The 131,476-nt window shown below is 47.0% G+C and overlaps 1 protein-coding gene and 2 non-coding genes across 3 annotated transcripts; 1 reads left to right on the top strand and 2 right to left on the bottom strand.

The window, feature by feature from the left end:
• Positions 1-1,855: 1,855 nt before the first annotated feature.
• Positions 1,856-71,937, bottom strand: HEPH (hephaestin). The gene is made up of 20 exons (XM_036740425.1): positions 71,838-71,937; positions 70,288-70,386; positions 61,861-62,068; positions 59,735-59,979; positions 57,704-57,916; positions 56,610-56,792; positions 51,621-51,875; positions 49,888-50,056; positions 46,945-47,084; positions 46,428-46,559; positions 43,614-43,825; positions 42,582-42,732; positions 30,895-31,107; positions 22,572-22,785; positions 13,364-13,503; positions 10,277-10,408; positions 7,943-8,049; positions 7,040-7,265; positions 2,015-2,154; positions 1,856-1,876 (listed from the first exon to the last, which is right to left on the bottom strand). The coding sequence occupies exons 3-20, from the start codon at positions 62,031-62,033 to the stop codon at positions 1,856-1,858; spliced, it is 3,066 nt and encodes a 1,021-aa protein (XP_036596320.1). The 5' UTR covers positions 62,034-62,068; positions 70,288-70,386; positions 71,838-71,937.
• A 33,101-nt stretch (positions 71,938-105,038) lies between these two features.
• Positions 105,039-105,162, bottom strand: LOC118833113. The gene has a single exon (XR_005009287.1). It is a non-coding gene; the product is annotated as a U6atac minor spliceosomal RNA (small nuclear RNA).
• An 885-nt stretch (positions 105,163-106,047) lies between these two features.
• Positions 106,048-106,171, top strand: LOC118833109. Its single transcript, XR_005009283.1, has one exon. It is a non-coding gene; the product is annotated as a U6atac minor spliceosomal RNA (small nuclear RNA).
• Positions 106,172-131,476: the final 25,305 nt, after the last annotated feature.

Genomic DNA, 131,476 nt, shown 5'->3' on the forward strand with positions numbered 1-131,476 from the left:
TGTTGTCAAAGATCTCTTGGGCCATCAGGCTGGTGAAGCCTACAGGCCTTTTCTCAGAATTATGATTTTAAGCAGAAAAAGTGAAAACCAGAGGATTACAAAGTAAAGAAATTCTATTGAAATAGACTTATTAATACATCAAATAAAAAACTTCAAAGAGTCATGGTCAAGAACTCCTGGACTACATGACCTCTGAGAGCCTTTCTCATCAGCCATCAAGGCTCTTCTGTGTGACCTTGGACAAATCATTGCCCTGGGCCTTCAGGGGGCTGGACTAGCCACCCTTCAGGGCCCCTTCTAGCTTGGGATCTTGGAACAGACCCACAGAAATACACAAGCAGAACAAACATACACAGAGGAGCATGCACAGACACATAGAAACCCATAGAGAAATGCACACAGACACAAACGCAGAGACACAAAAAACACATACATAGATACATTCACACACATACATACAGACCCACAGAAGCACACAAGCAGAACAAACATACACAGAGATGCATACATAGACACACAGAAACCCATAGAGAAATACACACAGACACAAACGCACAGACACAAAAATCACAAACATAGATACATTCACATACATACACACAGACCCACAGAAGCACACAGACACATATAGAACTCACAGACACACACATAGACAAACATAAACCCAGAAACACATGCAGAGAAACAGACACACAAATGCACACAGAAACACAAAGACATACATATTCATAAGGAAACACACAGAAATATACACAGATTCAGATATACATATGCACAGAGACATATTCATACAGACACACACACACACACATAGATAAACAGATGCATATATAGAAAAAACAATGACAAAAAAACACACACATAAAGACACACACACACATACCTAGACACAAAAAAACACACATAGATGCACAGAAACAAAAACATAAACACATAGAGAATACAGAAAATGGATACACTTATTCATAGACACACATATTCACAGGCAACATAGACACACAAAGAAACACATACAACACGTATTCACAAAGACACACATAGATATGCACAGAACCACACAAAGAGACAGAGACAGACATATACATAGAAACATACATAGACACACATATTGACACAGAGACACACAAAGAAACCTAGACATACACACAGACATAAACATAGATACGCAGAAACGTAGCAATTCACACAGAAACACATATTTACACATAGACACACAGATATATGAACACACAGGGACACAGAGAAACACGCATAGAAATACACAGGCACACACACACACAAACATATATACACACATACGCTCACATGCTCATACACAGATATGCAGATACCCCCACACAGACATACATACACACATATACTCTTGCACACACACACACACACACACACACACACACACACACACAGGTTTTTCCTGACACCCTAAATACGACTCTCTGTCCTTCCTTGTTTTGCCCTCCAGGGCCAAGCAGAATGAGGCTAATCCCCCTTCCACCATCATGTGCCTCCCCTCTCCCCCAAAGCCCTTCTTTGGGTTCCATCTTCACACAGCATGGCCTCCAACCTTCTCATAAGCCTGGCTGCTCTCCTCAGGCAGCTCTCCAGTTTGTCAATGGACCCGTTTAGATGTGGGTGCAGTACAGTGATGTCCAGCAGGACTATGCTCTCCATCCTTCTGGCTACCAGGCCTCCCTGAATGTAGCCTAAGTGACTTTTTTTTTGGTTGCTACATCACACTATTCACTTGCTGAGTTGGTGGTCCACTAAGACCCCTCAGATCGACCTCTAACACAAAATGCTCTCTAGCCTGTGCTTATAAAATTCTTCTTTTGAATCCAAGTGCAGGACTTCACATTTATCCCATATGTGTTTCAATCTGAAACCCACAAGCGCAAGAAGGGCTGGGCCCCAGGGCCCAGTAAGCATTCTTCTCCTTTGGCCATGGGACAGTTGACAACCATGTTCCCTCATCTTCCTTTTGCCCTCCCAGTCACCAACTTCCTGCCCCACTTACCCGGTAGAGAAAGCTCTCTGCATGGAAGTGGACGGTGTGCAAGTCAATGTCCTGGCCCATGGCCAGCATGTACCAGCCCACTCGCTCTCCCTGGTACATGGTCAGCCCCCTGAGGTTGGCATACAGCTTCCCATTGATGGCTGCAAAGAAGGAGGAAAGGCTCTGCTCTTCACCCTTTTCTCTCCATTCTGTTGCCTCCCTTGCAGCCCATCCTCTCACATCTGGACCATTCCAGACTCCCTGTGCCCTCGGCTCCATCCCCCACAGGTGGCTGGTGGCGTCTGCCTTAGATAAACACCATCACAATATCCTGGCCCTCTTGGACGAAGATTTTTTATAATGGTTCATGTGTCTCCAGCGTCCTAGAGCTTACAAAGGGTTCTATGTCAAGCCCTGTCACCCTCATATCTATACTTGGTGCCTCCACTTCCTTTCCCCTCCATCCTCAGTCCTTCATGATCTGGCTTCGGTCACCATCATGCAGTAGGCTGGGCTCTCTCCAAAGGTACCACATCTAGCTGCCACCTTTCCAGGCTCAGTGTTCCCACCCTCTCTCCACCTTTGGTGCCTCCTGGAAACTCGCCCCTCTCTGGGCTTTCATGGCCCTGCTCTCTCCTGCTTCTCCTCCTGCCTCTCTGACTGCTCTTCCTCAGTCTCCTTTGTGAGCTTTTGCCCCCCCCCCCGTGTCACGCCCTGTAACTGTGGGTATCCCCCAAGGCTTAATCCTGGGGCCGTCTCATCTTCTTTGTCTCTCGGTGATCTTCATATCTCTCACATATTCTACCCTCTTGGCCTCTAAAACCATATAGATCCAGCCCTAATCTTGTTTCTGAGTGCTGGTTTCCCATCACCTCATGGTGACATCAGTCATCCTCGAGAATGAAGGACAAACATCGACCAACTTGGCCATTTCCAACTGGATGGCCCATGGGCAGAACTCATTCTTTCTTCCTAAACTTCGTAAGTTTTGTTCTTTGACCTTAGAGTCAGCCTTGGCTCCTGCTCCTCCCCGCCCACAAACACAGCTTGTCACCTACTTTGCCTCCCCAACATCTTTGGCATGGGTTCCCTTCCTCCACTCCCAGAAGCACTAATCAAGGTTCTACCCTCCCTGTCCCTGGCCTCAACTATGGGCTCCTTGCATCAGGCCTCTCTCCCATCCAATCCATCCACCACGTGGCTGTCAAAGTGATAATCCCAAAGCATAGAGGGGGTCATTCCACTCACCTGTTGAGAAGTCTCAAGGGTTCCCTATTGCCTCCAAGACTGCACACAGACTCTCCTCTCTTGGACATTTTAAGCCCTTCACAACCTGGCTCTAACCACATTGGAGTACCACAGCGGCAGGGAGTCAAAGGATATGGGTTCTAATTCTGGCTCCACTACCTACCACCTGTGAGAGCCCTTCTGAGCTTCAAGGTCTCTTTTATAAAAAGAGGGGGTTGGGCTAGATGCCCTTCAAGTTTCCTTGCAACTCCAGTGCAATGAGCCCATGAGCCTCCCTCTGTTACATATGCCTCCCCTTTATGTATTCCATAGGCCAGCCAAAGCAGCCTCACGTTTCCTCACGTGAGATGTTTCATCTCCTGACTCCAGGTGCTTGCCCATGCTGAACCCCATGTCTGGAGTGTACTCCCCTCCTCAACACCACCTTTTAAGGTCTCTAGCATCTTCCATAGTTCTGCTCCAATAGCCCCTTCTATGTGAAGCCTTCTCTGATCTCCCAGCCGCCCATGTCCCTGCCCTGAAGTTAGTTTGTATTTCCTTCATATATGCCGTGTGTATGGTACATGTATGTATCGTGTTCCTGACAGAACCTAAGCTCCTCGAGGGCAGGCACTGTTTCGTTGTTATTTTGCACTCCAATGCCAAGTACAGGGTACACAGTCAGCACCTGATAAGTGATTGCTGAGTAACAAACGTCTTCATTCTCTCAGCCCCACCATGGGAAATACAGTTATCCCTTCCACATCACGACTTTCCCCACTGGGGCTTCAACATATCATGGGTTGGCATAAGAAATTCAACGGGAATCCTTGGGGAGTATTGCAGAAGCTACAGATGACAGGCTAAGGTCAGCGGACGACCCAGAGCCTATGAGCCCACACTTAACCCAAATTGCACACGAAGGTACTGGAAACACCCCATAAAAGACAAAGAAAAAAGTAAGACTTTTTTCTCCAATACAAAGGGAGGGCTGAAACCTTTTAGGTGGATCTCCCAGCTCGAGAGGGCACCATGCCCCTAAGTGCCAGGACATGCAAAGGATACCTGTAGTTCAGTGGTGAGATTCAAATAAATTAACAACCGGTTCTCCATGGAACCGAGGGGAGGTGCTGCCGCTGACGTGGAGGGCACAGGCCCAACTGATTCGCAGAACTCAACCTAAAATTAGGTACTGGTTCTGCTGAACCTGTGTAAACTGGGTGAATCCCACCACTGCATAGTTCCATTTTAGCAATTGGGGAAATGACGGTCCAAGAGGGGAAGCCATTGAAGGTCACAGCTAGTCAGTGGCAGAGCCAGAGGGTACTCAAAGCCTGGTCTTCTCATTCCAAGCCCAGTGTTCTGCCCCCTATCCTACACCACTTCTTTTCAACATCCCCCCACTACCTACTGGGCTACTGGGGCTACCTTCCCAGCAGGGAGCATTCCAGCCACCATGGCCATGCTTAGAAACTCAGTCCTTCTTCTCCCTTCTCTCCTGCGCCCCACCCCCACCCCCACCCCCAGCCAATTAGCAGCCAATTAAATACCACTTCTCAGGTACATTTATTGGGGAGATTCTTTTCCTTCCAACCATGTGTGAGTTGGACTAGACAAGCAACTCTGCCATTCTGGGGAGTCACCACTGATGGCATCTCTTACATCTGTCCCCTGCTTACCACCCACAGTTCATGTACTTACCACCTCTTGTCTCCTAATTGGTTTTAACTGCTTCCAACCTTGCTCTTCCCTATTTCATCCTCCATGCTGCCACCAAACCGGTGGGCCTATTTTTAGTTAACACGCTCCCAAAGCAAGCGCTGAACTGATCCCCTTGATCCACTTCCGACCATGGCTTTATCCCTGCTCAAACACTTTGTTGGCGATCAAACAGAAACTCTCAAACGTGGAACTGAACTCTCCACAGCTGGGTTCAGGCCTGCCTCAGAGTCCTGTCTTACATCACTCCCCTTCAGATGAGCTCGGATATTGCCAAACTAAACTACCAGACGTTCCCTGAACTCCATGGGCATGCCATCCTCCACCTTGGGGGCATGCCATCCCCCACCTCAACGCACTTCTGCACACCATGCCTCATTCCAGGAGTGCCCTTCCTCCCTTGCTCTGCCTCAAAATCCTGTTGCTCCTACAAGGCTTAGCTGTCAGTCACCCCCTATAGGGGTGGCACTTTCCCAGCCCCCACAGGCCATGGATACTCTCCCTCCTCAGTCCTCCCTGCCTCACACTCACCTGCATGGTATACACATACCCTTGTCACCCATTGAAGGTGAGCTGGCTGAGGGCAGGCTTGTCTCTTTTGTACATTTGGCTCCCCAGTGTCACAATGGTGAATTGAATCAAACTGAATTCAAAGCCCTTCAACAGGCTACCTTCCAGCCTGATCTCCAATGATTCCTCGACATACTTCAATCAGGGGGTCACCCTACACACAGCAGGCTGGAATACCCCTCCCCTTCTCCGTATGTATTCAAGCCCTGCCCCTCTATGGAACCTAGTGAAGACCCCTACATAGAACAAGCACTCAATATATGGTTGGGCAATGGAATGAATTAATGAGTAAACAAATGAATGAGTGAACGAATGAATGCCCTAACCAACTCTTTACCTCTTGAGGCAGCAGAGCATTGGATTTAAAGCCAAAGAACATGGGTTCAAACCCTAACTGTCATTCCTTGCCATGTGACCTCGAGTAAGTCCCTCAATGCCACATCTGCAAAATGGGAATCATAGATTGAGAGCTGGAAAGGCCCTTCAGAAGACATCCAGTCCAACCCCTTCATTTTACGTAGGAGGAAACTGAGACCTGGAGAAAGGGATTTGAACCCAGGCCCTCTGAATCCAAATCCAATGTTTTGTCCTACCCACCACATTATTAGGTCTTAAGGACCTCTTTTCATCACATCAGTGCTACCTTCTCAATACTTACCAATCAAACTGACACTAGCATCACTTCAGGAAGGGCCATGGATGAAGGGATGACCCTGTGACCTCCCCCACTCCCCAGACCAAGACTCCCTTCCATGATCACCCTTCTCTTTGGGTGAAGAGAATGACAGTGTCTATGTCCTTGCTTTGGTATGGGAATCGCCAGGCCTTAGCACAGTGCTTGGTTCACAGTGTTCATTCATTCATTCATTCATCCATTCATCGCCCCCTCCCCCCATCCCTTGTGGTCTTATCTCATCTCCTTTTCTCTCCAATCAGACTCTAAGCTCTGAGGGCAGGCTTATTCTTCTCTATATACCGCATAGCTTCCAGCCTCAGCCATACAGCATGATATAGTGAGACACAGCCCAGTGGAAAGAGAATGGGGCTGGAAATCATGAGACCTGGGTTCTAATCGGAGCTTTAGAGCTTATGAAGCTGTTTGGGTAAGTCACCTGACCTCCATGGCCCTCCATTTCCCTTCTGAAATGAGAGGGATTTGGACTAGCTGGTCTCCAAGGACCTGTCCAGGCCTCCATCTGGGAGCCAATGTGGGACCCTGGGGAACTTCCTTTGCTTCTCCAGGTCTGAGTTTCCCCCTCTGTCCAATGAGTGGATTAGACTAGCTGGCCCCAAGGACCCATGTAGCTTGAACATTCTATGATTGAGACCTTTTCCACCTGTGTGTTCCTGAGGTTCTCTGGTTAGTGTGCATGACTGGGCATGAGGCAGCTGGACCTGAGCTAGGCCTTCAGGATGCAAGCTCAGAAAGGAAGCTAGGCCTCACCACACCAGATGAACATCCAGGGTATGTAGAAGGGTCCTCTCCCTGCCAGGCCCCACCCTCCACTGCAAACACTGCGGCCTACAAACCATGCATCTTGTTGCTTTCTAGGAAGGTCTCATCTTGCAGGTTTCTGTGGCCTGAATCTTGGGGACCATGGGCTGCCACGTTCTCCTCTAGGTACCAAGACTGGTTCTCATCAAAGATTAGGAATAGTAGGGCAAAATCCCGGTCCACATCCCTTCGGGTCCCCGTGGCCTTGAGTGTCCCCTTCCGGCAGATGACCAGGGGCCCTACCAGGCCACTGTACATATCCTGGAAGAAAAAACAAGAGGGCTAGGGGTACCTCTCACCCCTCAGGTCTGGAGGGGAATAGGAGAACTTGGGACAAGTCAGGGCATTCATGGCATCAGGCTAACTGCTGCTACTCACTCTATGACCTTGGGCAAGCACCTTTCTCTCTAGGCCTTAGTTTCCTCTGCTGTAAAATGAGAGGGTTGGACTCCACGGTCTCTAGGAGTCCTACCAGCTTTAGAGCTAAGATCCTATCAGTGACTTTGGCCAAGTCACTTCTCCTTGGACCTCAGTTTCCATTTCTGTAAAATGAAGGGGTTGGACTAGATGGCCCCTGAGGTCCCTGCCAGCTCTAGGCCTAGGATTCTCTGTACCACATCATGTGAAGGGGCCCTTCTAGTGCTCGGTCCTCTGCTTCCCTGGCCTGGTCTGCCAGGCTCTACTCCAAGAGGGGCACAGACTCTCACCCTCATTGAAGACTGAGCCCATGGACCTTCTCAAGTCAGAGGCAAACAGGGAAGAGAAGCCAGGTCTCCAGACGCCCAGGCTCCAGCTCTTCAATGCAGCAGAAAACACCGGAGTTCAGAATATCCAGACTCCCCAGGCAGCAAAAGGCATGCCAGAAGCCCATGATGAGGACTCATGCACCCCTGCCCTTCCCCCGCCCTATCCTCACAAAGAGCCCAGCCAAAATTTACCTTGACAGGATCCACGTCAGAGTAATAGATCCAAGGGATGCAAGCTGAGTCGTTAGGCCCGGGGCCAGATCGTTCAGGGACGCTCCATTGGTACGTGATCACCTCACCTGGAGAGAGTCAGGGAGAACTCTCCAGCGAAGCTTGGCCAGCAGGTCCTTCCAAACCCAGGCCACCCCAGGCCAAGGCCGGGACTCTGACAACTGCTTTCCAACAAGCCAGGATCATGGCCATCATGTCCTTCCTTCTTCTGGTAGGCCCTTCTGGCCACTCCCTGTCTCTCCAAATTGTACCTGTCCTTCAAGGCCCACTGCCAACAGGAAGGCCCCTCTCCCACCCACCCCCCAGCCTCCTAACAGGGCTTATAAATCATGCAAATATCCACTACACCATCAATATATATGGAATTAAAGACTTAAAGAGAGGTCTTCCTGACTGTGAGGTCAATTCACTATCTACTCTGCTATACTAGGGGCATGTGTGTGTTTGTGTATGTGTGCACGTGCACACACACATGTGCTTCCTTTTCCAATAGAATGTAGAGGGCCCAGACTGTCATTCAGTTTTGTCTTTCTGTTTTCAGAACAGTATCTCACACACAAATCAACATGCCAAGGATCTATGATTTCCTAGATGTTGGAACTCCCAGGGTAGGAACTCCCTCCATAGGATACAGAATGCACCTCAAGCCTTAGGATCTTCCCAAAGCTCAGAAGGAAACTTTGGTAGCATGCTCAGAGGTCACAAAAGCAGAAAGCGTTTTAGGCAGGATTCAAACCCAGATCTTCCTTTCTTTCCAAGCTTGCAATGATCCTGGTGCCATGGTCTTATAATACATATAATACATAATATGTATTTAGTAAACTTCTGTTGAATTGAGGTATCCAAAATGGCCGTCAGTTACTCAATCCAGAAGCACTGATGAGCTAAGCAGATGGATCCAAGGGAAAGGAAAGACAGCCCTGTCCTCAAGGCACTTACATTCTAATGGTAGAGACAATGGGTACATATGTGTGTATTGTGTGTGCATTATGAGGTGGGTATATATGCATGAGAGAAAGAGAAAGACAGAGAGACAGAGAGAGACAGAGACAAAGAGAAGGAGAGGGAGAGACAGAGAGAGACAGAGACAGAAACAGAGAGAGAGAAAGACAGAGAGACAGAGAGAGAGAGAGAGAGAAGATGGAAGGTGATCTACAAGGGGGAGGCACTAATGGCTGGGGACACCAGGGAGGACTTCCAGCAGAAGGTGGCATTTGAGCTGAGTCTTGAAAGAGCTTAGGGATTCCAAGAGATGGGGGCAAGAAGGGAGTATATTACAACATGCACAAAGACCCAGAGATGGAGGCTGGTGCACCAGAAGGCAGGCCAGAGTGGTTGAATCATGCACAGAGTAGGCAAGGTGTAAGGCTGGAAATCTCAGAAGGGCCCAGGATGGGAGGGGCTTCCTATTGGACCCTCGAGGTGATGGGGGCCCTTGAAGTTGGCTGAGCAGGGACTATGGTATTTCATGTAGGAACATCTCATGGCATGTTAGGATCTCAGAGTTGGTTGGGCTTCCCAGCGGCCTCAGGTCCAATGCAGACCTTAGCAGAAAGCCCTTTTCCAAAGTTTCCAATAGGACTGTTTTTTTCACTTGAAAACTTCCTGAGACAGGCAATCTAGAACTTCCCAAGGTGGCCCACTGTACCTGGAGAGAGTTCCAATTACCAGGGAATTTTTACTGAAGCCCTCAGCCTCTAAATCAGTTGCTGTTTACCTTCCTCCTCTCTGAATCCAAGCAGGGAAAATCAAATCCCTTTTCCCCACTGGAGATCCCACAAGGGACTATGTCCGCCCAGTCTCGGACTATAAGTACCTTAGTAATATCTTCTATCTGAAAGAGCTTGGAATGTTTATCCTAGCAACCAGTAATTGGATCACAGATATTCAAAGCTGGAAGGGATGTTTAAGGACATCAAATCCAACCCCCTCATTTTACAAATGAGGAAATCAAGGCCCAGAGAGGTTATGTAACTTGGTGGATTTGAGCACAAATCCCTTGACTCTACCCACTAGGCTTCCTCTCCAGGCTAAGATGGCTGCCTAAGGGTTGAGATTAGCCTATGGCTAAGTAAACAAATGTTACTCTGAATTAAGCTATGTGACCCATCATGGACATGAACCCACATTCTGGCCTCATTTGTATGAGGATCCAACTGACCTGAGGAAAAAAATCCAAGGCCCAGTCTGGACCAGTTATCCCAGTCTCTGAGAACATGGAAAGGGGCCTAAGAAAGACAGGGGCCCAAAATAAGGGTGCTGCCAGTACAGAGCCCCCAGAATAACCCCACTCACCAGGCTCAGCTGGCTGCACTGAGCCCGCCCCCTGCTCCAGTACCCCATGGGCATGAACAGAGTAGGGGCGGCTGGCATTGTTCTTGAATACCACAGTCAGGATATCGCCGATCTCTCCCCGGATCAGTGGTCCTGGTGAGAGGGAGAAGAGCACAGGGCTGCGTTTATGGATCAAAAAGAAAAACTGAGAATCAAGGAACAGCCTGAAATGGGCTCAGGCTTCTCCAGCTGCCAGGCCTCGTAGGAAGGGTGCAGAGACGGAGCATTCTTTTCTCTGATTCTAAATCCAGGGATAGAAAGGGTCTAAGGCCGGGGTCAACAAACTATGGCCTGGCCTGTGGGCCAGATCATTCTAGCCAAAGAGCTGCAAATGTTTTTTTATATTTTTGAAAACAATAAAACTTTATTTAAAAGTGTAAAAACAAAACCTAAAAAACCTAGGCCATACGGAAGCAGACAAGGGAAGGATTTAGGCTAGAGTCTTGCCCTTACATTTAGCAGGAGGGGAGCCCACCTGCTCAGGTGTGGGGCAAGGAGAGCAAAATCCTTCGGATTCCAGTCACATCACCCAATACTTATTGTATGCTCCCTAAAATGTCTATGGAGATAAGGCCTGTCTCCAAAGGGAGAGGAAATATGGATAGAAAAGGTCACATCTTAAAAAAATTAGAGAAAATAACCTTTTATAAGTGAGAGTTCTCAAGTAAACAAGGGAGAAATGAGACAAGCAGCACCATCAACAAGCATTTATCGAGTATTTGCCAGGCCCTGAGCTAAGTGTAGGAGAGCCAAGGAAAGGCAAAAGAGTTGGTGGCTCAGTGGAGAGAGAACGCACTGGGCCTGGAGTCAGGAAAACCCAAGTTCAGATCCAGCCTTGGACACTCCTAGACAAGTCAGTTCACCTCTGCTTGCCTCAGTTTCCACATCTGTAAAATGCAGATAACAATAGTTGTTGTGAGGATCAAACGAGATCATATTTATTAAAAAAAATGCTTAGTACAGTGCCTGGAACATAGTAGGTGCTTAATAAATGCTAGCTGTCATTATAATTCTTCACTAGATATTTACTAAATGTTCATTAAAATTAGTAGACAACTAGGTGACTCACTAAACAGAACTCAGGGTTTGGTGTTAGGAAGGTCTGAGATCAAATCCAGCCTCGGATACTCCCTAGTCGTATAGCAGCCATCTTGCTAGGTTGTCATGAGGATGAAATGAGATATTTGTAAAAAAGAGCTTAATACAGTGCCTGGTGCATAGTAGGTGCTTAATAAATGCTAGTTGTCATTATAATTCTGTAGTAGATGTCTACTAAGTGTTCACTGAATTGATTAGGCAGCTAGGTTGCTCAGTGGCTAGAGACCTGGGCCTAAAGTCAAAAAGTCCTGAGTTCAAAACTCAACTCAAGATACTCTCTGGCTGTGTGACCGTGGACAAGTCACTTAAACAGTTTGCCTCATTTCCTTCAAGTATAAAATGAGGATAATAATAGTAGCTAATTCCTAACGTGATGGTGGGGATTGAATGTAAAACGTGCTTAGCACAGTGCCTGGCACATAGTAGGTTTGTCAAAAGGGCTTAGCACAGTGCCTGGCCCATAGTAGGTTTGTCAAAAGTGTTTAGCACAGTGTCTGGCACATAATAAATGTTAGCTGTTCTTATTAGAAGGAAGGTAAACTCAATAATTAATGGGGTCCAGATGGGCTCCCTCCACACAAAGAGGCCGAAGCAGCCAGTCGGGAGTGGTCACCAGAGCAAATGGTTTTTGTAACTCTTTTTCTTTGTTACAAGCTAGAGTTCATTTTGGGGAGCGGGGAGTGAGGAGAGGCATTTCCAGAAATGACTAGTGTAATATCAGAAGGCTTCGACGAAAAGTGTTTTTAAAAAAATAGTAAGCAGTAGCCTATGTGCCAAATTAGAAGGCGGGCTGGGCAGCCGATGTATGGTCCAGCTCTGTGGCCTGGTCAGAGGGAGGGCGGAAGGGAGGAAGGAAGGAAGATTTATGAAGCACCTACTATGTGCCCGGCACCATGCTAAATATCTGACCCTCACAACAACTCTGAGAGGTAGGTACTGTTATGGTTCTCATTTTACAAATGAGGAAACTGAGGTACACAGAAGTTAAGTGACTTGCCCAGGGTCATCCAGCTAATAAGTGTCTAAGGCTGGATTTGAACTCACATGTCCCTGACTCCAGGTCTGGCGCTCTATTTAATGAGCCACCTAGATGAGTAGGTGTCCAGCTGCCTCTGAAGAAATCTCAGACACCCTTTCCTCTTAACTAGGTGCAAATGTTGGCACCACAGACCCCATTTGGCCTTAGATGAAGCCAGCTGTGCCTTAATCTGGTTAGGTCCTTTTTTCTTCCCCCCCTGTAATGTTAATGGGATACGAAGATCTTCCCCATCCATTAATAGCCTATGTGACCTGCTTTGAGCTCTGGCCCAGCTCACAGCTGTGATACATCCCGAGTCACATAGAGTCCGTTGGGGGAGGAGCTTGCTTATAGGAAGGCTTTCACACCTTTTGCTAATTTCTAATTAGGCACTGAGTAACAGGATTGTGATGCCTTCTGGATCTGAGAAATGTATATATACTCTGAGCTGGTACTTTGCTTTAGGGGCTCACTTATGAGAAGGACTTTGTGATTCCCTGGTCAAGACTCTGAGTTGCCACATGTTCAGACCCCGACTGCTCAGATGTAAAGGCTCTCTTGATCCAGTGCTGTATGTAAAGTGTGTAGCAATATTGCTTTGGTTCAGGCAATTACAGCCCTGTCTGTTGGTCTTTGTGCTAATTTCTCTGCTTCTATTTTCTCCATATTTTCTCTGCTCGTACTTTCTCCGATGTTCTGCATGCTGACCTGTCCCCTGAACTAGCAAATGTAATTAAAGAAGATTGTTGACCCCTTTAAAATTGCTTTCCTTTAAAAGAAGATTAAAGAACCTGTGCTAGCAGGCCATCCTGGGCCTGCCAAGGTGCTTGCTGTTACACCCCCCACCCCCGCCCCGGGCACAGGCTCCCAGCCTCAGATCAGGCTGCCAGAAAGGAATGGGTAAAGACAGGAGATGAAGTTGGTATGCTTACCCAGAATTCCCAAGTGCTCTTCTAGGCCAGTCCTTGGTTGGGGAGTCCTGAAGGTGCCATCACTATACTCCCTGTACACAGCTTTCTTATACCGAGAACCCAGGAGCCCATCTTCATTGCTCAGAAAGACATGGCCATAGCTGGGAAATCCAGAGAGTAGTCATCAGCTCCTGGCCCCCTGAGCACAGTGCAGCCCTTTGGGGGACAAAGTTTGTGGGGGGAGGGGCACAAGCTCATTTTTAGATGTAAGGAAGAACTCAGTCCCATACCACAGATGGAAAAACTGAGGCACAGAGAAGTGACCCTCCCCCTCCTACAGGTATACTCTGAGGGAAACAGAGAACAGGTTGCAGCTGCTGCCTGACCTGATCCCATCAGGGTCTCCTGCCACCTGCCCCTCTCAACTGCTCCCCATGCCCTGGGGAGGCAAGCCAATACAGTGGGAAGAACCTTGGCCTGGATGCCAGGAGAGTTGGCCCTGCCACATATTCAGCGTGTGACTTTGGGCAAGTTATCTCTCCCCTCTGAGTCTCAGTGTCCTCACCTGGAAAATGGGAATAACACCATATCCATCTAAAGGAAGAAAGTCAGACCAAAAGCTCTGAAACCTGTAAATCTAAGTAGTGAGAGTGGCAGACTAGGAGGCAGGAACTGGGCCTAATCCTGGTTCTGTCTGCTGCCTCCTCATCAGGTGTGTCCCCTTGGGCAAGTCCAAGCCCCCAGCAAAAACAAAAACCAGTGTGAGGTGCAGCTCTCCAGGAGAGCAGAGGATCTAGCTTCCAGCACACCCTGAGGGCAGGGGGTATATTGCAGTGACCTACAGGGAATGCTCCTGTCAGTGTCTGGTGATTGCTACAGATACCCAAGGCCCAAGAAGAGAAGGCCCAAAGCCTCAGGAAACAACTGTCCACTTCCCACTGGAGCCCAGAGAATTGAAATGTCCTTAGAAAGGACAAAGATGGCTTCGCCGTCCAAACAAAATGACAAAGAGGAATGCCAACTGGAGTCAAGAGGCCAGAGGATGGAAGTCACGAGGAGGAAGAGGCTGAAGAAGGAGCACAGGCTATGTGGGGCTAAATTAATAAGTAGGAGGATCTTCCCAAAGAGGAGGAAGTCGGCCCCTGCTGGTCCTCCAAGGAGTGTGGATGGGCAAGTGGGGAGAAGCTATGGGGTGAGAGATGCATGGCAAGAGGCAGAAGAAGGATGCCAATCAGTGGGCAGTGGCTCCCTGCCAAGGAAGACAACAAGCCATCTATTTGTTGACCTGCCTGTCACACCGGAGAGATCTGCTGTCTCCTAGAGACGTGCATCCTGGACATGGTGCCGAGCCTCCCAAGATTCATCAAGCCTCATTCACATGTTGCCCATATCTGGCTACTCAGGCGGGTGAAACCACTGGAAAGACTCGAGTTTTGCTAAAGTCCTTGGCAAGACACTCGAGACTCAAGACCTTGGGGCACAGGTGATGTTCTCTTCATTAGGATTGATGGATTGAAATTAAGACCATTCGGAGGAGAAAATATGACTTGGGAAGTGAATGGCTGGTTAGGATGTCATCTATGAGCAGGATTTGTATTTCTGGTTGAGGAAATGATGGGCTTTTGGTCGATAGATTGCCCCTAACTATTATACAAACACACATGGATATACACACATACATATATGTGTCTATGTATGTGTCTATATGTATATATGTGTGCGTATGTGTCTATGTGTGTGTATGTGTATGTGTGTATGTCTATACGTGTGTGCGTATGCATATGTATGTGTATATTTGTCTGGAGTCACGTGAACCTATTCACAAAGGCTTCAAACTGAAAGCAAACTCCCTACACACATCTGCCAGGCTTATTGCCATACAGTGTAGCAGCTACATGCCAACTTAGGCAAAATGGTGGTCAAGGCCCAGTAATTGGCAGAAGATAACACCTAAGAAAGGATGGAACAAGAAAGCCCAAAGGCATGAGCTCACATGGCTGTACAGACTCCCAAAGCGTGGCTGCTTCACAGAGGAACGAGAGACCCTCCCCCAGGGCGGTATATGTTGACGTGTTCTGTAGGTTTGGGAAGGCTCCAGAGGCAAGCAAGGATAAAAAGGCTCCCTGTGGCCTACAATTCAAAAGGAGAATTTAGCCCAGGAGGCGTGGGAGGCTTGCGGGAATGAGGTTCTGAAGACCTGAACAGGAACCATTCCCATGAGACCTAAAAGGTGAGCTGGGGGAAGTCTCAGGAAACTCGGCCCCCAGCCTAGATCTCTTAACAGCCATGTCTCAGAAAAAGAAGTGAAGGCAGATAACTGAGGCTGAATGAAAAAGTATGGCCTGGGCCTGCCAAAGGCTAAGCGCAGCTCGGCATGAATAGAGGAGCACAGCAAACAGGGCCGTTTCAAGAGTGCAGGAAGGAGTGGGGTCAAAGGGACGAGAGAGGGCCAGCACAACTACCTGGCCCTCAGAGGACATGCAGTCCAACTCCCTCATTTTACAGAGAAGGAAACTGAGGCCAGGGGAGGGGAAGGGATTGGCCTGTGGTCAAAGGACAGGGACAAGGGAAGGGAAGTGACTTGGCCAGGGTCACACAGCTAATAAGTATCTATTGCAGGATTTGAACCCAAGTCTTTCTGACTCCAAGTCCAGAGTTCAATGCCACAATGTTTCCTGTAGTTTTTTCTCCTGCCAAGGAAAATACTCTTCAGCCTAAGAAGGCCAGAACAAAAATGGTCAACAGGGAGGTGAAGCCTTCACTAAGTCAGTAGATCATATTGGTTGGTTCTTTGAAAGGTGGCAGAGGGTACTGAAGGGGCACAGACCAATGGCCGATTTTTCTAAAAGGAAAGATGCAGAAGTCCCCAGAGGGAGGCAGTGAACTCAGCTTTGCTTTCTGACAGAATGCTAAGATGTATTATTAAAGAGCCGTTATCTGGGCAGTTACAGAGGGAAATGTTAACACCAAGGGCGACATGACACGGTTTCACCAAGAACAAGTCACGCTAGATGCCTCATTTCCTTTCTGAGAGAGTTGCTAGCCCAGGAGATCAGGGAAATCCTGTAGACACTGCGTGCCTAGACTTCACCAAAGCATCTGATGGAGTTGTTCGTGCTGCCCTTGGGGCCAAGACGGATGTATGCCAAACGATGTAGCAGAGTTAGGCAGATTGGGTACACAACAAGGAATGCTCCATAGGGGCTGGGGACTCGCCACTGGGAGAGCTAGGACAGGGCCCTTCCCCAGCCCTGGGCTGCCATTCCCTCCTCTGAAAAAGGAAGGAGTTGGACTGCATGACCTCTGAAGGCCCTTTCTGCCCTAGCTCTAAGAGCCCATGATCGGACCCAATGAGGAGTCATTAATAGGTTCATGTCAACCTGAAGGGCAGGTGTCTCCAGCCTGTCTTTGAAGGGGAGAAGCGGGGAGACACACACACACACACACACACACACACACACACACACACACACACACAAACACAGAAATGAAGAAAATGGAAAAAAAGATATCAATTGAGTTTTTTTAAATCAAAAGATAAGATCGAATACTATCCTTTTTTCAATTCGATTCAAAAAGTCACGTAATAGGCGCTATGCTATACAAAGACAAAAACAAGAGTCCCTGCCCTAAAGGATTTTCCATTCTTGAGACAGATCTCATAACCCCCTAAGGTAGGTGCCATTATTATCCTCATTTTACAGAAAGGGACATTGAGGCTGAAAGCTGTGGTCCCTTCCTAGTTGTGTGATCCTGGCCAAGTCATTAAACAGCAGAACGTGAGATTGAATGAGACAGTATAGGTATAGGGCTTTGCAAACCTTAAAGCACTAGAGAAATGCTACTTGCTGTTCTACTGAGGGAAAAGGACTTGTACCCAAATAAGCATGACAAATATGACAAGTATGACAGTAAGGATGAGTGGAGAGAAAGATCAAGAGATGATCCAGTCTAGTGATATTCAAAGAGAGAGAGAACATTAATAGCTATAAGTATCAAGGAAGGTGTCACTCAGGTGGGGGCACCTGAATTTGATGAAAGAGACTGATTCTGAAAGGTGGAGATGGAAGTGTGTTCCTGGCATGTGACACAGCCTTTGCAAATGCATGAAGGAGACAAGGGAAGTATTATTCTCATTTTAGAGTAACTGCAGCTCTCTGAGACTCATTTTACAGGTGAGGAAACCGAGGTTCAGAGATATGCAGTCACTTGCCCAAGGCCACACAGTGAGTCAGTGGCCAAACCATGACATGAATTTCCAACTGCAACTCAATAAACACATTTTAGCACCTACTCTGTGCCAGGTATAGAGAAAGCACAAAATTTAACAGCCCTTTACTGCCCTCGAGGTGCTAACATTCTGTTGGAGAGGGCAGTATGAACACAGAAAAGTAAATGCAGGATCATTGAAGGAAGGAAAGGGTACTAACTCTTCCCAGAGGATGATGCACCTACACCAAGTCTTGAAGGAAGGATTTCAAGAGTCACAAAGAGAGAGAATATTTCAGGCACACAGAAATAGGAAGGCTGTGAAATGTACGGGGCTTGACTAGAATGGACAGTTCATGAAAGCCAGGTACATAAAACAAGGTGAAAAGGTCAGCTGAAGGCAGGGTGTGGAGCATATGAAATGTCAGACCAAGGAGTTTTAAAATTCCCCTAGAGGCACTAGGGAGCTACAGAGGAGTTTTGAGGAGGGGAGTGACCTGATCAGACTTAGACCTTGAGAGCATTACTTTGGCAGCTGAGTAGAAGATGGAGGGGCCAGGGGGGAGACTGGCAGGCAGAGCAGTTAGGAGGCTACTGGGATAGTCCAAGGCAGGCTGATGCCCCCCTGCTCTAAGGCAGTGGCTTAACTGGTGATGAGGTGGAGAAAAGGGGACAGATGCTGGAAATGTTGAGAAGGGAGGGTTGATAGGGCTTGGGAGCTGACTGGATCTGAGGAGGGAGAGAAAGAGAAGAGCCAAGGGCCAGTCAGGCTCAAAGTTGGAGTACCCTCAACAAAAATGGGCAAGTCTGGAGAAGGGGCAAAGTACATCTAGAGCTGGAAGGAACCTCACGGAAGCCAGAGTTCAGTCCCCTGCCCTCCCATGTTAGGAATGGGGACACTGAGGCTGGAGAGACTGTCCAAGATCACACAAAGAGTAAATATTAGAGGTGAGATTTGAATTCAGGTCCTGGCTGCAAACCAAGCATGCCCGAGAGCCAGACTCTACACTTGGCTGCAGAGATTTGGGAGGCAGAATAGACACGCTAGCTAGCTGAATCCATGAATGCCAAGCAGGTCGCCGAAGGTAAAGCAGGCCCAGATTAGAGCCTTGGGGATACCCTGCCGCCCCCACCCGCACCACAGAAGCACAAAGGAAAGGATGATTCACTCCGGGAGCCACCAGACAGGTGGGAGAACCAGCAGCCAACAATGGTACACAAATCAATGCATGTGGGCGGTTGACAGTGCTGAGAGCTACAGAGAGCACGGAAGACAGAGATGCAAGGTCATTGGGTTTCCAACGTAGGAAATCACTGGTGAGCATCAGAGGCTGGGGCACAAGCCAAACCTCCAAGGCGGGAAGGCGGGCCGTTGGCAGGGAAGTGGTGGCAACAGGAATGCATGATCTTTTCTACAAGTTTGGCAGTGAAAGGGAAGAGGGAGATGGAGGCGGAGAAACAGAGGTAGGTTTGTAAACAGTGGGGAAGAGACCAGGATAGAGGGAGACACTCAAGATGAGTGGGAGGAAGAGGCGATGGTTGGCAGAACAGCTGTGTATAGGAGCCAATTGACAACAGGTAATTATTAAGCACCTACTATGTGCCAGGCATTGAGGAGGATTCTAGGCATGGGGGAACGGTCTGTGGAAAGGCGGTGAGACTGGAGATGGCAAATAGGCCAGTCTGATTGGACCATAGAATGTGTGGAGGGGAGTCACATGTAACAAGTCCAGACAAGTGGGACAGATTGTGAAAGGCTTTAAATAGAGGTTAGGTTTGATCTTGGGGCAGCAAGGTGGCACTATAGTAGATAGCGCCAGGCCTGGGGTCAGGAAGACCTGAGTTTAAATTTGGCTACAGACATTTACTAGCTATGTGACCCTGGGCAAGTCACTTAACCTCTGTTTGCCTTGGAGGCAGCTAGGTGGCTCAGAGGATGGAACGCTAGGCCTGAAGTCAGGAGGACCTGAGTTCAAATCCAGCCTCAGATACTTACTAGCTATGTGACCCTGGACAAGTCACTGAACCCTGTTTGCCTCAGTTTCCTCATCTGTAAAATGAGCTGGAGAAGAAAATGGCAAACCACTCCAGTATCTCTGCCAAGAAAACCCCAAATGGGGTCATGGACAGTTAGACACAACTGAAAAAAGACTGAACAACAAAATATTTGATCTCAGAGATAATAGGGAGCTAGCAGAGAGCACTGAGAAGGAAAGTGACATGGCCAGCCTGAGCTTTCTGAATGTCACTGAGGCAGCTGTGTGCACAATGGATTGGAGAGTGGAGAGACTGGAGGCAAGGAGGCCACTGCAATGAAGCCAGAGGTAATGGCTGCATAGACGAGACACATTGTGGAGGAAAGGAACAAGATTTGGCAGCTGAGTGGATATGGGGCAAGTAAGAGAGAGGATCACGGAATTTGGGTTGGAAGGGCCCCAAACCCCAAAAGGCATTCCTACCCTCCCCCAGGACAAGGCCATCCTGCCCATGCTTGAAGGCCTCCAATGAGGGGGAAGCCACTCCATCCCAGGAGTCAAGACAGGCTGCTTTGCCCAATCTCCCAATCTCCCAATCTCCCCTCTGCTCCAAGATGATGGGGGCAGCAAGGGTCTAGATCAGAGGTGCCAAAGCTGAACCTGAATCATATTCAAACGTCATTGGGAAATGTTCACCAAAAGAAAAATACAATACAACATAGAGAATATTAATTTGTGGTTTTCTAAGTCAATATGAAGCCCCCAGGGATCCTTTTCTCTTTGAGTTTGCTATCACTGATGGTCTGAACAGCCACCAAGTGAATCCTGCTGTCAAGTCAGCTGGGGAAGAGGAGGAGCACTATGCAGCAGAGAAGGCCCAGTGGAAATGGAGGTCAGGCTCAAGTCAGGGGAGAGGAAGAACACTGTGCAGCTGGGAAGGCCCAGTGGAGACAGGGGCCAGGCTTGGGGAAAAGGAGCAATAGGAGGAAATCCTGGTGTGGAAAACCCCTCTACCAATGTACAGCAGCAACTGATCCTACCACCTCGTGGTTCTGGAGAGTTGTCGGGGTTCGTGCACCAAGAGGCAAAGTGACTTGGCCCAGGCTCCAAAGCTAGGTAGGTCTTCCTGAACTCCATCCACGTGGCCACCTGCCTCCAAGTTAAGCTTAGCTTGGACTCACTCTCCAACCAGACTGGCCTACTCTCTATCCTTCATCCTTAGGTCTGACCCTTGAAGCAGGGAGGACTAGTGCATGGAGGTCTGGACTTAAAGTCAGGAACACCTGGTTCAAATACAGTCTCAGATACTTACTACCTGTGGGACCCTGGACAGGTGTAATATTAATTAAAGTGAGACTTGTTTTCCCGTTTTCTATTTTAGAATACTAAAGTCTTACTAGGTGAAAAGCCCCATGCCCACACCCTTTTGCTGATTAGGTGTGAAGCTTTTGGGCCCTAAGAAGGGTATATAAACTCAGAGGTTAGCATTTTGTTTGGGGCTCTCACTCACTGGAAGAGTGTTGGCATGGAGACTCTGGGTAGCTGATGGAGCCGCCCGGCTTTGAAGAAAAATCAGATGTTGGTGCTTCTCTTTATGGTAACTATGTATGTGATGTCTTGATCAGACAAAGCCTGTCTGTTGAATTGTGTTATTTGCTCTGTTGATATTTTCTGTTTGTAATTTCTATTTGTACTTGCTCTGAAGTTCAGGGTGTTGGCTTCTCCCCCTGAACTAAGTAAATGATATATGTATGTTTGATTAAAGTGAGATTGTTTATCCCTTAAAGTTGCTTTCCTTAGAAAAGCAGATCAAAGAATCTGTGCTGGCAGCCCTCCTGTGTGCTGGTGTTGTTGGCCTTACACAGCCACAGTAGTGGCAAGCCACATTGTTGTTACAACAGGTCACTTCTGCTCTCTGGGCCTCAGTTTCTTCAACTGTAAAATGAGAAGGTTAGACAAGAGGACCTCTCAGATCCCTTCCAGCTCAAGGTCTAGGATGCTATGGGTGACCTTGGGAAAGTCCTTTCTCCCCCCTTGGCCTCAGTTTACCCATAGGTAAAATGAGGGATTTGGACCAACCGGACTCTGAGGTCCCATCCCCAGCTCTAGAACTTGGATCCTCTGTGTGACCCTGGGCAAGTCCCTTCCTCTCTCTGAGCCCCAGATTCTTCCTCTAGAACAAGGCTTCTTAAAGTTTTTCAACTTGCAACCCCTTGGTTGGCACCAGAATTGGTTGATGGCCTGATGGCATGTGCAGTGCAAAGTGCACACACTTTGTGTTCAGAACCAAGGCTGTAGTGAAACTGTGCAGGCACAACACAGGCAAGCATCACCAGAAACACCTCAGATTCATCATGCGTTTGATTGGTCGTTGCGTGTTCAGAAACCTTTTACTGCTACCAAAGTAATGGGCATGACTCCATATGGGGTCACGACCCCAACCCACAGTTTAAGAAGCGCTACTCTAGAAGACCTTTTCCCTATTTCTTAATGTCCTCTCAGTTGCTCTAAGGCCCAACCCAGTGCCCCCTCCTCCATGAAGCCCCCAGCTAGAAGTGACTTCTCCCTCCTCACCTTTCCCATGGTCCTCTGCTTGGCCCTCTCCCTGGCACTTATCTAAGTCTCCCCTAGATCACAGCTTAGTGGCTTCCCCTCACATCTCCGACCCGTTAAATAATAGCAAACACTTATATAGTGCCTACTGCGTGCCAGGCACTGAGATAAGGGCTTTTTTTACAAATATTATCTCATTGGATGTTCATAACAACCCTGGGAGGTAGGTGCTGTTGTGATCCCCAGTTTACAGAGGAGGAAACTAAGGCAGACAGAGAAAAAGTGACTTGCTCAGGGTCTGAGGCTGGATTTGAACTCAGTTCTTCGTGACTCTAGGCCCAGCATTCTGGGCACCATGGTGCCCCCTAGCTGCCCCTCCTTGAGGGAGGGCCAGGAGATCTTTACAACCCAGAGTCTAGCACTGTGCCCTGGTCCCTGGATTCTTCCTAAATGTTTGCCTTGACTTCCTCCCTTCCAGCAGGCCTCCTCACCTCTCCTTCTCTGATTGATTATGCCAGTTCGTCTCCCAACTTCGGTCAGGGCAATAATCCCATTCCACCTCCTCAGCCATGATGTAATAGGTGCGAGCTGCTTGGTAACGCGGCCGGGCTCCAGACCTGCTTCTTTGGCACCTGGAGACATTGTAGGATGCCTTCATTCCCGCCTGGAGGTGGCTGCCTTCTTGGCAGTAGATCTCAAAGGTCCCTGGGTGGAGGAAAGACACAGGGGAAAGACCTGCCTCAGAAGGCCATGCAAGAGGAGGTTCTGGGCAGGGATCCCTGGGAAATACAATGAGAAGGACCCTGACACTTACAGAGTGCTTCCTTGGCAATCCTCCCACGAGACAGGGAGAAGATATGTTAACTGGTCCCATTTTACAGATGGGGGAACTAAGGCCCAGAAAAGCTATTCCATATTAAGTGGGGAAGAAACAAAAGTAGAAAAAAAAGAAGAAAAGGAAAGGAAAAGAAAAAAGAAAAGAAAGGAAAGGAAAGGAAAGGAAAGGAAAGGAAAGGAAAGAAAAAGAAAAGGTACACCAGCATCATGAACAGAGGCATCGAGGTGTGAAATTGCATCTAGGGGCAGAGTGATTTGCTCAGTTATAAAATGGTCAGACCAGCACTCCAAACCCAGTGGTGCTCTCCACTATACAACACTGCCTTTGTCAGGTAGCCATCCCCTAACAAGAGGGAGAGAGACAGAGACAGAGACAGAGAGACAGAAACAGAGACAGAGAGGCAGAAAGGAGAGACGGACAGACAGACAGACACAGAGACAGAGACAAAGAGAGACAGAGAAAGAGAGAGACAGAGAGAGAGACACAGAGACAGAGAGAGAGAGACAGAGAGAAAGAGAGAGACAGAGAGAGAGACTGAGAGAGAGACAGAGAGACAGAGAGAGAGACTGAGAGAGAAAGAGAGAGACAGAGAGACAGAGAGAGAGACTGAGAGAGAGACAGAGAGACAGAGAGAGAGACAGAGAGAGAGAGAGAGAGAGAGAGAGAGAGAGAGAGAGAGAGAGAGAGAGAGAGGATGGAGTGGGGGAGGGAGAGGGAGAAGGGGTCTGAGCATGATGTTATGAGCAAAACAGGGTGGAGTTGGGGAAAGGGTCCCCATGGAACAGGGTCCACCAAAGGTCTGGGGGTTGGGGTGGGGGAGTGGAGGAGTGCTCCACGAAGCTCTCGGTGGAGGGCTCGGCTCCGAGCCTTGGTCTCTGGCCAGCAGTGGCCCAGTGGGAGCCCAGCAGGAAGCTCCAGAAGGACCCCTCCAGCTCTGGCCTCGAGAACTCATCTTCCTCATTTGCCTGTGTGCCGGGAGCTCTCCAACCGACCAAGTCAAGCCAGACAGCTGCACATTCCATTGTGACAGCTCGGAATTGGCCCTCCATGGAGCTCTAAGGATGGAATGAGGACTAAAATCTGACTCGGTCAAATGTTCCACGTCAGAGGTTCAAGATCAGAGGACACGGGCCGGACAGACACTCATTCTCTTTCATTCCTTGGCTCCTCAGCTTGAGTCTGTGATGGCTCCCCACTACCTGTGCAGTGATGTCATATGGGGGACTAGGGGACCTGGCCTCCAATTCCACCTCTGCTGCTTTCTATCTGTGTGACCCTGGCCAAGTCACTTCTCTGGGGACCTGGGTCTCTTCCTCTGTAAGAATGAAGCAGTCAGAGAAGATCTCTCTCATGTCTCTGCTCACTGGTCCACATGCCAGTTCTGACAAGTCAGGTGGGAACACTGACCACTAACCCAGCCCATTCCTGCCCCCCAAACCTGCCTGCTTTCTGTCGGCAGCCTTGGGGCCACCCTCACACTCACGTGGGGGCCTGGCCTTGTTTCTATCTTACATTCATCCTCCTTTCTCTAGACTCATTGTTCAAGGCCTCTCCTGGGCCAGGGTGGCAGCAGCCTCCTCACGGGTCTCCCTGCCTCAAGTCTCTCCTCATTGCACAAGCTGCTGACATGCTTTTCCTAAAGCATATGGCTGATGTCCCCCTTACTCAAGGACCTCCAATGGCTCCCTATTACCTCTGAGATGAAATCTAAACTCCTCTGTTTGGCAGCTGACACCAGCCCCAAGCTAGCTTTGCAACCTCTTCCAACCCTCTTTCCACACTCTCCTGGCTGGCTGGCTTTTACACACACACACACACACACACACACACACACACGTACATATACACATGCACCTATATCCACACACATGCACATGCGCATGCAATATACATACATTCACATACACATATACACAATGTACACAAACACACATATGCACATATCCACATACACATGTACACATGCAATATACACCTACACATGCACACATGCACAATACAAATACACAAATTCACGTACACACAGACAGACAGACAGACACACGTACATATACACATGCACATACACATATATCCACACACACGCACATGCATGCAATATACCCCTACACATGCACACATGCACAATACAAATACACAAATTCACGTACACACACATACACATATACACAACAGACACACACACACACAACCCAGTCCCCGCCCCTGCTGTTTCCCATGCCTGGGATGTCCTCTTTACCTCGGCCTCTTCCCACCAACTTACCTGTATTGGCGGGGAGAATATCTTTACTTATTTACATGTTAAACCTCTGATAGAAGAGCAGTTTCTTGACAACAGGAATAATTTGACGTTTGGCTTTGTGTCTCCCCAGTACCCAGCACTGTGCCTGGCACATCACAAAATGGTGCTCCATTGATTCTCTGTTCTAAGGGCCCTCCCAGCCCTGACAGTGTGCATTCTGAGGCCCCTGTGTCTCAGCTCTGACGTTCTGTGTTTTGTGGTCCCTGCTGTGACATTTTGTGTTTTGGGGTCTCTGCTAGCTGTGACATTCTGTGTTTTGCGGTCCCTGCTGTGACATTCTGTGTTTTGGGGTCTCTGCTACTTGTGAAATTCTGTGTTTTGCAGTCCCTGCTATGACATTCTGTGTTTTGGGGTCTCTGCTAGCTGTGACATTCTGTGTTTTGAGGTCCCTGCTATCTCTGACATTCTGTGTTTTGGGGTCCCTGCTGTGACATTCTGTGTTTTGGGGTCTCTGCTACTTGTGAAATTCTGTGTTTTGCAGTCCCTGCTATGACATTCTGTGTTTTGGGGTCTCTGCTAGCTGTGACATTCTGTGTTTTGAGGTCCCTGCTATCTCTGACATTCTGTGTTTTGGGGTCTCTGCTAGCTGTGACATTCTGTGTTTTGGGGTCTCTGCTAACTGTGAAATTCTGTGTTTTGGGGTCCCTGCTGTGACATTCTGTGTTTTAGGGTCCCTGCTAGCTCTGACATTCCGTGTTTTGGGGTCCCTGCTGTGACATTCTGTGTTTTGGGTCCCTGCTATGGCATTCTGTGTTTTGGGGTAACTGATAACTCTGACATTCTGTGCTTTGGGGTCTCTCCTAACTGTGACATTCTGTGTTTTGGGGTCCCTGCTAGTTTTGACATTCCATGTTTTGGGGTCCCTGCTGTGACATTCTGTGTTTTGGGTCCCTGCTATGGCGTTCTGTGTTTTGGGGTAACTGATAACTCTGACATTCTGTGCTTTGGGGTCTCTGCTAACTGTGAAATTCTGTGTTTTGGGGTCCCTGCTGGCTCTGACATTCTGTGTTTTGGGGTCCCTGCTGTGACATTCTGTGTTTTGGGTCCCTGCTATGGCGTTCTGTGTTTTGGGGTAACTGATAACTCTGACATTCTGTGCTTTGGGGTCTCTGCTACTTGTGAAATTCTGTGTTTTGCAGTCCTTGCTATGACATTCTGTGTTTTGGGGTCTCTGCTAGCTGTGACATTCTGTGTTTTGAGGTCCCTGCTATCTCTGACATTCTGTGTTTTGGGGTCCCTGCTGTGACATTCTGTGTTTTGGGGTCTCTGCTACTTGTGAAATTCTGTGTTTTGCAGTCCCTGCTATGACATTCTGTGTTTTGGGGTCTCTGCTAGCTGTGACATTCTGTGTTTTGGGGTAACTGATAACTCTGACATTCTGTGCTTTGGGGTCTCTCCTAACTGTGACATTCTGTGTTTTGGGGTCCCTGCTGTGACATTCTGTGTTTTGGGTCCCTGCTATGGCGTTCTGTGTTTTGGGGTAACTGATAACTCTGACATTCTGTGCTTTGGGGTCTCTGCTAACTGTGAAATTCTGTGTTTTGGGGTCCCTGCTGTGACATTCTGTGTTTTGGGGTCCCTGCTAGCTCTGACATTATGTGTTTTGGGGTCTCTGCTAGCTGTGATATTGTGGGTTTTGGGATCCCTGCTGTGACATTCTGTGTTTTGGGGTCTCTGCTAACTGTGACATTCTGTGTATTGGGGTCTCTGCTAGCTCTGACATTCTGGGTTTTGGCGTCCCTGATAGCTCTGACATGTGTTTTGGGCTGTCGGCTAGCTGTGACATTGTGGTTTTTGGGATCCCTGCTGTGACATTCTATGTTTTGGGGACCATGCTAATTCTGACAATATGTGTTTTGGGGTCTCTGCTAGCTGTGACATGTGGGTTTTGGGATCCCTGCTGTGACATTCTGTATTTTGAGGTCCTTGCTATGACATTCTGTATTTTGGGGTCTCTGCTAGCTGTGACATTCTGGGCTTTGGGGTCTCTGTTAGCTGTAACATTCTGGGTATTGGATTTTCTGCTAGCTGTTACATTCTGGGTTTTGGGGTCCCTGCTAGCTCTGACATTGTATGTTTTGCAGTCCCTGCTGTGACATTCTGTGTTTTGGGGTCTCTCCTAGCTCTGAAATTCTTTGTTTTTGGGTCCTGATGAGACATTCTGTGTTTTGGGGTCCCTGCTGTGATATTCTGTGTTTTTGGGTTCCTGCTAGCTGTGACATTCTGGATTTTGGGATCTCTGCTAGCTGTGACATTCTGTGTTTTGGGGTCCCTGCTGTGACATTCTGTGTTTTAGGGTCTCTGCTAGCTGTGACATTCTGGGTTTTGGGGTCCCTGGTAGAATGGGGTCCCATTTTCTGGGTCCCCTTTCTACTCCAGTGTTCTCTGTTTCCCCCCCATTCTCTATATCCTCCTGGATAGGAGGATATAGGATATCAGGGATTGGGGCCAGGGATTGGAGGGAGTGGGGAGGAGAATGAATATTGGGAAATATCTGTCATGGAAAAATACAAGAGGAATTCTTTTTTTTTTTTTAATGTAATCCTTTCGATTTTTTTTTTCCATGACAGATTAAAGCAGAGGGAAGGAGAGGCATGTTCTTCTGTCTGATGAGCTAGCGCCCCCCTTCTCCCCCCCCTCCCATCACCCCTTGGAATAGCCAATAGGATCAGAAAATAGAAGGCCAATAATAAAGGCTAGGGAAGAATGATGGCAGCCCAATCTGAAGTGTGACATTTAAGCAGAGATGTTTCCAACCCAGTGTGGGCGGAGCCCCTTGGCCCAGCTGATTGGATGAGATTTTCTTTTTGAGCACCAATGGGAGCCATGGTGGGGCAGGAGAGGCTCAGGGCAGCCCCCGCCCCGGTAGCCCAGGACCCCCAGATAACAGGGCTCTAGGCCCCACTTCCTGGTTCTCTAAGCAGCAATGTAGACACCTGCTGGCTGCATGTGGAAAACCATGACTGACTGCACAGGCCCAGAGCCTGCTCCCTAGGGTGGGGGCCAGGGCCACTTGCTGCCTGGGCTGAGCCACTGCCTCTCATCCACACTCACTCTCCAGCTCTGTAAAGTGGACAAGATGGCCTGAAGGACCCAGCCGGCTCTGGGCCTAGGCTCCTGGCTTTCAAACATGTCCCTCCTCTACCCAGAGAGCTGCCTAGAGTAACAAAAAATGAAAGAAGAAAACAGGCACCCTGACAAAACTAACCAACATCGACCGAGTCCGACCACACATGTGATGTTCCACGCCAATGGCCTCCCACCTGGGCAAAGCAGGAGGGAGGAAGGAAGGGGGCTTTGGTCTGTCTCAGACGTGATTTCAGGTGATTTGGTTTTATATCATCTTCATTCCCTAATACAAATCCCCTGCCCCCACTGAGATAGCCTTCCTGGCAACAGCCTCAGATGGTGCATGTAATGGCCCCCATCTCTCATTCTCTCCCCCTCCCCCAATCTCACTGTCTCTTTATACAGAGATGCTCTCTGAACCAATATGGAAATCCTCTCTCTAGTATTCCTAATGGAAGGTCAGGGTTCATGGGGTAAAGCCCTTTACCTCAACTCTTTCAGTCTTAACCATGTTTTATTTCCCCACAACATACTCTATGCTCAAACCAAAATGGATTCTTTACTCCCAAACCTCCGTGCCTTTGTTGGTGATGTCTCTGGGCCTAGAATAACCACCCCCCCAGCTGCTCTCTCTACCTGCCAAATGCAGCCTTGAACCACCTCTGCCTAATGCCCCCAGCAGTCTGGTACCAAGTCACCTGCCCCCTCAGGTTTCTCGAGGCCCATGCTCTGCCTAGCTCTAATGGGCTGATGAGGAAGCAGGATTGCCTGGGTCTGGATGTTCCCAAGGCCTAGGGCCCACAAGAGCTGGGGCTCGGCAGAGGTAGGCCCCATGGTCCCCTTTTGTCTGGCACAGCACCTGGGTCCCCACACCAAGCTGGGAAGGCCTGGCTGTGTTAGATTAGGATGTGTGGGTGGCTCTCAGGCCTCCTGGCCGGCCTTCTCCCTTTTTCTCTCCTCACTCTCAGGACGGTGATCTCATCTGCTCTCATGGATTCAATTAACGTCTCTCTGCTGTTGTATGCTGACGTTTCTCAGATCTACGGATTCGGCCCCAACCTCTCTGCTGACCTGCAGGTTCCCATCTCCAGCTGCCTATTACACATCCCCGCCTGGATGTCCCATGGACATTGGAAATTCCACATGGCCACAACATCTCATTAGCTTTTCCCCCAAAGCTGCCATCTACTCCCTCCCTCTGGCCTCCATACCCAAGCTCTTGTCAAGGCCTGTCAACCTGACCTTTACAACGTCTCCCACATGTTCTGAGGTGCGGGCCCTCACACCTGGACTATAGCTGTAGCAACGCCTGCTGATGCGTCTGCCTGCCTCGGTCTCCCCACTCCGCTGCATCCTCTACTCAGCTGTCAGTGGTCTTTCTGAAGAACAGGTCTGACCATAGCCCCTAGTCAACAGACTCCAGTCTGGGATCAAATAGAAATCAAATGTAATATATATTTGATTTTATTTTTAATATATTTATATGTAACTTATTTATTACATATTACTGTCATATATTATTTAAGAATATATAACATATATTCTGTATATATTATATATAATATATAATCATAATCAAATATATATTTGATTTGATTAATATATAGTAAATATAAAAAATTAGATATAAAATTTGGTCTGGTGTTCAAAACCCCTCATATACACATTTCCAGTTTTCTTATACCTTCTGTCACTCCTCCACCCCCCCTCACCTCCACCATCCACAGACTCTCCAATCCATGGACACAGACCCTCTGGCTGTGCCTCACACAAGACCTTCCATCTCCAGACTCCATGCATTTTCCCTGGCTGTGCTCCCTGCCTGGAACGCCATCCCTCCTCATCTCCACCTCCTCTCTTCCCTGGTAAAATCCCACCTTCTACAGTAAGAGGGAGGTAGGGAGGGGGGAGAAGGCAGTGCCAAGCATTTTACAAGGATGATCTCATTTGATCCTCACAACTCTGGGAGGTTAGGTGCTATTATGACCCCGATTTTACAGTTAAGGAAACTGAGGGAGACAGAGGTTAAGTGACTTGCCCAGGGTCACCTAGCTACTGAGTGTCCGAGGTTGGACTGAAATTCAAGACTTCCTGCTGACCTCAGGCCCGGCCCTCCATTTAGCCCTGAATCCATCCCAATCTCCCCTGATTCTAGCGTCTTCCCTCTGTTGATTGTGGCCGAGTCCTCCTAGACCCAGTTTGGACACAGTTGTGTGCATGTTCTCTGCCCCATTAGACTAGGAGCTCCCTGAGGGCAGGGACTGCTTTTTACCATTTTTGCCATTCTCAGTGCTTAGCACAGTGCCTGGCACATAGTAGGGGCTTAATAAATATTGACTGGGAGGACAGACCCCGTAAGCCACGCCAGACACTGGACGGGCCGGGAGGAGGGAGAGAAGGGGAAAAGCCTTGCAGGCTGCCAGTATAGCTAAGGCCAAGAAAGGTTCAGAGATCTGGGGCAGTGAGGAGGCGATGGGACTGGGGGGGCACCTCTCACCATTCCGGGGACCTCATAGTAAACCAGAGGCCTTGCAATGGGACCAGGGGGTGGGAGGGGCCCACCTCTCACCATGTTGGGGACCTCATAGTAAGCCAGAGGCCTTACCTGGAGTGTCTGGATACATGAGCGCTGTGGCAAAGGTGTGTGGGAAGAGGGAAGCTCCAGCCTTCCTCATGCCCAGCATCTGAATGGGATGGCCCTCGAACATGGCTCCATGCATGTCAGTCTCAGTGCCCAGGCTGAGCAAATGCCAGGCCACTGTGTCCCCCTGGCACACAGTTAACCCGGGCAGGTTTGAGAAGACAAAACCATTAATGGCTGAAAAAGAAGAAAAAAGCCCCAAAGACTGAAGGTTAACAGTGGTGGCGGGTCCAATCACACCAGGCCCTGCTGGCCCAGCCAAGCCACCGCCTGTGAAGGAGGCTATGGCTGCTACCCACCACTGGCCACACAGGGTTTGCAGTGAATGAACAATTAGTAGATTTCTTCTGCAGACTTATAATGCCAATTGCCATTCATTAAGCACCTACTACGTGCTAGGCACTGCGCTGTCCACTTGTTACAAGTATCGCATTTGATTTTCATTGGACTTCGATGAAATACATTATATCCATTTCACACCTGAGAACACTGAGGCAGAGAATAGTTGAATGACTTCTCTGAGTCACTTAGCTAGAAAGTGTCTCGGCCAGTTTTGAACTCAAGCCTTCTTTCTGCCAGGTTAGTTTCATATGTTCTCACCTTGCTTGGGGCCTAACACAGTAAATAGTCTTTTCAGAGTATCCTCCTATAGGATTAAAATGACAGTTGGCATTTATTATGCCCCTACTATGTGCCACGCACTGTGCTCTACCCCATTTAATAATATCATTACATTTCATGTTTACAACACTCTCAGGAGTTATAGGAAAAACTACTGTACCCATTTTACCCCTGAGAACACTGAGGCAAAGAGTAATTCAGTGACTTCTCTACGGTCACTAAGTCACAAAGTATCTCAGGCCCTTTGGGAACTCGAGCCTCCTTTACACTAGCCTTAGTTCTCTGTGCCCTTGCCTTGCTTGCCCTCTAGTTCATCAAATGTCCTTTTCAGAAAATTCTCCTACATAATTATACTGATCACTAGCAAGTAGTGCAGCCCTACTATGTGCCACACACTGTGCTCTACTGCATTTAGCAATATCAGTGTATTTCATGCTCATACCATTCTTAGGAGTTGCATGAAATGCTATTTATACCCATTTTACACCTGAGAACACTGAGGCAAGGAATAGTTGAGTAACTTCTCTAAGGTCTCGAAGTTAAAAAGTGAATCAGGCCCACTGAGAACTCAAGCTAGGTCCCTAACACAGTAAATGTCCTTTTCAGAGAATTCTCCTATACAATTGTATAGAAAACTAGTATTTCTTACACCCCTACTATGTGCCATGCACTGTCCTATGGCCCATTTAGTAACATCATTTTATTCCATGCCCATAAAATTTTTAGGAGTTACACGAAACACCATTATACCCACTTTATCCCTGAGAATACTGAGGCAAGGAATAGTTGAGTGACTTCTCTAAGGTCTCGAAGTTAAAAAGTGAATCAGGCCCACTGAGAACTCCAGCTAGGTCCCTAACACAGTAAATGTCCTTTTCAGAGAATTCTTCTATAGAATTACACTGACAACCAATATTTAGTGCTGTCCTACTATGTCCTACTGTTCTCTACCCTCATTTCAGTGACTTCTCCAAGATCTCTAAGTTAAAAAGTGAATCAGGCCCATTGGGAACTCTAGCTAGCTCCCTAACACAATAAATACCTTTTCAGAGACTTCTACAGAATTTTACTGACAACTAGCATTTAGTGCACCCCTACTATGTGCCACGCACTGTGCTAGGACTTACCTAATAATATCAGTATATTTCACATTCATGATATTCTCAGATTACATGAAATAGAATTATACCCATTTCACCCCTGAGAATACTGAGGCAAAGGATAGCTGAGTGACTTCTCGAAGTTAAAAAGTGAATCAGGCCCATTGGGAACTTAAGCCTTTTTTAGCCCAGGCTTTGTCCTGGGTGCCCTCACCTTACTGCCTCTCCTGATATTCTCCTACATAAAACAAACGGGTACCGACAGTTATTAAGAACCTTCTGTGTTCTGGGTGTCATTTTATAAAAACTATCTCCCATGATCCTTAGTTGCAATATTAGGATGCCCATTTCACCTCTGAGAACACTGAGGCAAAGAGTAGGGGAATGACTTCGCCGGGGTCATGAAGCTGTCACGTGTCTGAGTCTAATTTTGACCTCCCTGCTTCCCAACTTCATTCTTGTCCCTCCACTCACTCAGCCACCTCAGTGCCTAATAAAATAAACAGCCCTTATGGAGAATTCTCCTACAGAACTAGAATTCGGTAAGCACCTACTATGTGCTGGGCACATAATGCTCTCCCCTTTTTAGAAATGTAATCCCCTTTGATCCTCAACACAACATAAAGATTTCCATGCAATCCTCTTATACCCATTTTACACCTAAGAACACCAAGGCCATGGACGGGTAAAATGATTTATCCAGGCTCACAGAGCTAGAAAATGTCTGAGGCTAATCTTGAACTCAGGACTTCTTTGCTCCTTTCTCAGGCCCATATCTGCTCAGCTTGCTGACTGGCTGATCTGTTAAATGGGCCTCTGAAAGACCTCCTCAATTACAATGATAACCAGAATTTAATGAGCCCCTACTATGTGCAAGGCACTTTTCACCAACATCTCTCATCTGATCATTACAACCCCCTCAGCACTTTGGATGCAAATGATCCCATTTTCACCTTGGGAACACTGAGGCAGAGTAGTTCACTGACTGATCCAGAGTCAGTAAGCTAGAAAATGCCCGAGGCCAGGTTGGAACTCCAGACTTACATGCTCATTACTCTGTGAAATGGTCTAGCCTGCCTTCATTGTTCAAAAGAAACTCAGGGGAGGTTTGCTCTAATACACTTATTGCACAGCCAAGGAAACTGAGTCACAGAGATGAGATGTGACATGAGATGAGGAGGATCAGAGATTTCTGATGGAAAAAGGTCCGGGGTGGGGGGGCTATATGTACTCTCCTTTCGTCTTGCAAATTGGGACAATATGGTCTAGAAATCATCACATCCAAGATTTCCCAGTTCCAAGGAAGCTCCAAGGCCAATCCCCTCTGTCTCCAAAGGGGAAAGTGAACCAGAGAGGCGAGGGGACCTGACATCGTGGAACCATACATTTCAGAGTGGGAGAGGGCCTCACTGCCCTGGAGAAGTGGGGAACGTGAATGACAGTGAGGAGGGGACCTGACACCGTGGAACCAAACATTCCATAGTGGGAGAGGGAGGCACTGGCCTGGAGAAGTGAGGAAAGTGAACCACAGAAGCGAGGGGACTTGAGAACTTCGAATCAAACATTTCAGAGTGGGAGAAGGCCTCACTGGCCTGGAGATGTGAGGAAACTAAACCAGAGGCGAAGGGACCTGACATCGTGGGAGCACATATTTAAGAGTGGGAGAGGGCCTCACTGCCCTGGAGAAGTGGGGAAAGTGAACCGGAGAGGGGAGGCGACTTGAGATTTCGGGACCACACATTTCAGAGTGGGAGAGGGCCTCACTGGCCTAGAGAATTGGGGAAAGTGAACCAAAGAGGCGAGGGGATGAGAGATCCTGGGACCACACATACCACAGTGCCTCACTGTACGGCGGAAGTCGGGAAATTAAACCAGAGAGGCAAGGGGACCTGAGATGCTGGGAACACACATTTCACAGTGGGAGAGGGCCTCACTGCCCTGGAGAAGTGGGGAAAGTGAACCGGAGAGGGGAGGCGACTTGAGATTTCGGGACCACACATTTCAGAGTGAGAGAGGGCCTCACCCGCCTAGAGAATTGGGGAAAGTGAACCAAAGAGGCGAGGGGATGAGAGATCCTGGGACCACACATTCCACAGTGCCTCACTGTACAGCGGAAGTCGGGAAATTAAACCAGAGAGGCAAGGGGACCTGAGATGCTGGGAACACACATTTCAGAGTGGGAGAGAGCCTCACTGTCCTGTGGAAGTTGGGAAATAAAACCAGAGAGGCGAGGGGACCCGACATAGTGGCACCAAACATTTCAGAGTGGGAGAGGGCCTCGCTGGCCTGGAGAAGTGGGGAAAGTGAACCAGAGGAGCGACAGGACCTGACATCGTGGACCCACACATTTCAGAGTGGGAGAGGGCCTCACTGGCCTGGAGAACTGGGGAAATTAAACCAGAGAGGCGTGGGGAATTGAGGTCCTGGGACCAAACATTTCAGAGTGGGAGAAGGCCTCACTGGCCTGGAGATGTGGGGAAAGTGACCCAAAGAAGTGTGGGGAATTGAGGTACTCAGACCAAACATTTCAAAGTGGGAGAGGGCCTCACTGGCCTGTGGAAGTCGGGAAAGTGAACTACAGAGGCAAGGGAACCTGAGATCCTGGGACCACACATTGCAGAGTGGGAGAGGGCCTCACTAGCCTGTAGACATGGGGAAACAGAACCAGAGAGGTGAAGGGACTTGAGATCTTGGGACCACACATTTCAGAGTGGGAGGGGGCCTCACTGGCCTGGAGAAATGGGGAAAGTGATTCAGAGGGGCGAAGGGACTTGAGCTCCAGGGACCAAACATTTCAGAGTGCCTCACTGTACTGTGGAAGTAGGGAAATTAAATCAGAGAGGCAAGGGGACCTGACATCGTGGGAGCACACATTTCAAACTGGGAGAGGGCCTCACTAGGCTGGAGAAGTGGGGAAAGTGATACCGAAAGGTGATGGGACCTGAGATCGTGGACCACACATTTCAGAGTGGGAGAGAGCCTCACTGGCCTGAAGAAGTGGGGAAATTAAACCAGAGAGGCGAGGGGACCTGACATCGTGGGACTATAACATTTCACAGTGGGAGAGGGACTCCCTGGCCTGGAAAAGTAGGGAAATTAAACCAGAGACGTGAGGGGACTTGACATCGTGGGACCAAACATTTCAGAGTGGGAGAGGGACGCACTGCTCTGGAGAAGTGGGGAAATTGAACGAGAAAGATGAGGGGACCTGACGTTGTTGGACCACACATTTCAGAGTGGGAGAGGGCCTCACTGGCCTGCAGAAGTGGGTAAAGCAAACCAGAAATGTAAGGAGACTTGAGATCCTGGGACCACACATTTCAGAGTGGGAGAGGGCCTCACTGTCCTGGAGAAGTGTGGAAAGTGAACCAGAGTGGGGAGGCGACTTGAGATTTTGGGACCACACATTTCAGAGTGGGAGAGGGCCTCACTGGCCTAGAGAATTGGGGAAAGTGAACCAAAGAGGCGAGGGGATGAGAGATCCTGGGACCACACATTGCAGAGTGCCTCACTGTACAGTGTAGGTCAGGAAATTAAACCAGAGAGGCGAGGGGACCTGAGATCCTGGGACCACACATTTCAGAGTGGGAGAGGGCCTCACTGTCCTGTGGAATTTGGGAAATAAAACCAGAGAGGCGAGGGAAACTGACATCATGGGACCAAACATTTCAGACTGGGAGAGGGCCTCACTGGCCTGCAGAAGTGGGGAAAGTGAACCAGAGGGGCGAGGGGACTTGATGTCCTGGGACCACACATTTCAGAGTGGGAGAGGGCCTCACTGGCCTGTGGAAATTGGGAAATGAAACCAGAGAGGCAAGGGGACCGGACATAGTGGGACCAAACATTTCAGAGTGGGACAGGGCCTCACTGACTTGGAGAAGTAAAGAAAGTGAACCAGGGGGGCGACGGGACCTGACATCGTGGGACCAAACACTTCAGAGTGGGAGAGGGCCTCACTGACCTAGAGAAGTGGGGAAAGTGAACAAGAGAAGCGAGGGGACTTGAGAACTTGGGACCAAACATCTCACAGTGGGAGAGGGACTCACTGGCCTGGAGAAGTAGGGAAATTAAACCAGACACGCGAGGGGACCTGACATCGTGGGACCAAACATTTCTGAGTGGGAGAGGGCCTCACTAGCCTGGAGAAGTGGGGAAGGTGATCCAGAGAGGCGAGGGGACCTGACATCGTGGGAGCACACATTTCACAGTGGGAGAGGGCCTCACTGGCCTGGAGAAGTGGGTAAAGCAAACCAGAGCTGTAAGGAGGCTTGAGATCCTGGGACCACACATTTCAGAGTGTGAGAGGGCCTTACTGGCCTGGAGAAGTGGGGAAAGTGAATCACAGAGGCGATGGGACCTGAGATCGTGCACCACACATTTCAGAGTGGGAGAGGGCCTCACTGGCCTGGAGAAGTGGGGAAAGTGAACCAGAGAGGGGAGGCGACTTGAGATTTTGGGACCACACATTTCAGAGTGGGAGAGGGCCTCACTGGCCTAAAGACGTGGGGAAAGTGAACCAGAGAGCTGAGGGGCTTCAGATCGTGAGAACCCACATTTCAGAGTGGGAGAGGGATTCACTGGCCTGGAGAAATGGGAAAAGTGAACCAGAGAGGCGAGGGAACTTGAGACCCTGTGAGCACACAGTTCACAGTGCGAGGGGCCCTCACTGGCATGTGTAAGTGGGGAAACTGAACCAGAGAGGCGATGGGACCTGACATTGTAGAACTACACATTTCAGAGTGAGAGAGGGCCTCACTGGCCTGGAGAAGTGGGGAATGTGAACCAGAGGGGCGAGGGGACTTGAGGTCCTGGGACCTGATATTTCAGTGTGGGAGAGGTCCTCACTGTCCTGTGGAAGTTCGGAAATAAAACCAGAGAGGCGAGAGGACCTGACATCGTGGGACCAAACATTTCAGAGTGGGACAGGGCCTCACTGGCCTGGAGAAGTGGGGAAAGTAAACCAGAGGGGTGAGGGGACTTGAGGTCCTGGGACCACATATTTCAGAGTGGGAGAAGGTCCTCACTGTCCTGTGGAAGTTGGAAAATAAAACCAGAGAGGCGAGAGGACCTGACATCGTGGGATCAAATATTTCAGTGTGAGAGGGCCTCACTGTCCTGGAGAAGTGGGGAAAGTGAACCAGAGGGATGAGGGGACTTGAGGTCGTGGGACCACATATCTCAGTGTGAGAGAGGTCCTCACTGTCCTGTGGAAGTTGGTAAGTAAAACCAGAGAGGCAAAGAGACCTGACTTCGTGGGACCACATATTTCACAGTGTGAGAAGGCCTCACTGGCCTGGAGAAGTGGGGAAAGTGAACCAGAGAGGCGAGGGGAACTGACATCGTGGGACCACACATTTCAGAGTGGGAGAGGGCCTCACTGGCCTAGAGAATTGAGGAAAGTGAACCAAAGAGGCGAGGGGATGAGAGATCCTGGGACCACACATTCCACAGTGCCTCACTGTACAGCGAAAGTCGGGAAATAAAACCAGAGAGGCGAGGGGACCTGTCATTGTGGAACCACACATTTCAGACCGGGAGAGGGCCTCACTGGCCTGTGGAAGTTGGGAAATAAAATGAGAGAGGCGAGGGGACCTGACATCGTGGGACCAAATATTTCAGAGTGGGAGAGGGACTCACTGGCCTAGAGAAGTGGGGAAAGTGAACCAGAAAACGAGGGGACTTGATATCTTGGGACCACACATTTCAGAGTGGGAGGGGGCCTTACTGGCCTGTGTAAGTGGGGAAATTGAACCAGAGAGGCGATAGGACCTGACATCATGGAACCACGTATTTCAGAGTGAGAGAGGGCCGCACTGGCATGTAGAAGTGGGGAAAGTGAACCAGAGAGGTGAGGGGTTTCAGATCATGAGAACACATATTTCAGAGTGGGAGACGGACTCACTGGCCTGGAGAACTGGAGAAAGTGAACCAGAGGGGCGAGGGGACTTGAGGTCCTGGGACTACACATTTCAGAGTGGGAGAGGGCCTCGCTGGCCTGTTGAAGTTGGGAAATGAAACCAGAGAGGCAAGGGGACCTGACATCGTGGGAGCACACATTTCAGAGTGTGAGAGGGCCTCACTGGCCTGGAGAAGTGGGGAAAGTGATCCAGAGAGGTGATGGGACCTGACATCATGGAAACACACATTTCAGAGTGGGAGAGGGCATCACTGGCCTGGAGAAGGGGGGAAAGTGAACCAGAGAGGTAAGGGACTTCAGATCGTGAGAACACACATTTCAGAGAGGGAGAGGGCCTCACTGGCCTGGAGAAATGGGGAAAGTGAACCAGAGAGTCAAGGGAAATTGAGATCCTGCGAGCACACATTTCAGAGTGAGAGAGGGCCACACTGGCATGTGCAAGTGGGGAAATTGAACCAGAGAGTCGAGGTGACCTGACATTGTTGGACCACACATGTCAGAGTGGGAGAGGGCCTCACTGGCCTGGAGAAGTGGGGAACGTGAACGAGAGTGGCGAGGGGACCTGACATCGTGGGACCACACATTTCACAGTGTGAGAGGGCCTCACTGGCCTGGAGAAATGTGGAAAGTGAACCAGAGGGCCGAGGGGACTTGAGGTTCTGGGACCACACATTTCAGAGTGGGAGAGGGCCTCACTGGCCTGGAGAAGAGGGGAAAGTGAACCAGAGAGGCAAGGGGACTTGAGATCCTGGGACCACACATTTCAGAGTTGGAGAGGGCCTCACTGGCCTAGAGAATTGGGGAAAGTGAACCAAGGAGGCGAGGGAACGTGAGATCCTGGGACCACACATTCACTGGCCTGGAGAAGTGGCAAAGTGAACCAGAGAGGCGAGGGGACCTGAGATCTTGGGACCACACATTTTACAGTGGGAGAGGGTGTCACTGGCCTGGAGAATTAGAGAAAGTAAACCACAGAGTCGAGGTGACCTGACATCGTTGGACCACACATTTCAGAGTGGGAGAGGGCCTCACTAGCCTGGAGAAGAGGGGAAAGTGAACCAGAGAGGCAAGGGGACATGAGATCCTGAGACTACACATTTCAGAGTGCCTCACTGTACTGTGGAGGTCCGGAAATTAAACCAGAGAGGCGAGGGGAACTGACATCATCGGACCAAACATTTCAGGGTGGGAGAGGCCCTCACTGGCCTGGAGAAGTGGGGAAAGTGAACCAGAGAGGCGAGGGAACTTCAGACCCTGCGAGCACACATTTCAGAGTGGGAGGGGGCCTCACTGGCCTGTAGACATGGGGAACGTCAACCAGAGAGGCGAGGGGACTTGAGATTTTGGGAACACACATTTCAGAGTGGGAGAGGGTCTCCGTGGCCTGTAGATGTGGGAAAGTGAACCAGAGAGGCAAGGGGACTTGAGATCATTGGAACACACATTTCAGAGTGGGAGAGGGCCTCACTGGCCTGCTGACATGGGGAAAGTGAACCAGAGAGGCAAGGTGACTTGAGATCCTGGAAACACACATTTCAGAGTGGAGAGGTCCTCCCTGGCCTGGAGTAGTGGGAAAATTGAACCAGAGATGGAGTGCACCTGATATCGTGGGTCCACACATTTCAGAGTGGGAGAGGACCTCACTGGTCTGGAGAAGTGGGGCCTGAGTGAAAGGTCCTCTGAGTTCCCGCCTACCTTGATATCTAAGTGTCTATGTTTAACCCTAGGTAAGTAGCTTTGCCAACTTGGCCAGAGTCTCCTTCTCTGTAAAAAGATGAGGTTTGACTACATGGCCTCTGGGTACCCTTGCAGCTTTAAAAGCCTATGCCACTTTACCTCCTTGGTCTCAGTTTCCCCATTTGTAAAAAAAGGAATTTGGATCAGGCCAGGGGTCCCGAACCTCTTTTTGTCCCCGAGCCCTTCCGCATCCTAGTGAAGCCAATGGGCCCCTGCTCGGAATCAGCTTTGTGAATGCACACAATAAAACATAGAAGACCACAGAAGAAACCACCAGCATCAAACAACAGTTAGCCCCAAAGTTCTACATAAGACGGAATCAGGGACCCCAGTTCAGGCTCTCAGTCACCCAGTCTGGAGGCGTTACCTTTTTCCACAAGGATCCAGAGAGCGAAGGTGGCATCTCATACCTGGCACAGCAAAGCCACTCCATAAAAGACTAAACAAAAAAGGCCTAGAAATGGTTTTTCCAGAAATTTCTTACAAAAGAATGGGGTTTTCCCACTACCAACACTGCCCCCTGCTGGCTGGAGAAGGCGCCAAGGCCAGATAACGCAGCTACACGTTTTGAAAGCCTTGTGGCCAAAGTGCTTAAAACCAAACCACTGCCAGCCCAATCCGAGGGGGGAAGTAACAGACACCAGAACTGCCCCCGTCTACACCTTTGGAGGCTTCACTATGCAAGGCCTCCCATGACACCAGCTTGGACATCGTGAAACGTAACATGGAACCTCTATGGCCGCTGCCAATATGGCGGGTCTTCATGGCCTCCGACACCACTGGGGTAACCTCATAAGAGGCTAGGTAATTCAGTAAGTAAAGCTCAGGGCCCGGCGTCAGGAAGACCTGAGTTTAAATCTGGCCACGGACACTTACTAGCTGTGTGACCCCGGGCAAAGTTACTCAACTCCTTTTGCCTCAGTTTCCTCAACTGGAAAATGAGGTATTCTGATAACAGCAGTATCCAATAAGATAACAATTGTAAAGCAGTTAGCGTAGTGCTTGGCACATAGTAGGTGCTTAATAAATCTTCTCTCTCCCCATAAAATCACGGGGCTGGAAGGGGTTTTAAGACATCACAAAAGCACAGGTCTAGAACTCTATGGCACCTCAGAGGCCATCTACTCCATTGGTTCTCAAAGGCTGGCCCAAGTGCTCCCAGAGAACTTTTCAGGGGGTCTGCAAAGTCAGAACTAGTCTCATAGTTCTAAGACATTTTGCTTTGTAAGAAAGCAAATGTCACAAGCTATAACCCACATAAACAAAAGCTCTTTGGAGGGCTGTTCGGTCAGTTTTAAGGGTGGAAAAGGGTCTGGAAACTGAGGCCCAGGGAGAGGAAGGGACTCACCCCAGGTCACAGAATGGTTAACTGGCAGAGTCAGGATTTGAACCCAGGCCTTCCAAATCCAATATTCTCTCTGCTGCACCACACAGCCTCCAATCCCTCATTTATTCTGCTTCACTGACAAATGTCCTCCTGTCTAATCCTGGAAGTTTCACTCCTTTAACCAAAAATCTTGCACAGTTCTTCGTTGCCTTCCTGTGGCATTCTAGGCTTCCCATAATCAGCTGCCAGGAGACCTTTGCAGCTGTGTCTCCCATCAGCCGCCTCGAGGACATCTCTCAGAAAACTGGGCTACACTTGGAACCCCCATCAGGCACCAAGCTTTTCATCTCACAGTATTTCTCATACAAAGGAGAGAGCTGTCTTAGAACCCAGAATGTCAGAGCTGTGGCAGGGAGGGATGGAACAGAGAAGCGAGTCTCACGATGCACATGTTTGCCATCTTTCTAGTGAATTCATCATTCAGTCCTCTGAGGTGTGGTTCCCTGTGTGTAGGGGGGCAGGGTTGGTCACCCTACCACAACTACAGATACCCAAAGCGCTGAAATGTTGGTATCGTATTCCCCCAAGTCTCCAATGACCATCACACAAGTAAGGACCACATGTCACCCAAACTAGGAGCCTCTGAACTTGGGATAGATGCTGTCTCTGCACATGATATCGGCTTCATCAATGCCTGTTGATGGTCTGGGCAATGTCCAAGTGGAGGGGAGCCTTGGAGATCATTTGGCTCAAACCCTTCACTTTAGAGACTTCCTAGGCCTGGGAACACAGCAGCAACTCAGGAAAGGGCTGGTGTGGCCCACTCTGCCTCCTCCAGTTCATCTGTCCCCCAGCCTTACCAAACACTAGGCCAGTCGGGATAAGCCCTGGAGCCCTGATGGCTGGAGGGAAGCAGGAAGTGGGGAGGCAGGGGGAAATGGATCCTTACCATGCATCTTGTTGGAGTCTAGGAAGTTCTCATCATCCTCTAAGAGGTGTCTTTGGTCCAACATGGCGGCATCCTTGTTGGTGCTGCTGTACCAACTCTCATTCTCATCGAAGACAGTGAAGAGAAGAAAGAATTCCTTGTCCACACCTTTCTGCAGATCCCAAGGAGAGAATAGAGGATCATGGGTCATAGACCTAGAGCTGGAAGGAACTTTAGTGCCAGGCTTGGTGTCCGGAAGCCCTAGTTCAAATCCTGCCTTAGAGACTTACTAGCTATGTGACTCTGGGCAAGTAGCTTAACATCAGTATCTCGGTTTCCTCATGAATAAAATGGTGATTACAAGAGCACATCCCTCACAGGGTTATATGAGGATTGCATGAACTCTGCAAGCCTTAGATCTCTAGATAAATGCTAGTTCTTACTGCCATTGTTACTGAGTCCAATCCTCTCGTCTTTGATGAAATTGAGAAACTGAGACTTGGGGAAATGGCGTGTCTTGCCCACAGTCACCCAGCCAGCAAGAGGCTAAGGCAGGATTCAAACTCTGCCAAATCTGGCACTGTATCCTGTGTGGCAGCCAACTCCCTCTCTGAATAATGACTCCACATGCCAAGGGCCAGGGCCAGAGTTCTGCGGCTGCCTGGCCCACTTCCCCAAGCCCAGGGCCCAGAAACAGAGCCCAGCTGGGAGAGGCTTCTCAGTCAGAGCCTAGGAAGGTAAGGTTAGTTAGGCTGTGTCCAGGGGACAGTGAGGGAGAGGGTCAAGGACTAAGAGGAAACGGGGGGACAAGAGGGACCGGAAAGGAGAGAAGCTTGGGTAATTCTTGAGAAGAAAGGAGAACCCCTGAATGCAATAAAGATTATTTGTGAGCTGACAGCTTTTGGAAGAGGACCACTGTACCATCCCATCTTGACCCTCTAAAGCCCAACCCATGAACCCATGACCCCCTGACCCCACCACACACACCCCCCATAAGCCTCTTGGGCCTGCCCACTCCGACCCAGGCACCACCCCCCCCCCGCCTCGCTCCACCTGCTTGCCGTTGGCCCCCAGGGAGCCTGCTTTGCAGACCAGGAGGGGCCCTACTAGGCCGGAATTGGTGTCCTTGATGGGATTGACAGCTGAGAAATACATCCAAGTGAGACAAGTTGGGTCCTTGGCAGTGGGGCCAGCATGGGGAGGGACCATCCAACGGTATGTGACCTTCTCGAAGGACTTGGCTACCAAACCATGTTGACGTGACCCTGGATGGGATCAGAGAATCAGAGATTTACGGCTGGAAGGGATCCCAAAGGTTATCTAACCCAGGAGTTCTTAATCTTTTAGGGGGTTATGAACTCCCATGTCATAGGCTGGTGAAGTCTCTGGCCCCCTTTTCGGAATCATATTTTCAAATTCATAAAATAAAAACATAGGATTATGAAGGAAGACAATTATATTAAAATACAGTTACCAGAATGTTTTTAAAAAGCTCACAAGACACCCCCCACCCCCCATTAAGAAGCTTGGATCTACCGAGACAATTTTGCAGGACTTAAAATGAAAGGCGCTGTCCATTTCCAGAGAAATAACTGGTAGAGCCTGAAGGCAGATCAAAGATACTTTTTCTCTACTTTTTTAATTCTCCTTGGGATTTTTTGTCTGTTTTCTTTCACAGAATGACTTGCGTGGAAATGTGCTTTGCATGACTACACATGTAAAACCTATATCAAATTGCTTGCCTTCTCAACGGGAGGCAGGGAGAAGAGGAAAGGAGAGAATTTGGAACTCAGAATTTGAAAAGAAAAAGAATGCCAAAATTGTTTTTACATGTAATTGTGAAAAATGTTTAAAAAGAACCCTGGATCTAGTATAAAATTTTCATTTTACAGATGAGGAAACTGAGGCCCAAGGAGAAGAAGTGACTTGGCCAAGGTCATGCAGGAAGTTAGTGATGGAGGCAGGATCCAGCCTCTAAAGCCAGAACTCTACTCACTGGTACCACACTGCCTCTCAAAATACAGGATGATGGAGCCAAATAATTCTGCACAACCAGGGCCTAAATCAACCACTTTGAAGGGCCGGAACAAGAAGCCTTAGCCCATAGAAATGGAAAGCCCCCAAGTGAGGCAGTGTTAGGCCTAAGCAAGACATCTAGTGTGTTCCAACTTGGCCATTGACTAGCTGGGTGACTCAAGGAAAGTCATTTTCCTTTTCAATTTGGGGCCTTGGTTTTCTCATCCGTAAAATGGAAATTATACTATTTATACTGCTGGAGATGGAATGGAGGGTGGGGGGGGGAGTTAGGTGGCACAGCAGATAGAGCTCCAGGACTGCAGCCAAGAAGACTCATCTTCCCAAGTTCAAATCCAGCCTCAGACACTAGCTGAGTGACCCTGGGCAAATCACTTCACCCCCATCTGCCTCAGTTTTCTCATCTGAGCTGGAGAAGGAAATGGCAAACCCCTCCAGTATCTCTGCCAAGAAAACCCTAAACAGGGTCACAAAGAATCAGATACAACTGTACAACAACAGCAGATGGAATGGGAGCCGTCCCCATCTTTCAGAGGGCAATATTGGCCCTGCCCCACTTCCTAATAATGAGCTGAGACGATGGTTGTCAAGACCCTTCCCAAAGAATAACGTTCTCAATATGTTTGAGGCTTCATTCTTCTGAATCTCCGAGCTAAAAGGACCCTCAGAGGCCATCTAGTCCAGCCTGTTACCTGACCAAGAATTCCCTCTGAAGAATTCCAGGAAGAGGGTTCCCAGCCTGTCAACTCTGGGACAGCTCAAATTGTTAGCAAGTTTTCCATACATTGCAGCTAAACCTTCTCGCAGAAACATCCCCCTGTTGCCCCTAGTTCTGCTCTCTGGGGCCTAGAAGAATAAAGGTAATCCTGCCTCCACACAACAGGCCTTCAAAAATTTGCAGACAGCTTTCACATCCCCCCCGGATCTTCTCTTCCCTAGAATGGGCATCCTCAACTCCTTCCACCAATTCCCAATGGCCATAATATAGTCCCTTCTCCAACCTGGCGGTCCTTCTCTGGACACTCCTGCAACGAAGAGCCCAGAAAGGAACAGATGACTCCCTTGGGGACCAGGGGAGAGGACAGCAGGCCTCATTCAGAGTATTGTGGAGAATTCTGGAATCCATATATTAAAAAGGACTCTGAGAAGCTCATGTGCATCGGTTGAATGTGCTGGGCATGTTTAGTCTGGAGAAAAGAAGGTTCAGACTCGGGACTGGCTGACCTCCAAGGGCCCCCTCAGGCCTAGCTCGAGGATTCTGTGATCAGAGGACAAGATACGTAGAGGCCAAAGACGTCAGGAAGCTCTCCCTAGCAAGCACAGTTGGCCCCAAATGGGTCACCTCGCAGGTGGTGAGCTCCCCATCCTTGGAAGTCTTTGAGCAGAAGCCCAAAGACTGCTTGTTGACAATGTGACAGTTGGTATTCCTTTTGTGGAGGGCCCCTCAAGGCCTTTCCAACACTTCAATGCTAACCAAGAGAGCATATGGAGAACCTGGATGTGACCACATCACACCCTTGACACAGGCTGACCTAGGAATCTATTTAGGGCATTCTGATCTTGAGCAGTTGGTTCTTTTTATTTAACCCAGGCATAGGCCTTTCCACTTCTCCCTATGGAATTTCATCTTCTTTGAGTCTTAGTATGACCCCAGTGTAGTCAGCTCTGCTGAGGGGATCATGGGAACTATCTGGTACATCAAGGAGCAAACACCTGCCTCCAAGGCAGCCAACCAACCACTTACGGCTCTCGCCATTGGGTGAAGCAGCCTGCCCAAGGAAAGCCCAGCGCCCATGACGCTGGCCCCCAAAAGTCCCCAGGCCAGGGACTAACCATCATTGTACACTGTGCCCTCGTAGTCCTGGTCATAGAAGACGCCGTGAGGTTGGATGCTGAACGGTTTTGAGGCTCTATTGTAGAACACAATCTCAATGGTGTCCCCCACCTCGGCCCTGATCACCGGCCCTAGGCAGGGGGAAAAAGGGCTGAAATAAGAAGGGTTTTAGAAAGAAAGCAGAGGGGGCAGGCAGGAACAGGAAGGAAAGGATGGAGACAGACCAAAGAGGCCCCTGTTTGGAGCATATCAGGTGCTTAGTAAGAGCTTGTTGACTGATTCAAAGCAGGCAAGAGCTCAGGCTTTGTCTTTGTATCTCCAGCACCAAGGACAGTGCCTGGTCCACAGGAGGCCACTATTATTGTCCACCCTCTACTCTATCTGCCGCATCCCCACTGTGGATACAGGAAGAGCCCAAACCAAGTCTTCCCCAGCACAGTGGCCGATTGCTCCGAGTTCTCTGGCCTGCCCCAGCTCCATCTCTCGAGGCCCCAACTCTACCCTGGTGAGGCTCACCCATGATGCCCAGGTGCAAGGTTTCCTCAGACTGCGGCAACTTCGTTAAGAATGTATCATCTGTGTACTGGATGTAGCGGACTTTCCAGTAACTGCCCCCGATCCGACTGGAACTCTTCTGGAAGAACTTTTCTGAGTGGCTAGGACAGGAAGACCCAATTGTCACATGACTTCACTCCCCATCTCCTACCCCTCTTGAGAGCTCCAGGCCTTGGTGCAGATGACTGGAGTGGGCAACAGACAAGGGATGCTGTGGAATTTGGGTTTGGGCCATAGTTCCAAAAGTCACCAATACCACTGTGGGGCACGGACCCCAAGGACCAAGGGGAAAGTCCCATGTATAGAAAATGTTTATCAAAGAAATGGAAGCAAAATGATTTGTGTCATCAGCTGGGCAATGCTTGAACAAACCAGTACATGAATGGGATGTGTTTTTATTGCCCAGAAGTAAGCAGAACCATGAGTCCGGAAGACCTGGCTTCAAATCTGGCCTCTAACACTAGCTGTATGAACTTGGTGTAGTCACTTCTCCTCCATTGGCCTTAATTTCCTCCTCCATAAAATGAGGGGGTTGGACTCAATGGCCTTGGAGACTCCTTTGCAGTTACAATGCTATAAGCCAATGATCCTGTTATCAATTCAGTGACCAATCATGACTTCCGAGGACCCTTGACGAAGCCGAGGGGACATGGACTGTAGGTCTAGAAGGAGGAGGTCCCACAATGCCCAACTACACTTATTTGTTAGAAAGGAGGGTTTGTCGATTTTAGGGTTGGGGGTCATCGTGGGGAAGCAGCAGTTATGGAAAAACATACAAATGCCTTCATCAAACATTAAAAAAGGAAACCTACCTTCTCCCATCTCCATGGGATACTGGGCAGGTGGCTCAGCCCATAGTGTAGTGGTGGGCCCCATCTCACTCCCCTAGCCATGTCAACACTGCCTGCCCCTTCCCCAAACACAGGCCCTTCACCCCCTGACCTCTGTGGAACGAACAGAGTGCCTGATTTAGTAAGTGGACGTGGCTCCAAGGCTACTGATCACGGGACCTTGGGCCCATCCTTCAGTGTCCGTAGCTGTAAAAGGAGCTAATTAGAATTGATGATCCCTCTGACATGGAACAAAGCATTTCAGAGCCTCCAAAGCGAGCTCAAAGCAACTCCCAAGGACTACGGTCTTCATTCCCAGAGATGAAGTGATCTGCCCAGGGTCACACAATGAGTAACTGTGACAGCCAGAATGCCAGTCCAGGGCTGCTGACTGTGGGCCCTGCTGCAGACTGGCCCTGGAGGAAGCAGCAAGACTCTTCACTGTACTAGCAGGCCTTCTGACGCCCAGGGCAGTACACCAAGGTACCTCATGGAAGGAAACTTTCTAGTTGGAGGCTTCTTCTGGGAGCTACTCTGGGGCCTTGATTCTCCAAGTATCATATGATTGTGTGTGTGCGCACACGTGCGCATACACACATATCCAAGCACTGGCAACTATGCTGGCATGGGGACACTCCCAGTGTGGAAACTCCCTCCACTGAAGCAGATGGCTACCCCCTTCTATAACTTACAGCCTGGTCACTAACAGGTCAAGCGAATTGGCCAGGGTCACACAGCCAGTACACATCAGAGACAGGACTTGAACTCACGTCTTTCCTCCCAATTCCCAGATCTGCTTATAAATTCTGCCTCTCGTAAGTACCTCACTTTTTGTCAAATATTACAAAAGGTTTCCCTTTCCTCTCTCCTGACAGCAGGAATGAGCTGGCATTGAAAGCCTGAGGCCTCCTTCTCTGCTGTCTTCCCTCAGCCTTGCACAATCTTGGATGAAGCCAGAGGGCTCTTTCACCCAAGAGTTAGGTACCCTAACTTCCTCCCACTCCATCCTGCCCAAGCTTGGCCAGGGGAAGAAGCCAGGAAAGGAAGAGGAAGGGATGAAGCCCAGCCACAGGGCCAGTTAGCCTGCCATCTCTTTCACTTCCTCCCCTTCCCAATCTTGTCTGAGCCATCAGAGGAATTATCCGGCTCCTAGGCCTTCTCCAAGCTGAGGTCCCCAGGGTTACTCTAGCAGTAAAAAGCCTTGGATTTGGAGTCAGAGACCCTGGTTGGAGGACTGGGGATGTGATTTCTCTGGGCCTCAGTTCCCTCACATGTAAGATGAGGGGAGTTATCCCGGATTAGCTCTAAGGGTCCCTCCAGCTCTGAACACTCCAGGTCCTTTCCTGGCTCTGACACAACAAGTCTGTGAAGAAGAAAAAAAGCAAGAAGCCACTACATTTGCTGTGGTGCTCAGGCCAAAGCAGCAGCGCCTCCCCAAGGGCCACCTGCCCACCCTCCCACGTCCCACCAGGCCAGCCCAAGAACCACAGGATCCTACATTTAGAGCAGGAAGGGGTGCCAGAGGCCAGCTAGTCCAACCCTCTTGTTTTACAGAAGGGGAAACTGAGGCCCAGGGAAGCAAAGGGACTTGCCCAGGCTTGGAAAAGGCCTTCAGAGGCCAGCTAGTGCAGATCCCTCTTTTTAAGAAACCTGTCCCAGGTCACCTGCTCTGGAGAAAGCCCAGATGCTATCTCATGTAATCACTTCAATTCTCAGATGAGCAAACTGAGGGCCAGAGGGGAGAAATGACTTGTCCAAAGTCAGACAAGCAGCAGGATTTGAACCCAGTTCCTCCTGACTCCAAAGCCAGAGCTGTTTCTGCTTGTTTCAATCACTGTTCAGAAACTTCCTGGCTAGGGCCAGGCCCTCAGACTGGCCTCTTCATGCAGAGTTACATGATCATGACACCTCCAGCAGGTTCCAGCTCAGCCAGTAGGTGTTTGAGCCCTTACAGCCCAAGAGTTTGCTGGGGGAGGCAGAGGAAAGGAGAAGGGGAAAAGAGAAAACCAAAGGCAGAGAGGGCCTGAAAGAAAGAGAGAGGGCCTCGGTGCCCAGTCTGGAGGGCACCTCTTACCTGCCTGGCTCCTGAAGACTCTTCCCGGTCCTTCCATCTCTCCCTGTGGGCCCATAGTCCCAGCGCTCTTCAGAGGCCCCAATGAAGTACCGTCGGACTTGGCCTGTAAGGGGGGCCTTCGAGGGGGTGCTGGAGCATGCCTTGACCTCGTAGAGTGCCTGCATTCCATCTGGAGAAAGGACACCATGGTGGGCAGGGGACAGTAGCCCCGAACCCACACATACCTCAGCCCCTTGTCACCAGCAGGCCTGGCACCAGCCGCACTGGCATAGCCAAGGAAGGGCCCACCATACCTTCGAATACTGAGACCTAGCACTGGGGAAAAGTATTTGCAGAAGAGATGGAGCCAATCACACCCTCTCATTGAAGTCCACTTCCCTTCCCCTCGCTCTCTTCTGACCTCTCTACATTCTGGCTTCTAACCTTGTCATTCCACTGAAACTGCTCTCTCCCGAGTTACCGACAGTGACCTGATTCCCAAAGGACACTGTGGATAAAACTCTCCTCCTTGACACCGTCTTCTGCCTCTCCTGGCTCTCTTCCTCCCTAACAGACCATTCTTTCCCAGGCTCCTTTGCCAGCTCCAGGTCATGCCCTGTAACCATGGGTATCCTCCAAGGCTGTGCCTTGGGCCACCTCCTCTTCTCCCTCAGTGATCTCACCAGCTCCTAGCCCTGGTTTCTCACATTATAAACTGCTTTGGGGGCCTCTCAAATCGGATGGCCCATAAGCATCTCCTCATCAGCATGTCCAAAACAGAACTCATCATCTTTCCCCTACACCTTCCCTTCTTCTCAATTTTCTCACTGGTGTCAAGGTTGTGGCCATCCTCCCAGTCCCCCAGACTCACAACCTCCACTGTGAGCTTCCAAAGACCAAGTCTACTCAGGTCACCTCCTTCCTCAATAAACTCCCATGGCTCCCTGTTACCTCCAGGATCAAATAGAAAAGCCTCTGTTTCACAACCAGGCCTTCTTCCCTTGCCAGACTTCCTACACTTTCCTCCCCTCTCTGTACTCCCTGATCTTGTAACACTGGCCTTCCAGCTATTCCACACATTTCCCCACGTGTTTTTCCATCTCCCAACTCCAGGCATTTGCACTGGCTGCTCCCACTCCTGGCTTCCCTCAGGACTCTTCTCCAATCCTACCTTCTGCAGGAAGCCCTTCAGTTGCTAGAATCTTCCTTTTCGAGATTACCTCCACTCTACTATTGCATCTTGTACCTAATCTTGTATCTAATTATTTATAGGTTTTCTCCCCTATTAGACAGTGAGCTTCTCAAGGGCAGGGACTGTATTATCACTTTTCTTTGTATCACCAGCACTTGGTATAAGCCTGGTACATAGTAGGCACTTAATAAATGCTTGTTGACTGACTACCACCGACCTAATTACTGCCCCAGAGGTCTGAACTCTCTCTGCTCACAGAATGAAAACTATTAGCAGCAGCTGCTGCCCTCTTGCTTCCACAGCTCAGGTGCCTTGCCTTCCAGACTGTGCTAACATATAGATACTCTTATGCTCTGTTACCCGGCACTACTGTCTTTTCCCCAGAATGCCACTGTACTTGCACACAGTGCCCCCACAGATACCATATAGCCCTGTTCTCCTTCTCCAAGCCATATTACAGCATCTTCAGACTCTCTAGGTTTCTGGTACCTCTATCTAGACAACCCTGGAGAGCCCAAAGTCCCTCTCTTCCCAGGGGACCAGGAGCACCCAAACATCATACCTCTCAGGTGGCTGTTCACTTGACAGCTCAGTAGCCAACTGCCAGGGACCTGGGGCACCATATCAGCAGTCACAAAGGTGGCTGGGAAAAGGGAGGCCACATCCGTGCGGTGTCCCCGGATTGTCAGTATCTGCCCAGGGAAGAAGGCCGTGTGCACGTCTACCTCGCTGCCCATGCCAAACAAGTGCCAGGCCACACGCTCGCCAGCACACATGCTCAGTTCAGGCAGGTGCCCAAAGACAAAGCCATTGATTGCTACAAAAAGGACCAAGATCCCAGAACATTAGAGCTGGAAAGGACCATGGAGAATATCCAGCCCAACCCCTATCTCCTTCCAGATGAGGAATCTCAGGCCCAGGGAGTAAAGTTACTTGTCCAAGGTCACACAGATGACGAAGCTGAATTTGAATCCAGGTGTTCTGGCTCCAAATTCCAGGCTCTTCTCACCATTCCATACAACATCTCCCTGTGTAAAAGTCCTTATTCCCTTCAGCACTCAGCACTTCCTTCAAGCCAGCCAAGGGTTTTATGGCTGGGGGAGGACAGAGAAGAGGAGAAGGAAAGGGCCTTGCTTTGTAGGGATAAAGATCAGGCCTCTTAAGGATGACAAGACAAAGCCTCAGATAACAACAATGACAAATATCTAACATTTGTATAGGGCTTTAAGGTTTGCAAAGAAGTGATCAAAGTCTAAACTATCCTGAATGATATGAGGTAGGGGGTAGGGCCATGACCTTCGTCATCTCATCTCCAAAATATGGGATGAGAGCTCATAGGCTCATGGCTCTAGACCTGGAAGGGATCACAGAGGCCATTTAATCCAACACCCTCATTTTACAGAGGAAGAAACTGAAATCCAAGGAGGATTAATAAGTTGTCCAAAGATCCAACATCTAGGACTGAAAGGGACCTCAATCCAGCACACAGCAGAGCCTGGTAGAAAGTTAGATCTTGGTTCTGGTCCCTGGACCTCCACTGCTTTGCTAGGTAATTTGAGGTAAGTCATTCAACCTCTCTGGGCCTCAGTTTCCTCATCTGTCAATTGGGGATAATATCTTTGCACAAGTCGCTTCACTTTTCCAGGCATCAATCAATCAGTCAACAGGCATTTATTAAGTACCTACCAGGTGCACCTACCAGGCACTGTCCTAAGTACTGAAAATACAAAAGGAGGCAAAGCCAGGCCCTGCCCTCAAGAAGCCTACAATTGGCTGGGAGAAATAAATAAATAAACAAACAAACAAATAAATAAATAAATAAATGCAGATAAATACGTACAAACAAGCTATAGACAGGATAACTCGGAATAATAATGACCAGAGAGAAGGCACTGGAATAAAGAGGGGATGGGGAAGGCTTCCTGTAGGAGGTGGGATTTTAGTTGGAACTTAAAGGAAGCCAGGGAGGAGTTTAGTAATCAGAATAGAGCAGGGAGAAGATTCTGGGTGTCGAGGACAGCTGGAAAGAATGCCCAGAGCTGAGAGATGGAGGGTCTTGTTTGTGGAACAGCCAGGAGGACTGGTGTCACTGGACCAAAGAGGATATGTCAGGGAGGTAGGAGGGGGCTGGGTTATGAAAGGCTTTGAATGCCAAACAGAGCATCTTGGATTGGATCCTGAAGGCCATAGGGAGCTACTGGAGTTTACTGAGGATAGAAGTGACATGGTGTAAGGTTAATGGAGAATAAGATCTTCCCCACCCATCGATAGGCCTCATATGGAGCCCATTAAGGGAAGCTTGCTTGCTTGTAGGAAGGCTTATGCACTTTTTGTTAATTTCTAATTAGGCACTGAGTCAGCCTATTAGCTAAGAGAGTATATATTTAGCGAGGTGAGCATTTTGCTTTGGGGGCTCACTTATGAGAAAGATGCTGTGATTCCCTGGTCAAGACTCTTAGTGGCCATATGTTCAGAGCTCCCCAACTGTTTAGAGGTAAAGGCTTTCTTGATTCAGGCAGTACAGCCCTGTCTGTTGGTCTTTATTTCTCTTCTCTGTATTTTTTCTGTTTAATTAAAGAAGATTTTTGACCCCTGAAACAGCTGTCTTTCCTAGTACAGCAGATAAAAGAACCTGCGCTAGCAGCCATGCTGGGTATGCCAGTGTGGTTGCCATTACACATGATCAGACCTGTGCTCTAGGGAAGTCCCTTTGGCAACTGAATGGAGGATGGACTAGAGTGGGGAGAGCCTTGAGGCAGGCTGACCCACCCCCAAGCAGGATATTGCAACAGTCCATATTGAGGAGGTGAGGGGGTACACCAGGGTGGGAGCCATGTCTGAGGAGAGAAAGGGGTATACTCAAGAGATCTTGCAAAGGTCAAATCATCAGGCTTTAGCAACAGCTTCGATGAGGGGGGGGGTGTGGGAGAGTGAGAAATTCTGGATGGTTCTTAGGGAACAGGAGGATGTGGGTGCCCTCGACAGTAATAGGGAAGGCAGGAAGGTTTGGGGGAAAGATAATGCGTCCAGTTTTGGACATATCAAGTTTAAGACGTCTGCTGGATTTCAATTCGAGATGTCTGAAAGACAATTGGAGATGTGGGATCAGAGCAGAATAGGCAGATCTGAGAATCCTCAGCACAGACATCATAATGAAATCCATGGGAGCCAATGAGATCACCATGAAATAGCACAGAGGGAGAAGAGAAGGAGACTCAGGACACAACCTTGGGGGACAGCTATGATGAGGGGGTGGGATCTGGAGGAGGATCCAGCAAAGGAGACAGAGGAGCCTCCTGAAAGGCAGGAGGAGGGCCGGGAGAGAAGGTAGTGACAAGAAAACCTAGACACGAGAGACCATCAAAGAGAAGAGGGTGATTGATAAGGTCCAAGGCTGCCAAGAGGTCAAGGAGGATGAGGACCGAGAGAGGACCTTGGTTTGACAACTATGAGATCGATGGTAACTTTGGAGAGAGTCGGCTCAGTGTGCCCATGAGATCTCAAGCCAAACTGGAGAGATTCAAGGAGAGAGGGAGAGGAAGGATCGAGCAAAGAGTTTGGGCGGATGAGGATGACATGGGCATGTGTGCAGATTGGAGGGAAGCGCCAGCACAGAGAGATGGAAGAGAAATGAAAGGAGGGGGCCTGACTCAGTGGTCTCCAAAGGTACCTTTCAGCTCTAGAGCTAGAACCCTAGGATCTTCCATTCTACAGACGAGGAAACTAAGGCCCAGAGAGGTTAAGACATTTGCTCAAAGTAGTAAGGAAAACTTATAGAACTCCCAACCACACAATCTTAAAAAGTCCAGGTTAAAACAAGAGAAAAAGGCAATAAGGGTATGGAGAAATCCCTCAAAGTTCAGTCTTTCACCTTGCCCATGCCAAGTCCACAATCCCTCTCTGCTGACCATCCCAAGCCATCATGTGTCTCACCCTCATCATGCCCCACCGCGGCCCATACCTCCTGCCCAGAGCCTGCCTGAGTACAATCTCACCTTCCCTTGGCCTGAGAAGGGAGCATGCCATATTGGGGGGATGCCCCTGAGGTTTAGGGTCAGAAACCCAGGCCTGGGCCTGGAGGGATCATGGGACTGACCCCAAGGCCAGATCTAGGTTTAGAGACAGCCCAGTTCAGTGGAAAGAGCCTTGGTCTGGGACTCAAAGGATTTGGGCTTAAATCTCACCCCTGAGGCCTGCTACCTATGCAACCCTGGACAAGCCTCTTTCCCTACTCCTCCATAACTGGACACTTCAGCCTCTCCTAGCCCTCTGCATTCATTTTAAATAGGTAACAAAATGGAATAGCTCTAGGAATATTGTCTCTCCTACACTGTGATGTCCTCAAGGCAAGGGACAAAGTCTCATATCTCTGTACCTCCCCTCCCTTGATCACATCTGCATGTGCATGTGTGTGCATACATGCACATACACAATGCACATACACACATGCACATATGTGCACACACACACACACACACGAAATGCACACACACATGCATATACATGCACAAACACACACATATACTCACACACAGTATACAGACTGACTCGAGCTGAGTTTTGTCTGTCTCTCACTGGGGTTTCCTCTTAAGGTGACAATGGACATTGAGGAAGATGGGGGTGGGATGAGCAAAAGGGAAAACAAGGCGAGGCCTGCGGGGCCTGGCCAGGAGGTGAGGCAAGAACACTGGGACAAGACCTCAGTGGCAGTCACAGTTCTACCTCTACCTCCAGGGGCAAGTACAACATGCTTAGCTTGGCATTCAAGGCCCTTCATCAGACAGCCCCCTCCTAGGCTTCACACCCTTACTCCCCACCCCAGCCTCCTGGCTGCTCCACCAGCAAGCCTCTCCATCTCAGCTCCAGGCATTCTCACTGGCTGGCCCCCAGATATGGAATGCTCCCCCTCCTCTGTTCCACCTACTGACCTCCCCGGCTTCCGTTAAGTCCCAACTAAAGTCTGACCTTCTCCATGAAGCCTTCCCCAACCCCTCTGAATCCCAATGCCTTCCCTCTGTTCATTATTTCTTGTTGATCCTGTACATAGCTTGCTTTGTCTGTATTTTTTGCATGCTGAGGGCCCCATCAGACCATAAGCTCCTTGAGGGCAGGGGCTGTCTTTTGCCTCTTTTTCTATCCCTAGCCTTAGCACAGCACCTGGCACACAGTAGGTGCTCAATAAATGCTTGTTTTATCTTATCTTTCTATCCCAAGGCACCAGCACAGTGCTTGCCACAGACCACGTGCTTAATGAAGGTTTGTTGATTGATTCCTTCCAGCTCTGACATTTTATGAAATTTGGGAAAGGCCAATTCGTCACCCAATAGGCAGGCCTTCTAGAGGCACTTCCTGATGATCTGCCTGATGAGAGTGGCCCCCCAGACTCTGCCCACCTCCAGTTTTGTCTTTGCTCAGCCCTGGGCACCAATAGCCAGAGATGCCCCCATCTCATCAGGCTGATGGAACCCAAAGACTGCATCCCTGAGCAGGTCAAGGAGAGGGGGTGAGCAAACAGGAGGTCCGGAGCCCCACCTCCACTTAGCAGGCTCACCGTGCATCTTATTGCTGGCTTGGAAAGCCTCATCCTCTTTGTCCACTGAGGCAGGGTCTGCACAGAAGGAGTCGATGTTCTCATCCAGGAGCCAGCTCAAATTCTCATCCACCACGCTGAAGAGGAGGAAGAAGTCTTGGTCCACATCCCGTCGCCTGGGAGGGTAGCTTCTAGTCAGGGTTCCTGGGGGCAGGAAGTGAAAGGGCCATGAGGAACCCCAAGGGCTGGATGACAAAGGGGACTGTAGTAGAAACTGAGGAAAGAAGGAGAAGAGGGGAGGCCTAGGAGGTTTGGCCAATGGCAGGAAGGGTATGTAACCTTCTGATGTGGGGCTTCAATTAAAACTGAAAGAGCTTACTCAGTACCCACCCTGCCCAAGACCCAGCCCTGGCCACACCCTGATCCCAGACGAGGCCCACCCTGACCACAGTCCTACTCCTAATCACGCTCCTAACTCTGATCACATCTGTAGCCAGACCATACTCTATACCCTGGCCAAGCCCCCAATCTCACCACACCCCTAACATCCCTCCCCCAAACTAGCCACAACCCTAAAAATCCCTATCCCAACCAAGGCCAAACCCTGAACAAGCCCCTTCTCTGATCCTAGGTCTAAACCTGAAGCCCCCACCCTGGCCACACCCATGTACATACCACTCTGAGCTTTACCAGGGAGGTGAGGAGGAATAAGATGGGAGGGCAGTCCCTCTGACTCAGACAGTCAATAACTTTGAAGTCAAGTCTTCATCCCCCAGCCCCTTCCTGTCATCTGGGCCCAAGACATCTCTATTGCCCAGCCTGGCACATCAGACTTCCCAGGTGTAAACACAAAGATGTGAAGGGAAAGCCGCCCCACAGCTACCTTGTCCAGCCACGAAAAGGCCTCACCTGGTTCTCCTGCTCTTCTTCCTGCCCACTTCCTCTCCAGCTATAGTGCATGCTCCCAGATGCCTGGGCTCTCTGTGTCTGGTCTACTGCTTAAAAGCACCCTGAGTGGGGGAGAAGCTGGTGGCCTATGGGGGCTATTGGTGGCAGCTGTCAATGTCCTCTTCCCAATAGCAGGCCCCATCCTCTTCCTCTCACTAGAAGCCTACCTCTTTTGCAGGTGATGAGGGGCCCGATGAGACCAGAAGCAATGTCTCGGGGAGCATCCACATGGGAGTGGTAGATCCAGGTGAGGCAAGCAGGGTCAGCATGGGCGGGCGAGTGGCCCTCAGTTATAGTCCAGTTGTAGGTGTGGCTCCCTCCTGGGGGAACGGCATCATCTGCTTTCAGCCGCCCAGAGGTACCATCTGGGTACAGGGAACCTAGTAAATAGAATAAGTCCAGGTATTCTCCTCACCTCTACTGCTCAGCATGAGGGTGTTGGGGGTGGGGAGATTAGTCTGGGAAGCAAGACACCCAAGTCACCTGAGTTCTGGTGCTAGGTTTGGGGAAGGGGGAATTCTGGGATCTAGGAGGCACCAACCTGAGGGAGGTTCTGTCCTGCCCCGTGCCTCAGTTCCCCTAGGTGAGAAGAGTTTTACCCAGCAGTTAAATACCAAGAGCTCCTAAGGCCCTAGGTGCTAAGAGAACAGGCTGGCTTTCACATTAGCAGTGGAGAGAACACAGGATGAAGAGTCAATGGACCCAAATGGAATTAGGGCCCTGCTGCTCACCTCCTGCAGGCTACCTGGGTGACATTGGACAAGTCACCTCTCTGCCCAGTTCTAGCCTGAGGTAAACTTGGACTCTGACCTGGGCTTCTCAGGCCTGCTGGGGGGCCTCTGCCTTACCCTGCTAAGGCCCAGGCCTTCCTAACACTAAATGGCAGTCTTCTAGTGGGTACCCTTCTGCCTCCCACTTCCCAGCATCCCTTTAGGGGCAGAATTCCCCTGTTAGAATCTAAGCTCTCTGAGGCCAGGGACCCTCTGGGGAGTGTATTTGGATCTTAGTACTTGGCACAGGGACTAGCATAGATTTCCTTTGGGAGCCAAGGTATTTTTCAGGTTTCATAGTTATTTTCTCCCTCCCTCCCTTTTTCCCTCCCTTCCTCTCTTCCTTCTTATCTCTCCCTCCCTCTCTCTTCCCCCCTCCCTCTCTTTGCCCCCTCCCTCTCTCTGCCCCCTCCCTCTCTGTCTCCCTCTCTTCCTCTTTCTGCCCCCTCCCTCTCTCTGTCCCCCTCCCTCCCTCTATCCCCCTCCCTCTCTGTCTCTCTCTCCCTCTTTCTGTCCCCTCCTCTCTCTGCCCCCCTGCCCCCTCCCTCTCGCTGCCCCCTCCCTCCCTCTGTCCCCCTCCCTCTCTCTGCCCCTGCCCTCTCTCTGCCCCCCTCCCTCTCTCTGCACCCTCCCTCTGTCCCCCTTCCTCTCAGTCGCTGTTTGTCTCTCTCCCCCTCCCTCCGTCCCCCTCCCTCTCTCTGCCCCTGCCCTCTCTCTGCCCCTCTCCTTCTCCGTCCCTCTCCTGTCTCTCTCTCTCCCCTTCCCTCTCTCTGTCTCTCACTCTTGCTGGTTTCTCATTGATAAAATGAAGGAGCTGGCCCAGATGAGGCATGTATAAAGGATCCCCAAACTAAATCCTAGATTCTCTGTGAGATGACAGTTTGAAGAGCCTGGTACCAGACTCATTGCCACGTCTCACAGATGGTGTCAGCAATGCCCCGGGTCTGAGTCCTTTCCCTTCCTTGGGCCTGCTTCCTGGGGTCATATCAATGTATAACCTAAAGAGCCCTGAATAGGGAGCCAGAAGATCTGGGCTCAAGACTCAGCTCTGCTGCTACTTTACTGTGTGACTTCAGGCCAGTCCACCGGGCCTCAGTTTCTTTTTCTATAAAGTAAACATGCTGAAACTCTAAAGACCCCTTTGGCTTTCAAACTCTGTGAAGAGCACTTCCAGATTTTCCAAGCACTCTCCCACAAGCCACATGTTTGATCCTCAATGTAAACCAAACATAATTATTATCCCCATTTTACAGAGGGGGCCACTGAAGCCCAGAGAGGTCAAGGAAGTTCCCCTTTTGGCAGCAGAGGCAGGCCTTGAGTTCAGGTCTACGGACTAATGGCCTGGCAGGGCCCTCCAGAGGCCCTTCCAAACCCCCTCAGATCAGGAAAAGGGGCCCAGCCTGGGGAGGAGAGGGCATGCCAGCTGACCTTCAGAGTCTTTCTCGTAGAAGACGCCATGGGGATGAATTGTGTAGGGGCGTCTGGCAAAGTTCTTTAGGTGAACCAGGATAATGTCCCCCACTTCCCCCCACAGCACAGGGCCCAGGAAGCCCAACCAGGCCGGCTGGGGCACCTCTGTAGTATAGGAGCTGTCTGAGTATTCTTTATACACAGTCTTATGGTAGATGCTTCCAATTCGATCCTTGCCGGGCTCCAGGAGGCAAGCAGTCACCCTGGGGAGAGAGAGAGAAAAGGCAGAAAAGCAGTAACAACCAGCCCTTCCTGAGTGCAGAGGGCTTCCTGGACTGCTCAGCTAGTAAAGCCGGGGCAGTCCACGGATGCCTCTCAGAAGCATTTTGTTAAATAAATTTTTTAAATAAAAAAAGAAAATCGGTTCACAAAAGAAACAAAAGATTAGGGAAAACAAAGCGGGCCCTTTTTCCCATCCATGTTCTCCAACCCCCTGAAATGTAACCATGGATGCCAGCTCAAGAATCCCTGCTCTATTGAGCATCTCAAGGTGGGCAAATGACTATTCTCACAGGATAGAGAAAGGGAGGGGGGCAGAGAGAGGGAGGCAGACAGTACATCTGTCATTATCCCCAGACTGAGTATTAGGAGCACAGAGCCAAAAGAAACAGCTAATCTAGCCCTCTCATTATACAGAGGGGGAAACTGAGGCCCAGAGGGAAGTGACTTGTCCAAGGTCATACACAAGATCTTTGATCTAGAGCTGGAAGGGATCTCAGAGACCATTTAGTCCAACTCTCTCATTTTACAGAGAAGGAAACTGAGGCCCAGAGGGAAGTGACTTGGCCAAGGTCACATGCTTGATCCATGAGAGAGCTGGGATTTGAACCCAGGTCTTGTGCCTTCACTGCCAGCACTCTTCTGCTGTACCATGCTGGCCGTCAGTGTGGTCTGAGGCAGGGGAGAGGCTGAGGTGACCTTTTGGAGCCTGATCCAACCCAGGGAATCTGGGATTCCAAACCTGGGCTGAAGGGGGAGATGGTCTTTGATGGAAAGGCTGGGCTGCAGCCTGATCTCCAGATCAGTTTTCTGTTTTAACTGAGGTCGGCTTTGGAAAGTTGGCCCCAGACTTGAAGGCTCTGGAGTTCCAGAGTCTTTATGGGGAAAGACAAGCTGGGTTAGGGAATGTGGAGTCGGGCTGTGAACTTGGGCAAGCTTCAGGCTTCACATCTCTAAAATGGGCATAAAACCATCTGTACCCCATACCTCATGGGGTTGTTGTACAGAAAACATGTTCTAGATTGTAAAGTGCTAAAGAAAAATGAGCACCTGTGATTCCCCACACCAGGCAGCCATGGAGGTGGCCAAAGGGCTCTGGACTTGGTGTCAGAAGGCTCCTCCACTTACAAGCTGTGTGACCTTGGCCCAGTCCCTTCACCTCTCCACACCTCACTTTTCCCATCTGTAAAGTGGAGACTGTGATATCCATAATGCCTTACCCCACAGGGTTGTCATGGGGAAAGTGCTTTGTAAACCCTGTCGTTGAGATTTAGTCACTTCAGTCATATCTGACTCCCTGTGGTCCTGTCTTGGGTTTCTTGCAAAGATACTGGAGCGGTTTGCCATTTCCTTCTCCAGCTCATTTTACAAATGAGGAAACTGAGGTAGACAGGGTGAAGTGACTGCCCAAGGTTACATAAGTAGTAAGTGTCTGAGGCCGGACTCGAACTCAGGTCTTCCTGATTCTGGGCCCGGTGCTCTAACCACTGGGCCACCCTGCTGCCCCTTCGTAAACCTAAATGTCCCCTAGATATGACAATTATCGTTATCATCCTAGAGTCCTAAAGAGGGATTGTGGGACAGCAGACTACTAATTTGGAGTCAAGGGACTTCATTTTCAATCTTAATTCTGCTATTCACCAAGACTTACCTTGGGTGGGTAAGTCACTTCTTCCCGAGACAGCTTCCTCATTTGTAAAATGAGCGGGCTGTACCAGAATACATCCAAGGTCTTCAAGCTCGAAGTGCCCCGTTTCTCAGAGGCCACTCCCCAACCCACAGCAGAGGCCAGGACACCTAGGGCTCTTCATTCCCTAGCACATGTCCCCACCCCACCCCCCAATCCTACCCAAGATAGAACCTACTTGTCATCTTCCACTGACTTGCCCGTGATGTTTCTGCACCTTGACAAGTAGTTCCACCGGACTTCTCGGATGCCCAGGTAGTAGATCCGGGTGGCCCCCTGAGCCGGATAAGGCCACAGTGCCAGGACGAAGAGCAGGGTCCCCAGAAGCCACCACCGGCCCATGGCCTCCATAGCTCTGGCAAGCACACGTAGGGGCGGCTGCTGCCCTGCAAGAGAGACACCAAAGAATCCTTGAGTCTGTGAAGCCAGAGAGGCTGCCAAGGAGGGATGAGGCAGCCAGGGCTATGGAGGGAAAGGGAAAGACGAGCTGGATGGCAGGACAGCAAGGCGGGCCAGCCTTTCCCAGGACGCACTGCTCCATACCTTTAAGATGTACTAGTCTAACCCCCTCATTTTATAGAGGAAAAAAGTGAAAACAGCTTGAAATAGTCTGGAACTGCACTAAGATTTAGGGGACACCGTGTGCATTCCACTTGGACCCAAGGACTGGGCACCTCTGGAGAGTGCCAATTCCAGCCTGTCTCTGCTAGGCGATGGGACAAAGACAAAAATGAGCCATCACAAGATACTAGATTGCCAGCCTCGTGTCTCAGCATCTTTCTCATCTCCTTGATACATATTTGGCTTGGGGTCCACTGATACAACCAGCTTCTTATGACTACCTAACTGCCCACCACTCAACTCACTCTAATGAGAGGCCACAAACTCATGGAAGAGTGGGCTAACTTCAGGGATCCCAATGGAATTCACAAAGATTAGGGGGCTTGACCTTCACCAGGACTCTTAAATGAAAAGAAGAAAGTAATAGTCTGGCCCTATCTCTGCCTCAGTCTAGGACCTGGAAAATGGGGCTAAGAAGTGCCCCAGGGGAGCCAGTGGTGAAGAGAGGGAAGCTAACAGGAAGAGACACCCAATCTGCATCAGCCCCTGCTTCCCCAGCAGCTGAGATTACAGCCAGCTGCCACCACACCTGGCAATTGATAGAGTTTTTAAATTGCATATTAGTTCATTAATCCTTTGTTTTTCTCTGTTGTTAATGAAGAAACCAAAGAGTGAAAAGCTTTTTGATGCTTTTATGGAAGATGGGAGAGAGCAGAGAACTTTCTCCCCTATTGCATTATATGAGAAGGAACATGCTATGGTCAAATGCCATGTATTAACCACTTCCTGTGTGCCAGTTACCAGGCTAAGTGCCTAGAAGAGGGCCCAGGAAAGACAGAAATGTCACCCCTGCCCTCTACTAGTGGGACACAGCATGGAGAACGATTAGAAACACACAAGCTATGTATATGGAGGGGAGGAAGACAAGGAGTTTAAAGCATCTACCATGGGCTTTGCAGATCTGATCTCATTTGATCATCACAATAACCCTGAGAGGCAAGTGATCCCCATTCGACAGTTGAGTAAACTAAGGCAAATAAAGATGAAGTGACTTGCCAAGAGGCATGCAGCTAGGAAGTGTCTGAGGCCAGCTGAGTAAACTGAGGCAGACAAAGATGAAGTGACTTGCCAAGAGGCATGCAGCTAGGAAGTGTCTGAGGCGCCTCTTACACTCAGGTCTTCCTGACTCCAGGCCTGGCATTCTAGTCAAGGCCCTACCAAGCGGCCTCTACATACTGAGGAGACAGAAGGCCCAAGTGGTTTGGCCCACTACTTCTGGGTTATCCAAAGCCCTCAGGAGCACTGTGCCTGACTGCCTGCCTGCCTGCCTTTCCTGTTCTCCCTTCCCAAAAGACAGGAGTGCTGCTGCTTCCCCACTGTGGGCCTCAGATACCCCTCTGCAGAAGGAAAAACTAATCTCAAAGAGTCATCTAATTTCAGGTAGGTCAATTAATCCAGCCTGTACCTGGACAGGGATCCCTCTACAATATCTCACCATATTGCTATTAGACCTCTGGTCACAGGGAACTCACTACCTTCCAAGGCAGCCCATTCCACTTCTAGATGAAAGATACTCTTAACCACTATCAGTCCAATAAAGACAATGAACTACAGCACTAATGCTGTGTGACCCTGGATAAGTCCCTTCCCCTCCCTAGGACTCAGTTCTCCCTGTAAAATGAGGGGACTGGAGCAGGTAGCCTCCAAGGGCCCCCTTTACAGGCCTAGGATAGGATCCCACCCCAGCAGGTATCTCAGCCCAGGATTGCCTGGCAGAGGCAGGTTGTAATGTACCCAATATTCCCACCTTTCCCACTGGGCAATCTGTGGGCCAGGAGAGCGGCTTAGAACTTCTTTCCAATTATTTAGATGAATAATTCTGGTACCTCATGTCCCAGAGAAGGCCCAGTGTTAGAATCCCAAGATGTAAGAGCTGGAAGGGGATCAGCTGGTTAGTCTGATCTCATTTTCGATATAGGGAAACTGAGACCCAGAGAGGATAAGTGACTTGGCCTCTTCCTCTCCTCTCCAGATTGTGGTAAAACCAAATTAGATAATGCCAGAATTCTGTTTTGGTCTTCTCTATTCCCTTTAATACCCTGAGGGGATTCTCAGAACCATTTGACAGACCCTGTTCTGAAGCAGAAGCACCTTTCAATCCCCACACAAGTTGGAAAGTCCCACCTACCTCTCACAGTGGAGCTAAGCAGTCACCCCAGAAACACTGACACAAGAAGGAATACACAAGCATACCTACCCCCCCCCCACACACACACACATACACACATACACCTACACCTACACATATACACATACATACACACACCATCCTGGCGAGCTCCCTATGACAGGTCACTGGACCAGAACCGGATTTTGAGAGTTTTCCAAGGATCCATCCATGGCCCCTTCGTCCCCTTCTTCTGACAACCTCATCCATTCCCATGGCCTCGCCGGCTGCGTTCACACAATTTAAATGCCGACTCATTTGAGGTTCATCCGATCCATATTAATCACACAATCAAGCTTCTGGTAGCTGTTTTCTCCAAACTCCCAGGACACACTCTTTCCTTCCTCAATGAATTCAGGGCCTCACTCACAGTCTTTCTCTCTTCCCCAACTCCTGCCCTCTTATTAAGGAACATTAGCATACATATTGGTATTCCTCCAAATGATCCCTTTTCGAGTCCCTTTCTCTCCCCGGACACTGCCACCACAGTGGTCCAGGCCCTCCTTGCCCCGCAGATGGACAATAGCCATGGCCTCTGGGGGTCTGCCCACCATGGCTGCTGGGGGGAGGGGGAGTCTACCTGCCATGGCCACAGGGGGGAGGGGGGAGTCTGGCTGCCAGGGCGCGGGGGTCTGCCCACCTCAAGCCTCTCTCCAGTCCAATCCAGGCTTCACTGGGCTGCCAAATCGATCTTGCTTAAACACAGGTCTGACCAGGTCACCCCCTTGCTGATCCTGGAACACTACACTCCATCTCCCAACTACATGACTCTTCACTGGCTGTCTGCAGTGCCTCCTCATGTCTTCCTTAACTTTCTTGGCTTCTGTAAAGTCCCCCCTTCTGCAAGAAACCTTTCCAAGTCAGTCCTCCTTCCCTCTGAGATTAACTCCAATATAGCCTGTATCTATCTCATTTATACATAGTTGTTTTGCACTGTCTCCCCCATTATGTGCTAGGCACATAGTAGGACTTTAATAGATGCTTGTTGACTGACTGGCTGGCCTCAACACCCTACATTCCTGCTTCCTCAATTTACCTCCACCCCACCTCAGCTATACTCAGAGATGGCCTTAGCCTTGACCTTGCCATCACCCACATAGGCATCACTTCCGTAATCATGAGCTTGGAAATTCCTTCATCTGATCAGAGTCTGTTGGCATTCCCCTTCTCCCTCTGCCTTGTAGCCCTTAGCCCAGCTCTTCATCCTCACCATGACCCTTCAGCCCTCAGTTCCTTCCCAGGCCATCATCACTCCTACATTGACCACACTCTCCTCTCTTCCCCTTCTTGATACCTTGGTGAATCCATTGAAATCTACACTGTCTTCTTTTTTTTCCAATCATGTTTTAGTTCCAAATTCTTTCCCTCCCAGCTCCCCTTCTACTCACTGATAAAGCAAGAAAAGCCAGTATTTATAGTCAGAAATTTACAGATATTTACAGTCAAGTAAAACCAATTCCCACATTAGCCATATCCAAAATAATGCATGCTTCAATCTGTACCCTGAGGCCACCACCTCCATCAGGAGGTGGGGAGCCTGTTTCACCATCAATCCTCCGGTACCGCTGTGTCGATCAGAGTTCCTAAGTCTTTTAAAATTCTTTGAATTTATGCTATTGGAGAAATGGCTCTGCTTCTGCTCATTTTGTATGAGATCATATGTCTTCCCAAGTTTTTCTGAAACCACCCTGCTCGTCATTTCTTATGGAACAATAGTATTCCATTACATTCGTATACCACAACTTATTCAGCCATTCCCCCAACTGATGGGCATCCCCTCAATTTCCAGTTCTTGGCCACCACAAAAAGAACTGCTGGAAATATTTTTGTATACGTGTGTGCTTTTTCCTCCTTCTCTGATACAGACCTAGTGTTTTCCGGTCAAAGGGTCTGCAGGGTTCAATAGCTTTGGGGGCATAATTTACAATAATGGCGTCAGACTCAAAGACTGCACGTTGACTTAGAGAGCTACAAATGAACAAGAGCTATGTTATATTGTGTTTTTATTTATTTTGTTAAGCCTTTCCCAAAGACTTTTTGATCTGGCTTGGCAGCCTGCAGGCCTTGAGTCTGACAGCTCCTGTCTGGAGCCCCCGGCCTCTTTATCCTATTGCCAATCTTGCTCTGCTCAGCCTCAGTCTTGGATCACTCCCCCTCCCATGCTCCTCTGAACAAAGCCAGTGAAAACTATGAAACCCTTCCAACTGGGCCCACAACAAATTTCTGTTACTTACTTTCATCTGGGCCCTCACTGTAACATGGCAATCACTGTAGGCCTCCCTAATCAAGTCCCTGTCTCACTCACCACCAAGTTTTTCTGGAACCTTCTCATCCCTCTTGAAGCCTCCTCACTGTCTTCCAGGTGAGAACTTTGCCTCCCATCTACAGATAAAATGGAGCCTGTTCCCAGAGAGCTCCCTTGTCTCCCCTCCTCCTCATCTCAAATCATTTCCATGCCTCCCTACACGATCTCCTGCTTGTCCCGTCCCATTTCACACGCTGAGGTGCCCTTGCCTGATGCCAAACCCCTCTACATGCATTCTGGCCTTGCTTTTTCCAGCAGACCCCTCCCCATAATCCTGACTGTTACTAACCCTCAATCTCTTTCTGTGAGCTCCTTCCCTTACTGCCCCCAAACATGCCCATGGCTCGCCCATCTTCAAAAAGCCCTGCTCAATCTGTCCAGGCCCCTCACTCTCATCCTACACCTCTCCTCCCTTTTCTGGGTAAAATCCTTGAGAAGGCCTTCCACAATCGGTGCCTCTACTTCCTTTCCACTTATTCTTCATTCAACTGAAAGTGCTCTCTCCAAAATCGCCCCCTCCTGACTTCCCTGTTACTGTCCAGGGTATGACTATCCTCCCAGGAACTGAGGCTCTAAATCAGGGGTGGGGAACCTGTGGCCTCAAGGCCACCTGTGGCCCTCTAGGTCCTCAAGGGCATCCCTTTGACTGAATCCAAGCTGCACAGAACAAATCCCCTCTAGGTCCTCAAGTGTGGCCCTTTGACTAAATCCAAACTTCACAGAACAAATCCCCTCTAGGTCCTCAAGTGCAGCCCTCTAGGTCCTCAGGTGCAGCCCTTTAACTGAATTCAAACTCCACAGAACAAATCCCCTTAATAAAAGGATTTGTTCTGTTAAACTTGGACTCAATCAAAAGGCCACACCCAAGGACCTAGAAGGCTGAAGGTTCCCTACCATGGCCTACAACTTGACTGAAGCTATTGTCTCAACTAGAATCTGACACAATCTGAAACCATCTCAAGACTGAATTGGGACAAGGAGGTTAAGGCTTAAGGCATTAATTTAATTTCCAGGCCCAAATACAAAAGTTTGCTCACCTTCTGCCCAAGACACCAACATGGCCAACCCAGAGGCGGGGAAGCTGCACCCCTCTGAATCAATGCTGCATCTTTGCTGAATAAGTAAACTTCTTTTCGTTAACTGATAGATGGATGTGCATGCATGTCTGATTTTTTCCCAATCTTAAACCTGAACTTGGGCCCATCTGAGTCAGGTCTGGGTCGGGCCTATGTCACCTGGGTTCATTGATTGATTGTCCCCCTACTATAGTATCGTCATCATCATCATCTTCTTCATGATAAAAATAACATGTATATAGCACCTACTATGTGCCAAGAGCTTTACAATTATTAGCTCATTTTAGTATAAGCTCCGTGCAGGCAAGACTCATGTCATACCTAAGTTGTATGGGCTCTAAAGAAATATCTGAGCAAATGAAGGAATTATACACAGTTGTGTTCAAAGGCAGACAAAAAACAATGTAAATTGTACTGACTGCAGAGCAAGGAAGGAAGGAAAGAGAAGGAGGGAAGGAGAGAGCACATATGACCTTGAGAAAGTCCTTCACTTCATAATCTGTGAAATAAGGGGTGTGGTCCAACTGGGCCCCCACACTGGCCCCAACGTCGTGCTCTGCAAACAGCAAGAACTGGCCAGGCATCAGGAAATGGACCAGATGATCTCTACAGGTCTAACAGTGTAGGAATGAGGTGGGGAAGAGGAGAGAGAAGAGCAGGACAGGAAATGCAACAGGAAGAGAGGAAGAGGGGAAGAGGTCAAGAGTTACCACTCTGCCAGAGGACATGGGAAAAGTGGCCTTGGGCTATGTGGACTTGGCAAAGCCTCAGGCTCAGACTGGCAGAGAGGCTTTGCTCCACCCTGGGAAATGAGCATCCTGGCCAAGGAAGATATGCACAACAGGTGAGAGTTTGCATGCTGTTCTTTTCAGGCCAAAGTACAAGAGCACTGCACTTCCACCCCCTTCACCTGGAGCTAGGCAGGCCAACCAAGAAAAAAGACAAGTTCAGGAGCTCCCGTTCTAAAATACAACAGCCAATACTTATTTGGGGTTCCTGCATGTCAGGCCCTTCCTGTCCACTCACGAAATGCACCTCATCAATTTGGAACAATCAATTGGAATATATCAATTATAGCCCAAAGGGCTATAAAATGGGCACCCTTTGACCCTGCAATACTACTTCTACAGCCATATCCCAAAGAGATCATAAAAATGGGGAAAGGACCCACATGTACAAAAATATTTATAGCAGCTCTCTTCGTGGTGGCCAAGAACTGGAAATTGAGGGGATGCCCATCAATTGGGGAAGGACCGAACAAGTTATGGTATATGAATGTAATGGAATAGTATTGTGCTATAAGAAATGATGAGAGAAAAAAAAATTTAAAAAGATTAACTTGGAAATAACAAGCAGGCAGATTTGAGAAAAATCTGGAAAGATTTATATGAACTGATGCTGAGTGACAGGAGCAGAACCAGGACAACATTGTACACAGTAACGGCCACAGTGTGAGATGACTGTCTTTGATAGACTTAGCCCTTCTCAGCAATGCAAGGACCTAAAACAATTCCAAAAGACTCATGATGGAAAATGCCGTCCACATCCAGAAAAAGAAATATGGAGTCTGAATGCAGATCCAAACAGACTATTTTCTTTTTTTGTTTTGTTTTGTTTTTCTTTCTCATGGTTTCTCTCATTCATTCTAATTCTTCTATACAACATGACTAATGTGCAAATATGTTTAATAGGAATGTAGAGCCTATATCGGATTACATGCCATATTAGGGAGGGGAAGGGGAGGTAGAGGGAGAAAATTTAAAACTTATGGAAATGAATGTTGAAAACTAAAAATAAGTAAACATATTTTAAAAAATAAAAATAAAACATGACAGCCAATACTTATTTGGGGGCTCCTGCATGCCAGGCCCTTCCTGTCCACTCACAAAAGGCACCTTGTACCTGGACAACGGTGCTATGCTTGGCCTCCCCTGTCTCAAGTCTCTCCCCATTCCAGCCCAACCATCTTCCACTCAGCTGCTAAATGGATTTTCCTAAAGCTCAGGTTTGAAATCAGTAAACTTCAGTGGCTCCCTATTACTTCCAGGATCAATTAAAATATCTTCTGTTTTGGTGTTCAAAGGCCTTCACAACCTGAACCCCTTCTAACTTTCCAATCTTCCATTTGATGCCCCTCCACAAACTCTATGATTCAGCTACAACAGCCTACATGCAGTTCCTCAGACATGATGCCCAATCTCCAGCCTCCCTGACTTCATTCTTGCTGTCCCTCATGCCCAGAATCCTCTCTCCCTCCTCACTTTTTACTTCTGGCTTCCCTGGCTTCCTTCAAGACTCAACTCAAATTCTAACATAGACAGTCAGAGCTGGGAGGGACCCTGGAACACAGAATATTAGAAATAGAGTGACATCAGGACAGAGAATATCACAGCTAGAAGAAATCTTAGAACAGAGAATGTCAAAACTGAAAAGTACCTTGGAACAGAGAATATCAGAGCTGATCGTGTCTTCAGGAGGTGGAAAGTCCCAGCTAAGAAGGCGGTTAGCAGACACAAAGTCAGAGCTGAGAGGAACCTTAGACAATAGAACAAGAGAGTTTTAAAACACTGTGATAATCATGGAGCTAGAAGAGACTTTGCCAATAAGGAAACGGAGACTCACTATGTGGAAATGAATTTCCCAGGGCCAGAGAGCTAGTAAGCGCCTGGATCTGAACCTGGATCTTCTGGAACTCATAACCTGTACCCTATCCACTAGCCAGGGGTGGGGAACCTGCGACCTTGAGGCCACATGTGGCCTTCTAGGTGTGGCCTTTTCACTGAGTCCAAGTTTAACGAATAAATCCTTTTATTAAGGGGATTTGTTCTATGAAATTTGGATGCAGTCAAAGGGCTTCACTTGAGCATCTAGAGAGCCACAGGTGACCTTGAGGCCTCAGGTTCCCCACCCTCGCAACTATGCCCTATGGCTTGGTACGTATGGCAGAGGACATCGAGCCCCAGAGACTTGCCCATGGGGCCCTCTGTGCCTGGCTCCATCCAGCACACCTCAGCTGCCAGCGGCATCCCAACCCAGGCCTTCGCCCACCAAACCAGACTGACTCTTGGCAGTCTCTGGCCTGTCTGTGCTGTGACTGGCTCACTCATTGTGGAAGTGTTCAAAGTCAGCTCTTCAGAAGCCACTTCATATCCTCACATTACCAGTTTTAAAACCACATCAAAATAAAATTCTGACACGGGCTGGTTGGGGGTTTTTAAAATAGCTTAAGTGGTTATACCACACTCTTTCACACTCATTACCTCATTGGCCTCTGGGGGGATGGGGGGGGGGGCGGGAGAGCAGGACTGGGAGTTTCCAGGAACAATTCAAGCTCATAGACCAGAGAAAATGGCACCTTCCAGCTCACTGGCCTTGAAGACTTTGGCTGAGGGAGGGGAAGCTAATATGGGGCTTTCAGTTTAGTATCTGAGGAGCTCCCCACACTTGGATTTCCCAGCTCTGATCTCAGTTTCCTGACCCCTAAGGTCAGCTCTAAATTTCTGGGGCCTATAAAGTCACTCGATAGCAACAGAAACCAGATTCCAGCCAGTGAGGGGTTTTTTTTTTTCATTGCTACAACCCGAAGGTGGAAATTGAGGCGGAGAACAGGGAAGGCAACTTGCTTGGGCTCCAAGGGCTTCTAAGGGGTAGGGCCCGAATAGCAACAGTCTCCAAATCTAATGCTTAAGTTCGCCCTGCCTTAGGATTGGGGCCGTCTGGTCCAAGCCCTTTATTTTAATGTGGGGGAAACTGAGGCCCTGAGAGAGGAAGGGTCACACCCAGGCATATAAAAAGGGCAAGAATTTGCACCCAGATCCTCGGGCTCTGGATGCACTCGCTCTTGCCACTGAACCCCATGCCACTGTGCCCTCTGGGTGCCAACAATTTGGACCTTGTTTGCCTTCTGGGGGCAGTGGGGAGGTGAGAGAGGAAGGGGGAAGGGAAGGGGAGGGGAACGGGAAAAAGAGAGAGAGGAAGGGGCTTACCTGGCCTCCTGGGCCCAGCCCGCGGCAGCCTGGGGGAAGCCAGGCTCAAGTAGGCCACGGGGGTCTCCGAGGGGAGCCCAGGCCCAGGCCCCGGCCCAGCCCCTTCCCCAGCCCGGTCCAGAAAGTGTCTGGGGCCTTTGGGATTGGCCCAACGGGGCCGAGATCCTGGCACGGACTCCCAGAGGCCCGGACCGGGGCTGGGGCCCAGGGGCGGGGCCAGGGGCCGGGGGGCGGGGTTCAGGGGCGGGAGCGGGGCGTCTTTGTTATCTGCGACGAGAGGAAGGGGTTAGGGAGGAGAGGAGCCGCAGCCTAGGCCTGCTGCCCCATCCTAGGCCACCAGCAGCTGGGCCAGCCCCCTGCCACTAGCCCCCTCCCTTTAGGCATCAGCCAGCAAGACAAACGGGGTCCATGTGTCCCCACCCTCTGTAGGACTGCCCTGTCTCCTGCTCTGGTGCAAAAGACCTGAGACAGGGTTGGGAGGGCCCTTACAACAGAGTAGGTGGAGCTAGGGGGGGCCTAAGGACATGAAATATCAGAGCTGGGAGGGACCTTAGAACAAGGAATGTCAGAGCTGGGAGAGGACTTAGAACAGGGCTTGTCACAGCTGGGAGGGCCCTTAGAACAGGGATGTCAGAGCTGGTAGGGGCCCTAGACAGGGAATGTCAGAACTTGGAGGGGCCTTAGAACAGAAGATGGCAGAGCTGGGAGGGCCCTTAGAACAGGGCATGTCACAGCTGAGAGGGCCCTTAGAACAGGGCATGTCACAAGTGGGAGGGCCCCTAGAACAGGGAATGTCAGAGCTAGCAGGGACCTTAGAACAAGGAATGTCAGGGTCGGGAAGGGCCTTAGAATATGGAACATCAGCACTGGAAAGAATCGTAGTGTCAGAGCTAGAGAGACCTGGGAACACAGAAGAGCAGAACTTGGAAGGGAAGCTTAGAATATTAATGCTGGAAGGAAATAGAGACATCATCTGTTCTAATCCCTTCATTTTTCAAAGGGAGTAACTGAAGTCCAGAAGAGGGAAGTGACTTCATCAGATCATGGATTTCGAGCTAGAAAAGTACCTTAGAGCTGCCTTCTGGTCCAAACCCCACAGTCAGCAAATGAAACAGCTGAGACCCAGGGCCATTGAGTCACTCAGCAGGATCCCACAGTACTAAGCGGCAAAGGCAGAGTTTGGAAGCCAAGCCTTCTTGCTCAGAACCCAATGCTCTTCCCACCTTACCAGGCTGCCTCCACTAACTAGCAAATGGCTGAGCCTCCAAAGCTCAGGGCCTGAAGCCTACTGTCTCTCCTCCCGTAACTTCGCTTCTACCCTCCCCGACTGCTTCTTCCTGCCTTCCTGCTACTTCCTCTAACAGCCTGTCAGGCCTGGCATGAAACCATGGGGTGATAGCAGCCTAAGATCTCCCTTTAGGGGAGCTCCACAGATCCCCATTTAGAAAACCAAAAACAGGAAGGAAAGAGAGGTGGGCTAGAAATCAGAAGACCTGGTTTTGCTACTTAGTGACTAACTAGTATGTTGGGTGACCTTGGCCAAGTCACTTATCTCTAGATCTCATGCTTAATGCAGGGATGAAGACTTGCTGGTCTCTTCAGAGTTGTCACACTATATTGTTATCCTGTATCCCCCTAGCCATGTATCTATTTAAAGGCCCCCAAATCGGGCTCTCACGAGGAAGCAGCATGTAGAATCAGAAAACACATGGGACAGGAAGGGTTCTGTCCCAAAACTGCCACTTTTTACTAGGGCATGACCTTGAGCAAGTCACTTAACTCCTTTCTGGGCCTCACTTTCTTTATCTGGAAAATGAGAGGAAAAATGGATTCGATCTGGGGTTCTTAATCTTTTGTGTTAAGTTCCTTTTAGGCCTCTGGAAGACTGATAAAGGCTATAGATCTCTTTTCAGAATCATGTTTTTAAATAAATTCCTTACTGGATGAAAAGATAAGTTTCAGTTGGAGGTTTGTGCCAATAAATGTTACTTTTTTTCCCATCCAAGTTCACAGACCCCTCTGAAATCTATTCAGAGACCCCTTGGGAGGGGGATGGTTAAGAAACCCTAGACTTGGCTCCCTTCCAGCTGAAATATACTCTGTTCTGGATGTTAAGGCCGTGGGATGTCAGAGCTGGGATGGGGCCTTAGAACAGGGAATATTGGGCTCTGATTTTCTAGATCCTAAGGTCCCTTTCTAGATCCCAAGGTCCCTTTAAGGTCTCCCAAGGTATCTCCCAGCAGTCTGAATATGACTGAGGTGAAAAGAAATCTCTGTCAAAGGAAGAAAATTATCCATTCCAAAAATTGCTAAAGTCCTGACCAAAAGGCTGGAAAAGCCTTAGGAAATCGTGGGGCACAATGATTGAAGAAGGGAAGGAGGAGGGTGAGGTCTCAGAAATACCAAAGAGAACGACTTAAACTGCCTCACCAGTGAGAGAAAGGAAGGGCTCGGGAAAGGGGAGATGGGGGCCCAGAGCCCTGCCTCCATCCATCGTCCTTACTTGTTGAAGAGGCGTCCCAAGCTAGGAGCAGCTGCTGTCCTGGAGGCTGGCCTCACACACTGACTTCTGACTTGAGAGTCGGGGCATGGCCTTGGGAGGAGGATGGGCCAAAAGCACAGGCCAGGAGAGCAAAGTCTCTGTCATAAAGCTCTAGAGGTGACCTGGTGCCCTTGGAGAGGAGAGCTGACCTAGGCTTGGGCCTCCATGCTTGGGCCTTCAGCCGTGGCCAAATGGGAACCCCTCAGCAAAGTGGGAGGAGGCAGACCTCCACGTCATCGCCCCAGCTTTAGACACCACCTTCTACCCTGGACCTTGGAGCACAGCAGCCCAAGCAGGAAGGTGGGAACAGGATTCATTAAGCTGGGGTCCAAGTCCAGGCGCTAAGGTTTTTATTGCTGGGAGGGGAAGGAATGAGACTATGACTCACAGAAGCCAACAGGAGACAGGTTATAGACCTCTGAGAGCCATCAAAGAGCCAGGCTGGGCTTGCAAGCAGGCCTTTAGTAATCACAGGGGGCAACCCCGCCTCCCTGCCAGCTGCGGGCAAATTTCCAGCAATGAGAACTGAGGAAGCTACTAGTGTTTGTACGTGCCCTGGTCTGCAACTCAGAGTTCAGATCCATCCATCCATCCATCCATCCTCCCTTAAAAAACTTTTAAAAATGATAGCGTAATGGTGAGGATTATAATGATGATGATGATGGTGAATGCCCTCCTTCCTCCACTCTGTCCACTGACCTCCATGGCTTCCTTTAAGTCCCAACTAAAATCCCTTCTTTTACTGGGAGACTCCTCCACACCCTCTTATTTCTAGGGCTTTCTCTCTGTTAATCTTTCCCTCCTTGTCTTCTCTATCTAGCTTGCTTCGTACATATCAGTTTCCATGTTGTCTTCCCCATTCAACTGTAAGCTCCCTGAGGACAGGGACTATCTTCTGCCTCGCATCTCCAGCTAGTAGCACAACACCTGGCATGGAGTAGGCGATTAATAAATATTTGTTGCTTGGAGTGTTACAAAGTGCTTTCCTCACCCTTTCCCATGAGCAAAGTGGTGAAATAGTGAAATATACCTTTAAAAAAATCAGACAGACCTGTGATTTTATTCATCTAGGGAGCTCCAGGATGAGGAAACTCCATCCACTGATGCACATCACCAACTACGCTTCAATTTATAATCTTAGAGACCTGCCTGGGGCACTAAGTGGTTAAATGATTTACCCAGGATTTGAACCCTGGTCCTCCTGGCTTCAGTTCAGCTCTTTAACCACTATGAGGCCATCACTGGTCATCTTGACCCAGGTCTTGCCACTGGACCCCCCAATGACTCTGGAGGAAAGAGTGAGGCTGGTGACTTTGAACAGCCCTGCCTCACTTAAATCCAATTCACTTGCAAGTCTTGGCATCACCTTCCTGATGTCATGATCCTCTTCAAGAACAAAGAATGAACGACAACCACCACTATACATACCATGCTGCTTCCAGGATAAGCGGTAGAAACCTTCAAGGGTTAGGGAAATGGGAGATAGTGTTACTGGGACCATAGTGATATACGTATTCATCCTATTTTACAGATGAAAAAACTGTGTCCATGGAAGTGGTTCTGTCCCGGGCTCATTTTCCTGTGCCCACTAAAGAACAAAGTCTCTCTGAGATACCTGAACTATCGTCCAGTTTAAATCCCAAATTCTCCATGCCCATCAATTGGGGAAAGGCTGAACAAGTTGTGGTATGTGATTATAATGGAATACTATTGTCCTCTAAGAAATGATGAGCAGGATGCTCAGAAAAACCTAGAAAGACTTACATTAACTGATGCAAAGTGAAATATACTGTGTACAAAGTAAGAGAAATATTGTAAGATGATCAGCTGTGAATGACTTACCTATTCTCAGCAATGCAATGATCCAAGAGAATTCTGAAGGATTTAGGATGAAAAATGCTCTCCATGACCAGAGAAAGAACTGATGGTGTCTGAATGCAGATTGAAACACACTTTTCTTTTACTTTATTTTTCTTGAGGTTTTTTTTTTTTTTCTGGTCCATGCTTTCCTTCATAACATGACTATTATGGAAATGTTTTGCATGACTACACGTGCATGACCTATATCGAATTGCTTGCCTTCTCAATGGGGGAGAGGGGTGGGGAGGGAGGAAAGTAGAGAATTTGGAACTCAAAGTTTTAAAAATGCATGTTAAAATGTTTTTACATGTAACTGGGGAAAATAAAATACTAAATAAAAGCTAAAAATAAATAAATGAATTCCAGATTCTTCACTCATCTTAAGGACCAGATTGGGTTAGCTCACAAACAAACACTCATTGGCCACCTACTATGTGCAGGGCCCTCATGTTGTAGGGCATACAAAGAACAAGGAGGCAGGCAGGGCCTCTGACCTCTAGCTGAGGGATTGAGACAAGTGCAAGAAGCCAAGAAAAAGCATCTGCCTATGCCTCAGAACCAGGAAAATCCGGGTTCAAATCCCAGATGAGATGATGACTGACAGTGAAACCCTGGGTCAGCCACTTCAACTCCCAATGCCCCCAGAACTTGAACTGCAGAGCAGATGCCAGTCTTCATTGAGAGGGTTCCTCTGCCAAGGGGATCACCAGGCCAAGAGAAAAAATGTACAGGCACTGGGATTTTTTTTTCTAATTTTGGTATTGGGCTCTCCCTGGGCCCAAGCAAGTCATTTCTGACCTGGGACAAGTCAGTTGTCCTCTCTCAGTCTCAGTTTCTCCCTCTGTAGAATGAGGGAGTTTAACTAGATGACCTGTAAGATCAGGCAAACTTTAAGTCCCCTGATCCTTTTTATAAATACACAATTTCAATTTCAGAAAATCCTGCCCTCCCAGGCCCCTTAGGGATTTCTTTGGGGATTAGTTAAGTCCCATTTGCTCCCAGGAGAGCACAAAGCCCCATGGCCCCCTGTGGGAGGAGGGCTAGACCATTTTTCCAACCTTTTATAAAGGGGTCTGCCCCTCTGGGTCACATTCAGGCTTGCCTCTGGCCCTTCACTTTTGTATTCTAGTCTCTAGCCAACCTTTGAGGATCAACCCAAGCCTGACTCCTTCAGGAACCCCTCTCTTCTCCTTCCTTCTGCAGTGGGGGGGGGGGGGGGCAGATGAGGGCTAGAGTCAGGGTTCAAATCCCACGTCAGCTCCTTCCTACCTGTGTGACCTTGGCCAGGTCACTTCCTCTCCCGAGCTTCAGTTTCCTCGTCTGTAAAAGGTGGACCTTGGTCTAGATGGCCTCTGAGTTCCCTTCTAACTCTCAATGTATGACCCTGTGAAATCCTGTAGTACTTACTCTCCATCCCACACACTTTGGTCCTTAATTATAAACTACTTCCCTTCCACCCTTTGTGTGAATCTTATCTCCCCAACTCAACCCCCTCAGGGAAGGGAAGGAGTCTGATGATTTTACTGTGGTCTATGGTCTTCACAACATCTAACACAGGGCTAAACACATAATTGTCACCTGCTTTCAAGATCATGTTGTCTGACACCCTCTCTCATTTTTGGAAGAGGAGACAACCCCAGATTGGGGAAGTGATTGGCTTAAGGGCACACAGGCAGAAGAAGAAGAGCCAGGGTACATGTTCTGTTGGCTTCAATTTGTTGCAACGTTTATTTAGTATCTATGAAGGATCAGGGCGAGAGAAAGCCCGGCAAAGAAGAAAAGCTATGGATTCAAGTCCCGTCTCTGATGCCTATTGGTCATGGGAGGAGGGAGGAGTGTTCTGGGTGACTAACCCTCTAAGACTACAAATTGCACAGGAAACGTCCTTATCCAGAAAGTTTCATCTACCAATGAAATCAGAGATCCAATCAGCTCCTCTCCCTACTGAGTAGGAGAGAGAACAGCAGGTCTCAGTATGGAAGACCTGAATTCTGATCCTCCCTCTGATACATCCTGGAAACCTGTCCCTGGGCAAGTAAGTCATTTAACCTCTCAGGACATCAGGCAAGACCTTTAAGTTAGAGAGAAGGTGCTAGCCTGCTTCGAGAAAGAGCGCTTTCTTACTAAAAGGTCCCCATACCAATGGAATGACAAGTCCAGTCCACAAAAAAGAATAAGATACAATCATTAAACATTTAGTAAGCACCTACTATGTGCTGACATGCAAAGACAAGAGTGACACATAGTCCTTGCCCTCGAGGAGATTCCATTCTAACAGGGGAGACCCAATGTATAGATTTAGAGCAGGAAAGGATCGTAGAGGCTGAGGGCAATGTTCTTAATGTACAGATGAGGAAACTGAGGCACAGGGTGGCTGTGACTTGGCCAGAGTCATACAGCAACGTGCTGTCATTTTTCCTCCTTGTTGTTGCTGTTCAAAGAGGACCAGCGATGTTCCAAGGGTGACACCTTGACTTGTGCGTGAACTACATTTAAGTGGAGCAGAGGTATGCACTTGGCCACAATCTCTCCTCCAGAGTCATCAAAGTCTAGCGGCAAGACAAAAGTCAGGACAGCTAGTGATGGTTCAGGATACAGTGGGTGACCTTAGCATCGTTGAGGTCTGACCAAGCTCTAAGTGCTCCACAGCGCCTACTTCAGCCACCTTCATGGCCATTGTAACAAATTGTTCTCATCTGCCCATCCCACCAGGGGAAGTCTTCACATCCCCCTGACTCACCAATGCTTTTCAAGTCTGTTGGTTACCTTCAAACTGGTTGTGAGACAGTTTAGCGGGGTGTGGCCACTGAGCACGTCACAGCTTCTTGGAACCACAGGTGAGGGTCAGGTGCCAGGTGGACACCCAAGGTGGATGAGCAGCCTCGAAAAGTGTTCAACAAGCCCTCAAACTGGAGGTGTTAGTCCTCCCTGAACACCCAATATAGCAAATAGGGGTAGCAAGGAAGCTAAATGGATATCGAGGCACAATGGATAGAGGGCTGAGTCTGGAGTCACTGAGACCTGAGTTCAAATCCAGCCTCAGACACTCACTGTGTGACCCTGGGCAAGTCACTTAACCTCTGTTTGCCTCAGTTTCCTCAAATGTAAAAGAGGGAGAATGAAACCACCTATATCCCAGGATTGTTTCCTCAAATGTAAAAGAGGGAGAATGAAACCACCTATATCCCAGGATTGTAGTGAGAACCAAATGGAATAACATTTGTAAAGCATTAAGCACAGTGCCTGGGTATAACATATAAATGTTAGCTAGTGGCAGTAGTGACCAATGTTTGATTTGAACCCAGGCCCTTCTGATTCCAAGTCCCATGTCCAGTCTAATGCACCACAAGGAAATATATGCATATTATATAAAAATGAAGGGAAAGAGTCCACTATCAGTTGGGGAGATCAGCACGGGCTTCTTAGAGGTGGCCTCGAGCTGAGTCTGGAAGGAGACAATGTCAGAGTGCTTTTCCTGGGTTGTTGGGTTGTACTAGGAGGGAAGGGAGGGGACTCAATGTGTGCCCAAATAAGTATCGTGCCTGGTTGAGTCCAGTGTCTGGGGCAAAGGCAAGCTCAACCCATCAACCACCAAGCATAACTGCCTACTATGTGACAGACACTGTGCTGGCGGGGAGGGGGATCAATGAGGAAAAGGGTCACGGCAAGGGGGCCCTGGAGCCCAGAGCAGGCCCTGAGAGGAAGAGCAAAATCTCAAGAGGCAGAAGGAAGAAGGAGGCTGGGGAGTTCTGGTCACCAAGGCCATCCTAGGGGAACAAGTTGAGGTGGGAGAGGACCTAGCAAGATCTCCAGGATATCTAAGAGAGAAACACAAATATACAATACAACTCTGTTCCCAGTGGTCAGAGAGATAGGGCAAATGAGGGGCCTTGGCAAATGCAAAAATATGTGATGATGATGGGGGGAGGTTTTCCATTGGGGGCAGGAGGGGAGGACGTGCTAGATAGAGCTGGAGGAAACTCCTTGGTCATCAGACTCCGGAATCTGGAGCAGTCATGAGCCCTGCCTAAGTCCTTCCCCTTTCTCATTCATTCAACTCAAGCTTCCGGTATAACCAGGCTAGAGTTCCCAGGTTGGGAACGCCCACCAAGGCTTATCTATACTATGCATCCAACATTTTTAGTGCCCAACATAGGTGCCCTGAATAAAGGACTTACAAGATCCTATAGCCAGCCTATAGCTAAGCAAGACTGAGTCAGATGGCATTTCTCAGACTCACACACAGCTCGTACTTGAAAAGGTATGAGCAAAGGTCATGACACAGGAAGGGGGGCAGAAGGGAATAATACATGACCTTTTCCTCACTGTTTCTGGGGAACGTGAGTGAAACTGGTTATCGTCAAACAGCTGGAACAGAGAACGGCCCCAGCTCAGAGAGTCTTTAGACTGTCCCAACCCCAAGACCCAGAGATCACAGAAGAGAACATGGCTGAGATAGGAAGGGCCTTAGAACAGAGAACAGAAAAGTTCAAGCTCCATGTCCCTTAGAACAGAGAGGGCAGAATTGAGAACTGAAAGGGTCTTTTGTATAGGGAGTTCCATGGCCCTTAGAATAAAGAACAGACCAGGACCACAATATATACAGTGACTACAGCAATATTAATGGAACACACACACATACTGGAACCAAACACCACAGCAATATTAATGGAACATGTACACACACACATACAGACACACACACACACACACACACGCAGGAATTGAATGCTACGTTAATATTAATGGAACATACATACGCAGGAACCAAACATTATGAAACCATAATTACCAAGCCTGATTGCATAGAAGAGTTAAAAAATGCACTTTCCTCCTTCCTTGGTTTCTTAGTATTAAGATTCAATTATGTCGGGTGTTTTTGCTTAATTGACCTTTTTCCTCTCTCTTCTTAGTCTTTGCTACAAGAGACGGCTAGCAGGGGGGAAGAGGGAGGAGGGTTATATTGAGAAATTAAGCTGATTTAAAAGCAAAAGATATCAATAATTTTTTTGAATAACAGAGAACAGAAAATGTCAGCTCTGTAAAGGTCTTTCCTGAGAGCTACAAATGAGGCCCCCAGGGGTATGTGCAGTGTTGTAAATATATAAAGGGCTTCAGAGTAAACAATTCATGGGGGTGGGCCTGGAAGGCAAGATGGGACTGGACCAGGGAAGTGGGCAGAATAGCACCCTTGTTCAAGACTGAGGGCACCCGTGAGCCTTGACACAGGAAGTCGGTGAGAGAGCCAAGGCAGAAGTCAGCTTTGATGGCTGACCTTGAAACTTACAATAGCTTTGGAGTTGACATTTCAGTTCTGCCACTTACTGGCTGTGTGTGACCTGTTTTTTATCCTTAATAAAATATTACCTTTCCAGCAAAATTTGCTTTACTTATTGTTTTGCTCTATTCTTTCTGGTTCCAATTTTGAAATGGTTTCTTGTTTCTGCAGTGGAGTTGTTTCTTCCTTCTCTTTTCTGCTTGCCACAGGTAGGGTCAATGTCAGACTCCTCAGTCTTACTCAGGGTTAGAAATTCCTTGTAACTCCTTGCTTACCACTGGGAACTACTAGTGCATCACTCCCTTCTCCACTGAGAGGCTTCTCTACTCTGGACCCAGGCCTGTGGCTCGAACCCGGTTCAGTCCTGAGGGATCTGGGCTTCTAACAAGAAATTTCAGAGATTTCTCACACTCTGGTTCATTGAGCCTCTACCCTAGAGCACTGATAAGGGAATCAGAAAGACCCAAGTTCAAATTTGGCTTCAGACACTTACTAGCTATGTGACCTGGGCAAGTCGTTTAACCACCTTTTGCCTCAGTTTCCTTATTTGTAAAGTAAGCATAATAATACCACCTACCTTCCAGGGTTGTTGTAAGGCTTAAATGAGATAATATTTGTAAAGGATTCTGCAAACCTTAAAGCATTTTATAAACTCTAGCTAATATTTATAATTTTCTTATCATTATTGCTAGCGATTATTCACTTATTATAGCTCAGGTTATGTGGTTCATGCCTAGGATTTCTCCAAAAATAGGTAAGTGAAAAGATACCCGATGTACGGTATGAATCAGGTATGGGATAAGCCAGGGGTGGGGAACCTGTGGCCTCCAGGCCTCACGTGGCCCTCTAGGTCCTTGGGTGTGGCCTTTTGATTTAAGTCTAAGTTTTAAAAATTTCTTTCTTTCCTTCTTTCTTTCTCTCTTTCTTTCTTCCTCACTCTTTCTTTCTCTCTCTTTCTCTCTTTTTCTTTTATCTCTTTCTCTCTCTATCTCTCTTTCTTTTTCTCTTTCTGTTTCTTTCTCTCTCTATTTTTCTTTTTTCCTCTTTCTCTTTATTTCTCTCTCTGTTTTCTTTCTTTCTCTCTCTCTTTCTTTTTTCTGTTTCTTTCTCCCTTTCTCTCTCTTTCTCTCTTTCTTTCTCTCTCTTTCTCTTTTCTCTTTCTCTCTCTTTCTTTCTTTTTTCCTCTTTTTCTCTTTCTTTCTCTCTCTTTTTTCTTTCTCTCTTTCCTTCTCTCTCTTTTCTCTCTCTGTCTCTCCCTCTCTGTCTCTGTCTCTCTCTGTCTCTGTCTCTCTCTCTCTTTCTTATATCCCCATCCCCTCTTACCTTCCTTCTTCTGTCATCCCCATCCCTACTTTCTAAGTCCAAGTTGGACTTAGTCAAAAGGCCACATCCAAGGACCTAGAAAGCCACAGGTTCCCTACCTTGGGATAGGCAATTTATTCCTAGACACAAAAGATATGTTAAATAGGAAAGACTGAAAACACACATCAATAGAACCCCTTAAAATAGGATTCAGTAACTTAGCATAACTATTATCACAGTTTGCTGGAAGGCTTACACTTCAGCTTCATCAGAACATAAAGCAGTTTACAATTTGCACACCTGCTGACTAAGCACTTTTATCTCGGGTTCTGCACTGTCCGAACAACTCCAGGTACACGTCTGCTGGTAAGGTGACCGGCTAACTTCACCCTCCACACCTTCCTAAGTCAGAAGATCACGTCTAAGCCTAGATATGCCTACCTCAATCAACTACTTGGGAAAGAAAACACAAAGTGGAAAACGCAGCTGAAGCCCAGGTACAGGCTCTCCTGGTTGGGTCCGTGCTCCACAGGAAATCAGAGCAAGGATGGGGATAAAAGATGACCCCTTCCTCCAGGACCTTATTTTTATAAGGTTTGATACCAGGTTTGATACCTGAACACTCAAGATGGGCTACACAAAATACAGAATCTCATTGGCTTTATAGACCTTGCTCTTCAGAGCCAAAAATTAAGATGAACAAGGTAAGAGTAATCTCCAGTGACCAAGTGGTCCTAAGATAGTCACCTATTCATGCTGGGTAAGACAGGGTGGGCCGGGGGTACGAAAAGAAGTTGGGGGACTTTCCAGAGAATCAGAGCATCTGACCCATGCCAGGTTTGGACATGGAATTTGAATAAAATAGGATGGAGATATCTGTGTCAGCATTCTTGTGGTTGTGCAAGTGAACTCCATAATGGGTAAACAAGTAGTGAACATTACATTAAAGTTTGAAGCCTACCATAAAAACCAATCTTATCTAATTATTCCTATGTGATTTATATAAACTATCAAACTGATTAATACTGGTTGGAATACAATAGGGGTCCTAATGAATCATATCTCACAATATCAAAGCTCAAATTCGAACCCAGACCTCCTGATTCCTCGGCAAAGACTCTAGATACTACATGACTGAGGAAGGGCGAGGGAGGGAGAAGAGCAGTTTCATTGGCTTCATGGTGCCCCTACTTGAGCCAATCAGAGAGACTCCTCTTCCTGAAAGCCAGAGTGAGAAATGGGAGTCCGGGGTGGGGGTGGGGGGGCTAAAGGAGGGCAGAGGCAAAGCCCCACCCCCACCATTGGCTCCATTGCTTCCTTCCTGATGGGCTCCCGAGGATCCAATAAAACCACAGACATAGAAATTTTCTGAGAAAGTAGATGGCATCATCAAAACATCAGCTATTCTTTTCCCATATTGGACAGTCCAGGGTCAGGCCCGGAGCTCAGGGGACTCCCTTATCTGAAACATATTCAAGCATCCCTGCTCAGGAAACCTTGCGTGGGCGTGATTTATCTTCGTGGAACCTCAGAAATGGGCCAGCTGCTGAACTCGGAGCTGGGCACTGTTCCCAGCCTCAATCTCCACCCCTCCCTTGAATTGCCTTTGATTGGGGGTTGGCTGAGCTTTAGCAAAGGGACACCTCAATGGCAGACTTGGATGGGTGGGGGGTGGCGGGCAGTGGAATGGGGCCATTACTCTGGCTTGGGTTTTTGCCTTTTTTTTTCCTTTTCCCCAAATTCGGGTGTATTATTTTCTTTGTCATACAAAGTACTGATTACGTGTCTGGTTGTACATGGTGTCAAGCCAAACCTTGTACAGAACCATTTGGATAGCCTGGATCCCTACTGTCGAGAAACTCCCAGCCTAAGACACATAACAGACATGGAAGACAGATTCCCACTGTATCCCCCAAAGAGCAACGAGTTTATAACAAATCCAAACACTGTATGATTATGCTGACCAAGCTTGACACTGTGGAAGAGGTGGGAAATTCACTGCCCCAGCTTCTTCGAAGAGGCAGGGGACTGTGGGTGTGCAACGTTGTGGACACTGCCAGATACTTCATGAGGGCTTTAGTTTTGCTCGATTGCCTTTTCCCCTCTCCCTTTCTAACTTTATGCTACAGGGGATGGCTCCCTGGGTAGGGTAGGGGGAGGGATAGATTTGAAAATGAAGGCTACATATCGATTCAAAAATATATTAATGCCTTTTTTAAAAAAATAAAAATTCATTCTAAGTTGTCTAGGGGAGAGAGACCTCAAGTGTGGTAGAAAAATGCCTTGGACTGGAATTCAGGAGGCCTGGCTTCAATTCCTGACTCTGGCTTTCTGTGTGACCATGGAAAAATCACTTCACTTTGTTGAGTCTCAGTTTGCCAATCTGTTAAATGGGGGTAAGAAAACCTGTAGCACTTACTGCCCAGGATTATGAGTATTGATGAGAAGTACCATACGGAGTTTAGTTGCTAGTTTAAGCTATTAAAACTTAAAACCACGCTAAGACTGTGGGGTTACCTTATATAAATGGCAATTACGTTCTATTTCTGCTCCAGTGCTGGGAGGTAGCTGGGTCAAACTCATACAAAGGGGGCTTGCTGTGGGCTACAGATCGACTTATTTTCATTTTTTTCTCTTTTGTAAATTTTATTAAATTTTTCAAATTTATATTTTGCAGTTCCAAATGCTTTCCCTCCCTCTTGCCCCTCCCCCAGCTATTGAGAAGGCAAGAAATATGACACCCGTTCTACATATGAAGTCATGCACAACATATTTCCACATTAGCCAAGTTGACTTAGTTTTAAAATACAGCATTATATTGTATGTAATATTTTCTTGTATTGTTATTTATTTGCTGAAACATTTCCCGATTCCATTCGGATCTCCTTCAGGCCTCACCCGGGAGTGTTGTGGGCTACATGCGGCTTGTAGGCCCCGTGTTTGACACCTCTGCTCTGAAGTACTGTCTGACTCTGGTTCTATGAGACTGAAACTGAGAGAAACCTCGGAAGCATCTGGAAAGGCAGGGGTTACCCTGGTTTCACATTCCTTGCAAAGAGTTGGGCTGGAAGAGAGTTTTTCTCTGCAATTATTTCCTTCTGGTCAAAATGAGCAGTAAAGCTGGAGTGGCCCCAGCCCCAAAGCCGCTCTGGCTTGGGCCCCATTGGCAACCCAAGCTTTGGACATGCTTTTGGAAATTTCCGAAGGAACTGTGGAAGAAAGGGGATGAAATAAAGGGCAGGGGAGAAGTTCAGAAGCTAGTCTGAGAAGCAACCTAAGGTTATTTAGGGGCCTTAGGGGTCAAAGGCATCTCTCCTACCCCAAAATGAGCAGGCATCTGCTGGGGACAGGGAAAGAGCAATGGGGCTGCCTTTGTCCTCTTACTGGAGGAGAGAGACTACTTGACTTGGAATGGGAAGATCTGGGGTTAAGGCCCTCCAGCTGGGGGACTTGGAGAAAAATCACTTGCCTCAGTTTCCTCCCTGTAAAAAGGAAATTATAAAACCTGCCCTTTCTACCTGTGGGGCCTGGAGCAGAAGGGGAGATTGTTGTAAGGAAAGGGCTTTGAAAGTCTTGAAAAATTGTAGAAACCTGATTGTTAGCATGAATTCTGATCATAGTAGCCTAGATTTAGAATTAGAAGACCTTGGAAGCTAACTAGACCCACTCTGTCATTTTACATGAGAAACTGAGACCCAGGATAGGGAAGGTCCATGGTTAGACATAGGATCATAGATATAGAACAGGGGCCTCAGAGGCTAATCCTCTCATTCTAAAATTCCTCCTTGAAAAAGGAGGAAATTAAAGCCCAGAAAAGTTAAATGACTTACCCTAGGCCACACAGGTAAGTCACATGAGAGGTAGGATTTGAACCCAGGCCTTCTGACTCTACGGGCAGCTAGGGGGCACAGCTGACAAAGTGCTGAGGCTAGAGTCAAGAAGACTCATCTGCCTAAGTTCAAATCCAGCCTCAGACAAGTGCTAGCTGTGTGACCCTGGACAAGTCACTTTACCCTGTTTGCCTCAGTTTCCTCATTGAGAAGGAAATGGCAAACCATTCCAATACCTTTGCCAAGGGAATCCCAAATGGGGTCACAGAGAGTCTGAAACAACTGAACAATGACAATTTCTGACTCCAGAGCTTTTAACTCTAGGAAAAACTTTGGGTTTTAAAGTCTATCATAACCTGTCTCCTTCCTACCTTCCTTTTCTTCCTACACCTTACTCCATCTGCCTAGAACCCTCTTGCTCCATGTTCATACAATTCTGTGGTTGATACTCAGTAACAAGGACAGGTGCCAGTCCTAGAATTACTAACCTTTCTCTCCTCCTGGCAGGTGTCAACCTGACCTTGGGACCTTGGCCCAAGAACCTAGGCCCGGAACAGGGACACACACAAAAAATGTTAAGCAACCTTGTTTTTCCCTTTCAATAGGAAGCTAGCTGAAGGCTTGAGGGTCTCCAAGGTCAACTTCCTTCCCACTGCCCTGGACAAGTGACCTGCCTCAACATGCCATCCAAGTACCTCTGCCATCTTCAGTGCTAACTTCTGCTCTGACCCTTCTGTCCTTGCCTAGAGAAGGAAGTCCAAGACACAAGCAGAAAGCTGTGGCCAGTACACGTCCCAGAAAAAGAGGAAGAGGGACTAGCCAATGCCGATAACTAGCTGTGTGACCTTCACCAAGTCATCCTCCCTCTCTGAGCCCTCATTCTCTTCATCTGTTAAAAGAGGGAGTTGGACTAGATGGTCCCTAATAAAATCTAGTCCATTGTCTTAGCGGTTGATTAGATGACATCTACCCTCTCTTCCAGCTCTAAATCTATGATGGAAAGTCCAGTGAGACTTCCTCTCACTCATTAATGGGAAGAACTAGGCCAACTTTACCTGTTCAGCCTTCTTCTTTCTGGTCTTGCCCCTAAGATAATTTGCATGGAACAGAGGCATGATGGGAATTGAAAGGTATCTTATCTTGAGGGCTCCACTTTAATTCCATTGTAGTTTTGCTAAATAAGACTTTTGGAATGAATTATGGAGACCCAAGCTGACAATCAAATGGATGACAGGAGCTAAAAGAAATTTTCTTGTCATAGTTCAGGTAAGAAGGATAAGACTTAAGGGATGAGGCCAAGGAGGAGAAGAGGAGTTCACTTGTTTTAAGTGGTTAAAGGTTGCTAGCTAACTCACTAGCTGGCTGAAGCCAGTTGGGGTCTACGTCACAAAAGAGACGACAGAAATAACTAACAAGACTATAAATTAAAAGAGCTGATAGACCCCTATGGGGAGGAAAAGATGCACAACAGCTGAAGACCAGCAGGGGACAGCAGAGAGCAGCAACAGCTCAGTAGAAATGACCAGGAGAAATGAGTTAAGTGGAGACCCTCCAGAACAGAACAACCCAGCAAGGGAAAAAAAAAAAAAAGAGGCAAAGAGGACCCTAACTCAACATAGAAAGAAACTTCCAGTCTAATGACCAGGAGACATTGGTAGCTCTGTTAGGGAGAAAGCAACAGCATCAGGGGCATGAATTTTCCCAGCCATACATGTTCCTGGCCATGAATACTTCCTGCATGTCCCCTTCTCCTACTGGTGATCTGATAACCTATGGGAGATTATACTCCTATGTGTATATTTTGATTTCCTATTGAATTAAATGCCTTTTTCTTTCAACCAACATGCCCTATGGTTGATTGCTGAAAGAAACACATTGGTGGGAACTCGTGAGCTCTTTTGAGGGTGGATGCTGATGCACAGCATTCCATGAGCCTGAGGTAGCTTTGAAGGAACCTCCTATCCCACCCCACCCCCAGCTTTGCCATTCTCTGTTCTAAAACCCTGTCCAGGCCTGACAGTCTGTGTTCCAAGTTCTCTTCTAGCTTGGATATTCCCTATGCTAAGCATCCTTACAGATCAGACATTGTCTGTCCTAAGGTCCTTACCAAATTTGATATTCTAAGATCCCTTTCAGATCAGATATTCTTGATTCTAGCATTCCTTCCAGCTCTAACATTCTGTGTTCTAAGATACCTCTCAGATCTAGAATTATTTGCTTTATCAGATGTCACAGATCTGACATTCTATGTTCTAAAGTCCCTTCCAGTTCTGACATTCTGTTTTCTGAGGTCCCTCAGAACCATGACATTCTCTGTTCTAAGGCCCCTCCCAGCTCTGATATTCTTTGCTTTAAGGACCCTCTCAGCTCTGACATTCCTTGTTCTAAGGACCCTCTCAGCTCTGACATTCTGTGTTCTAAGGTCCCCCCCAGCTCTGACATTCTCTCTTCTAAGGCCCTTCCCAGCTCTGACATTCTGTGTTCTAAGGTCCCTCCCAGCTCTGACATTCTGTGTTCTAAGACCCCTCCCAGCTCTGCCATTGTGTTCCAAGGCCCCTCCCAGCTCTGCCTTCCAGTGTTCTACAGTCCCTTCCTACACAGGTGTTCTATTCCACCCCCCCCAGTTTTCTATGAGTTCCATGAACTTCCATATCCCTCTGTCTCCCCATCTATAACCTCAGCAGACACGATTTGTTGATTAGTCTCTGCATATAAAAAAGGCCACTCCGTGACTTCCAGGAGCTGAGGGGACATCTAATTCTCTGGATATGACGAGGACTCCTGTCACCTTCGTCTACAGGATGCGTAAATGCAAAGCCTCTAATGATTAGAAAGCACTTAAGAAAATGCAAAGTGCTCCGGGAGAGCTTTTTACCCATTACGAATGATCAACCAAATAAAATGTCTTCTAAACACTTAAAGTCAAATTCTTTTTTACTGTCTCATTGATTATTCTTCTCAAAATTAAAAATCATCTAAGAGAAACATGAGTAATAAGTGCAATTAGAAAGTTGCAGGCCTAACTTTACCCAAGTGGAAAGTTCCGCTGTGAGAAAAAAGACAACAAAACACTTCAATTCCCAATGGCCATCTCACTTTAGGCCTGAACAGAGGGGAATGGAGCAAGCCCAATGGTCTGGCTCCTCAGTTTCCTCCTCTGTAAGATGAAAGGATTGGACTTGATGATTTCCAAGGTCCCTTCCATATCTAATGGCTTAATACTCTTTGAAGCTCTTCGCCTTTCATTCCAAGCTCTGGATGACCAGGTCATGGCAGAGATAAACTCATTCTAGAGTAGATTTAGCTATCCAGACCAGCTCTCATAAAGGAACAGTTGGGTATGGTACAGTGGACCAGACCAGAAGCCACGAGAGCTGAGTTCCAGTCTCAGTTATGCCACTAACTCGTACTCCAACTGTATTCCTGATAGATGGATAGATAGATAGATAGACAGATAGACAGGTAGACAGATAGACAGACAGACAGATAGATAGATAGATAGATAGATAGATAAATGGATAGATAGATAGATAGATAAAGAGAAAGAGAGAGAGAGAGAGAGATGGTCTCAAGCCAGCTAGTGGGGACTGGGTGACAATCCACAGTGGTCCTGGGATGATTGTAGCACATATGATTAGCCTCCATCAGCTTTATGGGAAGCACAGAAGCCTTTGGTGCCAGGTCAGGGAGGTGAACCAGGGATCACCAACACCCAGCTGCTAGCACTCCCAAAGATGACTCGTAAGCTTTCTCTTTTAACACTCAAAGAGAATCCATCACTGACTCCCGTTAGAGGTGTTTCAATCTCCTCAGTCCTGGGGATTCTAGGGCAGTGGTTAGCTAAACGGGATTCCCAGTGTAAGATAAAAATGCTCATCTCTCTTATATCTGCTTAGGATACAGAAATCTCTGATCTACAAAAACTTAAGTGCCACAAAACAAAAAATGCCGGTGCCATCACCAAAGCCCTCCTTCAGCTGCCCTGAGCTGAATATTATCATCCTTTAGAAAATGGGATGTAAGACTAAGGGGTGACATTGTAAGTGACACAAAGCATTGGAGCACCCTACAGAGTTTTCTTTTGTCTCTAACTAGCTCTAACATTACTAAAGCAAGTGGCCTTAAAACTGGTCCTTGGAGAGAGAACAATAGAGCCATCGGACAAGAGTTTACAATTTTCCCTTGATAAATTCCTTACGATGTTCCTTCCAGTCCTCTCCCTTGCCAATCCCTCATAATCTGGCTTCCGACCTCATGACTCAAATGAAATCTCTCTCTCCAAAGTTACCAATGATCTCTTCATCGTTAATTTCAAGGATCTTTTCTCAGTCCCTGATATTCTTGACCTTCACAGCTTTCAGCAGTACTGACCATCCTCCACTCCTATGTGTCTCTACCCTCTGAATTTTTGTTGCACGGTTCTCTCTTGGCTCTCCTCCTATCAGTCTGACAGCTTTTTCTGTCTTCTTTGCCAGATCTTTAGCCCTACCATAGCCTCTAACTGTGGACAGTTTCCTCCCCCACCCAAGTCTCTCTCCTGGGCCCTCTTCTCTTCTCTTTCTACACCAGAAGCCCTTAACCTTGTTGGGGTCTCTTGGGCAGTCAGTCTGGGGAAGCCTTTGGACCCCTTCTTAAAATCATGTTTTTAGATGCATAAAACAAAACACATAGGATTAGCGAAGGAAATTAAATATAGTTATTTCTTGGACCCTGGGTTAAGAACTCCTGCTTTATCCCTCCCTCCCTCCTCCTCCTCTTCTTTCTCTCTGTCTCTCTCTCTCTCTGCCTCTGTATGTGTCTCTCTCTAAATGACTTTATCATTTCCCATGGGTTCACTTTTTGCCTAGACACAAATGACTCTCAGATCTATATATCCAGCCCTAACCTCTCTCCTGAATGCTAGTCCAACATCACCAACCATCTATTGGCTATTTCCAACAAGATGTCCCATAGGTATCTCAAATTCAACATATAAAAACCAAAACCCATTCTCTTTCTTCCCAAACCCACTCATCTTTCAAGTTTTTCTATTTCTGGGACCATAATCTTTCTTGCTTTCCAAGTTTGTAAGCTCAGATTCATCTTCCCCTCCTCACACTCATCCCATCTCACACACTTATCATCACTGCATCTTTTTGATTCATCTCTTGCATCCTTCCTCTTCTCTTTATTCACAAAGCCACCACCACCCTTGTTCAAGCCTTCCTGTTTCTTTTTTTCATATTTCATGTTTATTTTTAACATTCTTTGTTTTTGAATTTTGTGTTTCAAATTATCTCCTTCTCTCCTGCCCCTCCCCCATGCAACACATTTTTCAGGATTCTTGAGGCCTACACCCTAGCCACCACACCACCTAGCTGACTTGCATTTACTGGACTTGCAACATGTTTTACATCTAGTATCTCTCCACATATTTAATCTTACGACAACCCGGGGAGGTAAACACTGTGATTGCCAATCAATTATCCACACAGCTGCCTCTGTGCTAGTCTATGTCATCGCCTTTCTTAGAGACCTACAGTGGCTCCCTATTACTTCTAGAGTCAAATGCAAACTTCTTTCTTTGGTCTTTAAAGCTCTCCACAATTAGGATCCAACCTTTTCAAATTTCTCATACACACTCTTCAGTTTGTCAAGCCAAAGTGGCCCCCTGGTTTGTTCCTCATGTGGGCGATTCCACCTCCCCTCTAATTGTCTTTGCATACACTATCCTCCATATTTGAAACACTTCCTCCTCACCTCCACCTTCTCAGAATCTTCACTTTCCTTCAAGCTCCATTCCAAATGCTACCTCCCAGTTGTTAATGCCACCCCTTCTGAAATTCCCTTGTATTATATATTTTCTATATGCTTGTATGTCCATGTTATCTCCCTCCCCAAGCTCTCACACCCAGCCCAAGGAGGATGTGAGCATCTTGCAACTGCTTTGTTTTTGTCTTCAAAAACATCTGGGTGTCTAGCACCCAGCACAGTATTGGGCACATAGTAGGTACTTGATAAATACTTGCTGAATAAGTAATGATGAAGTATGTTGAATGTGAAACTAAGGGAATCCTACTTTAGCCTGCTGGTAATGGGGAGCCATTGAAGATTTTCAAAGCACCCAAGTGACATGCTCAGAGCAATGTTTTAGGAAGGTCGGTTTAGCTAGATAGATGGGAGCCCAGAGAGACTAGAGGAAGTTGGGAAGCTACTATAGTGACCAAAGAAGAGGTAATGAGAATATGGACTAGAGTGGAGACAGGAGGAATGGGGAGAATGAGAAAGATGCAAAAGACATTAGGAAGGAACCCTGAATAAGATTGGATGACTTATTGGAAAGGGGGGTGGGACAGGGTGGAGGGAGAAACCAGAGGTAATTAATGAGATCTAAGCTTGTTTGAATGATGGAATGGGGTCACCATTATAGTACCTGGGGGTACCTCTTTCACTCCCCCAGAGAATCCTACCCAAGGTTCAAGGTACTCTGTGTTCAAGCACTATACCATAGCTCTCAAGCCCCAACTAATGTATTTACCTTTAATCCTCACCCAAGGGATACACTTAGTTCAAAACAAGGGAGTTTAATGAAATGGCATAGCAGGAAAATTTAATACATGTATATATTTTCCCTAGAAACCTAGGCCATATTTTCCCACAAACCCACATTCATCATTTGGTAGAGTGGACACTAATTGGGAACACATTTGGAGAGTCACACATAGGGACCTGTGACCAGGGCACGTATGTGGAGAAAAGGTCATACCCATAAGGAACGGGTATTGTCTGACAAACTTCAGTCTAACTCTGGGTATCCCCCAAGATTTTGTCCTGAGTCCTCTTCTCCTTCTGTACTCTCTTGCTTGGTCAACTCATCATTTCCCATACATCCAATTCACCTCTATGCAGCTGATTCTCAGCAGTATGTATCCAGCTCTAATCTTTCTCTTGAGCCCCATTCCCATATTACCAACTTGCCTTTGGGACATATTGATTTCCTGTGTCCCACAAGCATTTCAAATTTAATATATCCAAAAATAAATTCTATCCTCTCCTTATGTCCCAAAATAGGGGTGGGGGAGCCTGCAACTTCGAGGCCACAGGTTCCCCACCCCTGTAAATGCTCCTTTTTTCCTAGTGTTCTTATTTTTTAAAAACTCATTTATTTTTAACATTCTTTTGTTTTTAAATTTTGAGTTCCAAATTCTCTCCCTCTTTCCCACCCCCTTCCCCACCTACTGAGAAGGCAAGCAATGTGATATCAATTATACATGTGAAATCATGCAAAACATATTTCCATATTAGCCAAATTCCCCAGAAAAGCAAGAAAAATAAAGAAAGTGAGAAAAATTGCACTTCATTTTGCACTCAGAGTTCATCAGTCATCTCTCTGGAGCTGAGTAGCACTTTTTTCATCATGAATCCTTTGGAATTGTCTTGGATTGTTGTATTGATAAGAATCGTCAAATCTTTCACAGTTGATCACCATTACAACATTGCCATTAATGTGCACAATGACCTTCTGGTTCTACTCACTTCATTTTGCATCAGTTCATAGAAATCTTGCCATGCTTTTCTGAAACTACCGCCCCCTCATCATTTCTTATAGCACAATACTACTCCATCACATTCATATGCCATAGCTTATTCAGTTATTCCCCAATTGATGGGCTCAATTAAAATTCCTCATTTTCAATTATTTACCACCATAAAAAGAGTTTCTATAAATATTTTTGTACATATAGGTCCTTTTCCTTTTTCTTTGATCTCTTTGGGGTACAGACCTAGTAGTGGTATTAATGCATCAAAAGGTAGGCACAGTTTTATAGTCCTTTGAGCCTAGTTCCAAATTATTCTCCAGAATAGTTGGACCAGTTCACTACTCCACCAACATCTCATTAGTGTGCCAATTTTTCCCTCATCCCCTCCAGTGTTTGTTATTTCTGATAGATGTGAGGTGGTGAGGTACCTCAGAGTTGTTTAAACTTGCCTTTCTCTAATCAATAGTGATTTAGAGCATTTTTTTCACCTAAGTATAGATAGTTTTGATTTGTTCATCTGAAAACTGCTTATTCATATCCTTTGACCATTTATGCATCAGGGAATAGCTCTATTTTTGTAAATTTGACTCAATTCTATACTCAGTATATATTTAAGAAGTGAGGTCTTTGTTAGAGAAACTTGCTGTAAAAGCTTTTCATATTACTTCATTGTCTCTGGTACCTTTTCATAAAATGTAGTTTTCTTGATTATTCCTTTTAATTAGGTCAATTTTGCTTCTGTTTTGTCTGAAATCATGATTTCTACCCCTGCCTTTTTTTAATTCAGCTAAAGTATGCTAGATTTTGCTCCATCCTTTTATTTTAACTTCATGTGTCTTTCTGTTTCAAGTATGTTTCTTATAAATATTGTTGGATTCTGATTTCTAATCCATTCTGCTGTCTGCTTCCATTTTATGGGTGAGCTCATCCCATTCACATCCACAGTTATTATTACTGTGTATTTCCCACCATCTCATTTTCTTCTGTTCTTTTTTCTCCCTTTCTTTTTATCCTGTCCCTCCTCAAAGTCTATTTGGCTTCTAAACATGGCCTCCCTTAATCTGCCCTTCCTTTTATCAACCCCCCCTTTTTCTTATCCCCTTTCCCCTCCTATTTCCCTATTAGGTAAGTTACATTTCTATACACAACTGACTGTGTGCGTATGTATGTGTAAATACATATATATCCTTGCCTCTTTGAACCAGTTCTGATGAGAGTGAGGTTCAAGCATTGCCCACCCCACATTCTCCCCTCCATTATAAAAGCTGTTCCCTGTGCTCCTCTTTTATGTGAGATAATTTTCCCCATTCTACCTCTCCTGCCCCCTTCTCCCAGTGCATCTTTCTTCCTCACCCCTTCATTTCATTCTCACCCTCTACATGTGTGGGCTCCAGACTGGTCTCCACTCTGGTACCACCAACTTCTCCTTTGACCTTCTAAGTTTTCTTAGGGTAGAAAAATGCCTCACCCCAACCATTTGTTGGCTCTGCTGTTCCAAAATTTGATTTGAGGTCTTACTTTAAAGTTGTTCAGAGGGGGATGTTGAGAGAGTTCAGCTGGGTAGCTGCCCCCAATCCTCCACCTTGCCTTTGCTCCCTACATTTCTTATTATTATCCAGAGGGCCATTATCTTCTCAGTCACCTTGGCTTATAACTTTGGTGATATTCTTAATTCCTTACTTGCACTCATTCCATGTATTTAATTTGCTGTCAAGTCTTAGCATTTGTAAGTCCCTGATGTCTCTCCCATAGTCCTCCTCTTTCCACTCATACAGATGCTACCCTAGTACAAGCTCTCACCAACTCTCACTTAAATTATTACAACAGCCTTCTCATTGGTCTCTATGCCTCAAGTCCTTCCCCACTCCAATCCATCCTTCACACAGCTGCCAAGGTGATTTTCCTAAAGCAAAGGTCTGCCCATGAAACCCCCTTATTCAAGAATCTCTAGTGGCTCCCTATTAACTCTAGGATCAAATGTTTCGGCATGTAAAACTCTTCATAACTTGGCACCTTCTGACCTTTTCAATATTCCAGTTAAGGTGGCCTCCTTGCTCCCATGTAGCACTCCATCTCCCACTTTAGTGCTTTTGCCCTGTCTGTGCCTCATGTCTGGAGTGCTCTCCCTCCTCACCTCTGCCTTGCAGCTTCCCTAACTTCCTTGGAGATTCAGCTCAAATCCCACCTTCCACAAGAGACCCTTTCTGGTTCTCCCTTACCCCTAGCCTAATGGACACCCCTGCTGTTAGTGCTGATCACAACCACAGACTGAATCCTGACCTTGGTCATGAACTGAGGCCTAATCTGGCAACAGGCTGAATTCCTGATCTTGGCCAATCACCTCATAACACATGCTATTGATCACAAGTAGAAAACTGTCTGGTTCCTTCAAATAGAAATTGAAATCCTGATACTCAGGTTATTTACAGTCTAAGATCAGGATGAGATAGTCTCTGGTACTCAATCCTGATCAAATCACACCTGAACATCTGGAACATTGTTTTCAAATTAGTTCTATGTGCCACAATTTTGGAAGGATATTGACAAACTGTTGTGTGCATTTCTGGTGTGAAGACCCTAAACCATACCAAAGAGTGCTGGTAGAAGAAAGGAACTGGGGAACATGATGGACATCATCAAAAATTCCAAGGCTTTCAGCCAGGGAGGGTTTAGTCTTGTTCTGCTTGGTCCCAGAGGGTGGAATCAGGATCCATGGGGGAAAGCTGCTGAGAGGCCCATTTTAGCTCACAATAAGAAAGAGACTCCTCTCAGATCTGTCCCCAAAGCAAATGGGCTGTGTTGGGAGATAGTGAGTTCCCCATGACTGGAGCTCTTGAAATAGTGCTTATAAGGTTAATGGGGAATAAGATGTTCCCTGCCCATCAATAGGCCTTATGTGGAGCCTATTAAGGGAAACTTGCCTGCTTGTAGGAAGGCTTACACATCTTTTGTTAATTTGTAATTAGGCACTGAGCCTATTAGCTAAAAGAGTATATATTCTGAGAGGTGAGCTTTTGCTTTGGGGGCTTGCTTATGAGAAAGATGCTGTGATTCCCTAGTCTAGACTCTGAGTGGCCACATGTTCAGAGCTCCCCGACTCCTAAGAGGTAAAGGATCTCTCCATTCAGTGGTGGATGTAAAGCTTTGATTTAGGCAGTAGAGCTCTGTCTGTTGGTCTTTATTTCTCTACTCTGTATTATTTTCTGTTTGTATTTTATTTAATTAAAAAAGATTGTTGACCCCTGAAATAGCTGTCTTTCCTTAGTAAAGCAGATAAAAGAACCTGCACTAGAAGCCATCCTGGGTATGGCAGTGTGGTTGCCATTACAGTGCTGGGTGAACACTGGTTGGGGATGTTATAGGAAGAAGATAGTGAGCTCCCCATGACTGGAGCTCTTCAAATGGGGCTGGATGAACACTGGTTGGGGATGTTATAGGAAGGATTCCTATTCTGGTGGAGGTTGGATTAGATAATGTCTAAGATTTGGTCCAAGCCTGCAATTGGGTGATTTCTATGGAATTTTCCGTATCTCTGCAACCACTCTTAGTTCCATCCTCTGGGCCAAACAGAACAGATCTAATCCCCCTCCCCACGTGATAGCCCTTCAAATACATAAAGACACTGATTATGTTCCCCTGAGTCCTCTGTTCTCCAGGCTAAACATCCTGGGTTCCTTCAATCAGCCTTCCTAAGGCTTCCTGGCTGCCCTTCTCTGGATGTGCTCCCAGCTGTCAAGGCCTTGCTCAACTGAGCACACCAGGCCAGATGTGGTCCATGTTCAGGGCTTGGGAGGAGGAAGAGGGGCCAGGGAAGGAACCAGAGCACAGAGAGGGGAGAGACTCAGGAGGATTAAGCCTGCTGTGGCATGAAGGCCAAGGCTGGGAAAAGTTTAGAGAAAGAAGTGGTCAGCAGCTCCAAGTAAGACAGAAAGGTCATGGGAGGATGCAGATTCTGAAAGGTCCGCTAGATGAAATAATTAAGAGGTTGCTGGTGACCTTCGAGAGGGCCGCTTCATCTGAGCATTTGGGGTGAAGGAGCAATTGCAAGGGCTTTCTGGAGGGAGCGGGTGATGAGGAAGTGGACGCAATGACATGTAATCAGCTGCCTCAGTGTGCTGAAGTGGGGCCAATCAAGGCAAGGTGGGAAGAAAAAAACACTTTAAGGACAATTTCAGCTGATGAAGTACAGTTAGCAAATGCTGGCGCACATCAACCATCGCTGACTGCTGGCTGGGCAGGTGGGCCACAATGTGCTAATCGGCCCAGAAGCCAAAAGCAGGGGAGAGGGGAAATCTCTGAGGTCCAGATGCAAACAGTCCCAGGCCCAACAAATGGCAGCCATGAGGGTCTCTTAACAGGGATGGAAACTTTCGGCTGTATATCAGCCATTTGATGCACAAGTGGACTGTGGCATCATCCCAGAAGTCCCGATTTCATTTCATGGAGTGATAGGAAAAAGCACTGGTTGGAATGTCAGGGAACTTAGGCTGGATCTCAGCTCAAGGACCCAGCCACCATCTGTGCACTGGGATGCACTGGGCAGTCTCTTAAGGCTTCAATCTCTTCATTTGCAAAATGAGGGGGCTGATGGAAGTGAGATGGAAATTCCTATGTTTGGCATCGAATGCCACTTTAAACCCAGGCCCTTCCTAGATTTCTAGTCATCTACTTTACTCCCCTCCATGCACTCTGTGGTCCAGCCAAACTGCAGGGGGGAGGAGGAGGGGGAAGGAAAGGGACTCGGTATTTATATATAACACCTACTGTGTGCCAGGCATTGTGCTTAGCACTTTTTAAAAAAAAAAACAACTATTATCTCATTTGATCCTCATAACAACCCTGCAAGGCAGGTGCTATTACGATCTCCATTTTCCAGCTAAGGAAACTGAGGCAGACAAAGGTTAAGTAACTTGCCCAGGATCACACAGCTAGTGACTGTACCTGGATTTGAACTCAGATCTTCCCGACTCCAGGCCCAGTGCTCTGAGTACCATGGCACCACCAGTTGCTCCTAAAGCAGCCCGTACAACACTCCATCTCCCACCTCTTTACATAGATTGTTCCCCATCTTGAATGTTCCCCTTCCAGGCTTCCTTTCAGACTCAGTTCAAATGCCACCTTCTGCTGGAGGCCTTTCCTGACCCCTGCGCTCTCCCCTGACTACTATGGCCTCTCTGCCAAAATCCTATTTTGTATAAAGTAGGTGTGTACTTATAGACAGGACTTACAAGTTGTCTTGCCCGTTAAAATGGAAGCTCCCTGAAAGCAAGGAATATTTATTTTTTGCCTTGTAGCCCCAGAGCTTGGCCCAGTGCCAGCATATTGCTTTCTGGTTTTGGACTGATCAAGGATCAGAGAGGAAAGGTGCCTTGTCCATGGTCCCACAACTGGTGTGGAACAGAGCTGGAATTCAAGCCCAGCTTGCCAGATTCTGAGATAATGTTCTTTTCGCCATGTTACAGCAGTCTCACTGTGGGTAAGAATAGTTAGGAATTTTGTAATCAAGGCCCCTGTTTAGACGTGTTGGAGAGTATTAGGGTTGGGCTTAGGGTGGCATTGTGGGTATAGTTGATCTTGGAGCCAGGAAATCCCTGGGTTCAAATCCGGTCTGTGCAACCCTGTGCAAGGTACTTCACTGGTGGCCGGGGCAACTGTCTAAGACTTTAAGGGGCAAAGCAAGTGTGAACCTGTATTGGTAGAAGTTCTGTCAACCCCTCCCCCAGTCATTTCTAAGAATTTTACTTCAGGAAAATTGAGTTGAAGGGTGGGAGATCGGGAGAGGGGTCTAAGGCAATGTTGCCTGAAGACCCCATTTAGCCCACAAACCCTCCAGAGTGCCTCTTGAACAAGGTTGAAATGTCATTGGAAAATGTTTAACAATATTTAACAAAATAAATAAAAATAAATATAAAAATACATAAAATAATACAAATAGAATAAAACAGTAGGTGGCCCACAGGGATCCTTATGTATGAATTAATTTTTCCTATTTCTATCAGAGTCTGACACCTGTGGGCTAAGGTAAAACCACTCCTAATAGTTGTTCCTATTTCTATTAGAGTCTGACACCCCTGGTCTAAGGTATAACCACTCCTGTGATCGGGTGAGACTGGCTGGAGACGGAGAGTCATGGGAGCTGAAGAGGCTAAGGTAGGGGTGGGGAACCTACAGCCTCTAGGCCACCTGTGGCCTTCTAGATCCTTGGGTGCAGCTTTTTGACTGACTCCAAGTTTTACAGAACAAATCCTTTTATTAAGGGGATTTGTTCTGTGAAATTTGGATCCAGTCAAATGGCTGTACTTGAGGACCTAGAGGGGATTTGTTCTGGGAAGTTTGGATCCAGTCAAAGGGCCACCCTTGAGGACCTAGAGAGGATTTGTTCTGGGAAGTTTGGATTTAATCAAAGGGCTGCCCTTGAGGACCTAAAGGGGATTTGTTCTATGAAGTTTGGATTCAGTAAAAGGGCCACACTTAGGACCTAGAAGGCCACATGTGGCATGAGGCTGCAGGTTCCCCACCCCTGGGCTAAGGAATGGAAAAGCCAGGGTGTTTGAAGAGAACAAGGTTTGGTGTAGAAGAGAGTTCTGGGAGTCAGGATCTAAACTTATTGTGGAGGACAGAAAGTGACCCCAAATCCCACAAATGACAACAACAAGGAACTGAACAGGATCAGGGGGGAAACTTGAAAGGTGGAGGCTGAGTGATGGTGGCAGATGGAGGGTCTGAAAGTAGCAGGGTGGGCTGTTGGGGGTTGGGGGAGAAGAAGGACATCAGCTGCTCCCCCTGGCCCTGCATGTCAGGGTGTGGGAGAGAAAAAGCAGACAGCAGGAGCGAAGGGGGAGGGGATGGCTTTCAGGGAGCACCGAAAGATGGTAAGAGTGTAAGAGAAAGAGATGTCAGCCCAAGCAGAGTTTGTAAAAAAAAAAAAAAAAGCTGGATTGCAGAGGGCACAATAGGGGAAGACAGCAGAGGAGAAGAGGGACAGGGAAGGGTGTGGGCTGAGTGGAACAGATGAGTGTGGGAAGAGGTAGCGAGGAAGGGGGTCCTGAAGGCCATTGGTGAATCACAGGGATTAGAGGAGCAGGAGGTACGAATTTGCTAGCCACAGTGCATGGGGAGTATCAAGTATGGATCAGCGAAGTCAGCTCCAAGGTTCTAATTAGATTAGCATGGAAGGGCCTCTGCCCATTCTGGCTCTGGGGTGCTCTTCTCTCAGATGATTACAGCAGGTGGGGGAGGGAGGGAAGGAGAGAGCCAGGGGGATTATTTGTTTGACAAGAAACATATCAAGTGTCCTCTACTTTTGAATCCCTCGCCCCCCTTGTCCTATCGTGGCTCAGTCTTGCCAAACTCCAACCCTGGGATTACTCCCACCACCTGCCTCCTTTTCACGTGCTGCTAAGCGTGCTTCAGGAAGTCATGCAATCAAGCTGCCTGGGTCCGCTACAAATTTATGTTATCTAATCTCAACTGGGCCCTGGCTGCAACACGCCAATCCCCCTTGAAGTGACTCTCTAGCCCACTCCCCAAAGCAGCTGTTCCAAACCTTCGCCTCTTTCTTCAAGTCTCCTGCAGGTCCCCTCCCCCCGTCCTCTCAGTTAAAGGCCTTGCCTCATTTTTTTTTTTAACAGGGAAAACTCCAGCCATTGGCCCTGAGTTCCCTGCTTCTCCCCTGCTGCATATCTCAAAAGCCCTTGACATCATCTTTCTTCCTTTACTCTGATGAAAAAAGGTGACCTTTCTTCCTTGCCAAGACCAATCCCTCTTCTGACTTTGGCTTTCTTCTGACAGATTATTCTCAAAATCCTTTTTTCCTCTAATCTTCCATATCTTTCTGCTAGTTCACTATGATAATAATCCTAATATTTATCATTTGTAAAACTCTTTAAAGTTTACAAAGAACTTTATAAATATCTCTTAGGATCTTCACACCAAGGAAGGTGCTATTATTATTACCACGATTTTACAGTTGAGGAAACTGAGGCAGGCAGATTAAAGTGACTTGCCCCTGGTCATACAGCTTGTAAGATCTGAACCCAGATTCCCCTGACTCCAAGTCCAATATTTATCTATCTATCTCCTTTGGCACCTAACTGCCTAGCTCATTGCTTCATTTATACAAATATGCCCAGGACTCCCCGACTCTGAAACAATCCTAGCTCGACACTATCCCTCAAGCTGTCGTCCTATGTCTCTCTTCCCTTTCACATCCAGGCTATCCCCCAAAGCTGTCTGCTCTCATTACCTCAACTCCTTGCCCTCTCCTTCATGTCTCAGCCCCTTGTTATCTAATATCCATCCTCACATCTCTATTATAACTGCTTTCTCCAGAGTTACCAAGAATCTTTTAATGGCCACATCTAATGGCATTTTCTCAGTCTGCATCCTTCTTGACTTTTCTGTATCATTGGATGCTGTGGGTCATTCTCTTTTCTTGGATATTCTTTCTCTGGGTTTTCATGACACTCTTATGGCAGGGGCTAAATTCACTCATGATGGGCAACCCATGGAACATGCCCAGAGTTGTCTTTCCTGGTTCTGGTCCACTGTATCAGAGCTTTGGGGCTGACTTCTAGCCATGTGGTGACCAGAACCAGAAAAGGCAATTCAGCCAGCTCCAGAGAATGGCCCCTAAAAGCCAGTTCAGTCTCCGCCATGCCACATTCTCTCCATTGTCCTCCTGCCCATCTAATTTTCTGAGTCGCCTTTCCTCGATCATCATCTCTATCCTTCCCACCTAACTGGTAGTATTCACCAAGGCACTGACCTAGGCCCTCATTTCTTTTCCTTTCTACTCTCTCTCGGTGACCTCCTCAGCTCCCATGGATCCCATGAACCAATCTAGATCTCCAGCCCTGGTTTCTTTCCTGAGTTCCCAGGCCACATCACCAACTGCCTATTGATTGTACATTTCCATATAGAGGCCACATGAAGAGGTCTAACTCAATATGTTCAGGACAGAACTAAGCATTTCTTCTCAATCTATCCCTCTTCCATACCATTCTATTTCTGTCTAGAGCACCGCCATTCTTCCAGTCACCTGAGTTCATGACCTCGGTGTCTTCCCAGATTCCCTTCTCTCCTATACCCCATCCATTCACTCAGTTGCCAAATCTTTCCTTTTTTAAACTCTACCATGGCTCTCAGAGCCATTCTCTTCTTTCCATTCACACAGCTACCACCCTAGTTCCGGCCTATGTCACTTCTCACCTGGACTCTTAGTCTCCTGAGTGGTCTCTCTGAAGTCAGCACCCACTCCAATCCACCCCCACCCAACTGAAAAAGCAATATTCCTAAAGCACAATAAATGCCATTTACTCTTTCTTGGCATTTGATGAGCTTCAAAACTGGGTTCTAACCTGCCTTTCCAGACTTATTCTGTATTACCCCCTTTCCCAAACTCTATGATGCAGCCAAGTTGTCTTTAATTATTCCTCACACATACAATCTTATTTCCTGTTTCCTCACCTTTGCCTAGGCTTTCTCCATGCCTAGAATACCCATCCTCCTCACCTCTGCCTGTCTTCTGAACTCAGCTCTAGCACCATCTCTTACATGAGGCCTTCCCTGACTGACCACCCCCACCCGACTGACCACCCCCACCCACCCACCTCTACTCCAGCTATCCCAGCCTTCCCACTGAAATTATCTGGTATTTGGGGTGTGTGTGTGTGTGTGTGTGTGTGTGCAGTGCATGTACGCACACACACACATATACATACATATATGTATATGTTCTGTAGACATGATCCATTGTGTACATGTCATCTACCCTGATAGGATATAAGCTCTTTGAGGGCAGAGACTGTTTAATTCTTGTCTTGGTATCCTAGCTTTGTACCTGACACAGAGTAGGTGCTTTAAAAATGCTTGTTGACTGATTGCTAATCACTGACAAACATTTATCAAGTGATTACTCTGTGTCTTGTGTTTGGTGGCAAGTGAGAGGTGTGAAATCCAATCCTTAGTCTAAAAAAATTGCTAGAGAGCGGGTCTGCCTTTGCTAGTGTCCTGTGTGAATCTCGAGGGGAGATGCAATCCATCTGGGTGGGGAGATAGCCCTGGATCAATGTGATGAGGTCCCCTCCCCCTCCAATCAACTAGATAAGATTACAGAATGTGGACTTTTGTTGGAAGAGGGCGTCTTTGGTGGATCAAGAAAGGGGGTGATGGCCAGGGGCCCCTGAAGTATGGCAGCCCAGAGCCTGTCAAGGAAACATGTCTGATAGGGCAGCCGGTGATCTGGAGAGGGGTTTGGAGGAAGGCAAGACCTCCTGAGAGTGGAGCATGGCCCCCTCAAGTGTCAGCACCTGAGATGAAGCCCTGGTAGCCCTACAATAGTGGGGCTCTGCTTCACTCTCAGTAGCATCAGGGCCTTCCTGAAGCAAAATTGTGGAGTAAGTGAAGCTTCTTTGAAAAGAACATGGCACTTGGAGGCCAAAGATTTGTTTTCACGTTCCAGACCATCTACTACCAGCTATGCAACGTGTGTTACCAGTTTTGTTGGACTGGATCAACGTAATGAGGTCCCCTCCCCCTCCGGTCAACTGGATGAGATCACAGAATATGAACTTTTGTTGGAAGAGGGCACCTTTCATGGAGGCCCAGTGCTGATAGGATACAATGAATTCCTCTGATTGGTCCCCAGTGAAGGAGCTGCCTCTAAGATGATGACTAAGAATCAGAGAGGGTAACCCATTATGTTTTGTTTTTGTTTTTTTTAAGGGGGAAGGCAGGGCAATTGGGGTTAAGTGACTTGCCCAAGGTCACACATCTAGTAAGTGTGTCAAGTGTCTCAGGCCGGATTTGAACTCAGGTCCTCCTGACTCCAGGGCTAGTGCTCTACTCACTGCACCACCTAGCTGCCCCAAAACATGGTTAGATGCCACAGAGTAGGTGTCAATGCCTTAACCGTATATGTGTTGTAAAGGCCACTAGGACCTCTTCCATCCCAACCAGGGGAGTGCTAACGTTCTCTCCTTTCATACAACACAGGGGTAACCCATTATGAATGAAAGCATTTTTGGCCCTTGATCTATAAGGGCAAGCTGTGCCATTGCCCATGGCTTTCCTTTTTTCCCCTCCTCTCTCCCCATTGGACTATGAGGAAAATTCAGTGCTATAGAAATCTTCCTTTTGGAGAGGACCTACTTAATAACAATCACTCTCACCTTACTGTCATTTCAAGTCAACAGTTCAGGTGGTAAATCCTAGCACTAAATTCTGATTCAGTCAAAAGGCCGCACTTGAGGACCTAGAGAGCCACATGTGGCCTCAAGGCTGGATTTGCTCTGTGAAGTTTGGATTCAGTCAAAAGGCCGCACTTGAGGACCTAGAGAGCCACATGTGGCCTCAAGGCTGGATTTGCTTCGTGAAGTTTGGATTCAGTCAAAGGGCCACACTTGAGGGCCTAGAGGGTCACCTGTGGCCAGGATGCCACAGGATCCCCACCCCTGCCCTAGAAGGTAAAACCACTTTTGGAACTTGTGAGCAAATATTCCCCCTCCCTTGGAGCAGCACCTTTTGTACAAGTCATAGCAAGCTCATAGAGGATTGGCAAGCCTCATAGGGTGCTCTCAGCTCTTCAGATTCAGGGTAATCGTAGAGCAGGAAATCTCTTCTTTCAAACTTGAGAGCATGGGCTCACTGATGATATGACTCCTGAAGTGACCTTTGCTCAGAAAAAGAAACAGAAAGGCACATAGTAAGCGGCCTACGATTAGCCAAGGGAGCACACTTCTGCAAGTTGCTATTTGGGGTTCTTAGGGAGAGAGCACAAGGGAGACAGGAGGGGAAAAAGGAAAGCCATGGGCAATGTCACAGCTTGCCCTTATAGATCAAGGGCCAAAAATGCTTTCATTCATAATGGGTTACCCCTGTGTTGTATGAAAGGAGAGAATGTTAGCACTCCCCCGGTTGGGATGGAAGAGGTCCTAGTGGCCTTTACAACACATATACGGTTAAGGCATTGACACCTACTCTGTGGCATCTAACCATGTTTTGGGGCAGCTAGGTGGTACAGTGAGTAGAGCACCAGCTCTGGAGTCAGGAGGACCTGAGTTCAAATCTGGCCTCAGACACTTGACACACTTACTAGCCGTGTGACCTTGGGCAAGTCACTTAACCTCAATTGCCCTGCCTTTCCCTTTCAAAACCAAAAACAAAACATAATGGGTTACCCTCTCTGATTCTTAGTCATCATCTTAGAGGCAGCTCCATCACTGCGGACCAATCAGAGGAATTCACTATGTCCTATCAGCACTGGGCCTCCATGAAAGGTGCCCCCTTCCAACAAAAGTCTACACTCTGTAATCTCATCCAGTTGATTAGAGGGGGAGAGGACCTCATCACATTGACCTAGCGCTCCCCTGGTCGTACCTCCCATTCCCAAATTCATTCTGTACTCCCTCCTCCTTCCATGCTATACTCTAACTTCCAGTGGGGCCATCTTCTTGGCCATTTCAAGTTTCAGAAGATCATCTCTACCACTTTTTTGAGGCAATTGGGGTTAAGTGACTTGCTCAGGGTCACATAGTAAGTGTCTAAGACCTGATTTGAACTCAGGTCCTCCTGAGTCCAGGACCGGAGCTCTCTCCACTGTGCCACCTAGCTGTCCCATCCCTACTACTTTCAATAGCCTGGTTGTAATTAGCATCTCAGGGCAACCATCCATCCCCTTTTGACTGAGGAATATGACCATTCCACCTCCAGAATGTAAGACAATAGGAACAGAAGTGAAAACCAGAACTTAGGAAGCAAGATGCTAAAATATAGAGAGAGGTATAACCAGGATGCTAATATATAGAATGTGAAAAGGTTAGTCAGGAGTCCCACCCAGCCAACACTTATCCAATTTTCAGATGACACAAAGCCAGGAAGTATAGCTAGGATCCTGGATAACAGTCTGGAGCCAAAAAAAGAACTTAATGGGCCAGAACACTGGCCTAAATCTGGAGGGGTTCAAGGGAGAGCTCAAGCAAGTCCCCGCTTTTACTCCTCCATCTTGACTCTGCCTCTGCCAAATCTAATAAGATGGAATTGAAGAGGGACCAATAACAAGTCTTACACTTGGGTTCAGGAAATTGACTTTACAAGTGGCAGATCAGAAGAGCCTGGTGGGTGGGTCAGCAGTTTGTATGAAAAAGATCTAGGGGTTGTAGCAGACCACAGGCCCAATAGAAATCAGCAATATGGTGTGGCAGCCAACAAAGCTGATCCAATCTTGGGCTGAATTCAGAGAGGCAGAGCTTTCAGGAATAAGGAGGTGACGGTCTCACTCTACTCAGCCCTGGTCTGATCTCATTTGCAGTATGTTGTTCAGTGCTGGGCACCACATTTTAAAAAGACCCTGACAAGCTAGAGAACATCTAGTAGTCAACAGGCATTTATTTTTTTCAAGATCAACACCTTTTTTAAAATTAAGATTTTGATTTTTAGTTTACAACACTCAGTTCCGTATGGTTTTGAGTTCCAGATTTTCTTTCTCCCTCTCCCCCCTCCTCCCCCAAATAGCATGGAATCCAATATATCTTCTACATACAACTTTGCATTAAACTTATTTACACAATAGTCAAGTTGTGAAGAATAATTATGACCAATGAAATGAATCATGAGAAAGAAGAAACAAAACAAAAAGAAAAAAAAGAAAAAAAGAAGAGCGAACAGTGTGCCTCAATCTGCATTCAGACTCCATAGTTCTTTCTCTGGATGTAGATAGCTCTCTCCATCATGAGTCCTTTGGAGTTGTCTTTGCACCTTGTATTGCTGAGAAGTGTGAAGTCTATCAGGGTTAGACATCACAGAATCCATATATCTGTGGTTGTGTATAATGTTCTCCTGGTTCTGCTCTGCTCACTCAGCATTATATCGTGTAGGTTTTTCCAGGTTATTATGAAGTCCGTATCTTCCCCATTTCTTATAGTACAATGGTATTCCATTACGTTCATATACCACAACTTGTTCAGCCATTCCCCAATTGATGGGCATCTCCTTGATTTCCAATTCTTTGCTACCACAAAAAGAGCCACTATAAATATTTTTGTACATACGTGTCCTTTTCCCACTTGTGTGATCTCTTTGGGATACAGCCCTAGAAGTGGCATTGCTGGGTCAAAGGGTATGAATATTTTTATGGCCCTTTGGGCATCATTCCAAATTGCTCTCCAGAACGGCTGGATCGGTTCACAACTCCACCAGCAATGTAACAGTGTTCCAATTTTCCCACATCCTCTCTAGCATTTATCATTTTCCCATCAACAGGCATTTATTAAGCACACACTATATGGGAGGGTGTGACCCTGGACAAGTCACTTCATCCTGCTTGCCTCAGTTTCCTCATCTGTAAAATCAGCTGGAGAAGGAAACAGCAAACCAGTCCAATATATCTGGGGTCCCAGAGAGTCAGATACAACTTAACAACTACAATAAATATGGGAGGAACTATGTTGGACATTGATGACACAAATACATTTAAAAAAAGATAATTCTTACCCTCATGGAGCTTATAGTCTAAAAAGGGAAGATAACACATGAAAGGGGGAGCTGACAAGAGGTTAGGGGAATGGTGGAAGGAGGTACAGGCATGGTGGCGAGGCCTAGAAAATGATGGCTGGCTGCTAGGACCCTTCCCCAAAATGGAGTTCAAGAGGAAGGAGTCTAAAGATTGCTAATGGAGGGCAAGCAAAATGGGACAGGACCTAGGGCCTATGTCATATGAGAAGGCAGGTTTAGCCTAAAGAGATAGCTCAGGGGGAACATGATAGCTATCTTAATTATCTGAAAAACTGTCATGTGGAAAATGGATTAAATTTGTTCTGTTTATCCCCGGAGAGCCGAACCAGGAGCAGCAAATATAGACCTGACGTCACAAAAGCTTCCTAACACAATGAGAGCTGGCCTCCAAAGTGGCATGGGGCTGCCTTGGGGAATAAATGCCAAGTTACTCTTCTCTGAGTCTGCAAACAAAAGCTGGCTGATGGCTGGGCAGGTGTTTGCAGAGGGGGTTCTTATTTAGGGATAGATTGGTCACTAAATGGACCTTGAGTTCCGTTTCTGATTTAGTGAGTAGGACCAAGAAGAGAGAAAGAGCTAAGAACAAGCTTATATCAAAGTCAAATTCAAATTCAAATTTTAGGTGTAAGAGCTCAAAAACGTCAGGGGGAGTCTGAAAGGTTGATTCACACATCATCATATTCTTCTTTCTGCTTTTAATTTAAAAAAACAGGGGTGACTGGCTTGTCAGAAGTTGGGCTTCACAATGAGTGGTGGGTGGGAGAGAGAATGCAGATATGAAAATAAAATAAAATCTAATTAAAAAAAGAAACTTGAGCCACTCGGGAATGTTTGAATTTTCAGCCTCACTTGTAATTGCAGAATAAGAGGCTTTCTCTCCTGTTAAAGAAATTTCTGGCATTAGCTAGCAGGTGGGAGAAGCAGTTATTGGGCAGGAGGGGCCTTCGGTGAGGCTGTGATTAAGAAGGGCTAACCCCGGGTGTTAGCTGAACAAAGGAAGCAGTGAAATTGACCTGGGAAGCTAAGAAGGCAGCAGCTGTGGTCAATTGCGCTAAGGAGGGCACCAGCCTCCCCCAGATTGCTCCCTACCAGCACGTAAAAGCAGGGAAAGAGGGGCTTACTTCTCCTGGTGTTTGTGAGACTAGTTAGGTGGATTCTTAGAGCAGGGGAAAGGCATTAGAGGCACCCTGTCACGCTGGAGGAGCAAAGCTGCAGGGGGTGCAGTTTCTGGGAGTGTTTCCTTTTGTTTCGGCCCATGTTGTAGGGTGCCACTAAATAGGCTTGTCACTGGTACAGGGTGACTAGGACTCTATTCTAGGATAAAAAATTTTAAGGGTGCAAAACATTAGTATGTACACTCCTTTGGCAGAGTCTAAGTAGGTGAGGGGAGTAGTAGGTTGGAGGCGGGGCAAAGGAATTAGAGAGGTGTTCCAGGAGGTCATGGAGACAATGAAGTATGTAGTCTTTAAATTCTCTCAATTCCAAGGAGAAATTACCAACTCAGTCAGACCAGCCTCTTGCCTACCTGCCCTCGATAAGCAGGGACATTTGCCCTGAGAGTGGGGAGGGGGTAGTGATCAAAGTGTTATACTCAGCTATAGGACAGCTGGGTTGCTCAGTGAATAGCGTTCTGGGCCTGAAATGGGGAAGTCCTGAGTTTAATTCCAACCTCAGACACTTACCTGGGTAAGCTACTTAAATTCTGCTTTCCTCAGTTTTCTCATCTGTAAAATGGAGCTCATAATAACACCTACCTCCCAGGGTTATTGTAAGTATCAAATGTGATAATATTTGTAAAGTGCTTAGCATTGTGCCTGGCACATGTAGACATTTAATGAATGTTAGCTATCCTGATATTTCCTCAAACATGTTATGTGTAAGAGAGCTTTCTGGGGCCTCTCTGAAGGAGCATGGAACTCCAAACCTGGTGTGTGAGTTGGACCAGATGACCTTGGGGAGTCCCTTCTGATGCTGAGTGCCTGTCCCTAAGCCACTATTCTCCCTCCCTGAAACAGAATTTGTCTTAGTTAATTCTTCTGTTCTTTTGGCCTCATAAATTGCACAGTTGACCTGAGTAGGCATTTTTTCTGTTCACCCAGGGAACCAATCGATAGGCATGGAGGACATCCAAGGGACTTGGTACAATGCTTTTGTGTCACAAGGGAAACAGTAATTGAGAATATAAGGGCCTCAAATGCAAGGCCCAGCTCTTTCAGTGTGGTACAGGGTAAAGATGGCCGAAATTGGACTTGGAACCAATTTGAAATCTCATCCCTTCCATTTAACTACCTGTAAGACCCACCGCAAAGCCCCAAGGCATGACTTAAGCCTCCCTGAGCCTTACCTCCCCCTTTGGAAAATAAGAGGATTGGACCAGAGGACCAGCTGGCCTCTGAGGCCCCACCAGATCTAGGCATAGGATCCTATATGTAATCTTGGACAGCTCCCTTTCCTCCTCTGGAAAATGAGGGGATTGGCTTAGCTGGCCCATTTCTGTTCTAGATCTCTGATCCTATGACTACTTATGGGTCCTTCCCTTCTTATCCCTGGAGCCTTGAATGGTCCTTTGTTCATAATAAGAGCTTTCAGAAATATTTTATTGAATTGAAGCCAGAGTCCTACAGGACTAGGGAAATGTAGGGCACGAGATTTACATACACATGTGGCCATTCAAAGCATTACAGGCATCCTTGCTTTATTGCCTTTTGCAGATAGTATGTTTTTCACAAAGTGAAGGTTTGTGACAACCCAGCACCAAGCAAGTCTATTGGCACCATTTTTCCAACAGCATGGGCTCACACTGTGTCTCTGTGCCACATTTTGGTAATTCTCACACTATTTCAAACATTTTCATTATTATTATATCTGTCCCAGAGATCTGTGATCAGTGATCCTTGATATTATTAGAGTAATTGTTTCAGGGCACCACGAACAGTGCCCGTATAAGATCATCAGCTTAATCGATAAACGTTCTGTGTGTTCTGACTGCTCCACCAAACAACCTTTCCCCATCTCCCTGCGTCTCCCTCTGGCCTTCTTATTCCCTGAGACACAACAGTATTGAAATTAGGTCAATTAATGACCCTACAATGGCCTCTAAGTGTTTAAGTGAAAGGAAGACTCAATCAATACGGCAAACTTCATTGCTGTCTTATTTTAAGAAATTGCCACAGCCACCCCAACCTTCAGCAACCTGATCAATCAGCAGCCATCGACATCGAGGCAAGACCTTCCACCAGCAAAAGGATTGTGACTTGCTAAAAGCTCAGATGATGGTTAGCATTTTTTAGCAATAAAGTATTTTTAATTAGGGTATGTACATTTTTTAGACATATTAACACTTAATAGACCATAGTATAGGATAAACATAACTTTTATATTCACCAGGAAACTAAAAAATCTGTGTGACTTGTTTTATTGCGATATTTACTTTATTGCAGTGGTGTGGAAGGGAACCTGCAATATCTCTGAGGTACGTCTGTCCATTTTATCTTTTCACACACACACACACACACACACACACACCCCGTCATTTTCATGAAGGTAAAAAGTTGTATTTAGGTCAGTCCAGTGACTGGCCTTGACAATAACAGCACAGCCATACAATAATTTGTGTTTTTTTCTCCTCCTGCTTTATACTTTGAATAAATCATTTTTCTTTAGGGCTCAACTTCATTGTTGTTGTTTTGTTGACTAGTCATGTCCACCTCTTTGTGACCCCATTTGGGGTTTTCTTGGCAGAGATATTGGAGTAGTTTGCCATTTCCGTCTCCAGCTCATTTTACAGATGAGCAAACTGAGGAAAACAGGGTGAAGTGACTTGCCCAGGGTCACACAGCTAGAGGCCAGATTTGAACTCAGGTCCTCCTGACTCTGGGGCCCATGGCTCTATCCACTGTGCCATGTAACTGCCCAATTCAGCTTCCTTACCTCTGAGATAAAGCAGTTAGATACAGATCAATGGTCTCTCCAGTCAGGGACGTATCTTGACCCCAAGGGGTGGGTTATCCACCAAGGGGAAGGTGGGAATGTGAGTTGCATCTATGCAACTATGCCCCCCTGTAGTAGTCAATCAGGGGGCTTGTCTCCAAAACAAACACACCTTATATTCCTATCCCTCCCATTATGCAACCTCCCAACATCCCTGCTTTTGCCATCTGCCCCTTAAAGCTGTTGTGAACCGGGGCACCCCCAGCCACCTTGGTGCCATCAGGAAAATTCTACCCTTACTCCACCCCCAACCCAGCATCTCTATACCCGGCCCTTCCAGATCACATCAAATTGAGGAGAGGGGCAGCCCATGGTCGGTGAGTAAAAGTTTCCACTCCCTTTTCCTTCTGAGTGGTACAGAGTGAGTCTCACAATCTGAGCGGGTCTGGATGATCAATCAATAAAAATTATTCATCGTTTGCTATGTGCCAGGCACTGTGCTAAGTGCTGGAGATACAAAAAGATGCAAAAGACAGTTACTTCCTGCCCTCAAGGAGCTTACAGTCTGATGGGGGAAACAACCTGCAAACAAATCTGTAGAAGTAAGCTATATATGGGATAAGTAGGAAATAATGAACAGAGGGAAGGCACTGGAATTCTGAGGGATTGCTTCCTGTAGAAGGTGGGATTTGAGTTGGGACTTAAAGGAAGCCGGGGAGGCCAGTAGTCAGCGGAGGAGGGAGAGCATTCCAGGCATAGGGGACCGCCACAGAGAGTACCCAGAGCTGAGAGATAGAGGGTCTTGTTTGTGGAACAGCCAGGAGGCTGGTGTTACTGGATGAAAGAACATATGAAGACTGGAAACATAGGAGGGGCTGAGTTATGAAGGGCTTTAAATGCCAAACGGAGCATTTTGTATTTGCTCCTAGAGGCCATAGGGAGCCATTGGAGTTTATTGAGGGGGAGGGGTAACATGGTCATACTTGTGCTTTAGGAAAATCACTTTGCTGGCTGAATGGAGGACAGATAGAGGGAAGAGAGACTTTGAGGCAGGCAGACCCCGCCCCCCAGCGGTTATTGCAATAGTTAAGGTGTGAAGTGATGAAGGTGGTCATATCAGAGGAGAGAAGGAGAGGGTGGGGTATTCAAGAGATGGTGCAAGGTGAAGTCGGCAGGCTTTGGTCACAGATTGGACATGTGGTTTGTGGGGGGTGGGGGGAGCTGTGTTTGTCTTTTGTTCTTGAAGAGGACCATGATATTGGGGAAATGATGACATGACTTGCAGCTGACTTTGATTTGAATTAGGGAGGACTGTGCAAGGTCACCAGCCTCACTTGCTCCTCCAGAGCCATCTGGGTCTAGTGGCCAGATATTCACCAGGACAACTGGAGATGGCCCAGGTTGTATTGCGAGACCCTGGTCCTTTCAGGCCAAGGTCTTTTCAGATTCTTACCTTGAGTGAGGGTAGGGCAGTAAGATAGTAAGGAATCCAAGATGACTTCTAACTTGTGAGCCTGAGGGACCAGGAAGATGATGTTGCCCTCTACAGTAATAGAGAAAGCAAGAGAGATGGTTTAGGGGAAGAGACAACGAGTTTTAGACATGTTGAGTTAAAGATGTCTACTGGATATTCAATTCAAGATCTCTGAAAGGCAACTGGAGGTGTGAGATTGGGTCAGGATAGGTGGATTTGAGAGTCCTCAGCATAGAGGTGATAATGAAATCCATGGGAGCTGGTCAAGTCACTAAATGAAGTAGTCTAAAGGGAGAAGAGAGAAGGACCCAGGATAGAACTTTCTGGGACACCCATGATTAGAGGGAGTGATCTGGAGGAAGATCCAGTGATGGAAACTGGGAAGGAGCAGTTAGATAAGGAGGAGGAGAATCAGGAGAGAGGGGTGTCCTGAAAACCTTGAGAGAAGAACATGTCAAGGAGGAGAGGGCCAGGAGAGTGAAGAATGAGTTGTGCTCTGCATTGCAGATCTCCTTATACTATCTCCCCCCTCCCCCCACCCAAGGAGGCTCCCTCTTCTTTTTTTTTTCCTTTTAAGTTAATTTATTTATTTTTAGTTTACAACATTCAGTTCCACAAGCTTTTGAGTTCCAAATTTTCTCCCCTACCTCTCCTCACCCCTCTTCCCCAAGACAGCATGAAGTCTGATATAAGTACTACATGTACATTCACATTAAACATTTTCACATTAGTCATGTTGCAAAGAAGAATTATAACCAATGGAATGAACCACGAGAAAGAAGAAACAAAACAAAAAAAGAGAGAGCAAACATTTTCCTTCGATCTGCATTCAGACTCCGTAATTCTTTCTCTGGATGTGGATAGCCTTTTCCATCATGAGTTTTTTGGAGTTGTCTTAGAACCTTGCATTGGTGAGAAGAGCCAAGTCTATCAGTTAGTCATCACACAGTGTGTCTGTAAGAGGTCCCCTCTTCTGAACTTCCTTATGATTGTTGAGGACACCACTGTCCTCCCAGCCAAGCAGGCTCAACCTTGGTGTCATCCTAGATTCCTCTCCTCCACTCACCCCACAGGTCCATTTCTACCTTGACAATCTCTCTCCTATACTCCCCCTTCTCTCCTCTGACACTGCCAGCACCCTAGTTCAGGTCCTCATCACCTCTTGCCTAGACGTTAACCTGCTGATTGATTTCCCTGCCTACGTTCTCTCTGCTTGCTGATCAATCCTCTACTCAACTGAACTGTCACAGTGATCATTTTCCTGCCTGCCTCCTCCACCCCAATAAATTACAGCAACTCCATTTTACTTCTTGAGGGGCATTTAAAGCCCTTCACAACTAGACCCCTTCCTGACTTTCTAGTCTCCTTAAATTTTTCTCTCCCTCACATACTCTACAATCCAGTAAGACTGGCCTTCTTATCATTAGATTGTGATCTCCTTAAGAGTAAGTACTATCATTTGCCTCTTTTGAATCCCCATGCTTAGTACTGTTCTTGGCACATAGGAGGCACTTAATAAATGTTTATTGATTATTCCCCCAACGTACAAAAAATACAACTAAAATATCCAAATATGAATTTGAAATTAAAGGATCCCATTCATTAAGCCAAGGGCTCCCAGTTTGGCTTGTCTGAAGAGTATAGGAAGATTTGATAAAAATAACTTAGCCTATTGTCCAGAAGTAGTCATACCAGCAATAAAAAGTATAGGTTGGAGAAAGAACAACTTGATACTAAAAATGTCGCTATGCTCACAAAATAAAGTTTTCTTGATTAAAAACAAACAATATCTTTATTTTATTTCTTCCATGTATATGAATGGTAAACTCTAGAAATGTATTTCTTTTTACATGGAATAGTAGTTCCAGAAAAGTTTGCCAAAAGCCAGTTTGAAATTAAAGGATTCCATTCATTAAGCCAAGGGTTCCCAGTTTGGTTTGTTTGGAGAGTATAGGAAGATTTGAAAAAATAACTTAACCTATTGTCCAGAAGTAGTCATGCTAGCAATAAAAAGTATAGGTTGGAGAAAGAACAACTCAATGATACTAAAAATGTCGCTATGTTCACAAAATAAAACTTTCTTGATTAAAAACAAACAAGATCTTTAGTTCATTTTATTTCTTCCATGTATATGAATGGTAAACTCTAGAAATGTATTCCTTTTTACATGGAATAGTAGGTCCAGGAAAGTTTGCCAAAAGCCAAGGGATTTAGGGACCGGAAAAAGTTGGAAAGCCCTGCATTAGAACCACGGAAAGAAAGAGGAATAGATTTTTACTGAAAACTTTCTGCTGGGTGGCGGGAGGAACAGCAGAGACAACTGACTTTGGGTTGGTTTTGCATTGGGAGTGATGACCAGTTTGAACCAGAAAACTGTGACTTCTACTGTTTGAATTTTACACATATTGTGTATCTTTTTTTAAGTATCTTTACAAATTTCACCTTTTTGGCTAGCTACAGTGATCAAATTAACTGAACGATTAATTACTAGCAAGCAGTTATTATTAATAAATCTGCCTCTATCCCCTGGGACATACGCAAGGATTTTTCAAAACTTTTGAAGTCTATTCAAATCCCATTGCTCTCAGAGTGAGAACAAAAGGGCTTACTATTGTTAATAAATGGCATAAAAGCATTTTTAAAATACTGCTTATTTTATCTGTATCTCATCTTTTTATTTTTGGGTATATTTTATACTGTACATAATAGTCCGGGTATATAGCTTATAAATAAGATACATATATTGGGCAGAGTGTACTCAAAATTGTTTTACTGATGCGGGGTGTGTAATCAAAAAAAGTTTAGAGATCTATTAGGTTCCTCCCTATTCAGTCAAGTATTTTTCTTGAAAAGGATTTTTTTTAAATTTTAAACTAACAAGTATTTTTAATTGTGTCTATTGATCTATTCTTCCCTCTCTACACATTGAATGAATTTAAAAAAAAACTCCTTAACATATGTCTCTATAGCCCTGCAAAAATAAATTTCCACATTAACCGTGTCCAAAAACGGATTTCTCTTGCTGAATCTTAAGTTTTCGCCTCTCTGGCAGGAGTTGACTGGTGTTTCATTGTCCTTCTTTTGGGCTTACGGTTTATTGTTGTTTTGATCAGAGTTCTAAAATCTGTCACAAGTGTCCTTCTCTATCGTGTTACCATTGTATAAATTATTTTCCGAGTTCTAATCATTTCATTCTGTATCAAATAGTTTAGAAAGGTCCTCCCAGTTAGCTCTGAAAAGGTTTCATCATTTCTTCTGCCACATTACCAATTGCATTCATGGCCCACAATTTGTTTAGCCATTCCTCAATAGGAGGGCTGTACATTAGTTTCCAGTTCTTTGCTACTATTCAAAGAGCTGCTGTCAATATCTTTGTACCGATCGATCCTTCTCTTCTTTCTCTAATTTCTTTGGGGTATAGGCCAAGGTAGTGGTATAGCTTGGTCAAAGGGAACATGCCCAGTTTACTCACTTTCTGGGCATAATTCCAAATTTCTTTCCAGAATGGCTGGGCCAATTCACAGCTTCCCAAACAGTGATATAGTGTACCTTTAACAAGCATGTAGTAAGTGCTAACTATGTACCAGGCAGGGTGCACATACTTCTTTGGGAATACAAAGAAAAGCAAAACCCCAAAATAAAATAACCACAGTTCCTTCTCTGAAGGGGTTTGCATTCCAGTGGAGGAGACAGCAATATCCTAGGTACATACAAAATATATACAGTTATATGAAGGTAATCTGACAGGGGAAGGCATTGGCAGCTGGGGTGGACCAGGAAAGGCCTCCTGCAGAGGGTGGGATTTGAGCTGAGACCTGGAAGAAACAAAGGAAACTAAGGGGAGGCTTGAAGGGGCAGAGCATTCCAGTCATGGGCACAACCAAGACAGAGAGATGGCATCTGGAATGTCCTGTTTGCAAGTAGTCCGATGTGGCTGTATCACATCGTGGGTGAAGGGTAAAAGGTGAAAGAAGACTAGATACAGGAAAGGGCCAGATTATCAAGAGCTTTAAATGCCAAATGTGGGATTTTATATTGTGATCTTGGAGGTAATAGGGAGCCACTGGAAATCCTTGAGTAGAGGCGTGAACAAGTAGTATAATTTTGCATACTTCTCATTCGTTGATTGTTCAACTGTTTAAATACTGATACTTTTTGTATTATCGAATTCTGTATAAGGATTGGATACCGATATGCTCTATATTACAGAGTCCTGTAGAAGTACTTGTATTGAGTTCAGTGTGAGAAATTTGGAATCACTAGGAGAAATGCTCATATTTTCCTTTTTGCATTTAAACTGATCAAGACTGTTTGCCTTTTACAAAAACAAAATGCTCTACAACTTTTTTTTTGGAGGGGGGAAGGCAAGGCAATTGGGGTTAAGTGACTTGACCAAGGTCACACAGCTAGCAAGTATGTCAGGTGTCTGAGGCCAAATTTGAACTCAGGTCCTCCTCACTCCAGGGTCAGTGCTGTACTCACTGCTCCACCTAGCTGCCCCCCTACAACTTCTTAGGGTGAGAAAGCCCGTGCCTGAAATCTCGTGGTAGCTATGATCCTTTGCTACTTCTCTAACTGAGACTACTTGTCTTCCTGCCTGTTGGGTAAATTTTCAATCCCACTTGGTTTGCCCTAGCAGTGGCAAGAATCCATGAGGGAATTTCGGGTGCCCTTGAGGATAAGGGCCCCAGAGGAATTTGCCTGGACCTCTATGGGAATTACCTACGCAAACAGGACCCCTAGAGAATTTTCGTGTTCCCTGTGTAGAAAGGGACACTTTGTTTAGACTCCAGTTGAAAGGCCTTATACACTGAGAGAATCATAGAAGAGTTTCTACTTAGGATAGTTTTCTCATTTGAGAAATGAGCAATGCCAAGTTGACCACAAATCCCTGTGGGGTGAGCTCCATGTGGTTTGGAAAGCTTAGTGTGGACCAGTTTCTGTTTGAGACAGAAGCCAATTTTCTTTATCTTTGCTCTTTCACTTGTAGGTTGAGAGAAGTCCAGTAGGACTAACAAAACTAAGCAAGCTGAGGTATTTGGTAAACTTTGCAAAAAAAATCTCTTCTTTTGTTGACTGATTTGGGGAATTTTATGACATGTTTTTTGTTCTCTAAATCTTCAAAATTTCGTATTTAGAGATAATTGCAATTTTACATGTGAGATTACATATGATAATGTGATACTGAGTTATATGATAATGTAAATTGAGTTAGAGACTCAACTACAAGGCACTGGGGAAGCAAGTGAATAAACATTGCTTATATAGAGACCATAAGAGAACTGGTCTAATTTGGGACTAGTACTGTGGGGGGAAAAAGAAAGGAAAAAAAATGCATCCCTACCTTTTTTCAGGGGATGGTAAAATTTCAGACAGGGGGAAATGTGTAACCTGGGCTGGTCTGGGCATGTCCAGTTTATGAGGGGCCTACGGAGCACATCTGGATTGCCTAATGTGGAGGCTTTGGCATCCCCTACCATGTAGGTGGGGGTAGCCTCCTTTGACTGATTACCTTTGTCTTTAAAACTGGGAGGCTGAAACAACCACTCTTTTTGGTAATCTGCTGCGCCCAGAGTTGGCCATGACTGAATCAGTAAGAGGGGAAGGTCTCTCCTTCCCTGGCTCCCTTTCTTTTACCCCTGGCTCAGAGAAATGGACCTGGGGATGTTTGTTTCTGTTTTGGGTTATTTGTCTTCAGTTTTAGGCTCTGGACGTTCTCACAGGCATTGGGAATTGGTGCCATGGAGACCTTGGAGCCAGGATTGGAGGAATGGTGCAGCCAGCCAATCTAGCAGGGAAGCCCTGAGAAGCCAGGGCACCTGGGACTTGAGCCTGAGGAGGTTTTTGAATTTGAAACTGGGACTGTGTTCTATGGGAACCAAGCTAAGCTAGGAACCTAATTCCCTTCAGAGACTGAGCTGATGCAGAGAAACACCATTTTCCATTAGCAGCTCTGTTTGGTTTCAACTCCACCAAAAATATCATGCCTCCCCCAAGACAAATTCATCACCTGAAATTTCATCACCATACAGATGACTCACTTTTGAGGACTGGAGGGTAGAGCAAATAGACTCCCAAAGACTTCCTTTATAGAGGGCTCAGGACTTTCTAGGTAACCATTCATCTTCCATGAGCAGTTCTGCTTGGTTTCAACTCCACAGAACATCACACCCCTATCCCAAATACCTCTGTGCCCCCCACTCTTTTCTAACTGTCTTTTGTGTGTTGTCTTCCCCTTTAGATGGTAAGCTCCTTAAGGGCAGAGACTAGTTTTCTTTTTCATATTTGCATCCCCAGTGCTTAGCACAGTGCCTGGTATCCCGTAGGTGCTTAATAAATGTTTATTGAACTGAATCGACACAGAAAAAAATCACTTTGGCAGATTAGTACAGAATGGATTGGAGTGGGGAGAGGCAGATGGGAAAACCCTTAGAATGTTCTGTATGTGACATTCTAAGGTCCCTCAAAGCTCTGACAGTCTCTATTCCAAGTATCAAGAATTAGTCTCCAATTATATTGTTGCTTAGGGTCCTTTCAATTAAGCTCCAGACACATCAATTAGCATCTGTTACTTTTGAATTTTGAAAACCTCTAATGGTCCTACTAGTATAACTCTTAATCTTGTCTAAGGCGGCTGGCTCCAGGTTACGGGCCCAAGGACAGATGCAGACCCAAAAAGGGGCCTACCCTTGGTAACAACCCAAAGGCATGGGGAATTGGTCCCAAAGGAATTGGGACAAGGTCCCAAATTTGCATCTCCTGGGCCTAGTAGGAGCAGACAGAAGTTCCTGGGGCTCCCACTAAAGTCTCCCCTCTGATGGCTCAGGGGATGAAGAGGACCCAATGGCCTTTAAAAAATTTACTCTTAGCTAGAAAATCTTCTAGGATGCTCCCTGGCATTGAGCTGTTTGTCTTGTCATCCAAGGCTCAGCCTTGGTAAAGTCCTCAGTGCCCAGTGCCAGAAAGTTGGTAACCAAGAGGATGAATTTTTATTTTGTCCACAGCAACTCATGAAGAAATAATGATCTACTGAGATGTGGAGGGAATACAATCTGTATCAGCAGATGAATTAAAACCTTCATAAATTCCCGAGATACATATGTCAGGAAATATTTGAGAAGGTCCCTGGGGAGAGAGGGGAGCCAGGTGGCCTGGACAAAAGAGAGGAAGCCAGTAGACGAGGGACAATAGCCAACTTCGGGCACTGACTGTTCCCACTAGGCCGGGGAACTAGGCTCTTCAAACTTTTTTCATCATTCTTCTCTGTCAATAAAAGGTTTTGAGTATGTGCACATGTAATTATTTCTAAATTATATCTGTGTATGGAGAGGCAGTGAGTGGTAGTGAAGAGAGAGATGTCCTTGAAGCCAGAAAAACCCAAGGCCCGTCATACCTCTGCGCCATCTTGGCTTTTTTGTGATTATTGAATCGTTCACTCAATGACCATGCTCGTGAACGATGTTCCATTAACGTGTGTACATATATATGTTATATATATGTGTGTGTGTGTGTATACACATACATACATACACACACATATGCCTACCCTGTCTCAGCCAAATCGCCCTCTCAGTGTTCCGGAACAACCAACTCTCTAAGACAATAAGGTACAAGAGAAGGTGTCAAACTCCATTGGGAAGAGGATGTTGCTCACCCAGAGGTTGCCTACATGCCTATGTGAAATCACCATGTCAGTTCCTATCCCTATAAAGGGACAACTGGAGTAAAAGCCACACACGTCATAAAATTTACACAAAAGTAGGCATTTGGAAATGGTAAATTAAAGATGGAATAATATTTGATCACAAAAGCAAAAAGGAGCCCCTTGAGGCTTCTTGAGCAAGAGAGTGACGAGGTTAGATTTGTGTTTTAGGAAAATCACTGGCAGCTGAACAGAAGTTGAGTTGAAGAGGGGAGAGACTAAAGGCAGGGAGCCTAGTTAGGAGGCTATTGCAGTAGTCTAGGCAAGAGGTGAAGAGGGCCTGAACTAGACTGGTGACTATGAGAGTAGAGGAATGAAGACTTTGTGGAGGCAGAAACTACAGGATTTGGCAACTGATTGGCTACCTGGAGAAGCTGCTGCTGACACTGTCAACTGGAGTAACTGGAAAGATGATGGTGCCCTTGATAGAAATAGGAAAGTCGGAAGAAGGGTGGTTCTGGGGGAAAGAGAACACAATGAAATCTGAGATGCATATCCCAACCCAAATCCTTCCTGCTCATGCTGTGGGACTCATTCTGAACCACCCCAAACCAAAGGGGGCGCTCTTACTGATCACAGCCTCGGATCCTAGAGCCCAACCTCTGAGGAGTGCATAGGCTGATCTGTGGCGGTAGGGTGGCAGAAGGAGAAGAAGGGTGAGAGAATTTTCCCGATGGTACATGCACAGCTGTTGCTGTAGGTGTCTGAGTAGCAGTTAGGTTCTAACTGTCCTGATCTTGAACATTAGGCTAAGGTGGCACTGGAAGGGAATATTAGGAGATAAGAGGAAGTGTGTTGGAGACATGTTCTATAATTGGCAGATCTCAACACTGAGCTCAGCATTCTCTCAGCCAATTGAGAGTTATATTTGCCATTGCATACCCAGCATGCAGCACAAATTCTTCATGGCCAAGGGGGTATTACAAAAAAGAGATTAATTTTTCATAAAGAAACCTTTATTTTATATATAACAACATTTTAGTAGCATATGGTTGTTAAATGTTTATCGGAAGACATCAAATAAAAAAACGATGTTTTTAGTTCTGGTTTTTTGTCAACTGACAGTTTATTCTTGGTCGGGTTTTCGAAAGAGAAACCTATATGCCATGTTTAGCCTCTGATTTGTTTCTTGCTTTAGATTTGATTGGAAACAGAACTGAGAATCCTGATTCACAGAGGTGAATTGTTATAAAGAAAATCGGAGCCTTGTGAGCATAGTTGGTAAGACTGCTTCTCTAAGGGAACACTGAACGTTTTGCACCTTCATTGATTAAAAATCAATGTGGACTTCCTGGTTATTGTCAAGATCAGTGAACTTGTCTTTCAACGATTCATTATTGTTGATTTTTTTTCCTGGCTCAATATTAAAAGGATTTCATCTCCAAACCTCATTCATTTGACTTTGGCCAGTAGGAATTATTCTTACAACTGCCTTTTTCAAATTTTTCAGATGTACGATAATGCTCCCACTTGTACCACCACTTGTACACTTCTCTCTACAATCCACACATTTTTTTCCCAACTAACTTCTTTTGAAATATTTCAATAGGATAATATAATTATTTACCAAATATTCCCTGTACCCCCTTGACATACTCCCTTCTCATACCCCAAGGATGTATGCTTACCCAGGTTGGTAACCCTTGTACTATGTCATATTGCCTTTCGTTAGGGGAATTAAGACTCAAAAAGCATGAATTCAACTTCCATCTCCTGCCTTACTAGCTGTATGACCTTGGGCTTGGACTTACCTTCTCTGAGCCTCAGTTTCCCCATTTGCAATAAAGGGATAATAATACTTTTCACTTCTCCATGAACCCCTACATTTCCTCCCAAGGATATTAGGAGGATTCAATGAGATTTTGGAGGCCAGTCCTTCATTTTTCAGAGGAAGAAACTGAGACCCAGAGAGGGCAAGTGACTTGTCTAAGAACACCCAGGAGATAAGTGCCAGAGCCAGAATAATAATAATAATAGCTAACATTTACTGTATGCCAGGTACTATGTTAAGCTCTTTATTATTATCATCTCGTTTGATCCTCACAACAACCCTGGGAGGCAAATGCTGTTGTTATCCCCATTTCACAGATGAGGAAACTGAGGCAAACATGGGGCAAAGTGACTTGCCCAAGGTCACATAGCTAGAAAGTGTCTGAGGCTGGATTTAAACTCAGGTTTTCCTGATTTCATGGCCAGCTCTCTATCCACTGCACCACCTAGCCACCAGGGTTAAAGTATATATAACAAATGATTACTAGTAGATTGCAGTAGTGAGGTTAAAGCTTTTAGAAATCTTTTAAGTCCATCACATTTTCAACAAGAACAGGTTTTATTATAAGAACTTAAATGACATCCAGTAAAAATGTAAAACGCTGTAATTATGACAAAATGTTAAAAAAACTCCACACATTTGCCACCCCACCCTTCCTAGACTATAGTATTTCTTCCTACCTACCTGAGCACTGAACATCCAATGCCTTTTCAAAACTGCCTTAAACAGCGAATTTGATGCCTTATAGACCATATCCACCTTGTCTCATGCACCATTGCAATCAGTTTGAGACTTATTCTAACATTGGCTGTGGGCCATAATAAATGAAGGTGAAAAATAGAGCTTTCATCTTCACTTTCCAGTAAAGTCTTAGTCCACATTTTCTAAATATAGCAGAATATGCTGCATCGATAATCTTTCAACACAGTTAGCAACAAACCACTATAATTAGTTGGCTTTAAGTCTTCTGGTAGTCTTCTTGCCTTGGGCCAGCCACTTTTGTTGAATAACAATATTTAGCTTGGAGAAGATAGGTCTATGATTGGTCCAGCACTCTGTGCTACACATTGCTTTGGCACTCACACATCCTATCTGTCTCTTCTCCTTATAATGACATAGTCTATTAAATGCCAATGTTTGCTGTGAGGGTGCATCCATGAAGTTTTATTGCGTTTAGGTAAATGGAAGACAGTGTTGGTGATGAGAAGGTTGTGAGATGCACAACTCTTCAATAGTAAGTGACTGTTGTTCTTGCTGTTTCTGACTCCACTCCTCCCAAGGACTCCCTGCCATATCTGTGCCTACTCTAGCTTTAAAGTTACCCAGAATTACAAGTTTGTCTTCTTTTGGCACATTGCTAATGAAGGGCTCCAGGTTGTCATAAAATTTTTCTTTGACCTCATCAGGGTTCATCATTCACTGATGATAGTGGTGTGACATTTTCCTGCAGGTGACAATTGAATTGTCATGACCCTGTCATTCACTCCTTTTGGGATGCATATAAGCTTTTTGACTAGATTAGTTTTGATTTCAAAACCTATGCTAGCTTGACAGCACCCCCCTTCACTGTGGACACTCCAGAAAAATGTATATACAGCTCCAACTTCAGTAAGCTGGTCTTCATTTGCCATCCTTGTTTCACTCAGGGCTGCTATTGAGATGTGATACTTGCTGAGTTCTCTCTCAACAAGAGTTGTTTGTCTTTCAGATCTATAGGAGTTTGTGTTGTCCATAATGTCCACATTCCGTGGACCAGTGGTAAGTGGAATCATCTTTGCAAAAATTTCTATATTTTGTGTATGTGTGTGTGTGTGTGTTTCAACCACAGGGTGGGATTCCCACCTGTCACAGTAAGCAGGCCAGGGTTACGTGAAGCAGACAATTTTAAGGCACCTTTTCTAGCCCTTTTCTCACCCAGGGCAGTGAGGTCCTTAAGAAGGCTGCTCAGACACCCAGGGAGCTGCAAAATGCCACTGCTCTTTTAGGCCAGTGAGAAGAAAACTCTATGGCATGGGCTGCCTTTGTGCAAGAGTGTGACTGCAACTCCCAGTGTATCCACACCTGCTGCTTCATCACTTGTCTGTTGCCACAGAACTTTGAAGTATGTACAAACAGTAAAATGGTATGGGTGATGTCTTTTGACTCATTCATAAATTGTATTTGAGACAAAGTCATCAGCCTCACTCTGTCTTCCACAGTCATCAAAGTCCAGTGGCATGACACAAGTCAAAATGACCATGGTGGCCTGGGATGCAGAGGATGACCTTGGTGTCTTTGATGTCTAACCAAGCTCTAAGCACTCCATAGAGGCCATTTCTAGTCACTGTGATCCATATCTGGCCACTGGACCCAGACGGTTCCAGAGGAGAAAGCGCGGCTGGTGACTTTGCACAGCCATCGCTCACTTAAATCCAATTCACTTGCAAGATATGACATCATCTTCCTGATGCCATGGTCCTCTTCGAAAACAAAGGACAAACCACAACCACAGCACTTGCTTCAGCCACCTTCATGGCCACTGGAACAAACCGTTCTCATCCACCCATTCAGCTGTGGGGGAAGTCTTCACATATTTGGGGTAGATACCAATCTAACTCACAGATGGGTTTGAAGCCTGCCACTTAGCCTCAACTGGGTTTAGCCTGTCTGCCAAAACAGTTTACTGGGATGTGGCTGCTGAGTATGCTATAGCTTCTTGGAGCCACAGGTGAAAGTTGAGTGACAGGTGGATGAGCAGCCCTGAAAAGGGCCCATCAGCCCTCACACCAGAAATATTAGTCTTCCTTGAACACCTGTACACCATTCCCCCAAAATAAAACAGATAAATTTGATTACAGTGGAATCTTAAAATGTTTGTATGAGCCAAATTAATGCAAATAGGATAAGAAGGAAAATTTTCAATGGATATTTTTTGCATCAAGTATCTCTTATATTCATCTTATTATCTTCTGGTATATTCATTATATATGGAACTAATATATATGTGTATATGTATGTATGTGTGTATATATACACAAATATACATATAAATATATATATACATATATGTATATAGCTAGAAGCCATTCTCCAATGAAGAAATGCTCAAGGGGCATGAACAATTCTCTCTCTTTTTAAAAAAAATATATAATGAATTAATTTTTAGTTTTCAACATTCACTTCCATAAGATTTTGAGTTTTAAATTTTCTCCCCCTCTTTTTCCTCCCCCCACGCCAAGACAACATGTAAAATGATATAGGCTCTACTTACACATTCATATTAAACATATTTTCACATTAGTCATGATGTAAAGAAGAATTAGGACTAATGGGAGGAACCACGAGAAAGAAGAAACAAAACAAAACAACAAAAGAAAAGGAGAGTAAGTAGCGTGCTTCCATTTGCATTCATACTCCAAAGTTCTTTCTCTGGATGTGGATAGCATTTTCCATCATGAGCGTAAGTCTAACAAAGTCAGTTATCTCACAATGTGGTTGTTGCTCTGTGCAATGTTCTCCTGGTTCTGCTCACTTAACTCAGCATCAGTTCGTATAAGTCTTTCTAGGTTTTTCTGTTCATAATTTCTTATAGTACAATAGTATTCCATTACATTCATATACACAACTTGTTCAGCCATTCCCTAGTGGATGGGCATCCCCTCAATTTCCAATTCTTGGCCACCACAGAAAGAGTTGCTATAAATATTTTTGCACATGTGGGTCCTTTTCCAATTTTTATGATCTCTTTGGGGTACAGACCTAGAAGTGGTATTACTGGGTCAAAGGGTATGCACAGTTTTGAAGCCCTTTGGGCATAGTTTCCAATTGTTCTCCAGAATGCTTGTATCAGTTCACAATTCTACCAACAATACATTAGTGTTCCAATTTTCCCACATCTTCTCTAACATTTATCATGTTCCTGTTTTGTCATGTTAGCCAATCTGATAGGTGTGATGTGGTACCTCAGAATTGTTTTCATTTGCATTTCTCCAATCAATAGTAATTTAGAGCATCTTTTCATATGACTATAGATAGCTTTAATTTCTTCCTCTGAAAACTGCCTGTTCATATCCTCTGACCATTTATCAATTGGGGAATGACATGTATTCTTATAAATTCAACTCAGTTCTGTATATATTTTAGAACTGAGGCTTTTATCAAAGACACTGTGTGTAAAAATTATTTCCCAGAGCAGAGCCAAGATGGCAGCTAGAAAGCAGGGACTTGCCTAGGGCCCTCCCCCAGGACCCTTCAAACACTGATAAAAAATGCCTCTGAACAAATTCTAGAACTGCAGAACCCACAGAATAGCAAAGGGAAACAGGGTTCCAGCCCAGGACAGCCTGTATGGCCAGGCAAGGTCTATTGCACAGAGCTGGGAGCGGAGGGGAGCAGAGCCCAGCGTGGGCTGCACTGGACCAACCAGATCAGGAGCCGGGCACCCTGAATCAGTGAACTGTGGCAGTTACCAGACTTCTCTACCCACAAACACCAAAAACAACAGAGAAGGTTAGGGGGAAAAACTGCGGGGGATAGAGTGAAAGGAGTTCATGGTTTGGCCACCGCCTTGGGGGCAACAGAGAAGGTGCAGCTACAGAACTATGGCTGCAGTTGCTTCTGGCCCCAGGCCCACCTGGTGGGAGGAATTAAGTGGTGTATCAGAGCAGGAGTGCAGAGCCTGCTCAGATCTGAGTCAGGTCTGGGTTGGTGGTTCTTGAGGGAGGAGGAGCACTGGGGTGGCAGAGGTTGCTGTGTAGAAATAGCTCTGAAAACAACAGTGCAGCCCCTCAAGCTTGGGACAAAGTACTCTATACTCTACAAGCAGTCATACCCCAATGAAAAACTCAAGGATCAAGTAGTTGGCTGGGAGCATGGCCAGGCAGCGAAAACGGACTCAGAGTCAGACTCAGACTTTGGAATCTTTCTTTGGTGACAAAGAAGACCAAAACATACAGCCAGAAGAAGTCAACAAAGTCAAAGAGCCTACATCAAAAGCCTCCAAGAAAAACATGAACTGGTCTCAGGCCATGGAAGAGCTCAAAAAGGATTTGGAAAAGCAAGTTAGAGAAGTAGAGGAAAAATTGGGAAGAGAAATGAGAAGGATGCGAGAAAACCATGAAAAGCAAGTCAATGACTTGCTAAAGGAGACCCAAACAAATACTGAAGAAAATAACACCTTAAAAATAGACTACCTCAAATGGCAAAAGAGCTCCAAAAAGCCGATGAGGAGAATGCCTTGAAAGGCAGAATTAGTCAAATGGAAAAGGAGGTCCAAAAGGCCACTGAAGAAAATACTACCTTAAAAATTTGATTGGAGCAAGTGGAAGCTAGTGAGTTTATGAAAAATCAAGATATTATAAAACAGAACCAAAGGAATGAAAAAATGGAAGACAATGTGAAATATCTCATTGGAAAAACCACTGACCTGGAGAATAGATCCAGGAGAAAGAATTTAAAAATTATTGGATTACCTGAAAGCCATGATCAAAACAAGAGCCTAGATATCATCTTTCAAGAAATTATCAAGGAGAACTGCCCTGATATTCTAGAGCCAGATGGTAAAATAGAAATTGAAAGAATCCACAGATTGCCTCCTGAAAAAGATCCCAAAAAGAAAACTCCTAGGAATATTGTCACCAAATTCCAGAGCTCCCAGATCAAGGAGAAAATATTGCAAGCAGCCAGAAAGAAACAATTTGAGTATTGTGGAAATACAATCAGAATAACACAAGATCTAGCAGCTTCTACATTAACGGATCGAAGGGCTTGGCACATGATATTCTGGAGGTCAATGGAGTTAGGATTAAAACCAAGAATCACCTACCCAGCAAAACTGAGTATAATGCTCCAAGGCAAAATATGGATTTTCAACAAAATAGAGGACTTTCAAACTTTCTCAGTGAAAAGACCAGAGCTGAACAGAAAATTTGACTTTCAAACACAAGAATCAAGAGAAGCATGAAAAGGTAAACAAGAAAGAGAAATCATAAGGGACTTACTAAAGTTGAACTGTTTTGTTTACCTTCCTACATGGAAAGATGACGTGTATAATTCATGAAACCTCAGTATTAGGGTAGCTGAAGGGAATATACATACATATATATCTGTCTATATATATAGACAGAGGGCACAGGGTGAGTTGAATATGAAGGGATGATATTTTAAAAAATAAAATCAAATTAAGGGATGAGAGAGGATTATATTGAGAGAGGGAGAAAGGGAGAGATAGAATGGGGTAAATTATCTCACCTAAAAGTGGCAAGAAAAAGCAGTTCTGTAGGAAGGGAAGAGGGGGAAGGTGAGGGGGAATGAGTGAATCTTGCTCTCATCGGATTTGACCTGAGGAGGGAATAACATACTCACTCAATTGGGTATCTTACCCCACAGGAAAGAAAGAGGAAGAAGATAAAAAGGGGGGATGACAGAAGAGAGGGCAGATGGGGGAGGAGGTAATCAAAAGCAAACATTTTCGAGAAGGGACAAGGTCAAGGGACAAAATTGAATAAAGGGGGATAGGATAGGAAGGAGCAAAATATAGTTCATCTTTCATAACATGAGTACTGTGGAAGGGTTTTGCATAATGATACACATGTGGCCTATGTTGAATTGCTTGCCTTCTTAGGGAGGGTGGGTGGGGAGGGAAGAGAGGAGAGAAAGTAGAACTCAAAGCAGCCAGTAAGTGGCAGAGCCAGGATTTTACCTTAGGTGCTCTGATTCCGAATCCAACAGTCTTCACACCATATCATACTCAGGCATCCTCTGTCCTCATGGACCTTACAGTCTATGGAAGAGATCATGCCAGCACAGGACACTATTTCAAACAGTATTGCCTGAGAAGTACATCTGAGAAGTTCAATCTAATACTGCCTGAGTTCATTAGTGCCAGTGGGGATCAGAGAATAGTCCCAGGAGGAGGAGGCATTGGAGTTAGGATTTGAAGGCCAGATAAGAACAATCGATAAACATTTATTAAGTGCCTACTATGTTCCAGACCATGTGCTAAGTTCTGAGGATACGAAAAGAGGTAAAAAGGCAGCCCTTGTCCTCAAGGAGCTTACAGTCTCATAGGGGACACAACATGCAAATAAATATATACAAAGCAAGCTAGGATAAACAGGAAATGATGAACAGAAGAAAGGCACTGGAATTCAGAGAGGTTGGGGAAGGCTTCCTATAGAAGGTGGGACTTAAGGGAAGTCAGGGAGGTCAGTAATCAGTGGAGGAGGGACAGTATCCCAGGCCCAGGGGACAGCCAGAGAGAATGCCCAGAGCTGAGAGATGCAGGGTCTTGTTCAAAGAATGACCAGAAGGCCAGAGTCACTGGGTTCAGTGTATGTGGTGGGGAGTAAGGGTAAGAAGCCTGGAAAGGTAGGAGGGGCTAAGTGATGAAGGGCCTTGAGAGCCAAACAGAGGATTTTGTATTTGTCTCTGGAGGCAATAGAGAGCCACTGGAGATTATTGAGTGAGTGTGTGTGTGTGTGAGAGAGAGAGAGAGAGAGAGAGAGAGAGAGAGAGACAAGATTGGACCTACATTTTTGGAAAATCACTTTAGCGGCTGAATGGGGGATGGACTAGAGTGGCAAGAGACTTGGGAGGCGGAGCTCTCCCCCCCAGCAGACATTGCAGTAGTCCAAGTATGAGATAATGGGGGCCTGCACCAGGGTGGTGGCTGTATCAGAGGAGAGAAGGGGGTGTATTGAAGGGAAGTTACAAAGGTGAAATTGCCAGGCTTTGACATCAGATTGGATCTGGGAGATGAGAGAGAGTGAAGCATCCAGGATGATTTCTGGATTGTGAACCTGAGGACTGGAAGAATGGTGGTATCCTCTATGGTAATAGGGAATTCAAAAGGTGAAGAGGGGAGGGAGGGCATTCCAGATGAAGGGCTTTTGCTGCTGCTTGCTGTTGGTCCTTTGTTCTTGAAGAGGACCATGACATCA

This window comes from Trichosurus vulpecula (assembly GCF_011100635.1).
Source record: "Trichosurus vulpecula isolate mTriVul1 chromosome X unlocalized genomic scaffold, mTriVul1.pri SUPER_X_unloc_1, whole genome shotgun sequence".
NCBI classification, from domain to species: domain Eukaryota; kingdom Metazoa; phylum Chordata; class Mammalia; order Diprotodontia; family Phalangeridae; genus Trichosurus; species Trichosurus vulpecula.

Coding starts and splice junctions, on each gene's coding strand:
- HEPH (XM_036740425.1), bottom strand. CDS start 62,033: ATGGAGGCCATGGGCCGGTGGTGGCTTCTGGGGACCCTGCTCTTCGTC. Junction 51,876..56,609: donor AGCCAGCAATAAGATGCACG/GTGAGCCTGCTA, acceptor TCCTTTTTGTAG/CAATCAATGGCTTTGTCTTT. Junction 2,155..7,039: donor AGAAAGCAACAAGATGCATG/GTTTGTAGGCCG, acceptor CCTTCTTTGCAG/CCATCAATGGGAAGCTGTAT.